Source organism: Mugil cephalus, chromosome 1, assembly GCF_022458985.1.
Source record: "Mugil cephalus isolate CIBA_MC_2020 chromosome 1, CIBA_Mcephalus_1.1, whole genome shotgun sequence".
NCBI classification, from domain to species: domain Eukaryota; kingdom Metazoa; phylum Chordata; class Actinopteri; order Mugiliformes; family Mugilidae; genus Mugil; species Mugil cephalus.
Genome location: NC_061770.1, coordinates 882,281 through 1,026,459, shown reverse-complemented (window position 1 = coordinate 1,026,459; position 144,179 = coordinate 882,281). Strand labels below are relative to the sequence as shown.

Below are 144,179 nucleotides of genomic sequence, written 5' to 3'. Positions count from 1 at the left end.
AGGCTGGTTTTCTGCCATGTTGTCAAACACTCGTTCCACAATTGATCCGCACACGTCACACGCTTGCTGCAGCTGCATGCAACAGAGGTGCATACAAGGTGCTTTTACAGCGCAGGAACTTGCAGACACGCCGCGCGGCACATTAACTGTTTTATAGATAACAGTGTTTTTATGATCATGAGAAGCCAAAATCGAAATTGCGTTTAAAATTCGATTAATCGTCCAACCTTAATTCTGGACCCTAATAACTACTAAACAAGGCTGATATTTAAGATTTAAAATCTGGATGATCATGTCAGTATTTTCACAATATTAAATGGGAAATTACTCTGGAAGTTCTTAGAGCAGCTAATGGTGTTAGACAAATATAGAAAATAGACAAATAATCAATCTGACAACCATTTTATCATCCATACAAGGTATGAAGATGGTTTGGTAAGTGGTTTGTAACATCACATCATATCATAGGTACAATACCCAGTTCTACTCTACTGGACAGTTTTGTTTGTTGTTGAGCTCTCCCTATTTTGCCCTCTCTAATAATTTCATTATTCACCTGCTGCTGCATTGATAAACAAAGCTGTTTTTGTGACGTGACTAATGGCTAATGCTGTTTTGCTTTTGTGTGCGCATTGGTGCTCCTCTGAGATCAGTCGCATACATATACACGCACAAGCCTGGCATAGGTAGTCAACATGTATTAAAGTAATATTCCACCAGTGTGTGTCCACTCTAGTGTGTGTCATGCTTTCCCATTGTGTGTTCCAGTAGCTGATGCTTTACATCCAGATGGCCCTAGCTCGTGTGTTTTAAATGTGCATCATCCTGGGAGCCTGAGTTGAAGCTTACATCTTGCAAGGATGCAATGAAGTTTAATGAGTCAGACTATGTTTGTGTTTACTCGTACTTGCATCTACACACTTTTTCTTTCATCATTCATTCACTCCTCTGCAAATTACACCTATCGTTTTATCCTTGTTTCTTATAGAGTAGTCTTCTTTGTGAATCTTCCCACAGGCTATATTCTGCAGCCACGTGACATGTGCTGTGCTTAAGTTCATAGCATCCATAGCCATCGTCACTTCGTCCTCATTTGGAGATGTCTACCCCTTGCTTGACCTCTATCTCTGCAGTGTTATTACCCTAAATTGGACTTTTCCATCCTTTGTAATGTCTTTAATAGTTTCCTTGCATCTGCAGTTATCTTGCCATTTCCCTCTTTTGTTCTTACTTGTTCCTTCGTCTTGGCTTGACATGAAAAAATTACTGTCTATGTTATTATTTGGTCTTCTCTGCTTCTCTTTGTGGCTTGGCCTGCACATTCTAAGTTAAAATGTGAACATAATTTAATCTGTTATTAGTTTCAAATATGTATATTTCCAAAGCTGTGTGTTTATGTATAAGTATGTACATTTTCCTCATGATTTGCCATTTACGTTTTTTAAATTTTTTCTCATACATTTATTCACATCATACAAGACATTCTAAAGACTTTTATCTACCACATTGTCAGATTTAATCTCTTAATCAGTACACCTTAAAATTAGGGTTGGGCACTGAGAACCAGTTCCCAGACGAGTCTGGGGGTGGATGATGCTGTCATCTATCTGCTCACTCATACCTGGATGGTGGTGGAGGCTCAGTGAGAATCACTTTCTTTGATTTCTCCAGCGCCTTCAACACCATCCAGCCTTTGGTGCTGGGTGGGAAGGTGTGATCGATGGGTGTTGGTGCATCCACTGTCTCCTGGATCACTGACTACCTGACAGACAGGCCACAGTTTGTGCATCTGGGAAGTGTCCTGTCTGATGTGGTTGTGAGTAGCGTGGGAGCCCCACAGGGTACTCACTCCTTTCCTGTTCACCTTATGCACCACTGACTTTCAGCACAACTCATGTAACATCCAGAAATTTTCTGATGACTCTGCAGTTGAGGGGTGTATAAGCGGTGGATGGGATGAGGAGGGGTATAGAGGACTGGTGGACAGATTTGTGGGGTTGACTGGAAGGAATCATCTGGTGCTTGATGTGGGCGAGACCAAAGAGATAGTGATTGACTTCAGGAGGAAGAGAAGAGCTCCTCAGCCCCTCAGCATCCTTGGCAGGGATGTGGATGTGGTGGAGGAGTACAAATACCTGGGAGTGACCATCGATAACAGATTGAACTGGAGGACCAACAGTACAGCTGTGTACCAGTAGGCCTGCAGCAGACTCTACTTCCTGAGGAAGCTGAGATCCTTCAACGTGTGCGATAAGATGCTGGAGATCTTCTACCAGTCTGTCGTTGCCAGCACCCTTTTCTCTGCTGTGGTCTGCTGGGGAACAGCATTGCAGCCAGTGATTCCAATAGACTGAATAAACTGATCAGGAAGGCTGGATCTGTCATTGGCTGCACACAGGAAACTTTTGAGGTGGTGGTGGAGAGGAGGACACTTAAACTGTTATCGGTCATGGATAATCCTGACCACCCTCTCCACCGGACGATAGACAGACAACGGAGCTCCTTCTCCAAGAGACTCAGACAAAGAACGCTCAAAGAGCGCTACAGGGAGTCTTTCCTGCCTCAAGCCATACGCCTGTTCAGCTCCTCATCTGCATGTGTACATTATTTCTTTTCCCTCCGTGCATACACTTTTTTGTTTCAATTCACTTTTTTTTATAATTCTGTAAATAACATGTATATAGTAGATTGTGTTTTTCCTGTTATATAGTATGTATAGTGTTGAGTGCCTGTACTTTGCTGGGGGAGTCAGACACAGCAGTTAGTAATAGAAAATAAATTATAAGAGACAGAAAATAAATGATAAGAGATTAGAGGACAGGAGCCAAAGAAGAAAGAAGAGAGGACATGTCCTCAGTGCATCGTCCCCCTGCAGCCTAGGCCTATAGCAGCATAACTAAGGGATGGTTAAGTCCAGCCCTAACTATAAGCTTTGTCAAAAAGGAAAGTCTTAAGCCTGACCTTAAACGTAGAGACTGTGTCTGCCTCCCAAACCCAAACTGGGAGCTGGTTCCACAGGAGAGGAGCCTGATAACTGAAGGCTCTACCTCCCATTCTACTTTTAGAAACTCTAGGAACCACAAGCAGACCTGCATTTTGAGATTGTAGTGATCTTTTGGGACAATATGGTCCATGAGGTCTTTCAGATATGATGGAGCTAGGCCTTTCAGGGCCTTGTATGTTAGGAGGAGGATTTTAAATTCAATTCTAGATTTTAAAGGGAGCCAATGAAGAGAAGCTAATACTGGAGTCATATGATCTCTCTTGCTAACATATTTTACATTACCTCAGCTAACAAACTCCACAGCTACATGCAATATCTTTTTATAAATGTTTTGTTCAGATGCTTTTGTAATGGATGTTTAATACCCATTTGCACTAAACTATATTAAGAGCTGATTGCTATTTATTTTGGAAGTCTACCAACCAAGCTAGTGAAGCTATTGTTTTTTTTCTCAATTTCAGCTCCTTTATTTATTATTTAATATTTATTTAAGTTTACATTGGATTTTGAATCCCTAATTGCACTGCCTGAACCAGTTACACTTGTTATATTTTTATGGTTAAGATTGTTTTAGGGGTACAGTTATTAAATAAATAATTCAGTACATTTATATCTGATTATTTGTTTTTTAAGAAATAGAAAAGAAATGTTTAAATCAAGTCTGATGTTGCCTTGCACAAAAGAATGATCCCAGTCTTTTCCACACAATGAAACTTAGCGTTTGTTACCATAATTCTGTGCTGTTTTTCTGTATCAGTATCGGATCGGTATCGGCCGATACTAAAACTCCGATAACGGTATCGGTGGTGAAAAAGGCAGATCGGTGCATCCCTAGTCGCAATGTAACAGGCAGATACATCAGCGTCAGAGCGAAAATACGATAAAAATCGGATAAAATCTCAGGTCAATTGCCAAGTGTGAATAAATAAAAATGGCCTGTGTAAAGGCTTTTTCAAATGAAAAAATTCTCTTGTGAAGTATTTGTGACCTGTTGACCTACACCTCAAAGAATCGAAAACGTTTAGAACAGGAATCGGAATTGAGAATCGGAATCGGAATGTTAAAATCCAAACGATGCCCAACCCTACTTAAAATTAATAGGGCCTTTCCATTGAAGCAATTTAGCTGTGTCTCTATAAGCAATGTGTATGCTGTCATTGTTTAAAAAACTATTGAAAATGTCATTTTCGAGCCAAGATTTGTAGCTTTTTAAATCATCTGTTATATATAATGAATTTTTGTACTTCAATTTTCTGTTTTACTTTTTTCTTTCTGATTTTACACACTGTACACACAAACAGTGATTTGTACCTTTTTATATTTTTTGTTTCTTTTTCTTATTTATAGTTTAATTTTACTTTACATTTGTAGATACATTTTGCTTTCTTGGATTCCATCTCTCCTGCACAACAATAAACCATTTTTATACCGTTTTTGTTTACTATCTTCAATGTGCAATTAAACAAATCAAAATAAATTAAACAAATCAAACAAAAGCCTAAATTTAAGTCTTGGGCATTGCAATTATATTATGAGGCTAATGAATGACATCCCTTAGTGGATCTTCTATTTTTTTCTGTTTCCACATGAATGTTTCTTCAGTTTCAGAACTTTCAATATATTTTATCACCCTTACAAAACTCTTACAGAATATTATTTTTTTCTTTCAGGCTTCAGACAGAGGCATTTGGGGGGAAAAAATTAATATGAATGATTGTGCTCACAGTTGCCTGTTGGTGCATGTTTCTCTGCTGCTGTTTATCTCATAGGGGGTGACCAGATGGGGGTGTGTGTGTGTGTGTGTGTGTGTGTGTGTGTGTGTGTGTGTGTGTGTGTGTGTGTGTGTGTGTGTGTGTGTGTGTGTGTGTGTGTGTGTGTGTGTGTGGGGTGGGGCAATTTCATCTTGATCTTATTAAATGCATCAGTCGTTTCCGTTCTTAGTTTCTGGCAAATGACTATTTTCTGTCATTAATTCTCTACTGTCAAATGTTTTAAACTTAAGGTTTTGTGGATGTGTGTGCATTTGTATGTATGTACCTGTGCCTGCTAACTATTCAATAACGAATAGTTGTTATAAGCAGTGTGGCTGTCAGTGCCGTTTACTAAATATGCTAATCGCCGGGTACCTGTTTGTATAAGAGTGAAATGCACACCTCCCCATCCAGCACACACTTGCTTACTCCCGCACAGCTCACAGATAGGGGAAACAAAACAAGGTTGGTGATAGCCATGGATGTGTGCAAAGTTCCTCAATTTTCCTTTTTTTTTTTTTTTTTTTTTTTAAGGTTTTAAATGTCTGCGTAGAAACAAGGGGACAGACTGACAGCGTTTAACAGGTTTAAATGTCTTTTTCCCTTTTCTCCTCAGTGATGGAGCCCATGACGGTGACGACGTCAGTGGTCGGACCGGACGAGTTCGATCGCAATGCCCCGCGGATCTGTGGGGTGTGCGGGGACAAGGCCACTGGCTTCCACTTCAATGCCATGACCTGTGAGGGCTGCAAGGGCTTCTTCAGGTGAGTGTTGTTGCTGCGTTTCATATTTTGTGGTTTAGTGACTGAGTGTTTCTGTTGAATGGGATGTGTCCATATTTCCCTTTGGATCAGGAACTTTCGATATGCATCGTGTTTGCTTTATTCATCGCTTTGTTTTTATTTTGCTTGTAGTTGAACCTGCTCATTTCTACACCTGCAGAACATCATTAGTTCTGTGTAATTACATTGTAATTACTTGTATCAACAAGTGTCAAAGTATCAAAGTGTCTTTATTTTGATTCACTCCTGTAGGCGCAGCATGAAACGTAAAGCCTCCTTCACCTGTCCATTCAATGGAAGCTGCACCATCACCAAGGACAACCGACGTCACTGCCAGGCCTGTCGTCTCAAGCGCTGCATTGACATTGGCATGATGAAAGAATGTGAGTTGACCTTTGCTGATTCATCTCATTCTATCTGTGCTGCTGCCATAGCTTGGTGTTTTCACAGTTATTATTTGATAATGGAAATGTGTTGAGTCTGATTATCTGATTAACTGAAATTAATAAGTAACAGTGCCTAACAAAAACCCAGTACTATCTATGTTCTGTCACATCATTTAAGAAATTTTTCAAGTCAAATCAACAACAAAAATTGTCAAGCATGGCTGCAATTGTACTGAATTAATTGTGCTTACCGTATTTCACTAAATAAGTATGTTTTATATTTATTGTTTTTGCCATTCATTGTTGTTGTTCTGAAGAGGCCCATTCCAGAAAAATAATTAAGGATGTTTGCTGGATGTGAAAGGACCTACTGCATACATATTGGGGTTTAAAATTCCAGGAGAACATATAAAAATAGTCATATTTTCATTTCCATTTAAAAACATTTAAAAGAGTTCTGACATGTAAAATAAAGAATATTTGAGAACTTGCATTACCAAATAAATCTAAGCACAGTTATATTGCTGGCCACGTCAACTTCTTTGCACTTCTTTGGTCAGATTTCCTTGAGTTGTCTCATTACTCTAACTTAATTTCTTGATGAATGAAGTTAGAGGTTTGTGGCAATAATGGAAGGATATATATAACGAGATGAACAGGAGACACAACAATGCAGCAGTATATCAAAGTCAGTGAGTGGCCTACCTCACTGATGTCACAATGTTAACTGGAGGCAAAACAGAGGGAAGTTTGAGGTGAACACTGTGACTTTCAACCAGGAAAATGTCGTCTTGCTGTATATTTTGGTGCCAGAAGCTTTATCACATACATGTAGACAACTTGGTTTGGCTTTGGTGATTAAAAGAAAGGATTGGAGTGAGTTAAACAGTTAAAAACACACATACTTCTTATCAGATAAGATTAATATGTAATGCATCATGAGTTTCAGCCTGGAAAATGTTCTGGGTTAGACTAAATCAAATGTGCAAAGTTGCCTTTACTGCATTACCCTCCACAGTGTTTCCACTTACTTCTTGTAATATCTTTGTTGGAGAGGCTTCACTTGATAAAGACAGACCAGACTTCGTCCCCTCTGTGTCCTCCTTTGGTCAAATTGTCCATCCAGTGAGTGGGAGTCTAGAGGTCGGTGAATATAGTAACATCAGTCAGAGTCAACTTTTTGGTCTCGGGGAGTGAGTGTATTAGTATATTCCCTAAAATATGTGTTTCCCTTGTCCATTCTTGCCAAAACAGTCCATTGAAATATGCTAACCGCCATTTACAAGCTATAGTGTTTGATTGGTCAAGTTTGTTTGGTCCAGTTAATCCCCACCCCTCAAAAAACATCTATACTATATCTATACTGTGGAGTAAAACATTACAATGAAGCTTCTCCCTTTGTGAAGAAGGATCTATACTGAAGTAGTATAAGAAACCCAAATTCACACAAATAAGAAATTCATTTTTCATTCAACTTTTCACTCAAACCCTTAAGCTGATATAAAACTCTAGATAAGACTGATACTGAGGGTAATAATAAGACAGAATGTGACATTCATATTCATTTATATGTGTGACTTACTGTAAAAAAGCTGCTCTGATGCTACTTCCATATCTGTGAAAACCACAGCCACCATCGCATAAAATGACTTTCTGTTTTGTGTTTTTTGACGGTGCCACAATTTCTAACACATAAAGCCAGTTAGTGGAATGCAGAGACGAAAAACCCTTTATTCAGCTCCACATTGAAACTGCAAAGGACCAAAAAAAATATCTTACACTTCTATCTTAAGTTGAATTGAGTTGAAATCAATGTATAATTCAATAGGGGACAGACAGGTGTGGATATGCATGAGGTTGGTGGTGCCATATGGAAAACTGTGTTAAAAAGGTAGCTTGATAGTCTTCTACTCTTTTCTTTGTTGGTTATTTATACAATATGAGGCCTGGGTGTAATACAAGATGAAGGTGCTGTGAACAGAGAATGAGACCTCACATCACTTTTTGTTAATGCACAATGACACCTTGTCACAATGGATTCATAATGACTACCATAGAGGGGCATTTCTATTCTGCCTTTTCTAAATGATTACATTATGTAGCGTTTATGACATTATTAGTCCTGCTGCAGCCCTTTTCTTTTTTCTTTAAATAAAAGAGTGACAAAGCACCACTTTGCTTGCCAAGTTTGTATTGGAATTCTGGCAGCTAACCCAGGCTCACTAGAAAGAAATACCATAAACAGCAGTGCATTAGCATAACCAGAACAAGTCCTAGATCACAAGAAGAGAATGAGAGAGGGGGAGGGAAGGAAGGAAGCAAGCAAGCAAGCAAGCAAGGAAGCAAGCCTGCAAGCCTACAAGCCTGCAGGAGTTACATTCCCATTTAACAATGGCTCTCTTTCTTCAAAGAAACACACAATGGTCCAGCACACATTTCATTCACAAACAGACTGTATGTGTGTTTGTGTGAAACAGGGATGATGCAGGGCAGGGTTCGGGCTAGTGATAACGGCCACGCTGACCAGAAATAGCCATATTACACTGGTGTGTCTGTGTTTCATTGAGAAAAGATGTGAGAAGAACGAACGAGCCAGAATAGAGAGGGAGCGAGGGAGAGGATAAAATGGTCTCTTTGTTTGTCACACCAAGTACACAGGTTCATGGGCAGAAAGAATCCCACTGTACTCACTACTGAGTATTACGCCTCCTCTACACCTTTCATTGTGGAAAAATAAATTTCTGTATGTGCACAAACGGCCTAGAGATCTATATTGTCTGTTCAAAACCTCACCACCTCCACAATAACATATCTCTGTTCAAAAATGTTGCATTGAACTCAGCTGCAACTGTGTTGTTCCATAGTGCTGCTGAAATTAAATGGTGTCCTCATAAAGTTGGAGTAACTTTGTTTCTGACACATTCCTTTTTTGATTATTATGGTAAATGGTCTTGCTCTTGTATAGCGCTTTTCTACCTACTCATAGGTACTCAAAGCACTTTTACAGTCAGAGACACATCCACCAGTGCCAGTTGCACTGGGAGCACTGGGATTCAGCGTCTTGCTCAAGGACCCTTCGGCATATGGCACACTCGGGGGATCGAACCGCTAACCCTTCAGTTCATGGACAACCCACTCTACCTACTGAGCATTAATTAATGGCATTTTGAGAAGATATATACTTTATTTATCAAGAATAAATCACATTATGACAATAGATGTACAAAATATTTTATTCCAACTTCATGGGACTGTGTAGGAGGATGAAATGCTAGCAACTCCTTGACATTAAAAATGAAATTCAGTTAGATTATTAACTTGCAACCTGGTTGTCTCCAGGCATCTGGTATAGTATTTGTTCATCTGCAGTTTGTGTTTGGAGAAGCATGCATCATAAAAATGTTATGTTATTAAGATATACAGGTTGCATTCATTAAATCTTGCACAACAACTACCATGCAGCTTCAAAATAACCACACATACTTCTGTGCTCTTTTGCACATGCAGCTAACAATTTTTATTTGGCCATTATGCTCAGCTTTAGTTTATAGAGTACAAATCGGTATAGATTTCTTTAAAAAAACAGACTCACCGTTGTTTAGACAAATGCGTCCCAGTCATTTTTTATGGCTTTGTTCTTTTCCATTTTCTCTATTAAATTCCCCTTTGTCCAGAAACATGTGAACTTGAAAAAAACTATTACGGCTGCTACATATGCAGTGCCAACTGTGTTGTGCAGCTACATTAAGAAAACAAATAATCCAAGAGCCCTACTCTTTGTTCATGTGGCCTTGTGCATCTGTTTAAAGCCATGCCAAGTTTATATCTCAATAGAAATAAATCAATAATCTGTTATGACGAAAGCTAGAGTGTGTCCGTGTGTTGATTCGTTAAAAATGAATATCCTCTTGTTGATTAGCAGTCATATTGAAGTCAAATTAAGTCTTATCTAAAGATTGATATGCACTCATTGTCTCTTTAGTGTGCAGTTTTCTCTGTCAAGTGTAAATGCCCAACCGTAAATGCCCGAGGTAATCTGGTTAGATTGCCCATCCATTGTATTATGATTGTGTTATAATCCCAATATTTTGTAGGTCTCCTTTGTGCCACCAAAACAGTTGTGACTCATTGGAGAATGGACATGGGTCTTCTGAGGGTGTCCTGTGGTGTCTGGCAACAGAAAGTTGTTTGTGGGGGTCTTTGGGTCCTGTGGGTTGAGGGCACGGACCTCTGTGGATCATTCCAAAGATACTTGATCAGTTTGCTAGTGAATTTGGAGGCCATGTCAACACCTTTTGATCTTCTGCATGTTTTTGTTCCTAAAGTGGTTTTGTGTGTGCGTCAGCCTCATCCTGCTGAGGATGGCTGCTGCTAGCAAGGAGTGTCATTAGTTGCAAGTCCATTACAGTTTTAAGCCAAGTAAAAGTGAGTAAATATTACTGAAATTTCGATAAAGTACAATTGCGCTTTGTACATGTATCCATTGAAAGTTGTTTTGCAAATGAGCTGTAACTCTCGTAAAGTCATCTCCAGTGATGCTGGTGATGGGGAATTGGGGCAAAAAATGTTTCCATTGCACTTTTGCAATAAACTTCCACATCAATATTGAGGTTTTCGAAATGTAGGTGTTTCCATCATCAGTTTTTCATTGTGAATGTGAAATGCAGCAATTGATATGTTGTGGTAGTGCCTGGTCTGGTCTAGGTGCCAGGTTCAAACATTTCCCAGCAGAACATTATATTGTCACAAGATGGTCAATGTCAGTGGTTTTAATGTTGTACCTGATATATATCACACCAAATCTGAGTGGGAGAGGTCTTCGTTGTGTTTAGCAGGTCAGTCAGCTAGTTGGTAAGTCCGCATTGGACCTCTGGCGCTATACCTTCCTCTCTTTGCCAGTGTTTCTGGCTAGACTGGTGTTGCCCAAAACCAGCTTTTTTTTAAATGAATCCCTGTCTCAGTGTTTGCCATTCTTTCTTTCTTTCTTTCTTTCTTTCTTTCTTTCTTTCTTTCTTTCTTTCTTTCTTTGCCCCCTTCTGCCATGTAGGGCACCACATCCAATCAGTCTCTTTCCAAACAGCAAACCTTCTTTTGACAAGCTGTTGCATGTCTGCCAAGTGCTGTGGGGTGGTCAAGATGTTCCTTTGACGGTCTGTTGTTGTTTTGTGGACCTCTGCCTTAATGATGCCATCCAGTGTTCAAACTTGGCTGGAAACCAACTGGTCCAGTCGTGTCATGGCCTTAGAATAGCTGCTTTGACGACTTGTGCCTAACTTTGACCAAACTGTGCCTATTCACCATTGAGCAATGTCCTGCATACTTGGATGTCCTCACCACAAGCAGTGGTTGTAGGCAGTCTGTTCCTGGCATAGAACTCGATGGATACTGAAGTGCAGCCAAACCCTAATTAATGACAGTGGGTAAAAAGAGATGAAAGCCAACTAAATCCTGGTTAGCTAAGCAGGCAGTCATTCAGTTGCCTTTTTAAGTCTGTAGTAGTTGCTGCTGTTGTTTTTTGGATCACCACATGCGATTATGTAATGCGACTTGTGTGGTTGCAATCCAGAGTGCTATCAGTGAAAATCCAGTTCACACTGAATACTGGTTGTTTTTCTGGAAGCTGTAAACAACTATATTTGTGTGAAGTGGTGATCTGAGCACCATTTATTTATGGTCATCTATGTAATTACGTGGGTCTCTTGAATACTATAACATGTATTTATGTGGTATACGTATAACTTTGATCCAAATATGTACTTACCATTGTCAAAGTTACGTTGCCATATGACATTGCCGCATCTGTTTTAATGTAATAATAGTTGGTGACACATTAAACACGCAATAAAATTTCTATTAAAGCATTAAGGTCTTTATTGCATCTACGAGTCTAAAACAAGGTTCACATTTTTTTTTTTAAATCATTGTACAGATTTATCTCACTAAAGAACTTAGCATGACATAATAATCTGTCATCATCACCTACAACGCTTCCCTACTCTTGGTATTTATTGGTTTTTAGGCACGTATTCCTCGGACATGACATCTACCCACTTCAGGCAGGCAGCTTTTAAATGCTGTTCAAATAGAGAACTAATGAAATAAAAAATGTAATTGCCATGATATTAGTTGCCACTGTTTCTTTATTTTGATTGCCATTGCTTCCTCCAAAATAAAAAATATAAGCATTACTTGAGAGTTAAGGTGTTTGATCATATTTCAATTAAAGACTTGATCTCACTTGATGTGCTACTCCTCTTCCTGATTGCAACAATAGCCTAGCTGTAATTGGTCTGACTGTACAAACCCTCACATAAGCAGCAAACTGAATTAAAGATTTGGTTGTTTGGTTCAGACTATGGTATTGGGAAAGTTTGATACCTGTAATTTTAACTTGGATCCAATTAAAAAGTCTGGAAGTCCAAAGTATTTTAGTCTGGAAGTATTTTACCTTGTACTGGGTATAAGATAAACAAAATGAGTGATAATCGTGCATCTGTCTGATTGGACAGAGTTGTTTTTTTTAAATGGCAAGTCATTCATGTAAAATGAAAAAATACTTTAACTTTCAATAACTAGATTGACTGTCCTTAAAATAGGGATGGCTCCGTATCACTTTTTCGCATCCGATACCAATACTGCAGCCTTGAGGATCAGCCAATATGATCCGATAACGATAATGGTTTTTAACCATTTGTTTTTGTCACTCTAAAAGTTGTTAATAATGTGTGGATGTAATTTGCTTGATACTGATACTGACATCTAAAATCATCACAGTACAGTATCACAGAACAGTTCTTCTGGTCCCCAAAAGCTGAAGTTATTCTGTGACTTCATTAAAACTTAAAGCTCACATAGCTTTTAACAGCGTTTGTAACCAGCATTTGTAAACACTGCACCATTCTCATGTTTGAAATAAAAGTGCAACTTGGTGCAAATATTTAAATTAAATTAAATAATTTCAATGTATAAACAGAAAAGTCATATCATACCTCAATGATATTGTAGCTGCAATAAATAATTTTATGTATTAACAAAAAATAAGAGCATCTCCACTAGAATAATGTAGGTAGAAGCTTCTTGAGACACACAATCCAAACAAAAAAAACTCTAGGCTATACACCTGATTTGCTGCACCAAAACAAGAACAGAACAGCCCCTCGAGACACTCATTGCACTCAGCTGTTTGACTTTTCTCCTCTGTTAGTGTAAAGTTAGGGTTGGACGATTAATCAAATTTTCATTGTGATTTCGATTTTAGATTCTCATGAACATAAAAACACTGTAATTGAAGGAAACGATTAATGTGCAGTGCGTGTTTGCAAGTTCCTGCGCTGTAAAAGCACCGTGAACACACTAAAGTGCATCAACTTCAGTTGACGATCACGATTTCAATATCTGTCAAAATAATCGGGAATATTATTTTTTCTATAATCGTCCAGCCCTATGTAAAGTAATTCCACACGGCAGACATGACTACAGCTCTTGCAGGCTTCTGTTCACATGACAAAAACACAGGCGCATGGCAACCATGGGACAGCTCGACAACAGTGTACCGGCATGTGGCGCAAAGTGAAGTTGAGGATATAGGAGATAGTTTGGGCTTATGGATTGGATCGGACGGGTTCTAATAAAAAAAATCCGATACCCGATCCAGTCCAGACTTGATACCGATTCAGTGGATCGGATCGGCCCATCCCTACCTTAAAATATGGATAGTAAGACATTTTATTTGTAGACTTCTGGTCGTAGGACTGGTATTTGTACCAGCTGACCTCATCCCTTTTATACCCGGGCCACAACACCATATCTCTCCTTTGCAGTCATGGGCTGTCTGTTTGTCTGTCCTTCTGTCCGTCCATGCATGCGTGCAGTTGAGCTCTTTATGGGTAATCATTTAGTGTGGCAAAGAGTCAGAGGGGTAAAATGGGCCAAGGCATTTGGGGGTCAGTGCATTCCAGCAGTGACTACAGTGACCCACAGACTCCAGATGTGCATAACAGAAACACTGAGTGTAAATTTTCACTTCAGTATTTTTGCTTTCAGTGTTATCATTACAATGCCACAATTCAACTACAAAAATGGTTGGCCTCTGAAAGTATGACTTTTGGTTTGGCAACTTTTATCATTTTTGTTTTATCCAGGGGTAAATATTTTGCGTTCCAGGGAAGTGACGCTTGCTGGGAAAAAAAGGTTCCAAGGCCCCCATTTGCCTTCTTGCTATGATATTTATAAGTCTTGCCATGATATTTATAATGTATAACTCTACTAAGTACATGTCAGTAGTCTAGAGTGGCAATAAAGTAGCAATTGTATTAGTCCTTCAGAGTTGTAACAGGGAAGGATACTCTTCTGACCACCTCATTACAGATGTCACTTCTGTCTACACACTGCTAGTTTTCTCAGCTCAGCTTGTAATTCAAGGTTTTATAATTTCACACCATCAGATGACAGTCAGCAGCACACATCCAGATGTGTGTTGTCTTTTGCAGAAATGAAATGAACTTGAGAATAGCCTCTCCATATCAATAACTTGAACTTCCAATAAGACAAACATGGGTGTAATAATATTGCAACATTACACTCACTATATATCGAATGTCAATCCCTCAGTGGCAGTCTTTCTGTCATTTAGATTGTATATTCTCAGACTGGTGTCACATTTGATGATGGGAAGGAAGGATAGACTAACATACAGGGTTGCATTATTATTATTATCATTATTATTATAATAATTATTATTATTTAGTAATGTAAGGAAGTAATTCCTACCAGCCCTTCTCATTGAGTCAAACCCAAAAGGGTCATGGTAAACTGTATTTGTAATCTGTTCTGCAGCACTGGGACACTGTCTACTCCTGCAGCATGAACAAGGCAAAAGGCACTTAAATATCCAACACTGGCTGCATTGGCTGAATGAAAAGACAGCAGACATGACAAGTCATTTTTGTGAGCCAGCTTGAGGAGATATATGGTCCATGTTACCTTGTTACCTGTCACAATATATCATTAAAATGGACTATATAAATTCAGCTAATATTTTGTTGTCATTTTACCTACTTTGATTAGTTGTAACTATTGGCTAGAAGCAGCTATGCTGTGGCCAAGCTATTTTTTTTAACATTGTCAAACACTATATTAGCTTGGTACTTATAGCATTCATGTGACTTTTCATTGTTTTCATTGTGCCATCAGAATTTTGTCTTTTTCCACTGTAGAATTTAATGTGTTCCCATCCCAAGGGAAAGTTAAATACTAAAAAGTCAAAATCAGTTTGTCTTAATTGTTAACGTACATTTAGCAAAACAACAACAAAAAAAATCAAAAAAATTACTGACCCATGTGTTCATTTTCTTTATTTTCCCTCATTTTGTTTTGAAACTTTGTATTGAAAACCATAAGGAGAAAACAACCCCTGAACAAAATACAGCGGTTAAAATAAGTATTGAACACATCACAATTTTTTAGGGATTCAGGATAACTCTTTTTTTTAAACTGATACCAATAACCGATAACTTTCTTCCTCCAAAGACCAATACCAATATATATGCACCTCAAGGGGATTATTCTGCCCCTGCATGAACATAGTCTTTTAGATACGTGGGTGCCTTCCTAACTCTAGTAGGATAACGACGGTCTCTTTCAGGATTCTGTTCTGACAGCACAGTGACAGGCCCAGTGTAAACTGGTTCCTGTGGCTCCAAAACCTCTTCCCCCGAACTGGATCCCCCTGGTGTCTGATCGTAACATGGACAAATTTGATCCTGATGCTTATTCACCAGCTTGTTGTCCTGTGTTTTCCCCTTCCATTGGACTGGACCGGTTCTCTCAACCAGAGTTGCAGGAATCCACTTCTGACCTGCATATCCTCTCACATAAACTGAATCAGTCTCTGTGAATCTCCGATCCCTTGCATGCCTGTCGTGCTGCTCTTTTTGTTTTGCCTGGTTCTGTCCCTGCTAGTGAAGGGTGCACTCAGTCGAGCTGAGTCCTGATCCTTCTGTTCATGAGCAGCTCAGCTCGTGTTGCTCCGGTGGTAGTGTGAGGAGTTGAGCGATATTTGAACAGAAACCTGGCAACTTTTGTCTCCACACTGCCCTCACCCATCTTCCTGATGCCCTCTTGCAACACTTGCACAGCATGCTCAGCACAGCCAGTGGAAGATGGATGGTATGGAGCAGTGGTCACATGCTTTATGCCATTCTTTTTTAGGAAGTGTTTGAACTCTGCACTCACAAGACTCGGCTCATTGTCACTGACGAGCACGTCTGGGATACCATGAGTGTGTGTCCAATCCACTTTGAGTAGGCATCGATTACAATGAGGAACATCTTTCCAAGTACGGGCCCACAAAAATCCACATGCAGTCGCATCCATGGTTGGTTGGGCCACTCCAATGAATATAATGGTGCAGCTGGTGGGGCAGCTTGGTTTGACTGACAGGCATGACAGTTGCACACCGCTGCTTCTAACTCTACATCCATGTTTGGCCACCAGACGTAGCTGCGGGCCAGCATTTTCATCCTGGATCCAGGATGTGCTTCATGTAGCTCTTTCATCATCAGCTGTCGGCCTTGTGGTGGTATTATCACCCTGTTTCCCCACAGGATGCATCCCTCTTCCACATTGAGCTCATGTTGTTGTCTGATATGCATGTCTGGGTCAGTGCACTCTGCAGGCCAGGAGCCCCACAGCAGCCACTGGTGCACTCTGGGCAATACCGGCAACAGTCCCGGATTTGGTTCACTTGCAATGGAGTGCCATTCATATGCTCCATGAGCATTACTACTTCTTCCTCTTGTGTCGTGGTGATGCATGTGTTTGGCAATGGGAGTCTGCTCAGTGCGTCTGCGTTTCCAAAGCCCACCGCTACATTCTGGCTGCTGCCAGCTGGGGGATGCCTTTTTTTTCTCCCAAGAGGCCCAACAGTGGTTTGTGGTCAGTCACAATGGTGCAGTGTTTGCCAAACAGATTTTGTCGAAAATTTTTAAGGCCAAAAAATAATGGACAGCTGGGAATAACCCCTTTCTGCTGACGACAGTGACTGTGATATGTATCCAGTGGGTCTGTCGGTGCCATCTGAGAAACGGTGAGACATTTCAGCTCCAACACCGTAAGGTGATGCGTCACAGGACAAGTAAAGGGGCTTTGAGTCATCAAAATGCACCAACAACTGATCAGACTGGAGACTTTCTTTGCCTGATCAAAAGCCTGGTTCTGCCATCTCCCCCATCTCCATTTTGCTCCCTTTCTCAAGAGATCATGCAGTGGCTCTAACGAGAGAGTTGGGCAAAATCCTGTGATAGTAATTGAGCATGCCCAGGAAAGATTTTAGCTGAATCTGGTTTGTTGCTTGTGGAGCATTAACAATAGCCTTGACCTTGTCTGCAATTGGATGAATCCCTTTGTGGTTAATTCCGTAACCCAGGTACACTACCTCTTGTGCCATGAATACACATTTGTCTCTCCTCAGACGCAGACCAGCAGCGGACAGTCTCTCCAGCACAGAGCCTATGTCCTGCAGGTGACTGGCATCATCATTTCCTGTCACTAGGATGTCATCCACTCTCACTATCACCTGAGGAAGTCCTTGTAGTAGGTTATCCATGGTGCGCTGAAATATCCCAGGTGCTGATGACACCCCATATGGGAGCCGGGTGTACTGATACAGACCGCGGTGTGTATTGATGGTAGTGGACTTCCTGGATTCTCTATCTAGTGGGAGCTGCTGATAGGCTTGAGACATGTCTAATTTAGTGAATTTCTGCCCCCCTCCTAATACCGCCAACAGGTCCTCAGTCTTTGGAATGAGGTAACTGTCCAGCTTCGATACAGGGTTCACTGTGACTGTATAGTCACCACAGTTTCTGGTGGTCTGGTCCTATTTCAGAATGCGAACGATAGGGGCCGCCCACTCTGAAAAACTTATGGCCTCAATAATGCCTTCCTTCTCCGATCTGACTAATTGTGCCTCCACTTTCTGTTTTAGGGCATATGGCAGGGGTCTGGCTTTGAAGTAGCGTGGCTTGTGGAGCCTCAGGCTCCACATAGATTTTTGCTGTAGTTCCCACAAGAGTACCCAGTTCGCCTTTGAAAACCTGTCCATGTTGTGAGAGCAGCCCATTTAACTCTTACTGTTGAGATATCTGCAGTCTGAATATGGCTCTCCAGTCGAGCTGAATAGCCTTGAGCCAATTTCTTCCCAAAAGGTTAGGGCCTTCACCTTTTACCACCAGCAATGCCAACTGCTTGGTCTCCCCTTTGTAGGTTACTTGAAGGCATCTTGCCCAACACCCTCACTCTGTCTCTGGTGTAAGTGTAAAGTCGAATCTTGGTTGGGAGCAATGTTCCTCCTCCCATCCGCCTGTATGTCTCCTTATTCAGAATTGTGATATCTGTTCCAGAGTCAATTTCAAACTCTATGTTGTGTCCATTTACGGACAGATGCTCCCTGTATAACTCCACCCTCATCATCAAAATGGTGCTGCATGTGAGCATATTTCTTGTCATAATCATCATCATCATCTTGCAGCATGTGTGTTGAGTCCCTTGCACGTCTTGGATTCTGTCTGGGATCCCTGGCCAAATGACCTCTCTTTTGACAGTTTTGATAAATTGCATCAATAAATCGACATTCGGCCGATCCATGACTTCCTCCGCACCTGCAACATCCTGTGAGTTTCGGTCTGTCTGTCGCCGCGGGCTGCACTTTATGCACTGCTCCTTCCCCCACAGTTTGTTGTAACTCCGCCACATCTTTTGCTGCCATTTCCATTGATGTTGCTAGCTCTATCGCCCTGGCCAACGTCAGTCTTTCGTCAGGTTCTGACAACAACCACCGCTGAATGCGATCATCGTTAATACCGCACACCAGCCTGTCTCTGATCATGTCATCCAGTGCCAGCCCAAACCCACAATGTTCTGTCAATTCCTCAGTTCAGCCACAAAAGCAGCAACAGTCTGTCCTTGATGTTAAATAAAACGTAAAACGTTCCACAATGAGACTTGGCTTAGGTGTGAAATGTCCGCTCAAAGATTTTAGTAGATCAGCCAGGGAGAAATCCCCCAGTTTACTGGGGTGACACATGTCCCGTAACACGGCGTAGACTCTGCCTCCACATGCACTCAGAAGGATGCCCGTCTCCGTCCCTCATCCGAAATAGTATTGGCCTCAAATTAAAACTCAAGGCGCTCCATGTACTGCTGCCAGTCATTCGAGTCTAGGTCAAATTAATTTATTTCACAGTATGTTGCCATTTTCCGTTATTTCCAACTGCCAGAAATCTTCACTCGGTACAGACTGATTAATCCAAACATTCCACCGGCGATCGTTTGTAGTCCAATTTCTCCTTGTCGCCAGTGTAATAACTTCAATTCATAAGGATGAGTTGGATCTCAAGTTTCAGTTCATCTGAGTGGTTTTATTTACATATCCAACTCCCGTCTCCACAGTCGCTACTACACCGTGCATAACTGTTAGAAAAGTTCCTCAGAACTGTTACTAAAGTTGCTTCTCCCTATACTTTCGTTACGTTGCTATAGCAACTACCTTTAGAATTCCACAGAGACTCCCTTTAGCTGTCAAACACATAAACATCAGTCACATTACAACAAGACCGGTGCGACTTACATGTGTTTTTTTCCTCTTCATGACAAATGTAACTAATACTCTGGTGCGACATATAACTTAGTCCAGAAAATACGGTAATGCACTGACACAAGTTAGAATCAAACATTTCTATGCTAGTTCTATGCTATTTCTCCCTCCCCGTGGATTTTCTTTAAACATTTATAGCACTCAGCCAGCGAACTGTCTTCCTCGGAAACTTTAAAGAACTCCCACACTACTGCCTCCATCTTGTATATTTACAAACATATGCACATTGTGATGCATTTAAGTGGTGACGGAAATTCCCCTTTCCCAGCTTGAGAGTCGTTTCCCCGACCTTTTTATATTTGTGTTTCTATGATTTATCCGTAACTTCCAGGGCAATGAGTAAAATACTGTGGATAAGACGTTGATATCAGTAAGCTTCTGCAAAAATTATGACAGAAGCCCCTTTCATGTCGACACTGATATATTCTGACTTGACAGCCTGACAGACTGTATCACTGTAGAGGTTTCAGCTCAAAAACAAGTGTTGGTCTACTCCCCTAAAGACTGTTCTCTGAAGTGCAGAGATTTTTGTTAATTTTTTTCAAACAAATCAAATGTGTTGTTACACAATCGTTAATGGAAGTGCATAGGTGAACGACGACTGTGTTCATGTACATCTTGTATAGCGATCTTCCACACTTTTTGAACGATCAGGAGAAACAGGAGATTTGGCAGCAGATATCCGACACTGTTCAGGACACAGTTATTTATTCTAATATCAGCAGCCTTTTGAAAGAGAGGGGGTTGACTGGTCCATCCTTTAGGTCATCAACAAACTGCAATGTTATCTGCAATGTACACGATGATGTATGAGGGAGGAAAAAACGGGCACGCAGCTCTCACAGCAGGAGGTCTGAACCGGGACTTTTGGTCTGAACCGGGAGTAATGCATTTTTTCACTGACGCCACTTGGACGCAGCGTTCGCTGCAGGCCGTGCAGGTCTCATGTAGGAGAGGGTGTGCATAATTAAAACGACGACTCACCGCAGTGCTGACAAAAATATATATTATGTTATCGGGCTGATAAGTCATGGTGTCGGACTTGGAATGATGGAATGGAATGATGTCATAATTTCCTGATATCAGACCGATAATTATCGTGTACCCCTACAATTTTTCATAGTAAACTGATTTCTAAATGTGCTATTGACATGAACCTTCAAGATTTAAAGACTGTTTGTGTGGAAGAATGGACCGAAATCACACCTGAGCAATGCATGTGACCAGTTTCTCCATACAGGAGGCATCTTGAAGCTGTCATTACCAACAAAGGCTTTTGTACCAAGTATTAAATAAATATCAGTAACAGTGTTCAGTACTTTTTCCCTCTGTTATTTTATATTATTAGACATAACTTAATTTCTGAGCTTATTTGCTTTTGTTTCTTTCACTGTATGGATTACTTGGGTTGTTACCAACACCTGGGGAAAATTTCATGTCAATAGCAAGTTTAGAAATATGTTAACTATGAAGAATTATGATGTGTTCAATACTTATTTTACCCGCTCAACACACCTGGGTTAATCATAACCAAAAAAATACACAATGAATGCATTTTTTTAATACAGGGGACAACAAGCGGAAACTGTAACGTGAGATAAGCCTAAGAGACTGTGGACAATGGACAATGAAATTTGATCCAAAAATAATAATTTATTCTACATTTGGTATGTCTTGTAGTTCTTGTATTGTTACTCTGTAACATGCTCTTATTAAATTGTGTGACACTGTTATGTGTGTTTACTTTCTCTAAAGTCTAGTGATGTGGGAAAAAAATACAAGATTTCTTTGTAGATTTTGATAAATTCAAACAAGTAAAAGTTATAACAAAATATTAATTATTCTACAGATTTTCAATGCAAACACTGACCTAATATGTATTGTAATTCATCTTTAGGAATGATTCAACGTTCATTAACATCCATTCAGTGCTTAAATCAATGCTCTTTACTGAGTTTTTAAAATGATCTTCCTTTTTTTTTTTTTTTAATCCAGCTTTAACATCTGTACACGTGAATGTGTGTGCTGGTAAGGTAACATAACTCTATCTGTCTATTACAGTCATACTGACGGACGAGGAGGTTCAAAGGAAAAAAGAAATGATAATGAAGAGGAAAGAGGAGGAGGCAGCCCGCGAGGCAATGAGGCCCCGGCTGAATGAGGAGCAGACTCGCATCATCTCCTGCCTGGTGGAAGCTCACCACAAGACCTATGATGCCTCCTATTCTGACTTCTCCCGCTTCAGGGTTGGTCCAGTAAAAATTTTTTTTGCTCAAAAAAAACACACACTCAAATTACCATTGCTAAAGCCCAAAACACTTTGTTCTCCTCCATGAATTTGGGTGAATCAGTCATGACATTATATGTAAGACACAGTACAGTGTAGGTATTTTTAAATTACAGGAATTACATTTCATGGACAAAAATGCTAAATGCTGAAGAAGTTATGTTCACGAAAACTTGAGAAATGTGATAGAATATGAATGGCATCTACTCTGGTTACCCCTACCTCTGCAGACCTTGGCATTTGCTTTGCACATCCGACTATAATTTCACTGAAGTGGGCTTAGATACAGCAGGAATAACATCATGTTGGATACTGAGCAATGAGGGTTATGACAGGATGCTGTATGGAGCAGAGATAAACATGGGCATGCCTGTATAAGGTAAATAAAACTTGTGTACTTTTGTGCTCAAAATTTGGCAAATATAGTCAGTTATTCAGAAAATACGTTGGCTAATGTAAAAACATTTGTGGTTTCTGGAAGTTATTGTAGTAAGTAATTATAATCAGACAATAATTGCTTGTGGTTATTATAGAGGCAATGCAATGCGTTTTAAAGCTTCTTCCGTAACTTTTTCGGCACGTAACTTGTCCCAGAGTTTTGGAGCGATATGGACAATGTTATATCAAAACGTGCATCTCGATCGGGAATGGTGTGTTATGTCTTTTATAATTGATTGATGAAACGGGGTGAGAATAAACGACAAAAAAGTGACCAATTTTTCCCATATGAATGAATGGAAAAGCCAGAAAAAAGCGCAAACATTCCGAAATCGCCTCACTCGCTTTGCTGAATGATTACACGACCATGCTTTGGAGTAGAGAAATTATGAAAAGTTTGTACAAGGCAAGATAAGTGTAGCTTTCTTTTCCCCAAAACGGCGTTTCTGTACCTGCTACGGTTTGGTCGAGGTCGCAGTTTAAGGTTTGATGAAAAAAGTTGAAAAATATCATTTAACATGGGACCCTATGGCCACACTCTAAACACACTCTAGCGAGAGGATTTTTCTGTTTTAACCGAAAAAAAGTTGTTCAAAGTTGTCTGGCGGCCACCAATTTGGAGTTGGCATTTTTGTTGGCTTTCCGATGCTGCGTCTCTGATTGGTGTACATCCTACAGTTTGGACTCCAGGCTCTTCTGAGCGAAGAGTGCAACCAACATTCCGCCCTTTCGCTCCCATGTTAGAAAGAGATCAGATTTTCGGTGAAAAACAGCAACGCAAAGTCTTCTGTCTCTTGTCACAGCAGCCACAGTTTTCGCTGTACGTGCGTGGAACCAACATTAAACCGAGGACCCTCGTTTGACGCTCACAATGCATACATTTTCCCTGTACGACCTATTGTTGGGGAGTTATGAACTTTTGTTCGGAGGCCAAATCCTAGGGTACAGATAGCTACCCCCCACTTACATAAGAACTAAAGTTCTTATGTAAGCTGTGAGAGAGCAGGTGAGGGGCCGTAACCATGGTTACAAATCTCACATGCACTGAGGAGCTCACAGCAATGGAGGAGGAGGGAGGATCTCATAGTGACAGCATCATAAAGGGAGAAGGGTCTAATTAACAGCAGGTGTGTACCTGCTCATGAGTCAACATGACTCACTCAGGTGGCCAAATTATTAGGAACGCCTTACAGTGAAGAATCTGACATTTGCAGCAGTACCTAAGGAGGGAGGCTTTCATTAACACAACAGCTGTGTACCTGGTGGCCATCATACTGGAACACTAAGTCACTCACACCGCCAAGTCATTATGACCACCTTAGACATGGACAGAGAAGGAGGCCAAATCTCACTCCACAGACACCCCGCTGTAGCATATGACCACCTGCTCCTTCCGCACACCCAACTGCGCAGCCAACCCTGACCCCACATTCAAATAAGTCTGCCAAAACATTATGACCACTCAGGTCATTACAGCAGTACAGTGGGGGGGGGGGGGCGTTATTAATGCGACACTAGTGGCCCAGCTGCGGTTCTGGTCTGTCTACCGACACAATGCTGGGTCTCAGACAAGCTGCCGAAACATTATGACCAAGGTGGCCATTACCAGTACGCGGCACAAGCAGCATTGCCTCATTCAAAATTTCCCCTTGGGAATTTTATAGTTGTTTTTTGAACTTTTTAAATTATAATGATAAGTTAAATCACCGTAACAGCCCTGATCAAAAGTATAAATACCCTGCATGTTTTGGCCTGATGATGTGAAAACAAATGGGCTTAAATGACTATTAAGGGTGACGATCATCTATTTGCTTGTAATTAGTGTCTGTGTATAAAATGTTAGTGAGTCTCTTGAAAGAACCCTGCTCATTTCATCTAGTGCTACACTGGATTCTGATCCATTGGGAAAGTAAAAGAACTAACTTGCAAGATTAGAAGGTAGTTGTCCTTTTATAAAGCAGGAAAATGATATAAAAAGAGATCCAAATGTTTGAGAATGCCAGTCAGTATTTTCAAAATCAGGGGTTTTGTTGATGCTAAGCCACAGTCAGGTAGTCCAAGAAAACGTAAGCCACAACTGCTAGGAAAATCATTTGAGATGACCCCACAAATAGTTTCAGCTGACATGCAGGCCTCTCTGCAGAAAAATTGTGCATCTTGGAACAGCCACACAATACGTTGACACTTGAAGAAAAATGGCCTGCACAGTTGAGTTGCCAAAAGAAAGCCATTACTACACTGGCGGCACAAAACAGACCGCTTACAAAATGCTAAACATTGGACAAGCCTCAAAGCTACTGGAAAAAAAAAATATTTGGAGTGATGACACTAAGATTGAACTTTATGGTCACAACCATAAATCTTAGATTGGAGAGGAGTCAATAATGCCTGTGATGGAAGGTACACCATCCCTGCTGTAAAATATGGAGGTGTCTCAGATGTTGTAAGGGTTGAACTACAGAAGCACAGTGAATTTGGTCAAACTCTATGGCCAGAGGAGTGCAACATTTTGTCAGATAATGCTGGATGAAGTTCGCACTCATCACCTCAGAAGCTGTGCATGGGACACACTTGGACCTTCAACATTACAATGATCCAAAACCCCAGAACAGCTACAGCAGCAAAAAAGTGAAGGTTCTGGAGGGCCATCAGTCTCTTGACCTCAATATCATTGAACCTCTAGAGGTATATAAACTCATGAGCATGTATGTGCTTCAGAAAGGTGCCGTCACACATTGGCGGAGGTGTTTTAAAGAAACAAACGGAACATACACCAACATAGTAAAAGTGTACACATTTTAAACAATATACCGAAATAAAACATTGTAAAACATATTAGCCATTTTAAAGAAAAACATCTTTTAAAATGCATTTTTGAACCTTTTGGATTGTACTCTCCTCCATCTTTATTTTACATCACTCCCCATGTCATAGGATTGGTTAGTTGCTTTGGCTGTAATTGAAGAAGAAGCAGTTTAGGCAGAAAATCTGTCAGAAGAAAAGGCAGAAAGGGAGATTTTTCTCTCAACTAAACCAGCTGCCTACACGCTTGAGCCATTGACGAGAAGTACGGTTGAAAGACCCATTTTTGCTGAGGATGAAGGCTCCGTGACTGCAAATTATGCAAATTATAAATAGGATATATGGGTGATAAAAATATATTTTTGATTCTGTTTATCCCAGGAAGAAATTGCCAACAACCTAGCAGTATTTAAGTCAGATCCATCGGCTGATTTAGTGATTCCATCTGTCTTAATGGAAGAGACATAGTTAACATCTGTACAAACTTTGAATTATAGCATATCCTTTACAATTCTTGAGTGACATGAGACAGAAATTTTTTTAACTTTACTTACTTTTACTTACTTTACAAATCAAGGACATGAGTGATTCGCACAGGATTAAGATCATAGACAATCTCCATAATTATTACAAATTACTGGAGATTCCCAGGTAAAGCTAATCCTGCGCGTTTTGGTCTCTTGCTCCCATTTCTTCTTTTTGTATTTTTAAGCTCTACTCAGAACCTATTTAAGATCCAGCAGTGCAAAATGCAAATTCCACTTCAAGATTTTGCCTTTCGAGTGCAGCTAGAACAAGTTGTTCTGTCAGTGGTAAATGATGAAAATGACCAGGTTTCTCTACATAAAACTCATGTTAACAGCCCAGTCCAACTGGAGAACCGACCAGCAGTTAGCTACTAACTAGCCTACCCAGTAGCAGTAGGTAATAGAGATGATGGGACATGTGACTACACTTCAACCAAACATCTCTCCCTTCTGTCAATATCAGAAATAAAACACTACCAGACACCAGCTAATTAGCCTAGTCCACAGCAGGAGGTAATGAGAGTTGGTGGAACATGCGACTACACTTCAACCAACACCTCTCCCTTCTGCTAGGATCAGAAATAAAACACTACCAGACACCAGCTAATTAGCCTAGCCATGGAAGTAAAAGACTAGAAGACACCAGCAAATTAGCCTAGCCACCAGCAGTAGGTAAGAAATGATGGGACATGCAACTATACTTCAACATGTCTCCCCTCTGCCAAGATCAGAAGTAACACACAAGAAAATGCCAGCCAACAAGCCTAGCCAACAACAGTAGGCAGTGTGTGGCACATCATTGGGGTTTTCAAGTGGGCACCTCCTTTCACCGATGTTTCGTTAAGTTAGGCCCACGTCACCTCAAGAAGGCTTAACTGTGAGCTCCAGCGTCCCAGAGTCACCCTCCTCAATACAGCCACCACGCCACTGTGTGACTGTCAACCGACAAATTAGATTAACCCTACTACAACTGCTACCTATTAACAGTACACAGCTAGCCTTATTATATCTCCCTTACTGGCATGCTCCGCAGCTAGCGTGTTTCCTCCTTAGCTACAGCCACTCGCTTGCTCCGCTGCCAGGGACATATTGTTTACAGTGACACTATGTTCTTTCCCGCGAATGCCCAACTCGTACAGGAGAGCAATGGTGGATTTTGCAACAAATCCACGGCAACCGACCTCCACTGGGTGTGCACAGGCGCTCTAGCCTCACTACTCGCCTCACTACTCAGTTAATTCCACAAAGTACACTTTCCTTTCTACCTCGGACCACAACAGCAAGTCCGGTCTTTTGAGGGTCACAGCTATCTGTTGTGGAACGGTTAACAGACCGTCTAAATTGGACCTCAGCTCCCAGGCTCAGCCCACACTTAGCTGCTCTGCGCTGTGCCTGATTCTCGCTGGTCTGGCCTTATCTCCCTCCCGAACAAACACCTGGTTGTGACGCCAGCTATATCTCCCTTGGGAGAGGCTAACCCTGCAACTTGTCAGAATGTGGCTAAGTGTACATACACAAGAACAAAGAGGGCAGGCAGCAGCTTCCCCTAACCACTGGTTTAGGTTCTGGGGAGATGGTAGCACATCATAAATAGCCCCTATCATGAATCTAATCCTACTAGCCTCAATGCTCCACAGCTCCCTCCAAGTCAACTTCCTTTTCTCTACACTCTCCCAGTTCACCCACTGTCCTTGCTTAGCCTGCAGCACTGCCTTGGTGGATCTCATTGCTTCCTCTTGCTTGTGAATTTCTTCCAGTACTTTCCTTACCATAATCATAGATTATATCTCCCATACTCTCCAACTTATTCTCTGCGGTCCCTTTTAGCTTACCTAGCGCACTGGCCAAATCATTGCTGTGGGTTACTTCCTGTCGCTGGACTTAAACCAACTGACTTGATACGCTTCTTAAAAAGTAGCTATCAATGCGGGTTCCCTGCGCTCCCTCTACCAAGCACTTTTTCCTCCCTTGATGGATTCTGAGGCCCTTTACTATTGTTACTTTCTGCCAGCCACACACACAAACCTGCTGCTTCTTCCCATTTCCATCTGAACCCCTAGCTTCCACTAAAAACTTTTGCCTATTCGAAGTCAAGACCGTTCCAGAGTCAAAAACCGTATTAGCCAATAGTGAGTCATCTTCTGCCCCTGCTCTCGCTGACTCTAGTGGTATTTTATCACTATTCAAATCTGTAGCTACATAGGGTGTAGTCAATGGGGTATCACGGTGGGGACTGTGTCCTCCTGTCAGCTGTCTTTCCATGCTGTCACTAAGTCTTTCCCTAGTCGCCAGCTGCACTGTTCACAGCAGTCACTAGCCAAGGTTAGCTTTCATATTCATTAATACACAGGATGTGATGTTATGATCCCTTGTGCCATGATCTGTGGCAAAATTCATTTAGAAGCCCAGTCCAATGGAGTGATTATTCACACAGGCAATGGGTTACAAATTAAACGTATGAAGTCCACTTTACCCAGTTCTTTGTGTAATGCTCAGCCTGTAATCTTAAGGTGAAAGTAAGTGTTTCCATGCACTATATTTTGTTGACAATGGTAATCCAGTCCTTCCTTGATGACAGATTTGTCTGGAGCCACTTCTTTGTAATGGCAAGATTTTGAAAATCCTTTTGCTTTCAGATTGCACATAGTTAAGATTGCACATCTCACACATGGATGGCAAGTGAAAGCAAAATGTATTAATGAGTGGTACACACGTAGAGAAGTGCAGAATAAATATAGAGAACTGTTAATAAATACTTCTAATTACAGTAACTTTTTTTTTTATTTACTGCAAAACATCAGCTACATCATACATGTGTGTTTCCAATTTACCCATACTGGTAATATAACTCATGGAGCTGGGAGCTGTTTATCCACCTGACGGTGCTGTTGTATTTCTTTCCTCCATGTCATTAACTTGATACTTTCAGACAACATTTTTCTTTGTGGGCTAGAACATCTGGGTTGTCCAGAATAAATGAGATGGAGAAAAATGATTTGCTGGAATGGCTTTTGTAATTTATTAGTGTAAGTGTGATTGTAGCGGATGCTGTGCATACAGCCACACACACACTCAAGTTTGGTAGTTAATACCTGACTATTCAAATATTTAGTTTTGGGTGTTACATTGAACTACATGTGAAGCTTACAAGTCTGGTAACACCCCCCAAAAAACAACCCAAAAACTATAGGTCCTCTTTACCCATTCTTTGCTCTGGAACAGATAATAAATGGTTGTCATGGTTTCAGACAATTATAATGAGGGCAAACTTCATAAGGGCCTAGCAGTGGCATTACATTTTTTTCACAAGAGACTTGAACATGATGTTAATCTTTGTGTAAACAAAAGAATAAGCAATATAAATAAAAAAAATATATAAATAAAAGTCATCTAACTGTAATGTTTTAGCCAAAGTGCGTTTGAGGGAAGCTGTGTCATAGTGGTTTGAGAGGCAGCTTTGGGACCTGGAGAGAAAAATTTCCAGTCAATACCCTAAAAAAATGTCATTTATTTTTCATGTATTTACTTAACGTGTACAGAGTAAAGTGACACTCATGAATAGGGATTGGTATCGTTGAATTCAACTTTATTTATATAGCATCAATAACAATACAGATTGTCTCAAGATGCTTTACACAAACTGGCCTGAAACCTCCAGAGCAAACATGAAGGCAACGATGGCAAGGAAATATTGAGCAGAACCCAGCTCATATGGAGGGACCTATCTGCCGAAGGCCAGCCCATAGATACATATATCGGACTGAAGGAAACACGTAGAATAACATAACATATAGCTGATGATCTTTTGTAAAAGTTTGAGAGTAAAAGAGGAATCATGGGCAGGTTGGAGAATTGTTCATCCAGGTAGGAGTGGACACCTCCAGGCCATGAAGACTGAACAAGTTGATGAGACCATGATAGCAGATGCAGTTTATGAAGCTCCACAGGTCAGACATGCAGCACTCTAGGCCAGAGACCCTCACAAGAAGATGGGGGTAGGGGAAGGGAAAATGTAGACACAGCACAATAATAGAAAATAAATTATAAGAAATTAGAGGACAGGAGCTTGGTGCCAGAGAAGAGAGAGCAGAGGACATGTCCTCAGTGCATCGTCCCCCTGCAGACTAGGCCTATAGCAGCATAACTAAGGGATGGTTAAGTCCAGCCCTAACTATAAACTTTGTCAAAAAAGAAAATCTTAAGCCTGACCTTAAAAGTAGAGAGGGTGTCTGCCTCCTGAACCCAAACTGGGAGCTGGTTCCACAGTAGAGGAGCCTGATAGCTGAAGGCTGTACCTCCCATTCTACTTTTTGAAACTCAAGGAACCACAAGTAGTCCTGCTTTTGATCTGTTGGGGCAATATGGTACTATGAGGTCTTTCAACTATGATGGAGCTAGGCCTTTCAGGGCCTTGTATGTAAGTAGGAGGATTTTAAATTCAGTTCTAGATTTTAAAGGGAGCCAATGAAGAGAAGCTAAAACTGGAGTAATGATCTCTCTTGCTAATTCTTGTCAGTGCTCTTGCTGCAGCGTTTTGAATCAATTGGAGGCTTTTTAAATAGCTATTTGGACAGCCGGACAGTAATGAGTTAAAATAATCCAGCCTGGAAGACACAAATGCATTAACTAGTTTTTCAGCATCACTCTGAGACAAGGTTAAGGTTTTGTCCGATACCTTTGCAGAAGTGCGAGTCCTTAAAGAATGGAAATCATAAAAACTTTGTCTAAAACTGTGCCTTTTTATTTTTTAAGGCATTTTATGATGTGCAAGTTGAACAGAATATTAATCAACTAAGAAATAAATGAACCAATATAATATAAAATCCACAACAAAACGTCATAATTATCATAATAAAAAACAGTGACGTGGGGTCTTGCAGTCTATCAAAGATGGTACATTTCTAAGCTTTTTTTTAAAAAAGAAAAAAAGAAAAAAATGGATCACGTGCATTTAGTCAAATTCAAAGTGTTACCTCCCTTGCAGAATATCTTCTTGGAGTACTTGTTGTAGTCTGCATTTTTTGAGGTGACATAAAGCCAAACTTTTGATCATTTTACCTTACCCCAGATTTACAGCAAATGTGCCTGCAGCGCGTAATTCATTCATTCATACCTGAAACAGAACGTGATGGACTCTTCTCTCATTTCAGGCTGTTAAGATTAAGTCACGCATGCATGGCAGGTGGTAGTTACAACATGATTTAGTCAATGGTTTTTCAATGTGCATAGGGTACACATGTGGAGAAATACTACTTTTTATATAAATGAAGGGAGGCCATTGCTGTGATCTTGGGAGATCCGTAAATAATGTATCTATTTTATCTGGAAAGAACAATTCCAGTAAACCTGCTTCTGTGAAACCGACCACAGATGTGTGGTGATTACTTTGACGTCATTTTATTCATGGAAGAAGAGCCCAGCAGTACACTGAGTTAAGAGGACATAAATGTTTGTGTTGCTCTGTGTTTGCAGCCTCCAGTGCGTGAAGGACCAGTTACACGCAGTGCCAGCAGAGCTGCCTCTCTTCACTCTCTGTCTGATGCCTCCTCTGACTCATTCAACCACTCACCTGGTGAGAAAAAGAAAGGCTCAGTCTCACCTGACCTTGTTCGTTTTTATCATTGAGGATTACCTTTACCAAGGACACAGCTCTGAAGAGATCTCTTGATTAAAAAATAAAACTCAGTAGTTACTCTGCAGTTGTCTGCTTTCATACACTATTTTAGCATTATGATGAAAGCCCATTCAACTCAGCATGACTCTATTATTTATAAGGTTCCTCATTTCAGCAACATTTGCAGATAGACTAGCAAATGTAGGTACTTTCTGTATTTATCTGCAGTAGCTGTTCTGTCCTTGCTCCTGCTCTTAGTTACTATTAAAAAGTTTGCAGTGAGTCAGTTTGGTGTGCATGTTTGAATGACAGGACAGGGATTGATACAATTGTGGTACAATTTCATTAGTGCAAATAGTCATGATTTTAAAAGGCTTAAAATGTCTATTTCTGTAGATTATATATAATTGTAATTGTATGTACAGTGCAGGTGTGAAAACTGCTGTAAAAAACAATGCTTTCAAAAATTAAAGTTTTAATAATTTATTTTCGTAAATATGAAATCTAAATCAATTCAGTATTTGGTGTGACCATCCTTTGCTTTTAAGTAAGCATCAATTCTTCTCACTTGCTCTCTCACTCTCACTCTCACACTTGCAGTTTTTGAAGGAACTTGGCTGGTAGGTTGTTCCAAATATCTTGAAGAACTCGACTTGGACTTAGACAGACTGTAATGATCCACAAGGCAAATTAATTTGTCAAAGTAGCTTAATTGGTACAAAAAGATGAGCTGTTATACAGCTGGATAGAATATGGAATAAAAAAAGTTCTGTAGCGTTCACTATGGCAGCGGAGCTTCTTATACTTCTTCTCTGATACACCCTACCATTGCAGAGTCGTCAGAGAGCTTGTGCCGGTGGCAGGACCCAGAGAATCAAAAATCTGTGGTGTAAAGAGTGAACAGAAAAAGTGCCTACACATTAAAAACAGCAGTATCTAACAGGGAGCCCACTCTCCCCCCCCCCCCCCCCCCCCCCCACCGACCGCACAAACTGGGGCCTGTCAGACAAGTAATGAGCAATGCAGTGGAGGAGCCAACACCCATTCTGAGCACCTTCTCACTCATCAGAAAGGGCTGAATGGAGTTAAAAACACCGGAGAAATCTAAGAACATGGTCCTCACAGTGCGCTTCCCACCATCCAGATGAGAGTGAGCTCGCTGCAGCGGGTAGCTTACAGCATCATCCACACCAACATGAGCCTGATATGCGAACTGAAGAGGGTCCAAGAGGAGTTCCCAGGGGTCTCAGCTCGTTGAGGCCAGATGGGACAGACTTCTTCGGCACCGGTACTATGCAGGATGTTTTCCATAGCACTGGTATCCTTTCCAACTTCAGAATCAGGTTAAACAGGTAGTGCAGGATGCCAGTCATCTGTGAAGTGCAGGTTTTCAGGACCTGGGGGTTAACACAGTCTGGGCCTACTTACTTGACTTGCTTGACTTTCTCCAACTGTGCTCTCACCTGGTCGTGTGTCACAGTCATAGGTCTGGTTTCCTCAGTCAGGGTGGGAGTTGGGAGTCAGTGCATTTGCATGCACAGCTTAATCGAGCTTTGCACGAAATTCAACTTTCTGAATGCGGACATTGTCCCAGTTTACATACAAAGGAGAAAATCGAATAACTGGCGAGAACATGTCCTCCTTGTCCACACTAAGTGGTGATATGTGTCTTGTCAGCGGGTTAATACCATGTTAAAAAAGACAGCAGAGGGTCCAGTGCTGAATCTATTAAAAAAAGACATTCAGTTCATTAACTCTATCTGGCAAGTTTCTGGGCAAAGCTGTTCTGCAGAACTTCACTTGCCTCCTGGCTTCACCTCATAATAGTCCTTTTGGAGACAGACTGTGTCTGTACTGCAGACACATACTCACGTGTTAACAGGACCAGGTTGTGATCTGACCGTACCAGCGGGGCCAGGGCTGTGGAGCTGTATGCATCCGTTGAATTACCATACAGTAGATCCAGAGTTCTGTTTACTGGGTCTTGCAGTGAACATATTCATTAATACACAGGACGAGATGTCACAATCCTTTGTGCCATGATCTAAGGCAAAACTCCTTTAGAAGCCTGGCCCAACTGGACAACCAACCAGCAGACAAGTGGTCAGTTACTAACTATCTTAGCCAGCAGCAGCAGGTAATAGAGATGATGGGAATGCAACTACACTCGGACCAGACATCTCCTCCTTCTGCCTATGTAAGAAACGAGATACAATTAGTCTAGCCACAGAAATAAAACACCAGCTAATTAGCCTAGCCACCACATTCCTACCCTCTGCCAAGATCAGAAGTTACACACAAGAAAACACCAGGAAACAAGCCTAACTAGCAACAGTTGGTAGTCTGCAGTGTGCAGCACATCATTGGGGTTTTCAAGTGGGCACCTCCCTTCACCGATGTTTCGTTAAGTTAGGCCCACGACACCTCAAGGAGGCTTAACAGTGAGCTCCAGTGTCCCAGAGTCACCCCCCTCAACAAACTAATGAAAAGTTGTCAAAACAGTGTTCAAGGTGTTATGATTTAAATTCCCAGAAATTGTAACAAGAGCCTTCAGGTGTGTGGACTGTTGCCTGGCAACAGTGGCGTGGACCACATCACATGCTGCTGCCTTGACTGCTGAGGGACTGATGTAAACTCCAACAAAGATGACATAGGAGTATTCATTCAGGTTACAAGTGTTCACAATCTCACAGGAGCTGAAGTGGACCTCCCATATAGACTCTGTGAGGAAGAAGGCCCAGCAGAGGTTGTACTTCCTGCGTCAGCTCAGGAAGTTCAACTTGCCCCAGGAGCTGCTGATCATCTTTTACACAGCAATAATCCACTCTGTCCTGACCCTGTCCATCACGGTTTGGTTTCTAGCAGCCACCAGACACGACAGGGACACACTGCAGAGGACAGTCATGTCTGCAAACAGGATTATTGATACTGACCTCCATCCATGACCTGTACCGGTCCAGGGTCAGGAAGAGGGCCAGTAAAATTTCCAAGGACCCCTCACACCCTGGACACAATCTGCCAGCGTTACAGAGCACTGTACACGAAAACCACCCAACACAAAAACAGTTTCTTCCCCTGGGCTCTCGCTCTGATGAACTCTAGAACAGTCACGGAGTACATGACCATTCACACAATAACTCTCATTACATGTATATACTACCGTTTAAGTTCATGGTTCTTTCTTTTTTATTATTATTCTTATGCTTATTTAAGTGTTTTGTCTTTTACCATTGAGCAAAGTGACCAAAGTAAATTTCATTGTATGTGTACTCATACTTGATTCTGATTCTGCTAAGCGTGGTAAATAATACGGTCACATTCCCACAGTTAAAAGTTCAATGTCCGCTGTACTGACACTCTCCTTCACAGTTATGTGAAGTTATATGAGCAGGACTGCACCATCTCTCTTTCCCTCAAATAGCACTCCTGCCACCCTTCTTCGCTTCTTTGCTAGAATCCTCACGTTCCCCATGAGGTCAGATCATACTGCCGGTTTAAATTTCTTTCTTGGATGTTTCACTTTCACTCCAGCACGGCACACCCGGCTTCTGAAGTTCAGCGGAAATCTTAGGCCTCACTCTGGACAGCACAGGGGACACGGACAGCGCTGGCAGTTGCTCTCTTGAATACATTAACAGACATCCGTCCTGTTGAGCAGCTAATCATAAAAAGTCCAGAAAAACGAAAAAGGTCTGCTTAAAGCGGCTTAAAAAAAGACCAAAAACAGCCTGCAAAGCCCAATCCTTGACCAATCACGCCTCCGTGATGTTATTGCATGATGCCTGCATTTCTCAGTATTGAGGACACCATCAATCCTGACCAAATCTTCAACTCCATTTGGAGAAATGAAGCCCCAAACATGGAACAAGGAACCTCCACCATGCTTCACTGTTGCCTGAAGACACTTCAGTCCATAACACCTGCTGCCATTTTTCTGCACCCCAGTTCCTATGTTTTTGTGCATAGTCGAGAAAGATAGTAACATCAAATATTGATGTGATTTAGATTTTTCTTTTCTTTGCTCACTTTGCATTTGATAAAAAATAAACAATCATTATTCATATTACAAGTATTATTAGTTTACAGCATTTTTTCCACACCTGCCAAACTCAGTAGTGTACATTTACTTCAATTGTTCTTGCTTCCTTCAACTTCCTTATAGATTTACATCATTCAGTGTTTACGTGGTTAACTTTTTAGTGCTACTGTTTGTTTGTCTTTCTGGCATGTTTAACCCACTTCTGGCTCTGTGCTAATTCTGTGTAAAAATTGCTTCCTTTTAATCACTTCCTTATTCTCCATGTATTCTTTCCACCACCCTAACCTGGTTTGAACAGAGTCTGTGGACAGCAAAATGAACTTCAGCAACCTGTTAATGATGTACCAGGACGGTGCTAGTAGTCCAGACTCCAGTGAGGAGGACACTAAGCTTTCCATGCTGCCCCACCTGGCTGACTTGGTCTCCTACAGCATCCAGAAGGTGATAGGGTTCGCCAAGATGATCCCAGGCTTCAGGTACAAATGAAAAATTAAATGCACTGTGGTGATTGAGTCATTAGATGCAATTTTATACTATTTTATACTATTTTATACTTTATATTCAGTATTTTAAGGCGGCTTTTGTTAAAAAATAAATAAATAAATCTAGTCAGCTTACATCTCTTGAGCTTTACTGGTGGTTTATAATGCATTCAGTCTGATCAAATTTAACTTGATCTAAGTGGAAATTAGTCAGTGCATAGAAAAATACGTTTGCAGATCTTGTAATGACAATTATCTGAGTGATTAATCAAGCATAAATGCTGGTTATTTGCCGCTTGTGTTTGTCTCTCTCTGTGTTCCTGCAGGTTTGCAGTTAATGAATAGTAATGGGTTTAGAAAGGCTGCATTTATATGCAAGTGTTTTATAGTCCTCCGGTGTAATGTTGAAAATTAAACCTAGATAGCAGCTGCAGTTATCTACTCTCTTGCCGGTATTGATGTGTTGACTCCAGCATGACTGACATGCTCCCCACCCACACGCAGAGCGCACTGATTTGCTGCCCTCATGTATGTGGGACATTACGGGGTAGGAGATGCTATTATCACTCCCTAACAAACAAGCACTTCCCAGAATACGCTGGAACAGACTGTAGCGTTATAAATTAATGTTGAGGTGCCAGATAAGTTTATAAATGTATGCACATACAGACAACTTGATGAATGGAAACAACACTAATTGCTGATGTGTATATAGCTTTATCTCGATAGATATTTGGATATATCAGGATCATAATTCTCCTTAATGCCATGTTTACACATATGAGGAATTTGTTTTGGTAGTTAGTACTTAAAACACATAATTCTGTAAAATCTAACAACAAAATATATTCAATCATTCTAAGCTGAGACCAGGCTGTATGTATGCAAATGAAGAAGGAATTGTTTGCACTGCCGTCATGTTTCTAAATCCCAATCTTAGGAGAAAAAATATAAAAAAGATTTTTGGTTTTAGAGGGTTTTTTTTCCACACCGTTGTCCACACATTGTCCAGAAACTGTGATACCAACAGATCAGACAGGCTTGTCAGTGAAAGGGTTTGTAGGAAGAACACAGACTGATAGAACAACCCTAGATGGTATACATTATTATATAACCAAGTAGCCCTGATGTGTCTTTAGAAAACAAGCTAAAGTAAATCAAAACCTATCTGTTGCTACTTCTTCTTCGGAGTTGTCTGGCTGCAACCTAATGTTCTCCACAGCTTCTCTTTTCACAACTGTCACATATGCTCAGGGTGATCTTGCTCTCATGTGTGAAAACCACAGAGCAACCAGTAGCAGACCCGACAATTCTGGTGTTGTATGGCATACAGTATACCAATCAAGCTTCATGGTTGTTTGGTCAGAGACATTTACACCATTGGCCTGCTGAAGGTTATTTTGTAGGGCTCTGACCAAGCGGCGTCCTCTGGGTCTGATCGATGAAGCCCATGTGGAAGTGCAAAAAACTGCAGTTCATCGAGTGGCCATTTGAGCCTGACTCCAAAAAGGAGCAAATCCCCATGTCCCCCATGTTAAAAAGCCCAGCTTTTCAGCAATGTTAAACCTGTTCACAGCCTGGTAAAAAAAAAGATTTTGGTCTCAGTAGGTTATTTCACTATTCATGACAACTGTATGGGGGTGATTTCTCATTGCTAATTCATTGCTTTATTTTTTTTTATTAATTATTTATTTATTCTGCATAATTAGGGGTGTTACCACTTTGACTGACAGACGGGAGCCTGAGCTAACAGGAGTGGAGAGTTGGGTGGGCGGGTCTCAACATTTTTTTTCGGGCTTCATTTTCAAAGTTCAAAATCCAATGCATGACATCATGGTGGGTTTGACCATAGTATATACAGTCAATAGCTCTGACAGTACTCATCTTGGGCCTCCTTGCACAAAGGAACAAATACCAGACCTGTTGATGGATTGAGGACCATCTACAGCCCTGTGAACTTGTCCTAGAGTAGCTATCTGTCTCCTAGAATCTCCTCCATGCATGGATACATGGATACATGCAATGGCTTGTATTGTTGTGCCATCCTGGACAAGTTGGGCTGCCTGCCAACCTCTGTACGGTCCAGGTTTCACCTCATTCACTCTTATGAAATGTAAAACTAGTGAAAAAGTGTAAGACCACATGAGTACGAAGGGGAAAAATGTCAGTGGCCTCCATCCAAAAAACATTCCTGTTTTTAATTTTTGGTCCTCTTGGGCACATTTTGTTAATTTCATTCATAAATGAAGATGAAATTCTTGTTTGTCTGAGTCACATTTTTTTCTTTCATTGTTTAGTTGACAAGAAGAAACTTTATTTTTGTTGTCTTTAAATGATTACATTTAGTCAAACTCCAACTAACATTAATTTTGGCTCCTTTTTTATATGTCATCTTTAGACAGAATAATAATTGTAATTTTTCTCTCTTTAGACCAATTTAATGACTCTAGCTGTAGCAGAGATGTGACTCGAGGTAAAAGGCTATATAGGTAACACTTGTGCAATTCTATATATCCCTCTCCAGAATTTGATATCATATATTAAATAGATATTAAAAACTGATGGCTAAAACAAGGAACCTAAGGAAGGAAACGTACCTGAAGATACAGATTCTCAGCCAGGAAGGGTACAGCTGCCACCAGATCGCCAGGAAGTGCAGATGCATTCCTTCAGCAGTTGGATACACTACATACAGACGAACCAACAGCTTGGAAGACAAACCAAGATCTGGGCGTCCAAGGGTTTCTTCAGCAAGAAATTGCTGTGTTCTGATCTGCATGTGCAGAGAAAACTGCCCAATGACGTCACAGGAGCTCCAACAGCAGTGATCAAACCAAACTAGTGTCGAGTTATCCATCCGCACTATATATGGTCAACTTTTAGATCATGGCTTAAGTTCCTACAAGGCTGTCAAGAAGCTCCTGATCAGTGAGAGACAGAGGTCAGCCTGGTGTCATTGGGCCCAAACACAGAAGAACTGTCAGGAATTGGAAGAAGATTCTGTTGGTCAGATAAGTCCAGTTTCCAGCTTTGTCCTCCTACTGCTAATGTGAGGGTACGCAGAAGGCCAGGGGAAGCATGATGCATGACTGTTGCTGGTGTTCGAACTCGAAACTAGATGTTTCAACAAGAAAATGCTACTTGACACACATTCAGGCCTGCAGAACGTAAATGGCCAGCTCAATCCCCAGACATGAAAATCTGTGGTGGATTATCGAAAGGTCTGTTTCAAAGCGCAAAGCAAAGAAAGTAGAAGAATTAAAAGTTGTAATTCAAGAAGAATGCGACAGGATTACTCCCAACAGTGTGAACGGCTTGTGGGAAACATGCCAGCTATGGGGGACCGATTCTGACAAATACCTAAATACCTAAATATATGCCAGACATAAATAAATAAATGCCTAAAATATAAATGCTATTTATTTATTTATTGATGCACAACAAAATGTTAATCAGATGAGGGAGCTGTCCACACTGGCTGAATGTTCTCTGATTGGTTTATCGATGAGTGAACCGATGGACTCCACATGCCTTTTCACAGCCAGCCAGGTAATTTGACTTTGAAATATGTCTCAGCAACGACAGGCTGGAGCCAAGGTGCTTAGCTGATGTGGCAGAAAGTGACAGAAACATTGTCAGTCAGGACTATTTACTCTTTGCAGTGGACCCTGTCTGATAGACTGTTGCATTCAGTGTCGTACACTGGCACAACTGTCGACCCTCAGATATTTGGAGGAAGTGGTACATCACTTGACCGTGTCTGTCTGCCACACAGTTGGATGCCCAGTATCTGCGGTTCAATGCTTATGTCAGTGTACTATGCTAAGCTCCTCAGCCTCCTGGTTTGAAGTCGCCTGTGCAGATGCCGCATTGACTGCTACCACCTGTAGGAGCTGACCAGACATATACACATATATACGTATATATGTCTATGGAGCTGACAAGCCGTGTGGCCGCCATCTTGGACTGGTTATCAGCTCCATTCACTCACCTGTTTAAAAGGAATTAATGTGACCAGAACTCACAGGATTGTAAAACGATTTTCCTGCAGTTTTCTTTGCTGGAAACGTCAGATATGTGACTATCACACATCAGACATCGTATGATTAGCTATGTTGAGAACTAGTACTTTTCATACTTTGCACGCAAACAGTAGGCTTAACAGTAATAGACTATTTTCAGTGTGTACAGATACATGATGTTTGTAGTCACATGACACGTACACATACGAAGAAACAGTACTATTCAGTTCTTTTACTTAATTAAAAATAGAAGAAATAATATTTGATTCTCTGAATATAATTGTATAAACTTTATTTCAAACCAACATGGTCGATATAAACACAGGTAGTGTTATCACCATAACATATATATATATAAAACACAAAGATATACGTACAAAGAATATGTAAAATACATCTGTAACATTTAGTTATTCACACCAATATAGGGCCTGCAATGTATATACAATTATAATGCATATATAGACTTGCAATGTTATCTGTAACAAAGTGAAAATATATATATATTAACATGTTATATGTATTTTATCTACATCTTTCTTATTTTATCTTATCTAATCTAATTTATTTAATCTAACCTATCTCATCTATTCATTGGTGAAAGGGTTTGAGCTAAAACCATTGAAAGAGGACGCTTTGGAATAGTATATTTCTTTTACTGCCACTCTGTAATATAAGAGAGGTGAGTTTGGTGATGTGGTGACACCTTATTTAAGGAACATGGACATAACCAATGACAACAAGTTTGAATGATGGTTATCAATGGAACGGTGTCTCCTCAATGTGGTCCCTGAGCAAGAAAACATCCTAAAGAGCTGAAATGTTGTCAGAGGACAGAGGACATGTCCACTTCAGACAGGGACACAGTGTCATCCTGTACCACCACGTGGTCTGGCTGACAGCGAACCATCAGACGGTGGAAGATGGACCTGGTGCAGATGGATTATTGTTCCATTCCCTTTATAGGGAAAACGCATAAAAAACATACAGCACATAAAAAAATTATGAAATATATTTGTATAATTTATTTTGATTAGAAAAGCAGAACCCTACCTGAGGCTCTGATTGAATTCAACAGAAGCTCCAAGATCCTGGCTGCACCTGTATCGTATAGCATAGCATATTTACTCTGAACCAACAAAAAACACGATGTTATTGTATATGACAGTAGGCAGAGTGGATATGTGACATGAGAAATATTTTACTAGTTAGAGATGGAGACAGTCGTTCTGTCTGTACCACCCTATATAAAAATAAAATAAAAATGTATTTACATAGCATCAATAACAATACAAATTGTCTCAAGACACTTTACAAAAACTGTCCTGAAACCTGTGGCAAGGAAAAACTCCCTTTCAGTGTCTGTGTTAAACCAGTCACACTAGGCTTATTTCTACAACAGCATTAATCATGTCAGCTGTAATCTACATCTGTGTTATAGACAGTGTTGGGCACGTTACTTTTAAAAAGCAATTAGTTATAGTTACTAGTTACTTCTCCCAAAAAGTAACTGATTTAGTAACTGAATTACCAGGGAAATAACTATTGCGGTACTTTAAGTTTAAATATGTTTAATAATTAGATATTTTTCTTAGCAGGTTTCACAACCCAGTTGCATAGAATAGAATTGTATAGACACGTACTTACACAGAACTTTTAATATGTATTGCTCCTCAGACCCCTACTGATAGACATACTGCTTTCACATTGGCAAAAGTCCCGGGTCGGACCTCCCACTGTGAGAGCTGCGTGCCTGTATTTTCCTCCCTCATACGTCATTGAGTACATTGCAGTTAAAGTTGCAGTTTGTTGATGACCTGAAGAATGGAGTGGTCAAACCCCCGCTCTTTCAAAAGGCTGCTGATATTAGAATAAATCACTGTGTCCTGCACAGAGTCCGATATCTGCTGCCTAATCCCTCCTTTCTCAGATGCAGAGCGCCGTCATGAAAAAAGTGTGGGAGACCGCTATACAAGCTGTATAAACACAGTCGCCGTTCATCTATTCACTTCCATTAACGATCGTGCCTTGACTGTTAGGACTGATGTGGAGAGAGGAAATCCTCCACATTTCTTAGTAAACATAGTGATGCCCCTTGTCTATGTGCCAACACACATTAAAACCACTGGAAAGCGTAATTTCTTAAGACAAGGATAATGCTCACCATTTCATGATACAATCATAACTGCAGGCTCAGGGAATCCTTATATCTGCCCAGTTGCAAACACTAAAAGGTATACTCATTTATTAAGCCTTGCAGTATTTTCCGAGAACAAATAAAACTCCAAAAATTATCCCACTATATTGCCAAGGGTCCATCCAGTAAAATAGTTAGTCCACACCAAGACTTTGTTCTACAGTGGTGGCCAAAATTATTGGAACACCTGACAGATCTGAAAATATTGTCTGTTTTTTTTTTTTTTACTTCCAAAACATTTTCAAGAAAACATGCAGATACATTAATACACAGGATGAGATGATCTGAGGCAAAACTCCTTTAGAAGCCCAGTCCAACTGGAGAACCAATCAGCAGACCAGTGGTCAGCTACTAACTAGCCTAGCCACCATTAGTAGGTAAGAAATGATGGGAATGTGACCACACTCCAACCAAACATTTCTTCCTTCTATCAGAAATAAGATGCAACCAGACACCAGCTACATAGCCTAGTCCACAGCATGAGGTAATGAGAGGTGGTTTCAGGAGTAACACAAGAAAACGCCAGCGAACAACAACAGTAGGGGGTGTGCAGTGTGCAGCACATCATTGGGGTTTTCAAGTGGGTACCTCCCTTCACTGATGTTTCGTTAAGTTAGGCCCACGACACCTCAAGAAGGCTTAACAGTGAGCTCCAGCATCCTGAAATCAGATAGATGAGATAGCTCTGATCAGAACAAATATCAGATAAAGTGAGCCCTGCTCAGTTGGTAGAGCGGTCACGGAATCCCCAGTTGCTACCAGTGCACTGGTGTGTGAATGTGTGTGTGCTTGTGTGAGCGAATTGGTGGATATGTCTGTGACTATTAAAGTACTTTGAGTACCAATAGGAAGAAACGCACTATATAAAAACAAGACCATTTACCATCTACCTTTTGTAACGATTGCAGCAGCACATCTCTCTGGCATAGTGCTAATACAATAGATCTGTCCAGTTTATTTTCCAACTCGCCCCAAATCTGTGTGATAGGGTCAAGTCTGGACTTTGAGGGGGCCAGTGCATCATTTTCAGTGTTCTAGTAGATTCCTTCTGTCACAGGCAGTTACAGCAATAGTTGGATGAATGTTTAGGGTCATTGTCCTCTTGGAAAATAAATGCAGGCTCAGTTCGACAACTCCCAGATGGCACTCTGTGCCTCTGCAGACTGACGTGGTATACTTTCTTATCCACGATGCTGTCAATTTTCACTAAGACACCTGTTCCTGAGGCTGAACACACACCCAACACCATAATACTACCCTCTCTGTGTTTAACTGTTTCTCTCTCCCTCCTTTGAACATACATGATTTGCTTAGGTAGGTATTTCATTGATTTTTGGGGTATTTTAATGCAGCAACCTTTCACAGTTTTTGTTAGAAGTGCATATTTTCTCCATAGTCTTGATTATAAATTTAGTTAGCTTGCATGTATTAGCCACACCATAATACCAAAACAGCTCTCAAATCTGAACTTTTGATTGACACCTTACTTGATCCAATAGACTGAACTTGGTTACAATATTTTAGGTACAATCTTGTCACGCCTGGTGCTGTCCTTAGGGGGAAAATGTATAAAATGCAAATTTTTCATAGTATTATTGTCAAATTTGAAATTGGACTAGATAAGACAGACACATTTATTGATAAACATTAGACAGAGAGACAGAAAATCCTTCTTTTTCAGTGTTTTAAAATACCTATTACACAGTGGCAGTACCACTTAGATTCTGACAGTTGCTGAGAAAAATTTGAGTGTTATCTTTCAGTTTTCTGTCAAAAGAGGCCAAAGCATTGCCTGGACTACAGACGGTTCAAGAACAGCTTTAAATTTACTTTAAGTATGTGTTTTTTAGACAGAAATCAGACAGAAGAAGTCAGAAAAAGCTGTTGACCCCAGCAAGTTAAATCTAATGTGTGTTTCTGACAATGCTCCCTCGTGATTGTAAACATTTTTGGCGTAACACAGTCTGTAACTGTGTGTTTTCCAGAGACCTAACAGCAGAGGATCAGATTGCTCTGTTGAAGTCAAGCGCCATAGAGATCATCATGCTTCGTTCAAACCAGTCATTCAGTCTGGAGGACATGTCCTGGAGCTGTGGGGGACCTGACTTTAAATACTGCATTAATGACGTTACAAAGGGTTGGTTGATGACACATTCTCATAATACATGCATGTCTCTTCTTCCTCATGTACACAACATTCTGGATGTTTCCATGAAGGCCGTAACATCAATCACTGTATGAATAAAACATAACAGTCCACAAGTACTCGCACCCAGTTACATAAAAAATTTTCACTGCTAGCACTGACAATTTCATGCATTTTCATACATTCAGTGAAGCAACCATAAACATACACTCATGCAGGACAAGAGTTAATCTATGAGTATACATAGAGAGCAGTAATTCTTCTTTGAAACCCACTGTGTCATAAAGTACTTTCATTCATAAGTCGGTAGAAAGGCTCAATATGTTCCCCTGGCTTGGTGCAAGCAGATGTAGGTGACTCTGTGGCATGTTTTTGTCTTTCACCATAGCCGGTCACACTCTGGAGCTGTTGGAGCCACTGGTGAAGTTCCAAGTCGGTCTGAAAAAACTGAACCTGCACGAGGAGGAGCATGTGCTGCTCATGGCCATCTGCCTGCTCTCCCCAGGTACTGCTGGTGTTTGTGTCTTCATTTACGTCTGCATGGCTGAGAACAGAGATTAGTACGCATTTAAACAATACGTTTGTTTGTGACCTATATTCCCCTTAATATTGGCGTGTGCTCGGTGCTGCCTGTAACACATGAAAGAATACTTCCTGTAAGACGAACCACTCTGGTAGTCACTACAAGTTAAAACAGAATGTGAGAATTATAAAGCTGTAGTGTGTAAACGACAAGTGGAAAACAATGAATCAGCATGATTTAAATCAGTGAAAGAGGCCATATATTATCTTCCTTCTATGTTCTGTTTCTTAACTGTTATTTTAAGTAAAGCAATGGAATAGTTGCAGTTAGAAACAAGATTATTTAAAATAAGTAAAAATCTGAAATAGTGTTCTCATATAACCTTTCTATTGTGAGGATGTTGACAACTTTGTTATCAAAAATAATCCCAAAACAAACAAAGCAATTTTCAGTATCTCCATAGTAACAATGCAAACTGATGCAAATGCAGCAACATTAAAAATAGTTAGTGGCACAACAACAATTGGATTGATGGAATAAGTTGTTTTGTTTTTTGTATTACACCATATAGTATATTCTATACATACAGGCAAAATATGATGTGTCCTAACACCTGAGTATGACAAGTGAAATTACCCATGACTGTTTGTTTATCCTGATAAAACAATTTAAGCATTTAATATACTTATTGTCTGTACAAATGCTGACTGAAGGCAGGATACAGTAGAGTGAAGATAATGCAAAGGTTGCCAAAGGGAGTGTATACCTAAAACTTTCAATACCTGCAAATAAAAGGAGCAAAAATCTATGGGATAGATGGATAGCACACTAACAACCTCATAAGTAGCAAGAAAGTAGTTGTGTTGTAATTAAACACAAATAAATCATAAGTAAATATAGTATGATTCAACACGAATGTAGACATTGTGTGGTCTGTTTGCATTTTAAAATGTAGCTGAGTTAACACCTTCTCTTATATTAAGTGTATCAGAGATTATGTTTGCAATCTAAAAATGTAGTAGTTCTGACTGTGGCAACACTTTGAAAGACAGAACAGCAAATAGTTCAGAGGTACATTCTCTTTCTGTTTCCATCCATCCACCTACATCAACCTCATCTTGTTCTGCCACTGCCTGATACTGCTCACCTATCTCACATATGCCTTCCTCTTTCACTCTATGACCTCCATATACTCCCCACTTCCTTCCCTCTTGCACCCTCTTGCTTCTCCCATGGCAGATCGTCCTGGTGTCCAAGACCACGCCCGCATCGAACAGCTCCAGGACCATCTGTCAGAAGTGCTGCAGGCCTACATCCGGGTTAACCACCCAGGCGGACGCCTCCTCTATGCCAAGATGATCCAGAAACTGGCTGACTTGCGCAGCCTGAATGAGGAGCACTCCAAGCAGTACCGCTCACTGTCCTTCCAGCCAGAGCATAGCATGCAACTCACCCCATTGGTGCTGGAAGTATTTGGCAGTGAGGTGTCATAGCGGAGGAGGAGGCACGTGTGCATACGTACACACACTCATCACACACATAATGATTAACCAACCCTTGCTGCCTTTTCCCCAACGAAACCGCAGCCCAGATAAAACCCTGGTCATGTGGGAGAAAGATGGATAATCAGACAGTAACCTTCATCTCTTCATTATCTTTCTATCCTCCTTCTCCTGTATTCAAGCAGCAAGGAATCAGCTGACTGGACTACTGAATTTACTATTTGTTTCTGCCACACTTACAGTAGTAGACAACCAGACTATAGTTTGGCCTCTGAATTTGTAGACTCAGCTCCACATTAAATTTCATTACATCAGGCAGACTCATTGACATCCTGATCCTCTCTGCATCCACAGACTCCCAAAGCCACATGTTCTCATCTCCACCCTTCCTTGGAAACAACTAAATACTAATACTTAGCATTTTTCTTAGTGGGGACAGCTTGATGGATGTTGCTGTCACCCTTTTACCATCATCCTAGTGCAGTAACATGCTCCACATTCATACAACAATTGTGAGGAATAGCTGCACAGATCTACCCTAGCTAGGTAATAAATTGGGTTCAGATAGCTGTAAACTATTTTTGGTTTATGATTTTTTAACAGCAAAGACATCCAAAAACATTTGACTTAACAAGCCATGGGCAAGATTGGAATAGAAAACTCTAGGTTTATTAGTTTGAAGATACTTGGCTGCAATGTAATTGAGAAGATGTGTTTTCCAGATATACCATTTGTATCTGTGTATGTGCAAGAGGAGGTCTCAGATAGTCTCATGAAGAAAGATGTCTAAGTAAGATTGTTTCGTTATGGTGATGGTGGAGAAATGTGAGATTTGGAAGAACGAGGAAAGGAGGTTGGATAGATAGAGGGAGGTGATCTATTTGGAATTCCCTGTTCACAAGACAAAAGGGAATTTCATAAAACAAGAATGTATGTATAATGCTATATAAATATATGATACATATAAGCTGATATATATTTAAGAGAGCAAAACATTGGTTGCTTCCATGGAAGCAAATAGTTCTGATAGTTGTATAATGTAAAGGATTTGAAGACCCTTCCTCTGTTCCGCGTGCGTGCGTGCGTGCGTGTGTGCGTGTGTGTGTGTGTGTGTGTGTGTGTGTGTGTGTGTGCGTGCATGTGACACGGACTGAGAAGTTTGTTGGGGAGGGGGTCTATATTTGCGATATATGTACAGTGTATGAGGATATTGATGGATCACAAGGGGGCTGGTGTCCAGGCTCTGACTGAGGGTCTAGTGCAGGGAAGCACTTCTCTGTTGGATTTACTCATATTTGGACCTGTGAAGTTTATATGACATACATAAACACAGCTTCATGTTTCGTGGATAATGATTATCCAAAAATATTTGTTCGGCTGGTTAGATTGCTGCTAAGACAGTTAGAGCTAGATAGTTGGACAGAAACCAACTACCAGCTGTAGCCTCAGGGAAAAGTTTGTCTGACAATATTGTGTGTTCATGGAGTGTGTGGCGTAAGCTTACAATCATGAGACAGAGATTGTTTTTGCAGCTCTAGGCATCACTGTGATTTCTAATCATACTAAACTACAGCATAAGGAAGCTAAAAGAGAAACTTTTTAAAATAATGATTACTGCAAGATTTTCATTCCTAAGCTCATCTGATCAGTTAAAATTTTATGAAATGATCTGCATGACTGTACAGTCCATTAGAAAACATGATAAAGCCAACATGAAATGGCTACATTTTTAAATACAAACTCATGTCAAACATTTATATCAGCCTTACATTTAGGGATTTTTCAGGGCAAACTGAATAATCTACGGATGGTAGCAATATACAGTAGTTAAAACAGTGTATGCCCTGTTGTGTTTTTGGAAGGCGCTTAATAGCAGGGCAGAGATACGAAGCATGACAGTGAACTTTTTATATTAAACATGAAAAGCCTCAGACCTTTTTTGTCACATTTATATCATTTCAACACCAGCCACATAAGCGAGGTTTGGGATGTTCATTTTCAACATCACTACATATCTTATCACATTTCTGTTGACATGGTGCATGCTCACACCTCATGCGGGCCTGGACAACCCCCTTGTGGATAAACTTTGTAAATACCACTTGCTAAATCTGTACATAGAGATTTATGTAGGTAAAATACTAAGAGAATTCAATTGTTGATGGCAAGATGCTCTGGAGATACAATGCTATATGCAATTAGGAGATGAACTCTGTTGTTGTATTCAACTAGAATGGACAGAGGTGGCAGTTCTGGTCAAGGTGCCGAGTTGTGAAAGGGAGCACTGAAGAAGATTGTCGGATTTGAGCGTAACTGTATGAGAACTTATATGTTTGACTGAAACTTTTGTCATCTATCTCGAGGCAAGTTATACCAGCTTCAAAACAAAACCACCAGTTAGGGGCAGATTTCCCACACCAACACAGCCAAATAAAAATTAGGAAAGAACTTTACTCAGCCCGTAATAAGGGGTCATCAGTGATGGGACTTGGAAATCTGATGTGTTATGATTGCAAAGACTTCAAATGACTGAACATTCCCAGTGGTATTTGTCGTGAGCATTCCAGCTGGCTAAGTCTTATGCATCATATCCACACAGTACACCAGTGAACATCATTCACTCTCCGGCTCCCTTTTAAAGGATCCCACCACCTCAGTACATTATCAAGTGCCCACTCTGTCCATTCATTCTTATGGATGTATGTCTTTTCTCTCTATTTCTAATGTCTATTGGTAAGCTTTTGACAATTATACAGTATATCCATAGTATTTTCCTTTTGGTGAACATCAGACTTTTTTTTCTTTTTGCTTGTTTCAAGATTGTCAATTTTAATATGTCAGTTTGCTGTCTAGCTAGCGGCATGGCTTACTGTGCTGGAACCTTGTCATAATGAGGCAACGATGAGCAAAGTGGACACCTGGAGCCTTTTATAAATACACCTGAACAAGCTCCTTGTCCTTTGGTCCTTGTCTCGAAGCGAATCATCGTGGAATAGTCCTTTTCAACTAATACTGTGACATCACTTTGTTGTTTGGACTGGGAAAGGACTACTGGCGCTCATTTTTCTTCTTTTTCCTAATGGGAGGAAAACAGACTTTTCAGTGCAGTGGTGTTAAAGCCAGAGCTGTAAGCTCAAGGGAAAGAACACAGGTCAGCAAAGCCCTGTATGCAAACATCAGCTTTTCAGAAATGGGACGTCAATCACACTCAAGTGATCATAAACTAACATTGCCTCAACTGACTGACACAGGATTTAGCCAGTGGCAAACTGGTGCAGCAACAGCACAGGTGTGCCTCCTCATTCATCACTCAACCATCTAACCATTGGCTCTTCTTCAGCAATAGCCAATTACAGCAGGATTACTCTTCATAGCTTTAACTCAGCAGCCAGGCACTCTCTGAGTCGGGAAACTGTGGTGCACCAAGGGCTGAGGTTTAGAGGAACAGCTGCTGTGGAATTGGATGTGTCGCTTAAGTGGGAAAGTGACGCCATAGTCATTGCTCCTCTGTCCTATTTGACCCAGGACACCTTTGGATTGCACCTCAAGAAGACTGTGTAAAAGCCGTATCAAAGATCATACAAGATGAAATATTTTTAAAAATGAGAGCTGCCACACGCAGACATATTGCCATGGTGTACAGGCAGAGTGTACCGTCACTGACCGAGATGTCGCCTCTTAAACCCAAAGTGTGACATTATCTTTCTAACTACTCTGTGTCTCGCATCGCAGCTCTTGAAATTCAGATTTTTAATCACTTGTCGTTTGTTGAAGAAACATTGTTGAAAGAGTTTTTACATTCAACATTAACATCATCATCAGTTTTAAAATGGAATGCAGGACCGGGTGATGGGGTGAGAGTCGGCTCAGTTTTAAGGGTTCCCAGTGAAACTTCGGTTATTTATCTTTGCTGTGCTGCTGTTAGACATTGGTTTTCCTCTGGGGATACTTCTTAATTGCCATTATTAATGTTTAAAGTAAGTGTTGAACATGGAGAATATTATGCCTCCAGGATGATTTTGGCTTACAATTGTTAAACTAATGGTTAACACTGTAGCTGATGCTAGAGGATATTATTGTTCAGATGAGCCCAGACAAGTTTGAAGTCTCTCACCCCTCACCCCTCCTTCTCTCAACCCAGGTCAGCAGCTCCACCTCAGTAGCCTTACTTACAGAAACCTCACTCAGCTGGAAACATTTAACAGATACCTCAGTAATATACAGAACAACTTTTCACAATAGCCTTCAAGGAAACCAAACATAAATTAATACAACACCTACACTCAAACAGACACACTACAACTCTTTCCCCAGCAGTGTTTTTATGTCAAATATAGACTAGTAATCTAGTTGCCAGTTGTTGTATAAAGAAGGATGTCCAGTAGATTCCTGTTACCTGTAGGCCAGTCAGTATACAAGCGGATCCCAATGTTTCTAAATGTAAACTGTCACTTTCTCATTTTTTCTGCTTTACTCACTTGATATTCATCTCTGCCTCATTCTGTATTTTCTGTCTTTTTCGCAGTCTCTACAAACAAATGACGTGCCGCTAAGCTTTGGCACTGCGTTTAACCGAACATACTACCTCTCCCTTCCACACACACACACACACACACATTTACACACACACACACACACACACACATATATATATATTTTTTTTTTTTTTTTTTTTTTTTTTGCAGCATGATTGTGTTTAATATAAAACATTAATTTTATTTTAACACTAATTTAGAAGTATTTTTGTGTATATGTACAGTATATTCCTTTGTATCTCTTTTCAAATGCTGGATGATTTTTACCTCAGATCTCTACATAAGCCTAGAAATCTTACAGTCACTAAATCTAAAGCCTCATTCACTCCACTTTCTAAATGAAGTGTGTAAATGCATTGTAATATCTTTGCATGAAAGTAAGCCCACATTCTATCAATTCTGTTATATGTAACACAGAACTGATCGTTTCAATTTTTTTTTTTTTTTTTGAATAATTTTATTAATTACTGTCTGGACAACTTGGATCTGTGGAACAGACACTTAGATTAGTGAAATACCATTTAGCTGCCACAGGAGCTTTGCTGGGTTGGTCTTAGAAAGCAGAGCAGCTGACTCAATAGATGTTTACAGTGATTTTGCATTGCAGATAAAACTGGAAGAAGCACAAAAGAAACACTGAGAGACGTTTTGATGATACACTACTTTTATCACTATAATGTCAGTTCATCAACTGAATTTTTGAGAGAAAACAGCATAGACATCTAATAAATGTGGATATAGCAAAACCTTAAAGGAATATTATGCATCTTTAGAAATAAACTAACTTGATTTCTTAGACAGAGATAGATAAGGAAATTGATACTACCCACGTGAGCTTCCTACAACACAATAATTTCTCCAAAATTTGCCAAACATTTGTCCCAAAAAATAGTTATATACCCATTCACCTTGTGAATCTGAAAACATCCTTAAGCTTTGTTTTGAATATACCATGACCTGGATGACTAAGAACCTTCACAGACATGATACCACGTTTGTTTAGCTTAGCTTAACATTAAGAGTGAAGGTAGAAAAGCAGCCTAGCCTGACTTTGTCCAAAGACTAACCAAAAACTCTTTTTTTACTAATTCAAATTAAAAATAAAAAAAAATGTATTTCGTTAATCGGTGAGCTCTTAAGGAGCTGGTAGGATTTTACCTCAAGATACAACCAGAATATTACTTGCATATTTTAGTCTAAAGAGTGGTACCAATCCTCTCATATACAGTGGGGGAAATAAGTATTTGATCCCCTGCTGAATTTGTAAGTTTGCCCACTTCCATAGAAATGATCAGACTCTGGTTTTTATGGTTGTTTACTGGTTATGGGTATAGACAGAATATCAGTCGAAAATGCATAAAAAACACACAATCTAAAAGTTATAAATTGTTATGTATTTTATTAAGGGAAATAAGTATTTGATCCCCAAGCACAACACAAGTCAGTACTTTGTAGAGAAACCTTTGTTGGCAAGCACAGCGATGAGACGTTTCTTGTAGTTGGTCACCAGGTTTGCACACAGCGCAGGAGGGATTTTGGCCCATTCATCTTTACAGACAGTCTCTAAATCCTTCAAGTTTCTTGGCTGCCTCTTGGAAACTCGGAGCTTCAGCTCCCTCCACAGGTTTTCGATCGGGTTAAGGTCTGGAGACTGACTAGGCCACTCCATGACCTTAATATGCTTCTTCTTGAGCCACTCCTTTGTTGTCCTGGCAGTATGTTTTGGGTCATTGTCATGTTGGAAAACCCACCCACGAGGCATCTTCAGTGTTCTTGCTGAGGAAAGAAGGTTTTTGTCCAAGATGTTACAGTACATGGCTGCATTCATTGGCCCCATAATGCGGTGAAGTTGCCCTGTACCCTTTGCTGAAAAACAGCCCCAAAACATGATGTTTCCACCTCCATGCTTAACCGTGGGTATGGTGTTCTTTGGGTCATACTCACGTTTTTTCATCCTCCAAACACGGCGGGTCGAGTTAATGCCAAATAGCTCAACTTTGGTTTCGTCAGACCACAGCACTTTCTCCCAAGCCTTCTCTGAGTCATTTAGATGTTCACTGGCAAACTTAAGGCGGGCCTGTACATGTGCCTTCTTGAGCAGGGGGACCTTGCGGGCACTGCAAGAGTTCAATCCATAACGGCGCAGTGTGTTGCCAACTGTTTTCTTGGTGACGGAGGTCCCAACTGCTTCCAGATCAGTAACAAGCTCCTGCCGTGTTGTTTTAGGCTGCTCCCTCACCTTTCTCATCATCATCCTCACTCCATGAGGCGAGATTTTGCGGGGAGCTCCAGACCGAGGACAGTTGATGGTCCTTTTATGGGTCTTCCACTTGCGAATAATGGCACCAATAGTTGTCACCTTCTCACCAAGCCTTTTGCTGATGGTTTTGTAACCTATACCAGCCTTGTGCAGGTCTACAATCTTGTCCCTGACATCTTTTGACAGCTCTTTGGTCTTGCCCATGGTGCTGTAGAAGTTGGAATGTAAGAAACTGATTCTTAGAGCAGGTGTGCTTTATATACATGACGAGTTAAGATCAGGAGTATTGGTAATTAGTTGACTGAGCACAGCTGTGTGCCACATGCGCACCAGCCAATCTGTAGGAGCCTGAATTCTAAGTGAATTGTTGGGGATCAAATACTTATTTCCCTTAATAAAATACATAACAATTTATAACTTTTAGATTGTGTGTTTTTTATGCATTTTCGACTGATATTCTGTCTATACCCATAACCAGTAAACAACCATAAAAACCAGAGTCTGATCATTTCTATGGAAGTGGGCAAACTTACAAATTCAGCAGGGGATCAAATACTTATTTCCCCCACTGTATTATGGCAAGGAAGCAAACAACCATATGACCCAGTTGCATGAAAGAGATGGATTATTAAGGAAACATATGGAGTCTAATTCATTACATGCAAGGGTAAAGCAAGGATCCAAAATGGAACTGAGCCTGAGAGCTTGCTATATAATAAAGTAGCATAACGCAGGCGATTAGTAGTTGTGCTTCTGCTCTTCAGCAGATGGACTTGAGTGATCCTCCATCTTTAGTCTATGAACACCTTTAAAATACTTCAGTGCCACAAAACGTTTGTCTCCACAGAGCTACCATTCGTTCTCTTGGCTTTTTTGTTGAGGTATAGTGCTGAATTGATGCAGCATAGACAGAAACCCTGTTTGGAGATGAGATGTATTTGACGTTTGACTTTGCTAACTTTTCTGTCCTAACATCCAAAATGTAAACATGACTAGCCACTGCCTGGAATTAACAACCAACACAGTGACCCTCAGTCAGTCTTTGTTTTCACATTGCCAGTTTTCTTAGTTTTTTTTTTCTCTAGTTGTAGCTTTCTCCATAGGTCTGATAAGGGTTTGCAACATTGGGATCCCTTTTTAGAAACTGTAGATACAAATAGTGTTTGTTTGTTCTTCTGCTCAGTGACCAGCCTAGTCTCACACACTGCTCCAGCTCTGCGCACTCAGCCTTCTTCTTCTTCTTCTTCTTCTTCTTCTTCTTCTTCTTCTTCTTCTTCTTCTTCTTCTTCTTCTTCTTCTTCTCTTCTTCTTCTTCTTCTTCTTCTTCTTCTTCTTCTTCTTCTTCTTCTTCTTCTTCTTCTTCTTCTTCTTCTTCTTCTTCTTCTTCTTCTTCTTCTTCTTCTTCTTCTTCTTCTTCTTCTTCTTCTTCTTCTTCTTCTTCTCTGGTTCTGAATTCTTTGTACTTGTTGCTGCTCTCACTCAGCTTTCAGAAAACCAGGCCTTCAGAAATATATGCTGTGAATGACACACCAAGCCTTTAGTAATCACTCTTGTGTTATGTCAGCTAATGACTCAAGTGGACGTTAAAGCTCTTCTAAGGTTCATTTACTACATAAGGATCCTATTGATGGAAAACTTTGGGCAGATATGAAAACAGATTGCGTTTATTTTACTCTTTAAAGTATTTGATATTCAATGAATGTGGTTGTTCTATTGCAACAAAATATAATTGGTTTAATGTTTTTTTGTGAAAAGGAGAAAATAATATAAGAATTATAATAGATTTTGAGTTTCACTTAGAAAGGGTGACATCCAATTATCAGTGGAAGTTTGTGGCACGAGTTGTACCGTTTTGAACCTGAAGAGAGCGGATAGAAAGTCAGCTTTTCTACTGTCGTAACAATTGGATGATTTTTTCATTCATGACAGATTGTCACCTGTTGCTCTGATTGCATTTCTCTGCTACCTCTTTAAATATGTGCTTGCTCATACACACATGCACTTAAACAACTGTACACACAACGGACATACACTCATTGACTGGAAAAGACAATGAATAACACACACACACACACACACACTCAAATGTGCACACTCGTGTGCACTTCTTTTTCTCTCACCAGCAGTTCTTTGCCAATGATGCACTTGTGTTTTTGTCTCTAAATGCTCTGCAAGACGAATGACATCAAAAAATGAGTTGTCATCTTTTTTTTGTGTGTTTTTTTTTTTTTAAACTTTTAAACCTCTAATTTGTACAGTAATACATGGGCTAGGCAGAGGGTTAGAAATAAATCAATTTTTAATTAATCCAGTACATTTACAAAATTTCATGTCTTTAAAAAAAAAATTAAACATAAATGCACATATTGCTCAGCTCAGTTGTACCTTGGTGTGCCTAGAACCCACAGCCTTATTTTGGGACAATATCAGGGGTTATAAACATAATACAGGACGTTCTGTATAAGACAGTTTCATTTAGTTTCAGTAGCTGTTTTTTCCCTCTCTTTATATCCACACATTTGTTCAGTTGTAGCTTTCTTATGGGAGGTTTATGTCCTCAAGGGATGCACTCTGTCAGTGTTTCTGCTGGTTTTGTTTTACTTTATTTATTCCCTTTTAAGTGACAGTCCTTGTTCAAAAACATTATATCTATATCTATCTATATGTATATATATATATATATATATATATATATATATATATATATATATATTTAAATGCTGTTCTTATGAAAAAGAAACTCTGAATTTTATTTAATTTGACTTAATTTAAGATGTTTTGTTTAACAATGCCCAGCAGACTGTGACCTCCCTTTCCCTTTCATCAGTAGGAGAAAAAAGAAAAAGAAAAAAGTCTAAATTGTAATGAATTTCAGAAAAGTCCCAAGATAAGTACCTTTACATTCGCATATGCACACCACCATGCAGTAAATCTCACTAGTCCTCACCTCTTCTAGCAGAAATTTGTCTTTTCAGAATACACCATTGCCAGGACGTTGCTTTTGATGGCACCATCAATGGCCCTATATAAGAAGATAATAGTGTTATACACACAGTACCTTAACCAGTGTCTCTTCGTGGTCATATTTTTTAATTGTTTTATTATTTTTTGTCTTGCTACATTCTTCTCTTTGAAGCTGATCCATTGTACTTTGATTACATGCATTGTATGTAGTAAAATACTGATAATGTTTTGGGTAAATCACAAATAAAACGGCTGTACATAATGATGCAAAATGCCGCCCGTGTTCCTGTTTCTGTGTTAAGGTTGGGTGTATTCTTCTAAATGAAACACCTGGACAGATTCATGCTCACCTAATTAGTGAACACACATTATTTCTCAGTCTTACAATTATGCTTGTAAGTTTACATACCCTGCCCTCAGTAAGATTTGAACCATTATTTAAAGCAAAACACTTTTAAGAAAAAACATGCATAGCACCATCATAGTATAATAATAACGGAAATGTGAGGCGTATGTGTTTGTTCAGTTTATTGTTCACAGAACCACAGACTTTCCAATGATGATGATTTTCATTAATCATTGTCTTCTACTGTATAAACAGTGAAGGGAGTTTTAATGGATAAACAACATGATATATGCATGTTTGTTCAGTAGAGGGTGCTGAGTTGCTGCTGTAAGAACCTAACTTTAATAATGGCTCACGCCCACGGTAGTAGTTAATGTATGTGTCCATTTAATGGTTTTATTTGTGACTTCTTTAAACTAATTTTGGAAGGATGTCCTGTAACTATGCTTTAACTGAGCAAGTGTACAGATTTTTTAACAGGTCATTTGCAGGAAAAAAAAAAAAATAGGAAAAGAGGGGAGGTGCTTTAGACACGCAGAAAAGGAAGATAATACATTTAAAATGTGCATAAATACCAGCTCCAACAGGCACAAAGAACAAAGAACAAGACTGGATCCTGCTGCTAAATATTCTCTGTATTTTTGTTCAGTAAATATTCCCCTGTCTCGTCCCTGTTGTTCTCTTAGTCATTACAAATAGTTTAAGTGTATATATTTTAGCAAAGCTTTCTTAAAATCCAGCAATTGGAACGATCTGTGAAGCGACCTTCCACGTGTGGAACTGATTCTGCATCCAATTTCTTATCAAATGATAAAAGACAGTGGTCTGACAAAAGGAAAGAGGAGTGGTGGGTTTTTCTGACAGTGTGTGCAGAGAAAAATCGGAGTGTACATTTCAATCCTTCACATGACCCATGTCATGGAGTCAGAGGAAGACAGTTCACCAGGCCCATCTGTGATTAGAGTCATCCAAACATCATTAGGACAATCTCCTCCATGTGACCCTACAGGAGAGGCCTCACATGGCGCACTGCAGATCACATGCAGCTCTGTACCAGGACAAACGACGAGTGAGAGTGGGGGAGAGCACCGGCTGCGAAATGGTCAACATCAACTAATGAAGTTTTTGCTAAAGCTGATATTTCTGAGTCTTGGTATCTTTAAATTTAATCACTTGCATGAAGAAAGTTAAAAACATTTTTTAAAGCAATTTAATTATGTTAATGACACAGCTGCTCACGACTGAATGACAGTGTTCTCAAGCTTGAAATAAACTACAGTGAAGTGGACTATACTGCGTTCACTGCGGTTTTCATAATAACTGCTTCTCCCATACTAAGTTCTCCTCCAACCGCCAACCAGATGCTAATGACTCACTCTGCAACATGTTGATTGACTATTATCTCACTGGCTTTCACGCCTCGTATAAAGAGAGTTACAGTTATGCATGAGACAGAAAAGCCAGGCATCTAAAATGTTTCTACAGTTGCATTCCTGCATAATTACTGCATGCAGCCTGTTGGGAAACAGCGCTGACACATAAAGAAACGCAGTGGCATGAACACACACACATGTAAGCACTTGCAAATGTTACTAGGATCCCTACTGGGCTTCCTTAGTCAGATCCTGCTCACAGTGACGTGTTGAGATGCTTTTTACTGGAATGCTATGTTGCAACACTGCAATGAATAAACATCATAACTGTAAATCCAGCTTCTACACATGAAATAATAAGACAGATGGAAGTGCTGTTGTTTTCAGGTAGCTCAGACATTCTTATTGTAAATACATCTGTTTGTTTCTTTTACCTTTCTGTTTTGGTCAGGTTTAAAAAGCTTCATGCTACGTTTTTCTTTTTTGTCAACAAATCCCACGATGAGACCATAACCAGCCATTTGAGCCAAGTCTTTCTTACTTCTGTGCCCTGTCTGCAGCAAGCTGCTATCCCACGTGTTCCTAATGAAGACACACATCATTTATATTAATTGAATATAAAGTATTAAATTATGAATTATTATATAAATTAAATGCTTCATTTACTTCTTGAAAGCACTGGCTGATGTAGTTTTCATTCAGTGCCACAAAACCTACCTGGAAGAAATGGTTGTATTTCTGATCTGTGGAGCTGCATGTTTGTCATCTGTGGTCCTTGACTCATCAACCTGTCCATTGCTTATAGTGATCCATTCCTTCCTGAGAGTTGTGGACAGTTCTCTGACCTTCTTATGGTGCATCACCTCACCTGTACGGATTATCCAGATGTTCCTGTGTGCTTCTGCCACTCCAAGAGACAGTTGTGATTGTTACTGAAGCTATACAACTGAACTGAAATCACTCAAAATCCTCATAATAAAAGTGTTATTGACATCAATAATATAGTTTTTATGATTTCCAGGCAACTCTGGGAGGTTAAATAAGGCTTGTTTTTGAGAATAATAGATCATACTTGCTACACCACTACAGGTAAACAATAAAAACACATATGTTGGAAATTTGTTTTGTACTTTGAAATTTGTTATGTTGACTGGTGAACATGCAGGTTGTGATAGGTCTCACACGTACATCTGCACACACACACATGCACACACACACAAATACACATTGTTCGTGCGTTCTTTGTTGTTCATGTTTGTATTGTATGTATTGTATTTAAAAAATAAATTTTAAAAAAAAGTGCTTAAAGGATCAAGAAATACAGGACAAACCACAATAAGTCAAATTGGGCATGCCTTTCATTAAACTATTGCTAAAGATGCTATTCAAAAAATAAATAAATTACTGAATGGTTGAAAAAAAAAACGGAAATTTGTTTTGAAGAAGGGAGTCACCGCCAATGTTTTCTCATCAGCTTTTTGCAGTGCTGTGCAGCTTATTCTCAGTGGAAGAGGAGTGTTTTACTGAATAGGGTTCTTTTTCCTTCCTATGTGTCTGATATCCCTAGCTGTTGCTTCAGACAAAATGTGCAGTACAACTTATATATATCTGAATATATAGAATATGTATGCCTGATGTTTCTTACAACTAATATACTGTAAACTTGCATTTTAATAATGAACCAGTTTCACCATATACTTTTTTGGCTGTTGCACGACAAAGTGTAAATATGACATTATCTGCATGATTGTACAACAAAGTCTGCAGTGAAAATATTAGCAAGCAGTTGCCTGTTTACTCATCCTTCAGTCCTGAAGCTGTGTTATTATATTTGATTTAGTCATGTCCATGTGTCTTTTAGCTCCAATTTGGTCTCCACATCTGAGAAAATGATCGGGCTCTAGCTGTCAAATTCTCCAGTGTGTTCACTGGGTAAATGCAGAATTTTGTTTTCTGTTGTTTAGGCAAGTACTAGTTCATGTGTTTTTGTTTGTTGTTTGTTTTTTAATAAAAGATGAGTCCAAAAATTGCACTTTGGCAAGCAGCTACTTAAGACTTGTGTAAGTTAATTCCATGTTCCATAATATAACTGACACAATGAAGGCCTAAGCATAAAGGCTCCTTTGACAGGTTATTAACTGTCTGCCTCGGTGTGATCTGTCCATCTCAGATCTTTTTTTAAATTAGCATTAGCATGCAGTTTTTGAATTAGATGAAATGTACGCAGAATCTGCAATTCAAAAAACTTGGTGAAACCACAATGAGTCCCCCTATCTTTTTATATATAGTCCATATGAAATGTGTAACATCTGGCATTGAAAGCTTTCACATAGTTGCATTTTCTGTCTCTGCATTTTAGGGAGTCTTCCTCTTCTATAGTTATTACTTTACTTACTTTTGTCAGTCCCTCAGAACTTCAGCTAATTATTATAAATAGGAAAGTGAAAGCTTTGCGAGAGGACTGTAGGTTATGTTTTGACTCAGTTGATATTTATGGACGCAGAGAGGAGAATAAGAGAATGTGACAGAAGGGTGATGAGGAAGAGTTGAGAAAAGTAAGTGGAGTAGTAGAAGAGAAAGAAAGCCAGAAGAAGAGGAGGGAGGTGCCAGGTTAAAACAAGAGGGTGGAGTGTTTGAAACAAGAAAGATCATGGGGTTATGCAGAGAGAGAGAAGGGGGGTTGCGGTAACACTGCTGACGCACATGTGAAACATGGATGGGAGGGATGGAAAGGAATCTCTGGCTGGGATCACCAAACCTCGAGACGAGGTCAGAAAGCCACTGGCGACATGACGAACACACACACACACATACAGACACAGGAGTCATGGAAGTACTAATAACGGTAATAATAGCAGTGTAATGGGTGGTAATCGTTGATGGGGTTGTGATCATTAAAACCATGAAGAGCAACGGAGCAGAGTGGTGAACCCAAAATCGGTCTAAATCACAAACACACACCTATCCGTTACGAAGACGTTCCAAAAGTGTTTTTCTTTTTCCTCTGGGACAGTTCTCTGTCCCTGTTCCTTCCACGTGAGTGTGTTGCTGTGTGCAGGCATTCACCAGTGTGTTGCATGTTTTATATTTTTGCTGTTTGTGTGTCTGTGTTTGACAGTTTCACTGTACATTCTTATTGTGCTGTTCTTCAACTATAAATGTCACATGCCAACTATATTTTCTGATACTGGATTGCACACACTCGTGCAAATGCATGTCAGTGTGTGTGGGTGTGCCTCTCTGTGTCTATGAATGCCTGCCTGACCCTACAAGTGTTTTCATTTTTGCACTGGTATGTGAATAAATGCATGCGTGTGCAGTATGCGTGCAAGGGAGCCAGATAGTAAGTCTTACTGGTATGTATGTGTGTGTGTGTGTGTGTGTGTGTGTGTGTGTGTGTGTGTGTGCAGCTGCATGCTTATGTGTGTGTGTATGTTCTGGCCAGTGGGAGCGTGGGAATGTGGTGACAGATTTCTGTGGTATTTTTAATGTTTGTTATTAAATATTACCACAAGGGACCGAGACCAAACCCCAGACACTCCTCCTGCTCCACTCTTCCTCATCCCTCGTTCTCTCCTCCTCCTCAAATAACAATGAAACCAAAACGGCTCAGCACTCGGTTTAAATTCATCTGTCACTTACAGAAATAAAATCACAGCCAAACAATCGAATGTGTAAGAAGTCCAAACAACTAGCAGCAGGTGGGGACTTTTGAAGTAGCCAGAAAGGAGAGGTAGGAAGAGCCCTGTCATGACCGGTGACGTGAAAATGATACATCAAATTACTTTCCACGTTCCATCAAAGACAGATCCCAGTTGATGATAGTCCCATGCAAATCTGCACCTCTGCATTTGGGGTTTCTGTGGTGTGTTGTCATTTATAAATGAAAATTTTGTAAGTGTGGAGTGTGGGTGCAAATTCAGAAGTAGTTCACAACACAGCATTCAGACCCATTCCCAGAAATAGCAAGCTTAAAACCAGGAACAAAGTCTGAATGATAATGACATGGATGACATGCAGGGTGACAGATGTTGATGTAGAGTTTATGATTTAATTCATTGGTGCTTTAAAGTCTTCATCTCATCAGTAAAGGTGGAGGAGGTCCCCAGGTACAGTCAACCCAGGTCATGCTAATCCATTGCAAATATACACCAACTGAGGCTGATGGAACAGAGCCACTGGAAGCAATTCAATTATGCAGCATATTGTTTCAAACGAGGAGCAGTTCTTTTAAGCAGCATCAAACTTTCAATGTTAGTCAAAGAATTACTCTTTCATTTCAGTCTTTCCAGTCTCTTATATTTGATAGTGAGTCTTTTTCGGCGCTGTGGAGGAATTTTGACCCACTCATCTTTTCAGAATTGTTGTTATTCAGCCACATTGGAGGGTTTTTGAGCATGAACCAGCTTTTTAAGGTCATGCCACAACATCTCAATAGGCTTCAGGTCAGGACTTTGACAAGGCCACTCCAAAGTCTTCATTTAGTTCTTCAGCCATTCAGAGGTGGACTTGCTGGTGTGTTTTGGATCATTGTCCTGCTGCAGAATCCAAGTTTGCTTCAGTTTGAGGTCACAAACAGATGACTGAACATTCTCCTTCAGGATTTTTGGTAGAGAAGAACCAACAGAATTCATGGTTCCATTTATCACAGCAAGTCTTCCAGGTCCCCAAGCAGCCCCAGACCATCACACTACTACCACCAGATTTTACTGTTGCCTTGATGTTTTTTTCTGAAATGCGGTCTTACTTTTACACCAGGTGTAATGGGACACAGACCTTCTAAAAAGTTCAACTTTTGTCTCATCAGTCCACAGAGTATTTTCCCAAAAGTCTTGGGGATCACCATGGGGTTTTGGTCTTGGAACTCTGCCAGGCAGGCCATTTGCCAGATCTCTTTCTGAACATGAACACCAACCCTAACAGAGGCAAGTGAAGCCTGCAGTTCTTTGCATGTTGTTGTGGGGTCTTTCGTGATCACTTTTCGTCTCTGAGCACTTGGGATAATTTTGGTCGGCCAGCCGCTCCTGGGAAGGTTCACCACTGTTCTATGTTTTCACCATTCTCACTGTGGTTTGCTGGAGTCCCAAAGATTTACAAATGGTTTTATAACCTTTTCCAGGCTGAACGATCTCAATTACTTTCTTTCTCATTTGTTCCTGAAATTCTTTAGATCTCAGCATGATGTCTAGCTTTTGAGGATCTTTGAGGATCTTTTGGTCTATTTCAGGATGTGTTGTATAGTCATATGGTCAAGTTCCACATCCTCCCACTGTGACAGGAATTCGAGAATATGCTACAGTAGACACAGGGTCAGGATTATGCTCTTGAGAAAACTGTGATTAAAATGTGTGGCCTTAAATAAAATTAGTTTTATATTCTAAGATTTAAGTTGGACCTAAGTTGCTTCTGACTGGTATCTGTCTGAAAAGTTATTTATGAATAATTAAATCCCAGGTGGTGTATTAATAGAAATTAATAAAATGTGAGCATCAAGGCCTCTGGACAGTTGTGGAGCTGCAACAATAACTTACCAAAAAGATTTTTCTGCTTGACAGGACACATGCAAAGAACGAACAAGAAGTTTTTAAAAATTTCAGAGTACCTAAAAAAAAGTAATTTATATCTGTCTTCAACACGTAAATTTGCATCCAGGTTGTGTAGTCAGTTGTGTCTCACTGTTAGTGTTACATGTCACAGTTTCATTTTTCAGTGTGTCTTTCACTATTTATTTATTTATTTATTTTGTATTTCTAATGTATAAACATTTGCATGTATCACCTAACCAGTGTGATTTTAACTTAAATACATACTTTAAATTTATTTACACTATTATTTAATGACAGTAACTCATCACAGCAACTATATTTATGTTTTTAATTCATGAAATGGCTTTTAAAGTCTTCCTTACTTTCTGCTTCGGTGATGAATATCAAATTTTTCCTAAATTTCATCACATAAAGTTGGACTTCAGTGAATCAAAGTGGGAGTCAAAGTCAATTGAGAAAGCAGACATCTGTGATGATGTGTTGGTCCAGTTGTATCCATAAAAACAGGCAGGGAGTCCAGAGTCCAGTGATAGAACAGTGATAGAACAGGGTAAGCACTTTGAGTGTTTATTCAACCCTCCCTCCTCTAAACATTTGATCTCTCTGCGTGATAACTAACCGTGTTGTAAAATTAGACTGAGCCACTCCAGCTGAGGAGATTGCCATCTTCTCTTATTGGTCTCCCAGATGTGAATCCTTTCCTGTCACTACCAACATTGCAGATAGATGACCAAGTTAAAAAACTTCCTCATGAGGGCAAACACACCATCAACTGTGGCTCATACATAACTTTAACTGCGCTCTTGATGTTCAAAAGCTTGTGTAAAAGATGCATTTCGACACAACCCTTCATTCCTCTGCAGTTTGAAATGTCTGGCATTAAGCTTCATTACACTCTCTTGCTCGGAAAGAGAAGTTCAAGTTTTGGGTGGAGCTGACAGATGGAAGGATTCATACAATACAGTAAACATCTTTTTTTACTTACCAAATGCAGGACTCATTATTTACTCTTTTTCGTCAGATTAGCTCTTCCGCTCTTTAGCTCTCACACCATCCTAAATCGCTTTCCAGTTTGTTGGAACTATTTCTCTGTTGGCTGTCTGAATCACAGATCAGCTGAACTCAGCTTCAATTTTCTGCTGTCTTAACTGGATCGTATTTGTGAGGATGAGGATTATTTCCTATCAAGCACATATACAACACACCAGAGGTCATATAAACAGGAAATTAGAAATACACTGCAGGGCCTGTTTTTAGATTCATATGACAACTTCCATTTCTCTGTTGTTTTCCACAAATGGCTGATGGAAATCCTCCAGTTACATGAGGTAACCTTTCTCCTTCTGACACGGCTCATTTTATTGAAAGATGTGTTCTTGGCCTTGTTAGACCAGTAGTTTGCTTTCCTTCCTATGCCGTTTTTTTAAAACTTATTGTAGAATTTAAATTATGTTGATGTTCAGGATGTGTCTCGGATTAAAGGCATACATCTTGTACTTTTCCAGTTCAATCAAAAGCGTGCGCTTGTGTTAAAAACTTTTGACGGGAGTTCCCACATCCCCTCATCATTTGCCAGTTTTTTAATGTCACTCACTTCCATCTGTTCCCAACTTTCTCCACGTCTGTTTGTTCTCCTCATCTCCGAATCTGCCTCTCGGCTATCTTTCGTCTTTTTCTTTTTTCCTTTTTTAAGAAGCATGTGAGAGCTCAATCACGGAGACTCCAAGCTTTTCCGTACAAGCAGCCAAATTTATCCTTGTGGTTTTCCGCATGTTTATTTTGTTTTTTCTTGAGGGACCACATATCTGCGGGAAAACCAAACGGCCCGGAGCGGGTGCTTTCCCTCTGGGGATCATCGAAGCGAAGGTAAAAATAGGAAAGTCTTTTTTTAGGGAAATGGAATTAAGGATTAGGGAGCACCTCCCCCTCCCTCCCTTTCTGAAAGATGGCAGCGATCACCACTTATTTATTTCTTTGTTTATTTATTCTTCTCTTTCCGCAAAGCATGTGAAAACAACAATTTGAGTCTAGTTTTAGACACATTAGATAAGCACCACTTCCATCTGTCATTCGCCATTTTTAATATCACTGTAATTTCCCTGAGCAATTAGCACCCAAACATCACATAATTACACAAAACTGTTTGCGGGTAGATTAAAAAGAAACACTTTTCTGTCTCTTCCTCCTTCTCTTGTTTCCCTGGTCCTAGTAGGCACATCTACTCTGAACAGCATTAATCTCTGTCATCACTGGCAAAAATTCTTTTGCACACTCTTTCTTTTTCTTGCAAACTCGACGGCTGTCACTGTAGGATCTGTGTGTGGGTTGTGAGGAATCCTCGGATAGGAAAAAACCTCCTCCGCTCTGACTTCTTGGTTTGACCTGTGTTTAACATGCTGTCTGCTATGGCAATCTACCACTACTACTACTACCATTGCTGCTGCATTCATGGAAATTCCTGCATCTGCAGGGTGGGCGATCAGCTCAGATTGCATCAAGGGGGAATAGTGTGCAAGGAAATTGTTTTGTTCACCCGGATTTTCGCTGCAGCTAACCCGTAGAAGGCTCTATAATATCTGCTAATACAGGCCTTCATCCTCAGTGACAGTCACTGAACATTTCCTCTCAGAAAAATTGATATTTCATTCTTAACTTAACAGGATTTTTTAAGAGCTTTCCTACTAATGTAATACAGAAGGCTTCTTTTCCATGAAGCTGTCAACGCCAAAACATTTTTTATTCCCTTTTAATGTTCTTACTTTATTACATTTATTCACTTAGAACAGATGTAACTCTTTCTACACGAAGCGTTAGTGCTGTGTATACCATAGTTAGACTAGATGGTAGTGTAGGCTGTTTAATGCAGCACAGCATGGTAGCATGTATTAAGCACCTTAAAGAGGAGATTGTGCCATGTCTTCATGAGGGTTTCCAGAAGAAATTAATATTCAAACTATGGTTGGATTCTGTTTGATATACAAAGTAGTTGTGTGAAGGCTGCAGCAGTGATTAGAACCAGAAACCAGGAGAACATAGAAGCACAGCACATAGAATGAGGCACTGATTGTGAAGCTTTCACAAGGTGTGTGGATGTCATTTGCATTTTGTTTCAAAATTCCAATTAAGGACACTACTCTGAAAAAAAGTCAGACAAGACAAAACAAAAACCAACTAGCAATCTGTGGAGATGAACAGCCTGTTGTAGTATGTTTAATATTTATTAATTATTTGTTTTTGCCTAAGTTTCCCATTAGAAAAATAGCTGAAATCTGATACCATGCTGTACAGGATGTAGACTAACAGGAGACAACAGCTTGCCTGGCTCTCTCTCAAGGTAAAACATAAAAAGAATTATCCTGGTGTTTGTTGTCAAGTTGCTGGGCAACCACAAGAGCTGCGGTGAAGCCAAGACATAGTCTGACACATAACAATAAGTGTTCAGTCCCGCAGCCATAATAAATGTCTTTAGTTTCTTTTTCCTAAAGATGGACCTTCATTTACCTGCAAGAATCTTTACATAGCGCATAGGCTTGTCTTTATTGATCATGCCAGAGAAGGAGTGGATAAAAGGCTTTCCTGAAGAAGTCACTAACAATCTGTTGTTGGAGCTCATCAGTCTTCCTTAAGTTTAGTTTTCCCCATGGTTTTTACAGTTATCAAAATAAGATGCTCCTTTGGTAAATTCTGGTCTCTATGCTGAGACCCACAAGCTGGGTTATACCAATGTCAAATTGTCCCTTCAATGCAGAAACAAACATAGACCAAAATCTGAAGTGCTGAAAATATGAAAATATGTGAAATATTGAAGAAGAAACAAAAGTAATGTGACATACATTGTGGTACAACATAGCTTATGTCATGGGCAAGAATGGATATTTTTTTTCATTTTATTTTAAAAGGTTCCTTTTACCCGAGTATATGAGGAAAAAATTTGCCTACAATGTTTCTGGAATCCCTCCTCTGGGATCTGATATGTGCTGGCAAACGTTTGCCTTGCCATACATATCTATTGAATAGGCATTATTGGGTTATGGAAAGAAGAGTTACAGCAGCCTCGGACAACAGAAAAGCGTGCTGTTCGAGTCCACTATTGCGTCTGATATAAAAGACATTGACAGAGAAATAAATTTAAAGGACAAGCAATTACAAAGGATTAAAGTATTCTAGACAACTGCCTTCATGTGTTTGTCACATACGTGCTCTGACTGTGCTCTGAGGAGTGTCACGAGAGGAGAGCTTTTTTGAGCGATGGCACTTTTGACATGTCATAAAAGGAAATACATAGTAAATAATGACATTACAACAGTTCAAATTCCATTTAGGTGCTTAGGTTTCAGGTGTAATGGAATCATCTCATTGGGACATTTAACTTGTTGAACCCTGTTTTTTTTTTTCACCTTTGCAAAAACTAAAGCTTGCCAATGAATCCTGAATCTCCCCGCAGCTAGCTGTTCCAAAGATCCTCAAAACAGAGCATGGTGCATTCTTGGAGTTTCTTTATGTGCAGGATTGAACAAGGTCTCTGGCCTCTGACCTGGTCACAAAATTGTGTTTGTGTTTTAGACGCAGCATCTCACTTCAGATGCTGAATGCCCTGGTAAGAACCACTAACACTAAATTCTATTTTTAAAATTGTGTTTTATAATTATCACATTTATCAGATTTCCACTTGAGAGAGTTGTAAAACACTGTCGCCCAGATTATTATTCAGTTGCAGATTATATATGGACCAGCCTATACATGGATTTCTGAAACTACCCAGATCTGACGCACGCCACTCACTCTGAGGACTGCAGTTCTGTCCGTGAAGTCAGAGTCAAGGTCTCCTGCCAAAGAAGAAATGACTTCACAAACAACCTCTTCAGGGCCAGTGAGGGGAAAAGACTGGAACACACACACATACAGTATGCACACAGACTTGCAAACCCACGCTAGCATGCATGAATGTGAAAGACAGGCTTCACACACAAATCCACAATTCTAAGCATTAAGACACTCACACACACTGCAGGAACACACATATAGGTACTATAAATACACTCACTCTGACCTGTCACCTCCTAGATCTGTTACTGAGTGTGCTATTTGTTTTAGCTAGCCAGTGTCAGAGTTAAAAATGGAATGTTTCAGCTACATAAAACACTTCCTGTTTTGACGACTCTCTTGCTGAGCTGTTCCCTCTGCTCAAATGCACCCAGGGCAACACGTAATGACAGTCTGGCATGCAGGAAGCGGTGTGTGTGTGTGTGTGTGTGTGTGTGTGTGTGTGTGTGTGTGTGTGTGTGTGTGTGTGTCTGTGTCTCTGTCTGTGTCTTTGTGTGTCTAAACAAGCTTCAGAGATTCACCCAGGGTTACTCTCATCGTTGTTGCACATTTTCCACACCAGTCTGCTTGCTTGGGTGTATGCTGGTATGCTGGTGGAGGTCTTGTTGTTCTTTGTGTCTCTTTATTGCTTGTCTGTTTGCCCTTTGTGTGTATGTGTGTTGACATAAGAGCCAAGAGAAAACACTGGGCTACATTTGCAATGTACTTCAGGACATGGCAGAACGACACATGCTCTAATTTGAACTACATTTACATCTAGCAGATACTCCCACAATAACACTCCCAGTTTCTCCTTCATTTGTGGCGCATATATTGAATACATATATCATATATATATATATATATATTTGTGTTTTGTTTTTTTGTTTTTTTTTTTTCAAATCACAAGTCAGGAGCCACATTTGGACTGCAGGTAAAACTCTTTCCAGGCACCTCGAATGGGTCTTTCGTGTCATTGTAACAATACTAATACAGCAATCACACAACTGTTGCTACAAAAGTTTCATCTTTCATCTGTAGAAAATAAACTTCACATACAGTTTCAGATAGTCAGATATGCTCAGATGAAGTATGTGACTCTGGGGTCTGGACAGATTTTTTCTTGACCTGTGTCAGATCAGTCCATTAATCACTAAAATATAAAATGAAGTGATAAACATTTGTTCATTACATATCCTCATTAGGGGTGTAACGATTCATCCACTACACCAATGAATCGATTTATTTTTCTGGATTGGATTAAACACGTCAGAGGATCCACTTAGAGTATTTACTTGAGAAACACTGTAAAACTGGACAAACAAAATTTACAAATTAGTTTTATATACCAAAAACACCGTTATACAAATATGCGTTAGCTTCCAGCTAATGTCAATGGCAAAAGTAATGTATATGCTAATGCTAACATTCACCTTCATGTCTCCCTGCCTCACCCCACCAGTGACACAGAGTGACCTGAGCGAAAAGAAAACAACGTCAGATAATTTAACGTGCAGCGTCGGTCACCACCATCATGTGATATTTCAACAGACCAGCATGTAGTGAGAACGTCAGCGCTCAAAAGAGGAGATAATAAACAGAAACGGACATGTGTTAAACTTATGGCCCATAATAACCTTGTTCTTTATTGATAAACCGAGCACCGTCCAGCGGATCGAGACACTTGAGGCAGTTTAAAAGGAGTAGATTAAGAACCCCAAAGAGTAGATACTGAAGAAGATAGTAAATGAATGTCTCCTACATGAATGTAGAGGAAAAAATGATAGGTATTTATTTCAGTCATGCTGATTTAATTTTTGGCTAAAAAGTTACTGAATCAATTTCATGTCACTGAAACGTTTTGGATCGTATCGTTCTAAATGAACCAGAATCGTCGTTGAATCATATCGGCAACCACGAATCGTGAATCGAATCGAATCGTTGTTAAAACGATTCGTTACACCCCTACTCCTTATATATGAGAAGTTTTAAATGATGATGATAAATTAAATAAGTCAGCGGTTAGTGAAATAAATAGTGTTTTGGATATTTCATCAATAGATAAGATATATCTATTAATTGGGATAAGTTTGTCCAGTTGACATGGGAGATGAAATTTAAAAAGTCCTTGTCCACACTGCAACCAAGAGCTTCTGAGAAAACTGTCTCCCTACATATGGCCCATTTAATAGCTGTTCTGGAGCTTTTAATTATAATGAATGATTTCATCAGCTGATAATGCTCAGCTTTCACATGGATGAAAAAGCTGTTTAAGTTTTACAGACAAAAGAAATGATTGGCTCTCACCCTCAGATTTATTGAGTAAAGTTGTATTCGGAACCTATTCATCATCTCACTTCATCCCACAGTTGTGACTAAAAACAGATAATGGTCTATTGGCAGAAATCCCTGTTCCAGATGTGTAATAGTGATCTGTCCAAATTCCTCCCAAATTATTCAGATGAGAAGGGAGCTGCTGCATATGAGAGCTGATTCCATGGCTGCACTGTGACATGAAGGACTTTTAGCCGAGTGAAAATGCAGGTGTTTCAACAACATAGCATGTGCCCCCTCTTGCATACGCACCTCCCTCACGCTGTCTTTAAACCACAAGCCCACCACTGAAACAAACCATGATGCTTTCTGTTGAGCTGTGTGAGGTGTTCATTCTTCTGCATGTTTGATTCTGCACACATGCAAGAAAACACATGGAGAACACGCAGGCAGGTTGATTTGTTCTTTTTAGTTACTTGGCACGTTTACCTATTTCACTCACAACTCATCTTTTTATCTTCTCACATGTATAAATTCACACCCACCTCACTTTACAACATTTTCACTAGTCCAGATCCCCCTACACACCCGCCCACGCACACAAATATACACACTCCCGCTTCCCTTTCCCTCCCTCGCCTCTAATCCCTGCAGCTGTTGCTCTTACTCACACTGGTGCCCCCTCCAGGCAAAACCTCATCTGTGTGTGCACACAGTATGTGTGCGTGTTAGAGAAAGGAATAGGAAAGGCTACATTCTGAACGAAAGAGGAAGGACCGAAAGGGCGAGGGTGAGATGTGAATGAGAGGATGGAGAGGTGGAAGAAAAATCCCCCTCCAGTTTTCCCCCTGAGAAAGCCTCCGTCTTCCCCTTCTCCCAGACCCATTGTGTTGCCTCTTCACCTCCTTCCTTCTTCCGTCCATCTCCACATCCTCGGGGCTCAGTGTTCAGATATCGCAAATCCATCAGCTGCATCTGGCTGCATCATGAATGTCAAGTGGAGAGTTGGCAATGTTCGAATAATAGCTAAATATATAACAGGGGTGTTACATCTCTGAAGGACGGCTGCAGTTTGGACAGAGTTCATTTCAGTTCTGTTCAGTGAACAGTCTGATAAAGATTCGTTTCACAATTTAAGTTACAGTGACACAAAACCAAAAGTCTGCTCCACTTGTGTTTTCTGGTTTCGAGATAAAAGACAAGAATAAATGATACTGAATCAATTCAGGGTGGCAAAGCGACTCGGTGGTTAGCACTGATGCCTCCCAGCAAAAAGTTCTGAGTTTGAGTCCAGCTCAGGCCTTTCTGGGTGGAGTTTGTTCTCCCTGTGTCCGCGTGGGTTTTCTCACGCCTTCCTCCCACCTCCAAAGACATGCTCATAAGGCTAATTGGTGACCCACATAGGTGTGAGTGTGAGTGTGAATGATTGTTTGTCTCTGTGTTAGCCCTGCCATATGCTGGCGCCCTGTCCATGGTGTACCCTGCCTCTTGCCCGATGACAGCTGGGATAGGCTCCAGCAACCCCCGCGACCCTAGTGAGGGTTAAGTGGTATGAGATGAGATGAATCAATTCAGGCCATGCTGTACTTTTATGAACAGAGCCTGCTGATCGCTGTGGTCCAAGAGATGAAGACCTCCAGATCCTCCAGAACAACATCCAGTCAGCATATAGTTTAAAAAGAGCTTAGTTGATTTTGTTTGTCAGTGTTAATATACCACTGGATGGGGTCTAAAGGGCTGCTTTCAGACTCAGCTTTAAAATGTGTCTGGTAGAGTGGGCATTTTAAGATATTGGTGTAAATATACAGATGCATTGAGGACTTACTAAAAAACAATCGGCCACACCACAACATAGAAATTTTTTGTGCATATTTAATTGACATGGTTTGCTTATTGGCCATATGTTGATGTAAGTAGGTTAGCCATGTGTAATTAACCTCTTCGTCTCTATGCCTATTTTTCTGCCTCCTGTGCGAATGACATATAATAATAAATGGGTTATATCTTCACAGCTCTAAGGGCTGTATGAATAATTTTGGTCACCTGTGACACAAACACAAGTGAGATTGCTACAAATGTGTCAAAATAAAGATGCATGTTACTGTGTCAGAGAAAATTCACCTGGACAAAGTAGAAAATATAAATTTCTGTTCTTGTCTAAAAAACAACACGTTATTTACAGTAAAAATCACCCCTGATATGTGGTTTAAAAGCCCGATTCAAAAATGAATTAGCAATGTAAAATCTGATGCTCAACTGTGGAAAAGTGATGGTGAAAAGGTGAACCTGAAGAATTTCAGAGATGTTTTAGCCCATTTATGTCCAGGCATGAATCACAAGTTGTGCCTTTTTGCCAGAGTCAAGAGAATCGATAGCCATACCCAAATTTACTGTAGCAAACACCAATGACGATCCAGAGTGAAATAACCCAAAGATCGCATATCGTCAGAAGACCCTATACTTCACCTTAAAAGTCTTTTCCTTTTCATGTAAACAAACGGGAGCACCATGATTCATTTCAAACTGACACAGAGTCATAGGAGAAGTCATTAGCAGCTGAAATATAAATTTTAATCATAAACCAGTAAAGGTAATACATAATTTATGATTTTGCAAATGTTATTTTTGCAACTCTTTGGCTTCTAGCTCTCTGAGTTTTTGTCACACAGTGAAGGGACAGGCACCGCTGGATTCCTGTTTTTGTCACTTTCCCATACAATTGCTTGTGATTTTATTTGTGTTTTGGTTTGGTGGTAATACCTGATAGAAGCTTTTAGATGAGTTTCTCCCCAGCATTTTGGTGTAAAACATGTTCAGAATGCTATCATGCATGCTATCATGCGTTTAGACTGTAGCGCACATATCTCATGTCAGACCCCCATACAAGTTAAATTACCTTGTCCACAAGAAACATACAGTTTCAATATTACTGTAAAATCACAGTAGACATAGGTTTTTAGTTAGGATTAATCCTGACTCCAGCAAGTGCAATGCCAAGGAGCAGATGAGTTGGAAGATGGGAGAATGGTGAAGCATAAGACTTCAGACATGAACCCCTGTGTAATCTCCTTCATCAGGGACTTCAGTGACTTTGATTGACAAACTGACTTTGTCCATGTTCCTGTTCCCCAAATGTATTAAATAAATAATTGGGTCAACAGTTTTCTTTTTTTCTGTAGTTATTTTAAATATTTATATTTAAATATTGACCCTGGGTGTGAATGTGAGTGTGAATGTTTGTTTGTTCCTGTGTTGGCCTTGTGATAGACTGTAGACCTGTCCAGGGTGTATCCCACCTCTCATTTGATGACAGCTGGGATAGGTTCCAGCAATCCCATGACCCTGAGATGAGATATACACAGATCAACCACAACATTAATACCACTGAGAGGAGAAGTAAATAACGTTGACCATCTTATGACAATACAGTGTTCTGCTGGAAAACGTTTGGACCTGGTATTCATTTGTGTTGGTTCGATGTTACTTAGACATGTACCACCCACCTAGACCAGAGAAGGCACCCTCACTCCATAACATTGATGGCACGGTTTTGGAACAACTCAAAAAACATGAAGAACAGTAGAATGTGTTGACCTGGCCTCCAAATTCACCAGATCCCAAACTGATCAAGTACTGAAATGATCCACAGAGGCCCTTCCCCTCAATCCATGGGACCCTTAACTACTTAGACTGTTTAAATTGCCCCTTAGCTACAAATAAAGTGATCTGAATTGAACTGAAATGGAAAACTCTAAACAACATTCTGTTGCCAGAACACAGGACCCTCAGAACGACCATGTCCATTCTCTGATGAGTCACAACCTAACCATAACCTAATTGTAACCTTTACCCTAAAATGTGAGTTTTAACCTTCAAAACAGTCAAAAAGTGAGGCCAGAAAAATAAGGACGGGCCGAAATGTCCTCAATTTACACAAATGTCCTCAATCTGATGGTATAACACTTAAACTGGTTCTTGGAAAAATAACTGTATACACACACACTCCTTAATACATCTGTAAAAAATAAATAAAAATCCCCCATCATAAAGATGATAAATTCTTCATATGAAGTAGAACCATTATAACTCCTTTGGGTTCAACAGTGTTTTTGTAAGAACCAAAATTCTTTTCTACAGGATAGCTGGCATGTTAAATTAAGGGTGATATTTGGGAGAAGTGCACTCCAAAAGTGCTGCTAGACCTTTGATAAGAGGTGAGAAACATGGGTGCAGTCTTTCTGCTAGCCCAATGCTTCAGCAGGAAAACAAGCCTGTGAAATTTTTTTTTATGAATGGCTGTACAATGTTCTGGACATTGCATTTCATTCTTTACTAATAACAACCAAAATCAGCCAAAGCCTAAGCTGGAAGTGCATTAAAGGAATGCATTCCAAGTACCAATGCAACAAGGATGAATGTAAGACTGCTGAAAAATGGTTCTGATTCAAAACAACTCCCCTTGCCAAAGTGTTTCATGCCAAGACAACATTTCTGTTTTTCAAAAAACATTTAAGGCCCTGCTTCCTAAATTATGTGGTCTTTCAGTAACTACTAATAAAACACAATGACAAAACAATGTGAGTTGCTTCGTGTTGGGTAGGAAATGAGTGAGTGAGTGCTGGGAAGACGGGGAGTATTGTATGTCATCTAACACTAACATTCTTGAAGTAGGTCAAGTAGAGAAGTGATTCTCAGCCTTTCCATAAACCTACTGATGTAATGCTGACCTACAAAACAGCAGCAGCTGCTGGGATCAGGGGTCTGGACCCCATCTTATCCCCTCCTCCCACCTCTTTTTTCCTTTCCTTTCCTTTCCTTTCCTTTCCTTTCCTTTCCTTTCCTTTCCTTTCCTTTCCTTTCCTTTCCTTTCCTATGCCCGTGTTACTTTCACCTATATGCAGCTTAAAGCCATCTACATTATTTGAAGTTACCTAACCTTACTTTGCTACAACAACAGCATCTTATTATTTCCTTTGACTGTGTTAATTAAAGTTATAACCTTTAGAAACCTTAAGGAATTCTTGATTTTTGTGGATACAGAACTGGATCACAGTGTTCGCATATGAGTTTCTTTCCAGCGATTTGTAGATTCCCTTATTTAATTGCCAAACAGAATTACAGATGTTCCAGGTAAGAGCACCAGGAGACAGACTAGACAAAAGGTAAAAACTTTATCACACTCACAGATATTTTTGTTCAGCTGTGGGCAGCAGAACAACTGACACAAATACATAATTGTGGCTTACAAACGAAAAAAAGAAGTGAACTGATTATCTCTTTGTCACATCGCATGTTAGTGGGTGGGATATAACAGGCAGTAAGTGAAGATTTTGTCCTCAAAGTTGATGTATTAGAAGCAGGAGAAACTGTTAAGGATAAGGATTTGAGCGTGTTTGACAAAGGCTAAATTGTGTTGACTAGACGACTGGGTCAGATCATCTGGGTCCGGAAACAGGGTCAGCCAAGGCTCACTTGGGGAGAGAAGCCTGGCCCATGTGGTCCAATCCAACGGACAAGCTACTGTAGCTCAGGTTGTTGAAAAAATTGATACTGGTTCATACCAACAATGGGCATGTGAGCATCAGAACTGGACCACAGAGCAATGGAAGAATATGGCCTGATCTGATGATTCACGTTTGCTTTTACATCACATGTAAGGTTGAGAGCATACCTGTTGAACACATGGCACCAGGATGCACTATGGAGGCAGTGTGATTTTCTGGGCAATGTTCTTAGACTTAGACTTAGACAGATTTTAATGAGCCACGAGGGAAATTACTTTGTCACCATAGCTTTGTTGCATATAAAAGTAAAAAAACAAAGACAAAATAAAATTAGATTAAAGTAAAGTAAAAATAAAAAGTGTAATCAAAATATTTACAGAATTAGCATTATGAAAAAATAGTTGGCAAAACAGTGTGTGAGTTTGTTTTGTCAGTTGCATAGCAACAGCAGCATGGATCATGTCATGGCATTGTGTCTCCTTGTCCGCTGAGGGAAGGATGTGAACGCTAATGGACTGAAGCCAGGCACAGACGCACCATGGTCCTATGCACCAGGTCTTCAAAGCTCTTCTCATGAAACACCCTCTAGGTCCCATCAAGTGCACACAGTCCATCCATTCCACAGCCAAAGGCCCCACGTTCCCCGCGAATGCATCGCTGACCTTAACCTCCTCCTCTGCTCCTCCGCCTCCTACTCCAGTCTGACATCCCCAGCACCTCTCCTGAAGTTCAGCGGGACTCTCAGGCTTCACTCCGGACAGCTCAGGGGACATGGACAGCGCTAGTAGCTGATCGCAGGAACACACCAACAGACACAACGGCCGCTCCACCAAAGTCCCCAACCAACGACGAACGACACAGCCAAAAACAAAAAGTCCAGAAAAACTAAAAAAAAAAAAAAGCACAAAAAAACGAAAAGACCAAAAACCATTCTACTGGTTCAAGGCACAGAAAAACAACAAGTCAGACAAAAAAGCAACCATTAACACTCTCAGAATAACCTAAAAAAGATTATTCATTGTGGAGCTACAGGCAACATGCAGCCCCAACGTAGCAGCAAACCAATTTTATGGGTGCGGAAAGTTGGGTTGAATTTAAGATTAGGCATAAACAGTAATGATATAAATTCAAAACAGACTTATCCTCTTTAATTAGTAGTGAATATAACAAACCTAAGTGTATTCATCAGGAGTTACACAACCATATTCATTGCTGTTGTTTGATAATTGATTTGTGCTTCTTCAATACTGCTATAAAGGCAATACTTACCTATTACCTTAATAATTATTATTGTTACTTGAATGAGTTCTTCAACAGTAGAACTATATAGCAGGTGCAAATCAAAGCAGACATAAAGAGTCACCGTTTTGAACTTGAAGCTTCCACACGCTTTCCTTTAAAACAGTCAGATATTTCTGTCAAAATTACAGCCCTACCTCGCCTCATTTTATCTTTCTTGTCCCAGTTTTTACCAGCATGCCAAATTAATTTCTTTTCAAAGACATTTTTAGCAGCTTGTATAAGAGGACAGTTTTCTCTGGTACAGTGCATAGCTGACTGCCTTACTGCTGGCAATCATACAGTACATGGGTTAAAAGTAGGGAAATACCTGAATAACCTCTGTGAAGACATAATGTATGATGCTGTGACTAACAAGCCAGTTCAACATGTGAATTGTTCTGGGAGTTTAGGCCATGGTCTTGTGTTCTTCCTCTCTTGACAGCAGGACTGATTAGTGAGGCTTAGCAGATGGGGCCGGTAACCAAAACAGAGGAGGGGAGTTGGAAATGCACAACAAAAGGGCTCACTCACTAATCATTGCGTACAAGCATCACACCCACATCTGGAGACATCTTTCCGTGTGTGTGTCACTGAGAGATACAGTGGAAGCAGGAGTTTAGTAGAGAGAGAGACAGAAAAGGTGTGTGACAGTTTATGAGTCCATGTGGCCACAACAGAGATTTATGTATCTGTGGTCTGTTGAGGCTACACAGAAGTCATGGAGGTTGCTGGTTTGATTCCCAGTAGAAATGTGAACAAAGGTAGATGACGAAATTTTAAGGAATGGAAAGTAACATTACCCTAAAGTGCAGGTCTGTACTGTGTGTGTGTGTGTGTGTGTGTGTGTGTGTGTGTGTGTGTGTGTGTGTGTGTGTGTGTGTGTGTGTGTGTGTGTGCTCGAGAAATTCAGTTACCCACCCTACCAAGCGACCTCACCCCTGTATTTAGTCATTTTAATGGCAAGCACATTCTGTGCTGTTGGACGCATGTATGTTTGTCATTCATTTGACAGTGATACACAGAATTGTTTTATTTGGCCAAAATTAAACTCAGATGTGTTAAACTAATCTGATAAACAACCTGCAGTCAGCCAGCTGCTTTATCAGGCCACATTATGCAGAATGAGTGGACTAGCCTGCAGATCTGCTCTCTCTGCTTTTTATCTAAAATATTACATCCTTTTCCTACTATGGGTCCTAAGCTTGTAAATTGATAGCGTGTGTTCTGGTGGGACCTGCCCATAACAGGCTTATTTTGAACCCCTTCCCCTAGTTTAAGAAACCTGGGAGGGAGATACAAAAGGCAGAAAAGTGTTTATTTGAATGTTTCATGACATATAAAACCTGTAGTGCTCTGCATTCTGCATCTCCACCCTCATTTCAATGATTCTGACTCATCACACAACATTTTCTCTGGATGCTGCAAAAAAAAAAAAAAAAAAAAAAAAAAAAAACACAACGCCACAAAGAGACCTCTGGATCTCCAAACTGAGGTCTGGACTGTTGATGTAATTTTTTTTTAAAAAAAATGCTTGTTTTCACTTCATTTCATTCATGTGACTATTCAATACTCTCCATACTTGTTCGAGGACAGCTTTTATAAATACCACAGTGTAAGATAATATGTTCACTCATTCATAATCCCTTTCCATAAAAATGAACATCAGTGTATTTAAATCTGCACTTTCTCTTACTGCTGTTATGTTACAGTACATTATGCTATATGCTGTTAGAAACAATGACTCCCTAGCTCAGAACAGCTTACATGACCAACAGCCAGCTGGATTTGTTTTACATAATCTGTGTTTTGTATTATCCGTATTGTATTGTCTCTCGTTGTTGCACTGTTGGCACTGTTTGTCTGTTCTGTCTGCACCAATTGCTCTGGTTGTACTGTTTACGCTGTTTTGTATTGTCTGCATAAGTTTGCACATATGCACTTTATGCTCAGTCCCTTGTATTGTGCTTAGCCCTACCTCTTCATGTAGCTGCATGACCTTGGAGGAAAGTCCTCTCATCCCACTCTTTACTGCATCTGCTATATATGGTTGGAAAAACCTCTTTGACCTTTGACCTATTAAGCATTAACAGCTAATGCTAACAGCTTGTCTAATATTTGCAGACGTCTGAATATTTATTAACTATTTACAGAAATTATTTTAATTTTTTTTTACTGGTTTTCAGTTTGTAAGGCACGGTCACTTCCTCCATTGTATATGACTCCAAGTCTTTCATGTTTTTGAAGAATCACGATTACAACTTTCATGGCTAAGTCCACAGGTTTTTGACATTTTTCTGTGGCTATGGACCCCTGCATGGCTATCTTTTGTAACATTGGAAGTCTGAAACTGACAGATACGAGGCGTATGGTCGGTTGATGGTCAGCAGACCAATCTGAATGTCTATTGGTCAATTAGCTGATCTGTCTATCAGTCCACTTCGACCAGTCAGTCCCGTTCAGCATATGACGCTGGAGAAGAGTGTCTTATGTAATATGTTCCAGTCATATGTTAATGAAAACATACATATATGTGAAATACTATTCTCCTAGTTCCACTTTGCTTCATATATGCTGACACACAATAACTACTATTATTGCAACTATTTCTACACTACTTTCACTACTCTCTTTACCCCACTACAACACATTACCAGACAGAATACAAAAGCATTATCTTAACAAAATACAACAGTGAAACTTTTAACCACAGAGAGAATGTACATTCACTGTTATCGATATATACAACTGTACGCTGTATATAAAAACTGTATACTGCAGTCTGAAATGCCTGTTAGTCCATGTAGTTAGCATTACGTAGATGATCCTTACCACCTTACCATCTTCATAAGGGAACACTGTACTAGGGGTGGAGCCAAACCCGAATTGGAAAGGCACAAATAATGTGCTTTTTACAAATACATATTTCAAACAAATATTTTTAGAACTATTTGTTTTCAAGAACAAGACAAACATCCTATCAAAAAGCTGCCTTTCCTCGTGTGACTGCAGTGACTATATGTGCACCTGCCCGGATTTAGTGACTTTCAGGAGTCAAGGTGAAATGTCTCGACTCGATAAGAGGAGGCTCTGACTGGATGAAACATGACTTAACTTTATCACTAGTTTTGTCAAATAGTTTTTATGTTTGTTTGTTTTCACCTTAACTTGGTTGTGTAGGCAGCAAATAACTTTAGCGAAGTATTGATATGTCTGCAGTCAGGTTCTCTCATGTTAGCATTTGTCAGTTAGCTTGGTAATTCAGACTATCATCTGTTGGTAATGGTAAATTGCGCTTTTCTACCTATTGGTACTCAAAGTGTTTCACAGTCACAGACAAATCTACTTATCCGCTCACACAAGCACACACATTCAGACACCAGTGCCATGCAGCAGGAGCAACTGGAGGTTCAGTGTCTTGCTCAAGGACTGCTCTACCTACTGAGACACAGCCACCCCATTGTCCCCTTCGAGTCCCAAATCATCATCATTCTGCCCCTTCAAGTCAGCCAAAATCACCTATATTAACTGCATGTAATGCCGAACATCAACCAATATTGCATATACATCCATAATTATTATAACAGCTAATTAAAAAATATTTATTTTTACACATGCATATCCTCAACAGGCCCGCACCGCCAGTTGTCATTTATCGTTGTCTGTTAGTTAAAAATGAAATCATGGCCTGTATTACTGGAGAACATCACAGCGGTACCAAATAATATTCTCCGGTAAGTGACTGCTTCTCAACACAGTCCGCACCTTGAGTTTCTTTCTTCGTTCTTTTTTGACAGAGTTTCACACACAACATTTGATGGCTGTATGAGTAACGTTATGTCCATGTTCCTCCTTCTGCGACAGTGAAGGGAACATTCACACTTCTCACAACATTCTCACAGACAAGACACAACATAAACTAGGCCTATTCTTTTTCGAGTGTTAATGAATTAATTTGAATATCGAACCTGTATGTTTTCTGTTCTAAATGTTTAAAAACAGCTCAATCCCAGCTGACAGAGGAATGTAGGCTACGGTGGGTCAGTGTGTTAACATCCTGTGGATAGCTGAGATGTTAAATTTCCCATTAACATCTGGCTCAGTGCACAAAAAGCTAAACCTCCCTCTCTCCCTCTCATTCACATTTCTCCTTCTTCCTGCTTCTCAATGCTTTCTTGATCCCCTCTGTTTTTAAAGAACTATCTGATGTCCATGATGCCAGACTGTCTGCCGGGGGTACCGTCTCTGTCGACATGGGAATTAGCACACTTTGCCTACATTTAGCACAATTAGCTTATAGTTAGCACAGTTAGCTGACAGTGAGCACAGTTAACCTGCAGTCAGCACACACATTTAGCACAGTTAGCTTACGGTTAGCATAGTTAGCATATATTTAGCACAGTTAGCCTACATTTAGTTCAGTCAACCAACATGTCACACACTTGGGTTCGTTTGTGTATGTGTGTTGTGCGGTTCCGTGTGCCTGTGTATATAAGTGTAATTACAAAGTTACCTGTGTGGGTGGGGAGGTGTGTGTGTTGGTGTGTGTTGTTGTAACATTAATGTATGGGACACAGGGATCAGCTGCATTAACAGCAGAGACAACTGATTAATTAATTGGTCTCAGCTGTGGCCCAGAGCTGCAGCTCAGGGGTTGCCGTGGCAACTCAGAGTGGTCGTCAATGATGACAGAAGGGCGCAAAGCCGGGACACAGAAAAGAGCTAGATTTTCCCGCTGTTCACTGGTCTCACATTTGGGCTTACTGTGACAAAACCGTAGCTTCTATCAGAAAAACAAGTGGGCTTCGTAAGACCTTCCTGAAGACTTAAATAAATAAGTCTTCAGGTGCAGTAAATTTGTAGACACATTCGCGAGTTAAAGACAAAGATCCCTTCTCCTTTTCTCAGAAAATCTTTGCATTGGAGTGAATGGAGAGCAGACAGGTATTACGAACAGAGGCTCGCAGTTTAAATTCTGTACGTCTCAATGCTTTGCCGAAAAAATCATGTGTCTAGTGTGTAAATTGTGGCCGGGACGAGCGTGGAAAGAGAAAAATTTCAGGCAATTTTACACACGTTCTCTCACTCTAAATACCAACATTCAGCACTCTAAAACGAGATTTTTCGAAAAAGATCATTGTCATTGAACAGTGATTGATCAACAACGATAAGACCCATCTTTGCCCCAAGCCTCCAGTCTACAGGTTGCCGCTGTGGAACAAAAAAAAAGCTTGGTTTTTATCAGTCTTTTTTTTTATCAGTCTGGCCAGCCTTTTCCCATTTTCATCCATCTAGATCTGTAGCTATGCTGGGAGCATAATCCTGGGGATGGCAAAGCTGGCTTGTTATTTTATGATTCTAATGACTGTTAGAATGACTGCGAAACAGTTAGTCATGTACTGTATAGTATGTGCACACATACAATGACTTTGTTCTGTGCATTTAAGCCATCCACTTGAGCAGACTTGGAGCAGTGGGAAGCCACTCAAGGCACCCAGGGAGTGTGGTTTCTTTTAGGTGCTCAGCCATGGTTTTAAAGGGGAATCAAAACAGTGAATTCACAGTCTCAGAGCTTGTTCTCTAAACAGTAGACCACAGCTCCTCCCAGCACATTGTAAATGTTATACATGATAGCATGTATTGTTTTTTTTTTATTTTTTTACTTCACATCTGTCCTCTTCTGCACCTTTTTGTCGTCTTCTGCTCTAGTACACGAGGGGCGGCTGTGGCTCAGTGGGTAGAGTGGGTTGTCCACGAACCGAAGGGTTAGCAGCTTGATCCCCCGAGTGTGCCATATGCTGAAGTGTCCATGAGCAAGACACTGAACCCCCAGTCTCTTCCAGTGCAAATGGCACTGGTGTGTGAATGTGTGTGTGCTTGGGTGGATGTGTCTCTGACTGTAAAAGTGCTTTGAGTACCTTTGAGTAGGTAGAAAAGCACTATATAAAAGCAAGAGCATTTACACTACTACAAGTCAAAAGAAGACTTTTCCAAGCAGAGTGGAGGAATGGACCTAACTGAATCTAGCAAGAATTCTCTTAAGAGATAGCAACATTAGGTGATTATGATTAGAAACGTCACATGACTGTACACCTGGTAGCAGATGATTGTAAATGATAAAATGTGATTTCCAGCACAGAAATTAGTTGAATTGCAGAATTCTACAGTCCAAATTATTTAGGTGTTCATCAGGAGCTCTGTCAAACTTCCCAACTCCAGTTTATTAATGTGCTTTTGTCTGCAAGCAGCTTGTTCTCTTTAACAACTGCTTAATCAGTTCCCCATTATGCCCTCAGACACATACACATACACAAAAGTTGACCCCAGAATGGAGGAAATTGAATTAGCAGGGTGTAATGCAGTGCCTTGTGTGTGTAATCAGTGCATGCTCAGAATACAGGCCATTGTAAGTCACTGGTCGGAGCCTGGGGAGCCAGCGACCGCTGGGGAAGCTGCCCTTATCCCTAGATATGATTACAACTGAGGGAATGCATGGGTGAGTGGTAGTTAGATTCATGTGGGAGTCACGGTTGACCGGTGTCGTGGGGAAGTTATATCTACATGCTTTTTAATGATGCGTTCCGACCTTGCTTTTTGCTAGCTTGTTCAGACCTTGCATTAAAATTTGATCTAGGCAATTCGATCTTGTAAAAGGTGTGAACACTCTCAGGACACATTTAGATCTTTGACCACATTTGGAGGTTGTCTCGGGGTCTACTCAGGTTTTGCCTTAAGATCCTATCTGGACAATCTGTTCACAAGTGACTAGCTTTAGATACTGTCCTTGTATTCAGACCTGACATTAACGTGGATATCCAAATGTGTCTAAAAATCTGCTCTCAGTTTTGCACTCTTTATGCAAATAAACACTGACCTCATCTGGGGCTCAGTACAATATTTTAACAGCTGCTGTCTCTAATGGATCTCTACCACTGCTCCAGATCCGAGAAAAGTATTGTTTTTTGTGTGTGACTCATGACTTGTTCACACACATTAAGTTTTTATTTATTGATCTCTGTCCTGACATTAATCACACCAACACAAAACTTAGATTATAACTCCAACCCTGTAAGTTTCCATATGTACTTGTCTATGAAGGTTCTCAGTCATCCTGGTCATGGTAATCCAAAAGGCATTTAAAGAAAGACAACTGGAATATCACCACTCATCTGAGTAGCTTCTTCAGTTCTGAGACACTGGGGTGTGCCTAAGCAATTTACCCTATGAATAGCTCTTTAAATCCGTTGTCAGTGGGAGGTTCTAGTCTCAAAGTGTGAATGGTGTTAAAACGTCTTGGGGACAGAAGTTAAGACAGATTAAATCTCAGTCTGATTAAACCTTGGATGGTGAAGCATCTTCAAGTCCAGTTGCCTTTCTTTAAACACCTTTTGGAATTCCATATGTACTGTAATCTCTGATAATGAAGGTACATAAAGACATCTGTGATTAGAAAAGCTCATTAACAAACACATGGATTCTCACCCCCATACAGTCAGCATCCTGCTTGACAGGCTTAAAGATATTAGACTCTCGGAAAACTGCTTGGCCACCTGACATAATATACAGGTCTACCACACTACCATCTGCTCTGTTATAGGTGCTACTTTTAACACCCATCAGTCAGTGCGTTAACATGCAGAGCTTAATCGAGCTATGTTCGAATTTCGGCTTTCTGAATACAGTCCTGGTCCCTGTTTACATGCAATGGAGAAAATTGAATAACTGACGAGAACATGTCCTCCTCCTCCACACTAGGTGGCGATATGTATCTTTTCAGCGGGATAATACTATGTATAGTATGTAATACTATACATAGTACTAAATGTAATACTATAATATGGCCATTTTCCAGTTGTACTATTACGTCTGAAATAAACAAGAGTGGTTCATGCGGCAGACCAGCATTTCAAACAACAACCAGATCGTTAATAGTACAGCTCTTTTAATCTCCTACGTAATGTGCACGTTACTTATGGTGCAGGTAAGATATGTGCTGTCTCTCAGATGGCTCTTCTACCAGCTCTGTTTACCCGCACCTCCTTTGGCCATCAATCATTTCAATTTGCTGCTGCTAGTGACTGGAATCATCTGCAGCAGAAGCCTAAACTTCACATTCATCCCATTCTCCTCTATGCAAAATCTATGCATTTCCAACAATAATCTGTGATCATTGCACCTGTTTTTAATTTCTTTGGACCAGTATTATCACTTTTAGCTCATACTTTTGTTTTGTGTTGTTTTTGTATGTTGTGTTTTATACATTGTGTCTGAGTAATTGTTTCACTGTGACTGAATGTGTACATAAACATGACTGCATCGATAATTTGATCATTTATAATAGCGGCCATATGTTTTTTTCTAAATGAATGAGGCAAAACTCAGCCGACACGGCAGCCACTGTGACTCAGGACGGATGGTATTCACTCTGCCAAAGGAGTAAGGACACATGCAACTCAGACCACCTACAAATCTGGTCAGAGATCAGATCTCTCAAGTGCGATCTGAATGTGTCCTGGGGGTGTTCACACCTGTCCTTCAAGTGATGAATGTTAATACAATGTCTAAACAGGCCTGCAATTTTTATTAAATGGTCGGAGACACAAAAGAAAGAAAGAAAAAATTACTTTTCACATCCAGTTTTACACAAAAATAATACCAACATTTTTGACATTCATTTCCCCTAATCCCCTCGGATCTTTCTGGATGTGTTGTTTTCCTGTGGCAACAACAACAAAAATAAGCCATTTCTGTTGGCTGTTTCCACTATCATTGTTAGGCATGGGCTGCAGGCTGTGTTTTCCATGGTGGATGTCATTGTTTTTCACTGTCTGTTAATTATTTTTGTGCTGGTATTTCGCCTCCTCCTGATATAGTGTTTCCTGCTATTGTCTTTTTCTACCAGCTTGACTGCCTCTGGACTAGAGCCAGCCAGTCCCTCCTACCTTAAAATACACACACACAGACACACACACATGCGCGCACGCGCACACACACACATGCATACAGCTATGACTATGAACACACATACTCTCTGCTAACCCTTCCTCCTCTGGCACTTGAGAGAAAACACAATTCAGTGATACGGCAAACCAACTGTGTGTGAGGGAGGGAGAGAGTCCACCAGCAGGGTTAATCTCTCTCTCTTACTCTCTCCCTCTATCTCTCTCGCTCTCTCTCTCTCTACCTCAGTCTCTGCCTCCCTCTGTTGCCTTTTGTTGCGGCCCCTCACTTTCTCAACACTTGGACAGGGGGAACTGATACTGTGCTTGTGTGTGTGTGTGTCCTCACCGCTCTCGATCTCTCTGTGCTGAACTGTACATGAACATGACTGATGGGACTTTGTAACACACTGCTCACGCTGAATGTTCACAACACAGACTGGTAAGGCAGAGAGTTGTTTAAGTTCATAATAATGTAAAACTGCCAGTGTGTGTGCATGTGGGAAATGCTGCCTGGAATGCAGCAGGTTATTTATTTGTAAATGGTTGTGTCTTTGCTTGTGTGAGCTCAGATTTGATGTTTTTAGCTGTGTGAATTAATATGCTCGCAGAGGGTTTCTGTCCCTTGCTGTCTTTCATTTCACTTCTTCTCCTTATCCCCCTCTGTGCCCGGCCCAAGGTACTCAAGTTACCGGCTTCCTCCTGTTGTTATGAGCCCCGTGGTTTCTCTGCAGTGCTCTGAGGGCGCTCCCACGCTCTCCCAAAGAGAAAGAAAGGAAGGAAAACAACGATAACTATTTCGGAGCCACAAAAGAAGTGGGAGAAACATGCTTGGTTTCGCCCCACGTCTTCTCTCGGCTTCTACATGCGTGCTTTTGTCCCTTTAACACTGAGCAACTTAGAAAAATTTGTGTCCTTGTTGCCTGTCTGAATGTTATTTTTTTTGTTTTGTTTTCTGTACAAAAGTTTTCTCTTTTCTTCTAAGGTAGTGGGGTAGTTGAGGTGGTGAGAAAATTGGAAACAGAGCCACCCACAGTGGAAGTGAGTCAGCCCGGCATTTAGTGGTGTGTTGACTTTGGAAATGGCAGGGATTGGGGGTGGTGGTGCTGCCGGGGGACAGATGAAATTATCAGAAGAAGAGAAGGAATAACAGAGAGTGTCAGTTTGTTCATATTCAGCTCAGGGTCCCAGAATCTCACCAAAGTGGGAAAGGTTGTGAATAGAGGAGAGGAGAAGAGAGGAGAGGAGAGGAGAGGAGAGGAGAGGAGAGGAGAGGAGAGGAGAGGAGAGGAGAGGAGAGGAGAGGAGAGGAGAGGAGAGGAGAGGAGAGGTAGAAGCCAGAGGCTGTTTATAAAGGGAGGGAGCAGCTTGTGTCCATCTGGGACAATCCCAAGTGCTGAAAGCTTCCCCACCCTGATCTCAAACATCTCTTTCCCCCTCTTTCCCTCTGCCTTTCTCGTTGTCTCACTCTTTTTATCCTCCACAGTAAAGTACATGTGGATACATTTTGATTTCATGCAACTTGTTGCATTTGTACTTTCTACAGACACGCTTTCTGTGTTTATTTTCTCTTCCTGACAGTCTCTGCCTCTATCCCCCTCTCTGCTTGCATGCATGCTGCTTGACTTTATCTGCCAGCATGCTGCATGCAGTCGCCCCTAACAACATGTACAACACCATGCAAGAATATGGAAATGCTCCTCTTTAACTGTGTCCTGCACAAGAAATACTGTTATAATAATCTAAGACAAACAAGCTGTAGCCAAATGCTTTTGTATTCTCCTGAAGGAGAGGGGTTGGAACATTTGACACATTGAATTAATAACTACATACATATATCACCACCAGAAATGTACTACAAGTCTACAGGAGCATGTATAAGACATTTTACACATGTTCTCTTCCTCCCCGTCACCTTGTTTTTAATTAGTTGCTGATTCTTAATATGCTTCACCCAGAAACTGGACACACAGCCCAACACTAAGTCCTCTCCCTTTGTCTAGCATGCTTGACCTCCCTGCTTCTCTTCCTCCTCCTCTTCCTCTTCCCTCCCTCCCTGCCTTCCTCCCTCTGCACTGCCTGTGTATCCAGCGATAAGGGGACAGCGACGGTAGCACTTCCTCTTGCCACAGGAAGCAGGAAGTGTTAATTTCCACAGCAGCCTCTCCATACTCTGCACACAGTCTGCTGGGATACTCATTATACATGAACACACATTTAAATGCAGGCAGCACATACTCTCAGGCAAACTTGCCTAGGACAAGTGAGGATGCAGGCCTAGAAATGCATGTCTCGTCGATGTAGCTTGTGGTTTCACAATGATTTCAGTATGTATTTGCTTTGCAGCTGTGTTCACTGACTGACTTTCATGGGAAAGCACCTGGGAAGCAGCCCACTGTGTGTCGTTTTGACCTGGGGCATGGCTCACAGGTCAGGCCAGAGGATGACTGGCTAATTATTTCTCTCATCACAGTGTGTGTTTTGTTGTCACCCTCTTTGGCCATGGAGGCGCTGTTGAGCTTAGAAAAACACAAACAACCCTTCATCAACTAATGGATTCCAGTTCCACCGCAGGGTGGGAGAGTTGGGTGTCAGCAAGAAGGAGAGAGACAGAGGCTGAGCTAAAAAGAAAGTGGGTGAAGGCAGAAATTTGGGTGTCTGAGAGCAAGTAAAGCTTCCCGAAGGTGTGTTTTCCAATGAGAGAGCTTTACTTGTTTTGTTCTCAAATGAAGACTTCAAAATGATGGCCTTCTTGTGTGTTTTCAAATTAGTTCTGTCAAAGGAATTTACATCATGAGATGTTTCCTGTTTTTTGGGACTTTTAGTTTTAGAAAGTTTTTTCAATAACCTTAAAGAAAGCACAGAAACACGGCACAAGGCAGCAGTAGTGCCAAGAGAATTACACGTACACAGAGGAAATATTGGTTACAAACAATCTCAGACTCACTGACAGATGTTTTCACATGCTCCAAATTGGTATTAAAAGGACATTCTTTTTCCGTGTTCTTTTTTTTTTTTTTTAAATGAGGGATCTGTAAAAGCAAAGCATTTACAGTGCTTTCCACTTCTTTTGTGGTCTATTACATGTTGATGGCTTTTCTCTATGTGCATACTTATAAAACTGTATTTTATCATATCACATGAAATTCCCAGGAATTTTGTACAGTGGTATATCAACAGTCAAAAAAGTAGCAAAGTTGTAGTTTGTACCCACGATCCATTACCCTTGAAGATAATGGATGAAGCATTCTAGCTCAGTGTGCACCTTCAGTAATCAGTCATACACATAACTTTTGCAGAAAGGACAACGTGACACCTAAGAGTTACAAAGAAGGGAAAACAAAGAGGCCAGAAAATAACTTGAAAGGATACTAAGCGATTTGGGCGATTAGGAAACACTGGAGATGTGATCCTAAACTATGGCTGGGTCAGGGGTCAAGAGGGGTGAGGAGGTCAGAATGGGCAAAGCAGCTCTACTTAGAACAGGATATCCTGCGAGGAAAAGCCATCTGTCTCTCTCGCTCTCTCCCTCTCTTATTCTGTCTCTTAAATTCTCTCAGAGGGCCCATCAGAGAGGAGAGGTATAACCTTTCACTGAAAACCCTAGAGAAAACGTAAGTTCATCAGTCATCAGTGACAGACAGACAGACAGCACATAGCAATGCTTCAAATTCTCATCTTCCCAACAAATTCACGTGTTAATAAAGTGATGTATTGTGTGTAATCCTGTGCTTTAGTTTGTTGCTGTTTTCACCCACTTGCTGCAGTTGTTTCAGTGGCCAAGATAAATTTCCCTGGCAGACAATAAAAAATTATCTTGGTGTATGCTATCTTAACCAGACAGCCAGTGTGTGAAAATGATGAACCGTCCCTCTTTTGTTGTGATTGAAGCCAAGCTTAACAATGGTATCACCCACTGAATTCCAGGAACACTGATATAACAGTGGGCTTCAAAATTATTGGGAACAATTAAATTTATATTTTTGCCCGCTTGCATGATGTCTTTGAGCAAGAAACAGGCAGATCAGCTGAGGTGTTTGTTGTCTCTGCAGTTTTTTTTTTTTTTTTTTGTTTTTGTTTTTGGCAGTTTATCCAAGGTCACAAACTAATATTGTGGTCTGTCAAAACTTGTCTAATAACAGGAAACAACCCAAAACACAAGACTTTGGTTTTGTTTCTCCAATGCTGCTGACATCTCTCAGCCACCTTCTTTGTCACATGTCAATATGAAACCAGCAAAGAAGGGCAGTTAAAGACCCAGGGCCAGCTAGCATATTAAAACTGCACTGAAGCAGCATGACAGTAATAATCCATTGATTCAGAAAAGAAACTCTGCATTTTTGCTCATGTGATAAAGGATCATTTTATTCTATTACCAAGTGGGTGATTCCTATTAAACTTGGTCACCTTATTAAATTCCTATGACAATGATCTTTTGAGGATTTTACTAACTGCTGCAGCTGAAAAACTAACCATTAATTCACCATCTGGTCCAGGCAGCTGTCATGATAGTTCCTGTTATTTGTTTGCTTTATCATGGATTCTCATTTCCACAGTTTCATTCAATAAAATGTGATTGTGGAGGGAAAATAAAGCTCAACAACCTTGCAGACTATCGATTAGTCAGAGAGCCAATCCACCATTCACAGCCACTCGACTGGAATGAATGAATTTTTCTGTTTAATTTAAGGGTTGTGACTGATGTGACCAAACGTTAATACGTCTGTACCTACAAAGTTAATTGCTACTACCTGTGAATCAACCCATGAAAAACCAAGAGAAGACACATCAGCACACACAGCATTCTCAACAAAAAAGACTTAGCCAACCTTTAAGACAAAGGTAACTTACACTTGAGTTTGTTTACAAGAAGAGAGGATGGGGAAGGTTGTCTGTTGTAAGACCTGAACTGTTTCTGCGGCAGAAGAGGCTTCACTAACATAACCTGGTTAATAATAATCTGGTTGTCTGAGTGCACTTCTATTTTCAGTCAGATTTGTTGTTGGGATAGTACTACATTCCCCGATCCCAGCAATTGCGCAAGTGACTACATTACTAAAGGAACTAAGAGAAAAAAAAAATTAACAAGGGCTGCAGGTAGATTTATTTAAAAAAAAAAAATGCTAACCTGACAGGGTGACAGGTAAACCAAAACTGTTCACTAAACAGGCTACTGGTCCGTTGACGTTTGTTTACAGCACCCTCTTCATTTTATAATTGGACCAAAGATAAAATATCTGTGGGTGTGACGGCATCGTTATTTTATCCTGAACTGAACCTGAACAACTATCTTCAGTTTGATCAGGAAAAATAAAAATGCTGTTGTTACTTTATCATTTTCTACAGAATTCTCAAAGATGTGTCAGCTTGAAGTGTCAGACGAACAGAAGAATGTCAACCTACTTATTTTCCCCCCAGTGCAATAGTCATTATTCTCTCCATACACTGAATCATACTCAGTCTGATGTTCTCACATTCAAGTGCACTCTTAAGTGGGTGCTATTTTCCACGTGGAAACATTAACTTATTTTTTTCCCTATCAATGGTTTTCATGACACAAGTAAGAGACATTGAGAAAAATAGAATGAGAGTGAGTGAGGGATTGAAAGTGAGAGATGGGGAACGAGTGCAAGGCTATTTTTGGCCTGTCTGGGTGTTTCCTACACACACTCACGCTTCTCAGGCTTGTTGTTGTTCAGAATGGTGGGTGTTATAAGGGTGAGTTTTGGTTTGATTCAACTTTACTTTCTGTGACTTTGTATGTGTGTGTGTGTGTGCTGTTGATATCCTTAGGATTTTCCTGTGATTGCTATGGTTTCTTGCTGTGTTTTCAGCGACTTGCCACAACTCCAGATATCTTGAGGGTGGAAAAGGTCCTTAGACCTTCGTTAAATACTTAGCTTGTGCTGTTGGGAGGAGGCTTGGGGTCAGCCTCCCTTCACTTTCAATTTCACCAGATCAAACATCTAGTAAGGACTGTAATTCATTGAAATTCAAGTTCATCTCCATCTTTGCTGCTGTGTTTCTGCATTAGGATTTCTAGAGATCTCTTACAAGCCAAAACAAGTTTTTGTGGCAGGAGAAGTGTCTGTGTCCACATTTCAATGTTTTTATTATTATTATTATTTTAAGCTATTTGATTGATTGGTGCCTGCAGTATTATTGCTGACATTTAAGTAGATAATTAGTTATTCTACATGCCGCTGAAAAGCAGTCATACTGTTTCTTAACTTCACCTCTCGACATTGGTTAGTGATGACTGAACACTGACACAGTTGCTCTGTTGTGGAAAACGTCTGTCAGCGATCCATTGTGTTTCTGCAGAGTGCACATGTCACCAAGGCTTTCGATGTGACCGGTCTTTTCAGACACTTGCTCTGTAACTATTCACACACACACACACACACACACACACACACACACACACACACACACACACACACACACACACACACACACACACACCGTGGAAAACATTTTACTTGAGCCTCTTTAAAGAATGTGCAGTCTGCACTGGAATCTATGATTGGGTTTGCTTTTGTGATTACTCTTCATGGTGACTAATGTCATATTTTGGGTTAGGGTTAAGTACGTGCATGCATGTATTTGACTTTTATTTATTTAGTGTCATTAACCAATGTAATCTAAAATTAGACATTCTCTAAACCAATATTTCTGAGTAAATCTCATGTAGTGCACTTTAAATGAATCCTAAAATACATGCTTTCAGGCTGGAAAATACACTGTGATATGAAACTCGTGAGAAGTAACATTCAACTTTAAGGATTACAAAAGTCAGTCTTTTTATACCTTAACATTGATTGTTACCAGTGGAGAGTGACAGGAAGTGATGGGCTAAGATCACCCCAGGGGGCAGTCTTCAAAGGGCACAGGCTGGAATCTAACCGACAAACAAGTTGTGATGGAAACATTGTAATATGCTGAATGCATCTTGATTATGTATAAATTTCAAGGCTGCAATTTATGGTTATTATCATTATTTATTCATTTGCATGTTCCCATTAAATTTAAAAATGACGATTTCCCAAGGCCCAGTTTTGAGACCCTTGTTTGGATCAATTGAAAGCCCAAAGATTCCTCATTTACTCTCATACATGACACACAAAAGCTGAGTGTTACATTTAAGAAACTTTTTATTGCCTGAAAAATTATCAATTTTTGAATGGATTCATTGTTCAACTGTAAAACTTCTAAAATTCCAAACTCAATGGTGGACCCTTTTCCTGGCTAACCTGGTGATGAGTCCTGCCCAGCCAGGAGGTTTCACATGCACTTATTTATATGGCCACAGGAAGGCGCATAACTACTGAACTTGGTTGGTTTAAATCGCCATAAAACTGCTGAAGTTTTTTTTTTTTTTTTCTGGTGAGAAAGGGGTCATTTATGACAGAACTACAGAGAGTTAAAGAAACTCATGAGTTTCTTTATACTAGCTGGTAAGAGTAGCTGCTGCAACAGCTGCTGTTAATTTAACATTTTGTAGCTGTCTTTCTTTAGTTCTTGTGTTGTATGTTTCTCTGTGAGAGGGAGTGCAGCCAGTGTGGTGGATTCAGTTCAAAAGACTAAAGATTTCAGTGCATTTTCTGTGACATAATCACAATTTACATACTAAAGATGACTACTGTCACATTCTGGTCTTAACTGCAGTGAGTTTTGTCTGTGTTTTGTTTGCTGTGGCTCTGTCTTCAGTGAGTTCCCTCTCATGGAGGCTAAATGTGTTATTTTCCTCAATAGTAGCATTCTGCATATTTGTTACTTAAAATAACCCTGTAGCCTCCAAATGTTTCCCTCTGTGTCTCATGATGATCAACTGACCACCACAAGACTGAGGCAGACTTTCACCAAAAGAGCCCTCTAAACATAGGAATGGAATGTTTTCTGCTAACCATCACAGGTGCGAAACTAACAGCGCTGAGATTACTGGCAAAGGAAATTTTGTGTGAGATTCAGTACTGCAACTAACCACACCCTGTTACTCTTTTTCACTCAGACTCACACACATGTTCAAGTACACACAAATGCATGGCAATGTGCGTACATGTATATTCACATTCGCAATGCCTTATTATTTTCATCTTCTTTGTTCTTGTGTTTACTCAGCCCACTAAACATAATAAGTCTTTTCCTCAGTGTCTACCCTGCTCTTATTACTCTCTGCATTTATCATCCCCCTCTCAGTCTTCATCTGGATTCCCTGCTCTCCTTTTTCATGGCTTTTCTTTCTTTCCCATCATCCTGCTCTGTTTCTCCCCCTCTCGTCCACTCCTTCCTTTTTCTTCTTATGCAGCATTCCTCACATTCCTGTTGGCTTCTTAAGGGGAAGGACCCCGCTGGCAGACCGAGACCAAACATTATTACAGTGCTCTCGGCCTCTCCCTCTATTTCTCTCATCCTATCTCTGGTCTTCTTTCCCTTCTCTGCTCGTTATATCTTTCCATTCATGTTCTCTATTTGGTTTCCTTCATTCCTCCCCATTTATCTTTCTAATATCACTGCTGAAACTTCTTCCTTCATTTTCTCTAAAATGAGCTCCATTTTACAGCAGCTGCAAGTTTGGAGTTTTACTCTGTTTAAATGTTTTACAGAGACCACTGTCTCCCATAATTAGTGGAGATAAGGGTCATAGCCTTCCCTGTTACATAAAACAGGCTCATTCATGTTTTATATGAGTTTTTTTTTCTTTTTTAACAATGACTCACTGTTCACAGACAAAAGTCCAGACGCACATATCCCCACAGAAAAGGCTCACACACAGTCAGTTAGGAGTCTTCGAATGTTACACAAATCAGCCATACAAAATGAATTTTTGGTATACATTATACATATTTTTGGCTACACTGAGGCATTTGCAAAACAAATGATGGACACAGCACCTTCCACACCTTCATCAACTTAACTTCTGCTTCGTGCCAACAGTGAGAATTTCAGTTTTGCACATTGCTTTTTTGTTGTTGTTTAGTGTGAAGAAGAATCTTGTGTTGCTGGAGCACATTTCTGCAGGTGGGAGGCAGCTTTGTAGCACACAGTTGACCACATCCTGCCCCATATACTACTGACAGAAAGGCTTCATACGTCAGACTGGCAGTTTTCGGTGTCATATCAGTAAATTTTACAACTGAAGGATGTTTGATCATGTTTACGAATATCTGATATTGATTCTAATATTTTTGCTGATTTAGATTTTTCACATGTATCACAGTCCTGGGTTCCTAAAGGTTTTTTTTTTACATTTCTGCATTAGGACTCAAAATATCAGCAGATTGTCACACAGTCCTGAAAGTAGAGAAAGAGAACCCAAACAAATGAAATAGAAATATTAGACTTCTACGTATATTATTATATATTTACCAAAGTATTCAAGTATGTGAACCCTTGTTTTTGGTATCTATGTCACCCTGTTTTGAAGCAACAACAACAACAACTAATGTTTCCGGTAACTTCTGATAGAAACTTGGAGGAAATGCTTCAGTTCAGATGTTGGTGGGTTTCCTCAAATATTTCTCAATACTTCTATTGAATTAAGATCAGGACTTTGATTTGGTTTTTTGACTCCAAACTTGGCTTCTCATTTAAACCAAGCTATTCCACCTTGGTCTCACCTGTCCACGAAATATTTTCCCAATAGTCTTGAACACATGATTGCAGACAGACACAAGTGTTCTTTTTGGAGAACAGTGTCCTCGTCACCCAGCCATGCACACTATGGTAGTTCAACGTTCTCCTATTAGTGGATTTAGTCATCTTAAATCTCCTCCATTTGCTCACGATCTGTATGACGGTGGATTTATGGATTCCAAACTCATTACAGATCGTCATCAACCGCTCCTTTTCTGAGCTCATCAGAAAGCTTCTTTGTCCATGCCATCATAAAACAGATAAGACTGTGACAAATTTCTGATCTTTTAATCAAAGCAGGGCACTAAACAACACCCGAGTCTCTAATTTGACTTTGAGACTAACTTGTAATCCTTTGTTAATTACACATATTTACAAATTATTAATTTTCTTGAATCTTTCTTTAATCTTCAATAAATGCACACATATAATATTTTGTGTTTCATTTGTTTGGCTAGATTCTCTTTGTGTACTTTTAGCACTATAAAAATCTGCTGATGTTTTGAGTGATTTCTGTGTAAAAACATAGAAATTCTGAATTCAAAATTGTGAACAGCGCACTAATTTTATATATATTATTAAATTCCTTCAGAATGTTTGACCTATCTACACAGAAATGACAAAAATCATCAGTGAATTTTTACAGTCCTAAAAGTGAAATGGTCCAAACTCTCAGTAATCAGTGGATAAAACACATGGACACCAGTTGTTTAAAACCAAACTGTTTTAATATGAACTGGATTATTGTTTGTGGAAAATACCAACTGACCAGTTCTGCACTGACTGAGAGTGTGTCTGTGTATATGTATGTATTCCTCTCTCCCTGTGGGCGGTTGCCTGCTGCGCTGCTTTTCTGTCACCCTGTGGTTTTGTTATTTTGAGCTTGAAACCGGATGTGATTCAGACTGCATGGTAGATTGTGTAATTGAATGGACTAACCACATACATACACATGCACAAAAAGCACATTCTCACACACATATACACTCATGCACACACACACTTTGTGTCGATGCAAACAGAAAACACGCAGAATAGTCTCTCACACGCGGCTTTAGAGTCCTGCACACCCACGCAGTGAGGGTTTCTGGGAACGGTGCTGGGTTCCCCCTGTTCAAAGAGGCACATGAGGGTGAGCGAGCGGACGATGGAGCCCCAACAGCAGTAGACAGACACGCTTCTTGGTTTCAATATTGGTCTGAAACATCAGTTGTTGACCTTGCTGACGGAAAAAAGGATAAAACGCACGAACTAAACGCTAGTGCTCTGTGGAAACAAAGGGACGGTTGAAAGTGGGGAAAAACACAGAGAAGTGCTAGTGAAACCCATAAGAAATGTCAGTTTCTGATATAAAAAACAAAAACGCTACAGTAAAGTGTTAATTTAGGAGGGAGTACATGGAGGTGGCAAAAAATAGAAAGACAGAACATTTCAAACATACTCCGTGCATGGAGTCATATTATTACTCATCTTTGTTCTCTTCTAAATGGGAAATTTTCTCTTTGAAGTGAAGCTTTTCATTCCTAAAGACTCTGTGATTTTTCTTTTTTATTATTAATCCCAGGATCCTTCTTTTATACTAGTTTTCACAGTTTTTCGAAATGTAACTGTGCAGAAATTATAGATTTTACGATTGCACAACATAGGTCTTCTTATTTATTTTTAAGATTTCTTTATCTTATTTTATTTGACTCTTATTCTTGTGTCTAATTCTGGTTCATATATGTTCTTTGGTATCTTGGGACACTTTGACAACCTTGTGGGGATCAATAAAGTGATCTTGAATCTTGAGGACTTATATGCTCGTGACCAACGCATGTGCTGTGACACTTGGAGGATGTAGGTAAGACAGCGTCTTCTCTATCGGTAAATTGCCTCTTGATTCTGAGAAGACTTTGGACCAGAAATCCTGACAATACAATGGTCCTACGTCACGTAAGTTACCACAGAGATGTACAATGTTATGTAGAGGTGCGGCCATGCAAGTTGCATGTGGCTTACGCAGACAGGATGCTCTACTTCCTCAAGCACAGGCCCTCTGTTAGGTGATCTGGCAACAAGCACGTATAGATTTATACCTGCAACACAAGAAAACTGCAAATAATATACTGCCTTCACTGCTTGTGGAAATTAGATGTCACAGAGTTTTATGATGCATGATTGTCATTAATCCACAATTTCAATGACAAACGAAACATGAATAAATCAGTAACTGAGTTTTGACTCTGATCTATGTGATAGAGCAGGGAGAGGTTTCCAAAACATTTTTTGCCATATCTGCAGGTGTTTCAGTGTATGTTTTATGGGTTTGGTTTGTGTTGTTCTGCTCACGTATGGCACATAGAGGTGCATTCAAGGCCACTTGACTCAATAGTTTGAGACTTTTCCAGGAATATCTTGTAAGTTGATGTAGCAATAAAGATGAGGAGGTTGTGTAACTGGACCTCATTCAAGATAGATGGTCTGTGTCTACGCCTATAATGACTTACCTTTTCTTGGAGATTATGTCAGCATACAAAGATGGTGATGATGATATATTCAGCGTGTGTGGAGAGTTTCAGTCATTCTGTAGAGTAAAAAATCTACTGTTATTATAACTGGTGAGACATCTACAGTAACAGCAACGTTCAACAATAATTTAATTATAGGGAGATAAGATGCACCATTCTTTTATTATACAATTGTACACAACAGCCGACTGTATATCAGACAACACATACTCTAAGAAAGCTTTTAAATGTTTTTTTTTTGTTTGTTTGTTTGTTTTTATAAAGTGTTTCAGATTGGTTTCTTCTTTTTTTTATGCATTGAACAGCATGCTTCATTTCTATACCTTCATTAGAATATTTAAAACACAGTGCATGAAAGCAGCCACTCACACTGCCATAGACCATGAAAGTATTTGGTTTCAAAACATATGTGTTTTACTTTTTAATCCTACGTCACATGAGCAAATTAGGTTTAATCCCACAGAACTCGACTTGTTTCATTCTATGAACTGAAAGTACTGTACCCAGAAAAGCTTTTTGTACAGTCGGGTCCACTATATATGACATTGTAATTAAGCCCACAGAAACCATTCTTAACATTTCCTCAGGAGGGCTTTTTAGCCGATACTGTTCAGGAGTTCTTAGCTTTGAACCCCAGTGCAGATTTATCACCAAGTGTTCAGAACATGTTTTTCACTGTGCTCTTCCAAACAGAACACTCAGAAGTTTTATACTGAATTGTGAAAAGCAATGTTTGTTTTCAGTCTGTAAAATCAGATAAAAAAAGCTCTCATTGAACAACTGTTGGTCAGAAACTTTGAAGTTCAGAAGTTTGTGAGATGGTTGAGAAAAACATATATTTTCAGAGTGCCGTAATTTAAATTTACTGTAATTTCAACCAGACACAACTGACAGGAAGTCGGTATTCAAAAGGAAACCAAATCAGGTTTGAGAGGGTTTGTTTCTGAGAAAATATTTGCTGCTTTCATAGGTTATCATCTGTGCATAAGCTCTTTTCATACTTCTGTTCTCAGTTGTTTCATTGCACATTAATTTAACTGGTGCTTGATTGTCCAACATTATACAACAAACATCTGGAGAAATAAATAATTGTTCATACTTGCTATGTAAGTTATGCAACTTGTTATCTATGTTTCATACTCAGAAATGAATGGAAAATGCAAATAACCACAGTAGTACCATGCTAATAATATAAATAATACCAAAAAGATGCCAAATTAGACTTACACAAGTCAGTCAGGTGGTCTTAGAAGCTCCACAGTAATATGCTTTGACTTAAAGGGTGATCATCCCGCCCAAAAAGTAAATAAAAGCAGTGCAGGTTGTTTGTCATTTTGAAAAAAACTTGAAAAAAGTGAGAACTGTCTACATGTAAATGATCAGCACCGTGAATTACTTTAAAACGTGAGGAGTTTAAATCCTAGCACTGAAGGGCTAACCAATCCATATTTTTTGGGTTCCTCTTAATGACCCCTGGAGATTCATATCCCTCTAACCTTGGAGGTTTTTGACAGCAGATGGAGCCACAGTCTTGGGGCCATTTTTTTATTTTGACACAAAGTACCAAGTCTGCGAAGACATGGTTAAGAGTGCTTGTCCAACTTATGTGAAGCCGTGCGCCGAGCGTGCACCCGAATGGAGTGAGGAAAACAATAGTCTTGAAGGTCCGTGTGAAGTCAAGGCTATTTTTGGTGGGGCCCGCCTTGCCTGCTATTTCTGTCAGCAGGAGAGCGAAGGGGAGGGAGCAGCACTTGAGGGGCCGGACTTTCTTTCTGCAACTTGCCTCCGATAAGTGTCTTTTCTGTTCCTCCTCTTCTGTTCTGGCTTTACTGACAACTCCAGCGGATCTCTCCATCATCAGACATTTTCGCTCTCTTTGATGCACAGCGACGTGTGTAGCGCACCAGAAGACCGACTCGATATAAGTTGGATTATCTTTGAGGTTGTTTGGACTGTTTGAAGAGGCTGTTAGGTGGGAACGGTTGCTGTCTTATGAGGTAGGAAACGCTGACGGTGACAAGATGCGAGCAGCGGTAAATTCGACATTTGTTCTTAAATGTTTCTTTTTATGTAGGGTCTTCACACTGCTGCCTAGTGACAGTGAATGGAGATGAAGTACCTGCCCAGGTGCTTTAATTACACACAAGCGCATAAAATAGAAACACGTCAGTGTTTTACTGATGTCATTTGATAACCCGAAAATAATACATTTCTGGTGTGGCTGTTTTAAACTTTCTTAGAATGGTACGTGCGTGTCTGCGTCTCTGTTTTACCGTATTCCTGAAGTAACAGGCTTTTCGTGAAACAGAACCACTCATAAAGTATAGTCCATCTAACGCAGAGTGCAGTTGAAGCGTCGTACATCAGCAGAAAAGGCAGAACACTCTTTGGCTGACTTCCTGAACAAAATAATAATATTTTGTTGAGAGCTTTTGAGGTCTGGGAGTCACACATTCCCTATTAGTCACTTCCCCAACTATAATTCTAATAGCATAGTCTATTCATTTGGCGCTTGTGTTTGACCCTTGTAAATTGTTATTTTTTTATTTATTTATTTTTTTTCACCTGCTGAGCAGATGTTTGCTAACATCAGAGTTCAACAGCGACACGTCCACCACACTCACTCACGCAAATGGTACTGGGACAGGAAACATTAAGAATTTTTAACCTACTTTTTACCTACTTTTCTGTCGTTTGTGGGGGTTTCGTCTTCTCGTTTCAGTGTGTGTAGTATATTTTTTTGTGTGTTTTCCATCCAAATCTGGGTCAAATATTAGATTACCCCAGGAACCGCTCAGATTGTACCCAGCTCTACATATCAGACGGTCAAATCTGCTAATACACCATCATATTAGATCACCTACAACTGCTGTCTGCCTGTGCCCCCCCCCCCCCCCCCCCCCCCCCCAAAAAAACAAACAAAAAAACAAACAAAAACAAAACAAACAAACAAACAAAAAAAGAGAGACATAGTCTGCAACATTTTGTAGTGACATCCAACTGGAGCTGGGTTGTCTGATTTGTTTTTATGTTGAGTGCATAAGCTGCATGCCACTAATTTTTTTCTGTTTATCTTTGCAGATGGAATCATCACCTCTGGCAACATCGTAAGGACAGACAGACGGGACAACTTGCTCCATTCAGTGGCAGGTTGGACTCCTAACCTCTAAAGAAAATGTACTAAATACCAACTCTGATTTAATAAGTGGTTGTGTTAGGGGCTGGTAATATTTTACCTAAACCTCTTGAAGTTAGGCCACAGCCGCCAGCACTTTAACATATGTGTGGAAAAATGCTGCAAGCCGACAGTCAGCCCGCTCAGGACTTCATCTTGTCTACTTAACAACATTTTTTTTTTCACACAAGCATGACACAGTTTGGGTGACATAGGTTTTTCCAGTGTGGCAGGCAGAATGACCTAAGCTGTTTGATTCTTAGAAAAGTGCAGTAAAGCGCAGAACAGGTGTTAGCCTAGTTGTAAAGGCTACAAGGCATGCTGTGTTTTTCGTGTGTGCTTGAAAATCTGTTTTTCTGCAGGTCACATAGAAGTATAGTTGATTATGTGTCACACAGTCCTATAAAAATGTGTGAAAGTTAAATTTAACGCATGAGCTGTTTAAGGTTTTGTAACGTCACAGAAATAACAAGTTGCGGTTAGTTCCTTAGTTCATTAAAGAAAAGGTTACTACCAGTTCTAATGGGTGTAGCATGAAATAGTGCCAGAATATAGCATAGTATAGTGGAGGGATTCACTTCACTTTTCATTTCGATTTCACTTCCTTGATTGGGTAATTTTAAAACAGTGCAGAGATTTGCTTAAAACTGCTCTTTTTTGATCAACATGAGAAACATGTGGATCCATCTATATCATTCTTCATGGGACTGTCTCCATTTACAATTAGTATGATGTGAACTCAAACTAACCCTGAGAACCCTGTTTCAGAATCTACTTCTCTTGACAACAAAATAAGAAATGAAGACAGACATGTTTGATCCCAGGCTCTTCATGGCCTTTCACTTCGTAAAGAATTCTGAAATGTCCCTGCAGGTCAGCTTGCTTAATGCTGACTCACATGGGAAAACTGATGTTTTTTTCTTTAACCTGAGATCAAAACAGACTGATCTACTGCTCCATCCGTCAGAAATAAGTCACCCGGCTGTTTCTTTGTGTCCTGCCTTTGAGTTTAGATTAGCATTCTCCACTGTGAAGCATGCCTGTGTGATCACCCTGTGTAGGATTACAATGCATGACTCTCTGAATGGAGATCGGCTCTCGCTGTGCCAGGCTCCGCTGACTGTATGCTAACCAAGAACCCACTATGTGCCCTGTGTGTGTGTGTGTGTGTGTCTGTGGAAAAACCCAGTGAGGTCATGGCCGCGGCTGCAGAGTCTGGTTACAGTTGTGTTGTCCACGCAGGGCAACTGACACTGGCTCAGTCTCCTTTGTCTTCTCCTATAATCTCTCTCCATTCTGTCTCTTATACACACACACACATACACACTTAAAAATACACACACATAGCCTCACTTTATATCATTTCTACTCTTGAGCTGAGTGACTTTATGCCCGGCGTCTCTGGAGTCGGATATTGGTTAGCAGTGTAAGGTGGCAACAGTCTGAACCAGATGTGTAAAACATGTGAAACCACTGTTTTAAAAGGATCTACAGCACAAACAGCCTTTTAAACTACACAGACTCCTAGAATAGATATGCAGGTCACAAAACATACTTCCTACTGGCTGAGTAATCTTAGTCTTGGTTCTTCTGTGTTCTTCCCAACACTAATTAAGATATGTCTACCTGGCATATATATAATAAGAGCGTTCACACCCTCCCATGCCGCACTGAAGTCCTCCCTTCCCGCACACCACCCTGCGGATGAGTGGCACGCAACAAAAGAAGGGGAATGAGAGCTTTCATATTTGTTTCATTTCTTAGCTGGTAGGTTGACATCTAAATACTTAACTAAAGCACAAGCTATAGTTTTTCTCCTATAAAAAACAAGACTTCAACCCTGATGTCATCCTCTCTGTCTTTTTGCTCCCGGACATCGTGAAGTTGTTGAATCCCAGCCGCTTCCCCCTGAATATATTGACATGTATGTAGTCATCAATCAGACTGTTTTAACCAGATATATTATGTTGATTTTAAAACTATGGGGCCCATTGAGGCCAAGCTGCAACTCAGACATAAGCTGTGCAGTCTTAGTGGTAATAAAAGGTAGTAATAGTAGACGGCGTTGAAGGAGGTGGCTATTTTTGCCCTGCTGAACAAATGGCTCAATTGTCCTGCCTGTAGGTGCATGAAATCACTTGATATGTCATGGGTAATGTTATATAATACTCTCCAAGGGGCCCCTTAGGACTGTGGGTGCGTGTATATGTGCACAGTTGTCCACTACATTTCTGTTAATTGTGTATGTATTTTGCAGTTTCTCAGGGACAAGTCACACTTATTTGCAGCATTATGGTCCAAACGTTCACAGAGACAGCATATGAGAGTGTATGTGGTGTAGCCTGAGGTTATGTCATCCTTAATGTTTTATTAGTGTGTCAAATCAATTCATTTTCTATTAACCTTTGGGCTAAAGGCGCCTTGCTGTGGTCAGCTGGGTAACTGGTCTGTTACTATCATCCCCCTCGAGACATCATCCTTTCTCTACCTGTCACACATGTAAGCACATGTTTGTAAATGCTCTTAATCCAGTTTAAATTTACGATAGTGAATGGGATTCTTTTTTTTTTAAGAATTTATTCTTGTGGCATTTTGGAAGGGAGAGCCTTTCATTTCCCCCTCAGTCCCACCCACAGCACCAGACCAGAAGCCTCGGATTTAAAAAGGCATGTTTGAGCCTCCGGTGACTTACCTGTTGCTGCTATTGAACCTTTCATGAAGGATAACACTGTAGATTTAAGGCTTAGAGGCTTGACAATATTAATACAGAATACTTCAGATCAGATGCTGGGTCTTTTTCAGTTTTTTTAAGTGGTGGAGGCTTGTTAAGGACTTTGACCAAAAGGAATTTAAAAGAAACATTTATTCAGAATTTAAATGGAACTTTTTAATTTCTGTTTTACAGCTATTTTTGTTTCAGATATACCATAATCTTTCAGATCGTTGATATGACAGTGTGATATCTAATACTGTGGAAGACCAGTTTTGGCCACATTCATCAGTCTGGCCTCAGTCACAAGATTTCCGAACCAGACTCCTCGCTGTATTTTGATATTGTCTGACCTAAAGCCGCAGCACAGAGTAATGATTCATCTCACATTTACTCCAGATCACAGAGGTGACTGACACTGACCTCAGATCAGATAGCTTGTCCTGGGTGTAATAGGAGCTCTTCTCATCAGGATGGACTCCTGACTTTACATCTGACTCTCTCTGTTTCTGTCTGTGTAATGAATTGCCTTCAGTGACGTCCTCAGCTTCAGGCTGACTTTACCTCTATGCAGTGGAGGGGGATAATAACACAATACTCTACATAATACATGTTTACATAGTATTCAGTCAATCACACAAGCACACACACATTGACACAACTGGGTGTTCAGTGTATTGCTCAAGGACACTTCGGCATATGGCACACTCCGGGGACCAATGTCTGATTTCACTGAATTATATACACAGTGTCTCGGTGCTTAGCGCTGATGCCTCCCAGCAAGAAGGTCCGGGTTCGAGTCCAGCTCGGGCCTTTGTGGAGTTTGAATGTTCGCGTGGGTGCTCTCCGGGTACTCTGGCTTCCTCCCACCTCCAAAGACATGCTCGTTAGGCTGATTGGTGACTCTAAATTGACCCTAGGTGTGAGTGTGAGTGCCAATGGTTGTTTGTCTCAGTGTTAGTCCTGTGATAGGCTGGAGACCTGTCCAGGTTGTACCTCGCCTATCGCCTAATGCCAGCTGGGATAGGCTCCAGCAACCCCCATGACCCTAGTGCAGGATTAAGCGGTACTGGAGATGAGATGAGAAATCCAGCAAATTAAAAATCTGAGCATTAGATGTTATTTTCTAAATTATTGACTATTTAACTTCATTTTTATGCAAAGGAGATTTACATATTTTTTCAGAATGGATTTTGGTTTGTCCATGACACATTTCTGTGTGGATTCCTTTTTTTGTCCACCTCAGTGTGCGTGTGTTCATCCCTGACCGGAGTGCAGAGCATGTGCAGGAATGTTAATGTCTTCTTCCTTTGTTGTCTGTGCAGACAGCTGAGTGTGACGGTGCATATTCATGAAGCTGCTTTCCTGGAACATGTTAACTTTTACCAAGGAAAGAACATAGATTAAATGAAAATAGATGAAATGGCAACTCAGCCAAAGGAATCAAGAGATATTGTGAATCTCTTTCTCAACTGGTTTTGTTTTCCTACAGTTTCATTTTATTTATCCTACATTTCTTGGATAGATGAACCAAATAAGAAACTGAAATCAGATATGGAGATGGATGTCGATGTCAGCAAATCCCATTTTACACATACAATTTATTAATGTTATGCAACAGCAACAGGAAACAAAGCTGTCGACTTCTCTGGTTGTCTGCCACATGAACTCGTTACACTCTTCCAAAAAAACTTCCATATGAACTCCTCATGTAGTTAAGCATTGCATCTAAAAAAACTTAGAAAACCACAGAAAAATGTACTTTACTAAATTAAAGATGTTAAGAAACTTATAGAGTTTAATGCTGATGTGTCTGATAGGGAAAAAAATATCCTTAGCTTCATAGATATATTGAAATTTTACTGTATGTTTTTATATATGATTGGGAATCTTTAGTTTAGTTAAATAAAATCTCCCTGCATGCAAGGCTTCAAGTGTGATGGGCAGATATGTTCTGTCTTATCAGAAGAGAAGCCTTTGCTGCTGATTGTATGATTGTTTTTTTTTTGTAGCTACCAATCTTTCAACCACAGGCTCTCCCTCCACCACAGGTTATCAGTGTGTCCGTCACTGCTGTTTTCATGACTCACCGTTTTCACCGCTGATAACCTGAAAGATCGTTAAGTTTATTTGAATGAATTTCCCTTTGAGTATTGCAACGTATTTGGGAACAGACTTAAATAAGAGACACAAGTGCAGTAGCATTTGCTTATCTGCTCTGGCATTGTGTTTACAAGTGGTGTTTATTCTGTTCTTTTAATGATAAGGTGATTTGGGATCCGTGTGGCTGTGTGACTGTCAGAAGAGATAGAAGGGAGACCCCTTTGAGTGAGCTGCTATTGAGAGGCTTTATCTGTGTTGGAAAATGTGGAGAATGTGTTTGATGTTAAGGAGAGCAGGAGTGTGTGAGAGAGAAAGAAAACTTGGATAGATGTGCTGCAGGATGAAAGTTAATTTGATGTCTTGAAAAGAAAATTTGTTTGCAAATCATATTGTAGTTCTTTGCTGTTTCCTCTGGTGCAGCAGGTTTTGTAGTGACTATAATATGCTTTTAGATTTCTGTAGCCACAGCCACAGTGAAATAAAACTCTCTAGACAAATATATCGTAAAAAAAAAAAAAAAAAAAAAGACTTAGAACACTGATTTAAAGTTGCACTTTCCTGTGTTACTCTGGGAGCTGCCCAGTACAACCAGTGATATTGTTGGCTTCTCCGCAGCTGTTTTGCATCAGCTGGAGGAAGCATTGATTTGCTGAAGGGCATTTCCACAGTGCTTGTGTCTGTCAGTTGTTTAAGTCTCTACATTCCCAACCAGCGAGACATTGAATAAAATAATTAGACACTAAATGAGACCTCACTGTCTCAAGATGTTTGCTGGCAATCAAGATCTTCGAACTCTTGTACAGAATGGCATCGGGAAAGAGTTCTTCTTCTGTTTATTCTATATAAAACAGAAACCGTGCAACTCTTTTGTCCATCTGTAGCCTAGAACAATATATTATCGGATTACAGCAATCTGCAATCATTGATGTAGAAGATTTTAATGCAGGTAGGTTTGTTGTGCTAAGCCGAGAGAACTGAAGGCAGGAAGCAGAGATGAGAGGTGAGGCCCTGAGTGGGTCGGAGACATGCCTGTAATGTGTAAGCAGCAGAAAGAGGTTTGACTGTCATTTGTCAAACAGGACAGCACACCTGGTGTCTCCTCTCTAAGAAGTCAGAGGAATTCACATAATGAATCGCTCTAAAGTTTCCAGCTTCAGGCGCATTGCAACACCAAGTCAAGCAAAAGATGAGAGAATTACATCGAATGTTTATGTATTGTGTGTGTGCGTGTATTGTTGGCATGTAGACCTGGTGGAATCTTAAAACACCGGTTTAAGTGAAGCAAGACAGGATGTAATGAGTCATACTATCTTACATAGCAATCATAAATATCTCTAAGAAAAAGGAGCCTTTTAGAAACCTGTAATTTTATAAAAGCGAAACTGTGGCTTGTGATCATCTGTGTGAAATGTAGACAGTGTTGTCCAGGTGTTTACCTTGACCCTAACTCAAGCTAGTAATCAAAGAGAATTCACTTTATTTACCATCTTAACTGTGACAATATGCACAACAAGGTCAGATGCTTTTGCTAGGCCGACTTCCCCCGCCCACACATTTTTTGTGGTGGAAAGTTGGTCTGGAGTCGCTCTGTTGAGACCTGTTTATGCTCTGACAAAGATCTGCAAGACAAATCAATACATCTTTAATGCGATGATGGAGAGAATAGCAACAGCAACATAGTCATACATGTCATCTGGGTGCCATGGAGTTGAATTTGTTTACAACAAAATTTCTTTGATTGATTGTTCGACTATACATTACGGGCAGTATTTATTTTACTCTGTTTTTTGGTTGGAAAAACTCCTCATAATGTAATCCAGATGATGTGTTATCAAACTCTTATTTTGATTAATTTGTGCCGGTCTCAATTATAGCTCAAAGATAGCCTTTGCCTACCGTTGATGCATGCCTATAGGAAGCCTTCACATTTCACCCACATCATCTGTTCCACTCTCCAGTCTGCTGTTTAATCCAACATACACCAGCTCTTAAGTAGACCCTTCAGCAGTTTGTTTTTGCAGGTATAGTACAGGCCAACTCATGGCACTGATGTCGCAATTCATCATTCTGATTTGACTTGTGTCTGGTTTTGATTTCTGGGAACCTTGTTTTTTTAATTCTAAATCCAAGTTTAAATACAAAATTGAAGACTCTTGTTTTGATGGAACTTGTCACTTCCTTGCATGTCAAACTCTGATAAATATATAAATGGAAAAGTGCATCTAACTGTTCATTATACATATTGTGTCCTGGTGAGTACTATTGAACATGGCAGGGGATTTTTGTGTACGTGAGTGACAGGCATTACATTCTGAAAGCATAAAATCAATCTGTCTTCTATGATTTTACTCTGATTTTTTTTTGATCTTCCAGAGACCCATGGAGAATTTAGATTCCTCTGCTGTCCTCAATTAGCACTGTTCTCAGTCCTCATTTTGCTGCCCTCGTCACACATGCATATGCACACACAGAGCAGAGGGTAGTTCTTGAACTTGCTGACAGCCACACACACTACCATTTACACTTGAACACCCAAGTATGCACCAACAGAGCAAGACCATAAATATAGAAATAGTTTGGCGATGGTTGTAGGCCAGCGTGTCCACGCACACAAATACACACGCACATGCACACACACACACACACACACACACACACACGCTTACACAAACCACAGTCTGGCCAGCTGCTCTGGGAAGACGAGAGGTCTTGAATGGGAGTGACAGCTGTGGATTCCTCAGGATGAAGGAGGGAGAAAGATAGGAGACAGAAAGAGTAAGCCAAGGAGGGAGATAAGTCTCAGAAGGAATGACTGCGTTAGTGAGGGTGAGTGGGGAAGAGACAAGACAACGACAAAGAAAGAAACCGATTACATGCAATGAAAGAATACAGTTAATTAATGAGAACATTACTGATTTATTTTCCTTTTTTTCGTTGATCAGATTTCCATTCTTCAGACTGAGTTTTTGATAAAGGAAGTTTGAACCTGAAAGTTGAAGTACAGCACTGACACCATAGTGGTATCCTTTCAGTTATCTGTGGACTATATCTGTCTACAATTATATTTGCTCCTTAAATTGTAAAATGTCATATATTATTTGACTGAAGAATGTGGGTAATCATTTCCTAGCAGAATGAACAGCACTTTGTTTGAAATTTGATATAATGCATAGTCGGTTCTAAACTACAGAGAGAACAAAGAGACACAGAGAGCTCCCAGAGTAAAAGAACATGTGATTCTAACTGTCAGTACCAGGCTATTCATGGAGATCCTGTGTTGCACAAGACTCATTTAGCAACTCTGTGATTTTTTTTTTTTTTTTTTTTTTTTTTTGAGTACACTTCAATATCCTACACCTTGTGTCATGTTTGATTAATATTTACAGTTTTGTTCTACATTGAACACTGATTGCTATGAACTACAGTAAATCATGGTTTATTGATAAGAGCTATCAAAATGTAATCTATAAATTCAATTCAATTCAATTCAGTTTTATTTATATAGCACCAATAACAATACAAATCGTCTCAAGACGCTTCACAAAAACCAGCCTGCAACCTCCAGAGCAAGCCTGAGGGCGACGGTGGCAAGGAAAAACTCCCTTTTAACAGGAAGAAACCTTGAGCAGAACCCAGCTCAAATGTCTGGTCAATAGTTTCCAGGCAAAACGCTTCTCGGTAATCAATGAGCTTTAGAATTCCACATGAACAGATCATTGCTACGAACAAATAACAAAGAATTCAGGAAGTATAACAGTTGCTGTGGTTGATCAGATGGAAAAAACAAACTGCACCACATACAGAGACAAGAATGTCCACGAACAGAACCTCCATTGAGAAAACAGTAGCAGTGACAGGCGATCTCTGCAGAAACACCTGACACTACACTCCAAACTAAAGCAGAAACGATGCACCTGAATTAGAAACAGTGCACTTAAATTTTTGCGTTGTATGCTCAATACAATGTCGCTAATAAATGTAGTTGCTCAGTTATGTCACATAATCATGACAGCTTTCAATGAATAGTTCTGTATTGTGTCCCTTTTCTTGCTGATAGTGTTGATTGTAAATCCCCATAAATGTTGTAATAATATATTAATAGTGTGTAAACTTGATGCACACACATGCGTATATTATCAATTCATTGTCCCACAGAGAAATTATTCTCAATAGTACATTACCTTTGCCTCCACGTCACATAATATACATGTGAGAATGAGACTAAGATTATTTAAATAAATGGTGTTTTTTTTTGTTTGTTTTTTTTTATAAAATGAAAATGGAAACATTTCCAAAACAAAAGTTGACCCTCTTTAAGATGTACAACTGCAACCTGTGTCCTCTCTTAATAGAATATGATTGGTAATTTAATTCTTTTATTTTTTATTTTTTGACCCGGCCTGCCCTATCTGCAGATTAAACTCGGCTTGTATATGGCTGATGTGTAAAGAAAGGCAGCGAAATTCCATTTTCAAGTAGCGTGGCAATGCTCTGATCTTTGTCCAAACCATTCACTCCCACAAACAGTTGAAATAGGTAACACTTAAATTGTTTGTCAATAGTTGACTTAGTGGTTAGAGTAGTTTTCCATTTTCCTGTAATGGATGTGTTTGTAAGCAAGTGTGTGTTCATTCTACATGAGTGTGTTGCTTTCAGGGCCACTGTTAGCCATTAATCAGAGATGTTAATGGATGTCAGAGCTCTCCGCTTTTACATAAAGGAACAGTGATTTGGAAGTGTTTGTGCTTTGAGAAAGGGAGAGTCAAAGGGTGAGTGACACACCACAGTTGTTCAATGTTATTCACTCTTACTTGCATTCGAATGTGCAACTTTGCTGCTGTTGAGCTCAAGGGCACTGTGGCAGCAGCGTCGTAACAAAAGCAGGGGGAGGGGAGGGGAGGAAATGGGAGTCTAAACTGAGCACTTAAAACAGGAAGTCACCCTGGTTCTCTCATTGTTATGTTTTTATAGACTCAACTTCCTGCCGACCCGACCACCCTTGTTGCCATGGTTACAGTCCATGTTGTTTATGGGATGGATTGTAAAGATCCATCAGTGGCAAAAGCTAATGGTCTTATGTGACCAAAGTTTGACACTTAAGCACAAAATTGTACATTGTAACAGAAGATGAAATGTTCTTGCAAAAAGTCTAAGTTTGTTAGGGTAGCCTTAAAGTGCCTACTGTTGCATCATTAGAAGTCTGATGATGATTATTCATCGTATTCATCTTTGTCAGCACATAGTCTGAAGCTGATTTTGACCTAATTGTCTCTTAATGTTACTCCCAGTCTGTCTTAAATGTCACTCTGTGCAGCATTTAAAATAAGCTGCAAAACATATTTAAAAGACAGTTCTGTCTTTAGATTGCAGGCCCCGTCCCTCTAGTGTGGGAATGAAATGATGAAATCAACAGTTTGACAGAGTCAACAAACTTAAACAGAGAAAGAGAGAAGGAGGGTGGAGAAGACAGAGAAGGAGTTAAAGAAAAAGAGGATGTGGCCGACAGTAAAAGATGACTGGAGGGGAGTGGAGCACTCTGTCTAATTATAGATCCTGCTGTGAGTTGGCTGAGGCAGAAGTGCTACTGGGGTTTTCACGTAGCCGGATATTTACAAGATCAACACGGGTATGTGCCTTTGACTTTGACTGTTTACTCCATGCATGTATGTGTGCATATGTGTGTATTTCTGGGACATGTCTGTGGACATTTATATCATGTGAATGGGAGGTGGAACTTATTGTAAAAATTCCTTGGAAAGTCAGTACTCAAAGTCTGTGGTGAAAATGTGTGCGAGATAAACCATGAAGATGAAGCTTTATGAGCCCGGCTTTGAGAGGGAGAGTGAAGGTTAGAAACAGAGACAAGGAGAGATTTTCTTACTTGTGTTAAATAATTCTCAGCTGTTTATCTCACTTATTCTGTGATACTCTGATGTGCTGCTACTGTTACTACTACACTTGTTGGAACAGCAGCAGCAGCACAATGCAGGAGATGTTCTGTGTGAGACCATGTGTGAGCCTGCTGAACAGACAGCAGTACTGAATGTTTATGGAAACTCAGTGAGAACTTAGGAAACTGGACCCGTGCTGCATTATACATCAACCTTTCTCTGTTACTGTCACAAACACACAAGAAGAGCTACACACTCACTGTCATGCATACAATCACACATGCACATGCGTAAATACAGCGTCTGCACTTAAAGGTTTAACAATTAAAAAATTTGGAGATACTGTAAGGAATTAAATCAGCTGGGGAAATTCTGTTTTTAACATGTACTTAGACTGCACATAGGCACAGCCTGCAGATTAACATTAAAATTATAGTGCAAATTTCTCACTAATCCTTTTCCAGGTCAAGTCTGAGAAACACAACTTATTCTTGTATGTATTACATATGTATATCTGTTTGGTTTTGACCTAGTAAATAGACACACCACTTAAGTCAGTTGCATAGAGGAAGGTTTAAAATGCACTTTCAGCATAAAGTTCAGATTTTGGTTTGCTAAATAGGGAAGTGAGATATGGTAAGATTGCAACAATAAACAGTGTCCTAATGTGCAATCTAGTTAATGAAACTTCTGCTCTTCAATATCAGAATGCTGGTTTACCAAAAAAATATTTTATCAGAAAACCAAGGCAGTTGTTACTTTATTTTTTTGCATATTATGAGATATTGCCACTTTTTTAGGACAGAGACAGACTTTTGTTTAGGTGAAACTAGAACTGTTTTCTTTGGCGCGGAGCTGGAGAGACATGCTGTAAATTTGGATTGGTAATTACACTGGTAATAACAAATATGCATACGCAAACGCTGTCATACGAATCACACAACTGTTTGTCAAGTGTCCCAAGTATGTGCCTGTCATATGAATTGACACTACAAGGAATTCGATCACACGTGGACTCTTATTACGCAAGGGCAGAAAACAACATAAGAAGTCTCAGGAGAATGTTTATTAGATGTTGCAATGAATCTTTTTAACACACACGTATGGATAATAACACAGATCCAGGCCTTTTTCAGACATGAAGGGGAGTAATTGAGATAGCATCAAGAGGGGAAATGTTGACTTTCTCATCAGTGTCAGGTTGTTAGCCTTAGTCCTTCTGCTAAGGCATGTTTTCTCCGTCATACCCCTAATTTATATCCTTCTTCATTTTGCTTAACAGTATGCTTTTCCTTTTGTTCCTCCTCTGTGATTTGTGTTAAACATCTAATAGTAGTGCTTATGTCTTTCCCCCACTTAGAAGGGTATTAATTTATATTACCGTTTTTGCATACCCACAAGTGATGACATCTTTATCTGCTGAAAGTAGCTGTTGCCTCTAAAAGGTGTAGTGTGATTAAGACACACTCATGCAGTCAAGTACAGTCAAAAGAGTAGAAGGCGTTGTAGCTATATTTGGATGAGTGACAAGAAGCAAAACGGCGGTGTCTGCCAATTGTTGACTTTGTACAGACTGTTTATGATAGCAGCACTATGCTGGCTGTCAGCCCTCTGTCAGTGTGCAAAGAATAACTATGAATTATTTGCAGGTTGTTAAGGATTGCTGACCAGCTTGCCTTCCTTGGCCTTTGACTTCCTTGTCTCTGTTTTCTTTTTATATTTTCTTGTTTTCAGTTTCATTGCTCCGATGTCACAGGCTACTACTAATTTCATCTTAATTTTACACTCTGTCAACATCTGTCCACTCTATGCACACTATACTTAGTGTCAGTGTTGAAGAACAATCCAGAGAGAGAAAACAAGAGAAAGAAAGACAGGCAGAGAGAAAGACCTTGTCTCACCTGTAAAACCAGTCCTGACTACATAAGTTCATAATGAAAGAATAAGAAAGGGAGGAATCAGTATGAGGATTACCCACAGTTTGAAATCCAGGTACATTCACGGTTGCATACCCGCATTTCAATATGTTCCTAATCTTCCCGATCTGTTGAGATAAATTGACACGTTTTCAACGGTCTCTAGAACCAGGAAAGCAGTATCATAATGCGCCCTTAATGATTTCCATAATGACACACTCACACTCTCACATGTACTCACATTCACATTCACACAAAGTAAACCAGTTTAGTTTAACCAAGCATTGTTTCAAGAGGAGCTCACTGTATGCTCTCACTAAACTCAACTGAATGTTTTGCTGTCAGATATATGAAATTAAGTTTTCATCTTTGTTGGCATCAAAAGTACAGTAACAAAAGTCTTGGAGTTCTGCCCACATTAAACATTCAAACTGTGCCTATATCGCCATGCGTCCTTACATGTTAATGTGCCAGTAACAATGACACTTTATAGAGGCAGTAACACAAATAAGTGTGATTTACACAAAGTTTACGCAAAGGACGTCAGGATAATATTTTTAACAATCTGCATACATTTATTAGCTTGTTATGTAAAACAAATATGCTGATATCAACAGGACTGAGACACAGTGTTATAACATAGATTGTATATAATTATGGACAATGAGTCCCCACTTCCTTACATTCCAGGAGTATTCCAGTACATTCCGAGTTTGGGGCCATGCGGAGCAATGTTATTGATGACCCGGCCACACTCCCACCACACTTAAGGCTCATTTATGGTATGCCATCTACGGTAGAGTAGACGCCATAACATACGCATGCAGCCAACGTCGTTGCGAGCCATTTAAAATTGTGTGCTTGTCAGTCTGACTCGCTCTGTAAAACCCCTCTCAAACACCAGTTAGTGCTGTGTCTTCTTCGCCAGTTCCACTTCCTGTTTCACCTTCCACTTAGTCCACTAGGGTCTGCATAAGGTCTGTGTATGCTCTGTGCTCTTGCTGTGGAAGGCTAAGCCTGCGCTCTGCTCTACCGCCACTAGTTACAAAGGAATGTTGAATTATACACTTACACACACGCCTTTATTTATTCCTACTCTCACAAAGCAGTTGCCATGGCAGCTAGTAGTAATCATGAGGTCAATCCCAATAAATAAATAATACTAATAAATAAAAATAAATAATAAAACTTAACAGAAAAATTGACATGCATCAGAATCATGTTAACTACCCAAAACTGTAATTGAAAAAAAAAAAATTACCTATATTTTAGTGTTGTAGTTTTCGCCTAAGTCCCATTCACTAACATGGAGGAGGTGGAGCTTATGACCTATACTGCAGTCAGACACTAGGGGGAGCTCTACTTGCTTTGGCTTCATCTTTATTTACACTGTATAAGTCTATAGTTTATAAAGATTGGCGAACCCTCTGTGACATTAATTATAAGATTCCTGAAAATGGTGCCTGAGTCCACCTAACTCCTTTCTAATGTGTTGCTAAGGCAGTTAGCTACCTGAGAGACCCAAATATCACTCAAAGGAACTATGCCCTAAACTACGTATAAATTTAAACTGTAATGCATAATTTCCTTGCCACTGTTGCCCTCGGGCGTGTACTGGATATTTCAGGCCGGTTTTTGTAAAACGTCTTGAGACAATTTGTATTGTTATTGGCGCTATAGAAATAAAATTTAATTAAACTGAATTGAACAGGATTAGCAATATAAAAATGTCATGTCATAAATGAAAAGTTTAACTATTTATTTAGCTTTTTTGTACCAGGCTATAACTTGCTGCTATGAAGACATTTTAACAGGGAGGTATATGGGGATATCAGTCTCATTGGCCACTAGAGGAACTGCAGTTTTTAGCTTTCATGTGTGGATTTCATTTTTCAGTCCTAGAGGTTGCACCTTGGACTTGGACAGCAAATGGACTAACTACACAACCACAGCTACAATTCCTATGATTCATGTACCTCCCCGACTAGTCTCAACCAAAAATTTGCAGCTTTAAAATGTTACTGATGGAAATCCATTCACAGTAGCTGAGATAAACTTTGAAACTATAATGATAAATGTGTTTTGAAATACAGAGAAGATCTGCTCCTTCGAAACGAAGGAACAGAGCTGAAGCCACACTGCTGTAAATCCTCTTCATCTTCTAAAATTTTACATTGCAATTGTGGTGTTAGTAGTTATTTAACTCGCCTGACAGTTCAAGGCTCTCTGAAAGCAAATGTATCAGATTACTTCATGCTCTTAAAAGGACCTGCCTCTTAAATTAATGTGTCTACATGGTTTTGCATGCTTTGTATGTTATCCCTGCACACGCTTTCCCACCTCTATTTGCAAAAGAAAAACTGTGCTATTTAAATGAAATCAACAAAGAATCACAACCACAGGGTCAAGATTTGTTATTCTTCTCTGAGTACAACACACAGATGTAATGATCTGTAACATAATATCATTCTTTGACAGAACCGAGTCTCATGTTGCTTTGAAAAGCCATGGAAAGAAACACTATGGATGGATTAAATGTGGCTGTAGTTCAGAGACATAACTACTACATGATTTCTAGACTTTAAGTCAAGTTGGCAGTGTTATTTTCTTTTGTTCTAAATTCCAAAACACATATCTGCTAAATGGGCAGAGTGTTAGCCAAAGTGGTTAAAGGTTGGTCAATTGAAAGGCTTAATTTCATGTATTGCACCATTATCACTTACCACTGAATAAAATAACAAATTCTAATAGGTGCTGGTCTAATCTAAATCTGTGTTTCAGTTGGTCAAATTTAAAAATGGAATAGCTTTACACATTACCAATGATTAAAAACAATGAAAAAAACATGATAAATTTTGCCTTCAGATGTTTTTGTAGTTTGTGTATAGAAAATAAAGGAATATATTAATAGTAACTAGACCCCCAATCTGTTTACATGCCTTCCCTACAAATTGATATATAATGCGTACATGTATAACTAGCTGTCAGCATGGAAATGTGCATGGACAGAGAGAAGTCAATAAAAAGCCACTTTGTATATTTTTGATTTTTGTATTTTTTCTTTTTTAATTTTTTTTACCAAATGATTTTAGGTACAATACTGATACCAGTTTGCCAACACTGAGAACTCAACTGAAATTTGCAAAGTGATGATAACAGCAACTAACACTGGGATACTCTACAAGTGTGTATGTCTGGTTTTTCCTGTAACAACAAAGGAGTCTGTGTAGGTACATGCAGGACCAGTGTGTGTTTAGCTATTTATAACCCATGACAGGCAGGGAAAGACACTGGTGTTCCCGACAGTGTGTGTGTACTGCAGCAGCCTTTGTTTCCTTGTATAAGCATGTTCTCCTCTTCCTTTCTTTAGAATAATAACCTTGTTATTCCTTGCTGTCAATACAGAGTGTGTACACGCAGCGGAGTGTGTCTGTGTTGATGTGTTTGTTTGCCAAGGATTTCTGTTATTCCAGCCATGGTCGGTATTCAGACTGTCTCTCTGAATTTGTACCTCCTAATATGGAGGAGGAGTACTGACACTGCACACACACACGCCTCTGCTATGACACATTAATCCAAATGGAGATTCTAATGAGACTGCAGCTAGTGGTGAAGCTGGCTATGTGTGTGTGCTTATGTTTAAAGTTTAAAGTGTCAGGCAGGTTTGTGCAAAAGGTGTTTGTTCAAGCCTGTTTGGTGTGTGCAGCTGTGTATGATTGCCCACATGCGAATACGTGTAAATGTATGCACAGCGTGTTGTGAATTTCTGGTTATGGGGGTTTGTGTGGGTTTGCGCTTCGATCTGCAGGTGAGCATGTGTGTTCATGATAGTGACTAGTAGGGTACATGTGAATGTCTTGATGTGCTCACAGCTGTGTTTTTCTGTTAGTCACTGGGCATGTTTTTGTTCACAAGCAAGTGCATCTGCATCTGTGTGCATGTGTGTGTCTGTGTGCATGTGTGTGTGTGTGTCTGTGTGTGTCTGTGTGTGCATGTTTGTATGTGTCTCTGGCAAAAACCACCCCCAGTCTTTTCCCAAGCTGTTCCCTTCCTGGATCCTGTTTTTAGCGCCGGATGAAGCAATGTTTCCCATTGACTCAGCCATGTAATGCAAATAGCCCCAACAGCATGCAAAGGGACTGGAAATGTGAAATGTGTGTGTGTGTGTGTGTGTGTGTGTGTGTGTGTGTGTGTGTGTGTGTGTGTGTGTGTGTGTGTGTGTGTGTGTGCGTGCGCGCACGCATGTTTGTATGTGCAGCAATTATGAGATAGACAAACACTGTGCACAATTTGCAAACCAACTTAGTTTGTAATTTATTTTAGATGCCGTCATAGACACATTAGACGTGCAGTAATGATGTCAGTCCTACTTTTCAGTTGTATGGTCTGGTGTGGCTGGAGTTATGAATATCACAACCTACATTATGTACCTACAGAAAGTAAAATTAGCCCTGGTTATTTTAACATGATTAATTTTAGTGTGTTCTCTGAGTAATACAGATAACGTTTTTTGTGACTAGGTGTAATATATTTAGTGTAGCATGGTTAACTGTTCACAAGTAGAACAGTCCAAGTCCAAAATGATACTATGATTTTCTGTTTGTGTTCTAAGTTTTAGTACATCAAGTCTATCTTGTCCAATAACTGACATTAAATATTTCCAAATGGATCGGCAGCCTATTTGATGCATGTTTTCTTTTTTAGGACATGAATGTTGTCCTTTTTTCCCCCCACATTTCAAACTTAAATGTTGTGGGTGATGTAAATGTTATATAATATGTGTTTATGCTTTGCTATTTTGTAAATTTGAAGCAAACTGACCCTACTGTCTCTTCTCCCTCTTTCCATCCCTCTTATTTTCTCAGATTTCTCAGTGACAGCGCCGGCATCGTGCGTGGCCTTATTTCCCATGGACCTCAGGGTGGGAGAGAGGGGGATGCGTCCCGGTTCAGACACAGCGCTCCTCACACCGCTTCACCCACCTCTGCTCCTCGCACCTTTCTCCCCACAACCCCGCACCTCTCTCTCCCATCAGCAACTGCACCAGCAAATCCGGGTAAGACAATAAAGAAATACGGTAATTTCTGTATTTGTAAAACTAATTTAAAATCTTGTACAACTGCCATATCACTGGCTTGATATTGGTTGCTATAACATATATGTTTTGTCTGGGGGATGTAGTTTAATATGGAACAGAGGAGGCGTGAACAGGAGCACCATGAGAAACAACAGGAGTTGCAGCAGCTAAAACACAAAGACAAGAGTCAACAGAGTGAGTCCATTCACACACATACAACACAACGGCAATCACACACAGAAACATCAGCTTTGCTAACATACTGCAAGTTTCAGTTCATAATTGAATTTGTCATTTTTTTCTCTGAGCTTTTTATAAAGCCATTTCCGCATCTCTAAAAATAATTATGGCCTAGAGTGCTAATCATGGCCTAAGAGGAAAGTCCCTGCAAGAGATCTTTTTCATCTTTGCTGAACATTGTTACTACACTTTCAAGCTGTTTGCTTTGAAATTAGAGCTAAATATAACCTGACAAGTGGTGCTTCAACTGTGGGGTTAAATATAGGTTTGGGTCTGGTCGCATAAAGCTGCTTGGTCAATATTGACTTGATCACTCCTAACACCTGCTGTCACCTCTGTGTGCACACATGTACACACAGGAATAGCAGCAAACACACAACAAAGTGGCCTTACAATGCAGCCACATTCTTGTGTTCAGCATACAATTAGGCTCAGAAATATTTGGAGAGTGGCATAATCTTAATGATTTAGGGTCTGCATGCCACCACACTGAATTTGAAATGAAACAACTGAAATGTAGTAGAAGAGTAGACCTTCAGGTTTAATTCAAGTGGTTAAACAAAAATATCCTATGGAACGTTAAAGAATAGCAACCATTTTTAAACAAAGTCTTTGCATTTCAGGGGCTCAAAAGTAATTTGACAAATTAACATTACCATGAATAACATGTTCATTTTTTAAGTATTGTTGAGAATCCTTTGCAGGCAATGACTGCCTGTTTGGGACCCGTGGTCATCACCAAACTCTGGGTTTCCTCCTTTGTGATGCTTTGCCAGACCTTTACTGCAGCTGTCTGTAGTTGTTGTTGGTTTGTGCGTGTTTCTGTCTTAGGTTTTGTCTCAAGCAAGTGAAAAGCATGATTGAATTGCTTGAGGTTTGGTGATTAACTTAGACATTGCAAAATATTCCGATTCTTGTTTTGGGTCATTGTCCATTGGTACTGAGGAGCACTGTCCAATTCACTTTGCTGCATTTGACTGAATTTGAGCAGAAAGTATATTCCTGTACACTTCAGAATTCATCCGGTTGCAGCTGTCCTCTATCACATCATCAATAAACACCAGTGACCCAGTGCTATTGGAAACCCCTTTGTTTTTTTCCCTCATGTCTCTGTGATATGTTTTTGATTGACAGGTGCAGTGGCGAGTTCCCTAGTGAAACAGAAACTCCAGGAGGTGATTCTTAAGAAACAGAAACAGGCAGCATTGGAAAGAACAAACTCTAACACTCTGACTGCATCTTCTGTTGCATACAGGTGACACACACACACACGCACACACACACACACACACACACACACACACACACACACGTTTGTATGGCCGTCTTTGTGAGGATACTTAGTGGCACATTGCATTCCCTAGCCCCTTACCCTAACCCTAACCATCTCAACTAAATGCCCAACCCTAACACTAACCATAACCATAACCTAATTGTAACCTTTACCCTTAAACTGAGTTTTAACCTCCAAAACAGCCAAAAAGTGAGGCCAAAAAAGTGAGGACCGGCCAAAATGTCCTCTCTTTACACAAATGTCCTCAATCACACACACACACACACACACACACACACACACTTATCTTTGTTTCTTGTGTTGTATTATCTTAGAAAGCTGGGCCCAGACCCCAACGCATCTTCCCAGCCCCTGGTCTCATCTCCATCACAGCCACCCTCTGAGGGTTCAGAGGGGACGCCGCTGCGCAGAGCAGGTAAAACATCTTCAGCATGCCACAAGTAGTTTAAATAGTGGTGAAAAATATAAGGGAATTTGGAATTCAAGCTGACAAATTTTAATATGTAAGATCCTCACGCCAAACTGAATCACTGACCTACACATTTGTCCTCCATGTTGAAGTAACTGTTTGTGGGTTGTAGTATTTCAGTATTTTAAGCCACAGTGATCATATTAAATGAAACTTCATTGTTATTTACCCTTTTTAGGAATCTAAATGTAATCTAATCTAAGTAAACCTAATCACATTTACTTCATAGGCTGTTTTTCCTTTGAGAGATTGTTAATGCTATTAGTAACACCTGAACTGCTATGACATGTCTGCATGTCATTTTGTTGACTGGAAATGGGCTGAATCGCTGTTGGGGTGTTACTGTCAGCAGCTGCAAGACGTAAACCATTTGTTCAAAATCACAGTAACATTGGCCTACTTTTAATTTGTCAGCATCTGAACCAAATCTGAAGGTGAAACACAAACTGAAGAAACACCTAAACACCCGCAAGAGTCCGCTCACCCGCAAAGAGAGTGCCCCGCCCACCATCAAGCATAGAGTACCGGACACACTGGGTAACTCAGGCACACATACATCACAGTTAACATCAGTGTTTGCTTAATCGTTGTTTGGGGATGTTTTATCAGGTGTTAGAAATAGTCTCAAGCTTATTCTTTGATCACTCCAGAGAGTCAGCCGTGGATTTTTATTTTTACATTTTTACTTGATTACTTTTAAAAGACAATTTGCAATTCAGTTGAAATGTGATCACGATGTATTATCATGTCCCATGTCTTTCACCAGACTCGTCCCCCAGCAGCAGCAGCACTCCAGTCTCTGGCTGCAGTTCTCCCAATGACAGTCTGCCCAATGAAAATGGGCTACTGCCATCTGCAGGCAGCCTCTCACATGAGGTGAGAAACACACATAAAAACATAGTGTTGTTGAATCCTTCCAAAACATTAATTAATCAAAACTGCATTTACAAAATCCACTAGTGAAGTTAAAAAATCCTGATAAAGTTGGATGGATAAAAAGAAATAAGATAATAAAGACCAATGATTAAATATACTTTTCTTCATGGCCCTTCTAGACACACTCTTTTGTATTAGAAATGGGTAAAACATGCTTTAATTAAATTAAGAGTTGCTTCATGTTAATTTGCTGCGCCAAGACACTGAGTAATGACATGTTTAAAGCAACGACACAAGAATCTGGGAACAGAGATTGTGTGTTTATACATAATTCATTTAATCACAGAAAGTCGAAACACAGCAGCCTCTGTCACACCTGCTGTAGATGTGACTCATGATTCTCCAGTGTCAAGACAGCTTAGGGCAAAACACTAGATTAGGTTTCGCTGGCTTAGACTTCTGTAGATTTGATGAACACTGACTTTTGGCAAGAGAATATGCACAGCTCAAGCATAACATTATGACCACCTTCCTAGTATTACGTAGGTCTCTCTTGTGCCTCCAAAACAGTTGTGACTCATGTGTCCTGTGGTGTCTGGAAACAGAATGTTGTTAGTGGAGGCCTTTATGGTCCTATGTGTTGAGGGGAGGGGCCTCTGTGGATCATTCCATGGATAACTGATCAGTTTGGGATCTAGTGAATTTGGAAGCCAGGTCAACACCTTGTGTTGTTGAGTTGTTTCTAAAGTGATGTTGTATGTGTGCCTGTAGCAAGGCATAGTACCCCATATTAAGGAGTGTCATTGGGGTGTGGCTGCCTCAAATGATCTCATGGGTGGTGCAGTGAGGCAAATTGTGCACAATAGCTTTATGGTAAGGTTGTGTAATACTCTAAGTATATTTCAGGTTTACTACTCTAAAAGGAAATACGCTTGGCATTTTCAGGCCCAGAAGCTGCTGCTCAGAGATGGCACTCTAGCTAACTTCACCATCCACAGTCACTCCACTCTACCCACCATCACACTGGGACTACCAGCCAACTCAAGGGTAAATTAAGCTTGCATAATGACTGATAAATTTATAAATAATCTATGTTTTTCTGAAATTATTACATTTATAAAGGAATAAGGGATCTTATAGGAGATTCTATTTAATTTACAACAAACAGGTTTTATAGACTCAAGCAGCACAGCATCACAGTTGGTTGAGCTGCAGTTCTACTAATGTGAATGAATTGTTTTTGAATTGTAAAATTTCGCGTTTGCAGTATCCTATTTTAAACAGGAAATATATCAAATAAAAAACATGGTGCTCTTAAAATACAGTTTCACTATAACAGTAACTCCTACGGGTTTTCCATTTACTGAATAATGAAATTTAAATGGTTTGTGAGATTTTTATTTTTTTTTTCTCATTTGCATTGACTTGATCAACTTTTGTCAATACACAAATGGGTAATTATTTTGTTAACCCATTTGTGTTAAATGTTAGAGTGTGTTTTTTGCGCTCTGAGTTGTTCATTTGTGTGTGCAGGCTGAAGGAGAGCTATCTTCTCTTAAGGTTGGCCGGGTTCCCGTTGTCACTGCTGGGGGCTCGCCAGTCTTCTTCCCCCTTAGCAGAGACGATCAGGCTGGGCAAATCAACCCTAATTTGCCTGTCATCATCCTGGAGCCCTCTGGACTGGTACACACTCCACTACTCACTGGTGAGAGTCACACACACTCATATGTAGACTATATACACACTCAGTATAGGTGCAGTCAGACGAGGTGAAATGCTGCACAAACATAGGAAGTTGAAACACCAGTAAGAATTATAAATTCAATTTAATCTTAGATTCAGTAACATTTATTCGACACAGATTTTTATATTCTTATCAAATAAACATCCAAGGTGTGCTCACAAATTGGCCAAGCTGTAGTTTTATGGAAGTTTTTAAGTATTAGAGCACCACCTAGTGGTTATAATTAGAATAAACTTTTGAAATTGTTTTAGTGAGTATCATCATTACTTTACATTAAGGCTATTTTTTCTCTATTTTAGTCACCATTACTTTGGCAAACAGTCTTGTTTTTATATAGAGCTTTTCTACCTATTTGTGCTCAAAGCACTTTAGAGTCACAGACACATTTACCTTTACATTCGCTCACACAAGTACACACACTCAGACAGCACAGCCACACACTGGGAGGAACTGGGGATTCATTGCTCAAGGACACTTAAGCATGTGGGATGTTCCAGGGATTGAACCGGTAACACTCCAGTTTGTGGACAACATGCGCTAATTACCGAGCCACAGTCACCCTCTTCAACTTCTTAAACTTTTTATATAAGAAGAGTGACTTATGGCTTTGTATCAGCTACACATTTCAAACACATTGCTCTGCTTCTTTCTCCATTTTAGGCTTAGATTCTGTACCCCTACAGTTTGCACCCCAGTTAGATCACCTGTCTCCTGGAGGGGCCCAGGCCCACAAGCCCTTGAGCAGAACACGCTCAGAACCCCTACCGCAGAGCACCCGCGCCCTTCACACACACCTGCTCCAGCAACAGCACAACACGCAGCTATTGGAGAGGCTAAAACAGCAGACTCACCTGGGCAAGGTATGAATAAAATCCATCTGTGTTTATAAAGTTGATTAATGATTAATAATTAGATGTATTTTTTGTGCTTTTGGAGTTCAAACACATCACTCTTTTCCCACATCTGCGGCACGTCAGGGAAAAATTCGAGCCTTTAAATCTTTGAAGTTTGTTTATTTATATTAAAAAAAAGCCTCAATACATAATTTATCATGCCACTAAATTCACCAAAATATTATAAAAATAAAGGTGTGCATTAATATATAAAATGTCACCAAATACATTGGTATTATTATTGATTATCAAGAATGTTTATTTATGTCCTTTATGTTTACATGTATTCATAATTCAAATGCCATATTGAACTAGATATACTAAGGATTGGTGAAATAAACATATTTTTCACAGTTTTGGTAAATGTAATGGCATTTATTTATACACCAAATAGGCATAATATTGAAATCACTAACAGGAGAAGTAAATAACATTGACCATCTTGTGACACAAAAATGTTCTGCTGTTAAACCTTTGGACCTGGCATTCATGTGGATGTTACTTAGACATGTAGCACCCACATAGGCCACACCAGGGACCCCCTACCCTATAGCAATGACACTCCTTGATTTACGTTCATCTACATATTTATATCTATCTTTGTACTATCTAGTGCCCCATAGATTTCAAGCACTTAAGAGTGCTGAGGATTCTTTCAACAACTGTCTATTTCACTTCAAAACAACACACAAAATGTTAAATTGTATGCCAAGCTCCTCCAACTGACTTTTTAATGTGCTGTCCTACCTTCATCTGAATGTGCAAATAATTATTGTTGTTTTTACTCTCCACTAAAACTTGCACTGTATTTACAGCTGATGTCTAAGTCCAGCGAGAAGCCCAGACTACATCAAATCCCTTCTGAGGACATGGACTCAGAAGATGGCGGTGGGACGTCACCCACGGAGTCAACTTATCACAGCAGACTTAGGGCGGAGTCACTGAGAGAGGTGGAGCCATCAGTATCCAAGACCCACGAAGAGCAAATCAACCTGCAGCATGCACTCATTCTCAATCAGGTTCAGAAACATATTGTACTAAAACTTCTGTTCTTCAATCAATAGTCCTGTAGATGGCAGTCTAAACATCATGCTGGCACGATTCTAGTAGGTTTTTGGCAAGGTGCTATAAAACAAAGTGGTCATTTCAACATAATATGGTGATAAGGTGCACATGCTGTAAACTGAAGTGTTTCTTTGGAGTTACTTGTTTTCCACTTAGTCAGGAGTTACTCCGTGTTAGAAGGTGCAACAAGATAACTTCTGGATTCCTAATATTGACAGATCCTAATTGTTCTTCATGGTCAAGTCAGATGGACCAAGTAAAACAATCTCAGATTTTTTGGCATTAGTAACTTATGTGAGTTCCAGCATATGTAATCAGAATGATATACAGCTGCATACCATATGTGTAGCAACAGGACTGAAGGTTTCTGTTCTACTCTTACTCCTCTGTATTACTCATCTTTCCATTTTATATTATTAATATCTGCCAGCAATTAAATGTTTACATTGAATTATATTTTAATTGACTATGTTCAATATGTGTCATCCCCCCCAGTCATTGCTATGGGAACAGCAGAAACAGCTGCAGCAGCTGCATCGACAAATGGAGACCCTAGCAGTACCCATGATTCGGGGCAGCAGCAGCAGTGGGGTTGGTGGCACTGGTTTGGGTGTCCATCACCGTCCCTTGTCACGAACACAGTCATCCCCAGCTTCCACCTCTCTCACTCTGCCTGAGAAATCGCTGAGCCTGGCTACACAGGACACAAGCAGCAAACCCCGCTTCACCACTGGTGAGTCAGACATATTAAAGTGTAGAATAAGGGTTTTAATTTTTTCAAATGCAGGGCATCTCAGTGACTTAGGGGTTAAGACAATGACCACATAACTACAACTTCCCACAGTCTGAATCAAGCCAGTCTCACATGCAAGTTAGCATTATCCCCCAGTATATCTCAGAGCTTTAAGGTCACCTTGTAATGATCTTTTATAGACAGATATAGATAATCTTAAAAATTGTCGTCAATTACCCATTAGTTAGTTAGAAACAAAAGATGAACACAAAAATGATGAAACGGAATTAGCTGTGGACACTGATATGACATATTACAGTTGTCCATTGGTTGCACTCCCTAACCAACTCCCTAACTATTCAGCACACACTGCCCCATAAAACCATAAGTTGTGGCTTATTTCTCTGATCTAGATTAAATATAGGAAATAATACTGGGTAATAAAACTTTTGGATGCAGTTTGTTGAGATGTTTTTCTCTGCTTTATTTATAATGCTTTTATCTCTCATTGACACAGAGTACGGTTAAATGTAAGAAAGTCACTGTTGCTCCTTTTGAAGATGTCCAAGTGTCAGGGTCTTGGTTATGAGTTTAAAATAGATTCTGTCTTCATGTCCTCCTGATGAGTTTTTGTGGCAATGTGTGAAATAGCTTAGTCCAGCATACTGTGTATGTAATAAAAAAAAAGAAGGTACAAATCAAACTAATTTCTCAAATGTTTTTAAATATACATAAAAAGGTTTTCTTTGGTATCAAATTATGCAAATTGTTCATTTACATTCTGTTTTATTTGTGTGTTTGCAGGCCTTGTGTATGACTCTCAAATGCTAAAACATCAGTGTACATGTGGGGATAACAGCAGTCACCCAGAGCATGCTGGGAGGATACAGAGCATCTGGTCACGACTACAGGAGAGAGGCCTCAGGGGACAGTGTGAGGTACGACACACACACACACACACACACACACACACACACACACTGGTCCTTCTAAACATATATATTTTATCAGATGATTTTATTTAGTGTACAGTAAAGCCTATGTCCACATTAACATAGTAGGTACAGTACATATGCATCGTCTACAATATCTCTCTATCCACACAGAGTATTCGGGGTCGTAAAGCTACTCTGGAGGAGCTGCAGTCCGTTCATACAGAGCGCCATGTGCTGCTATATGGCACCAACCCACTCAACAGGCTCAAACTAGATAATCGCAAGCTGGCCGGTATGTTACTCTCAACCTGATAGATTTCTTTACCATTTCTTAAATGTTTTCTTAACTCTGAGTCAAATTGTGTGATTCGATAGTAATCTTTCTTCAGACTCAATATGATCAGAAAGGTCAAAAACAAACTCTAGGTTTCAGACGTTTTCAGCTAGATTAGTAGATTAGTTAGTGTATGAACATGTTTTGATAGTATTTTAGTAGTTAAATTATAGTAATTATGCACAGCATATAAAAAAACCTACATTTGTGTTTTAATAGATGAACATATCATGTTTTATCTTTTTCAGGAATCCTCTCTCAAAGGATGTTTGTGATGTTACCATGTGGAGGTGTGGGGGTAAGAGAAAACACACACATCTCCATTTTTGATCACAATTCTCCCTATGAAAGCTTTACAATGTGCCACAACCACCAAGCTGAGGAAAGATGGTGTTGTTTTATAGAAAAGCAACCAAGACAAGTGAAAGTACAGTACCAGAATGATGGTATATATAAACAGGATGTTAGAGAAGAAAAGAACACTGGCTTTTCAATGCTACGATTTGCCTGACAGTCCGTGTCAGACCATGACAAGTCAAGCTAATGAGAACAACATGCCCATGACCAGGGATGAAAGAAATGCCGTGGATTTCATTGTTCGAGCCAGATGGGCAGCCATCTCAGTTTGTGGACAAACATAAGGGACAAAAAAACTAGACCAAACGGAAAATTATTAGCAAGTATTGATCTGGATAGAAATAGTAAATTAATGGGGACATTTTGAATCCATCCAAGAAAAATTTCTTCAGATTCTAATTTGGAAATACTCACATATGCTTTAGTGTGTTGAGATACTTCTTTTAATCCTATCCTATAATTTTGTTCGACAGGTTGATAATGACACCATCTGGAATGAGTCGCACACCTCCACAGCGTCACGCATGGCAGCAGGTAGCGTTGTGGAGTTGGCATTCAGAGTGGCCAAAGGAGAACTTAAGGTGAGAAACTAATCCCTGCTCTACTGTAGGTATGGCTAGGTGTTTCAAGAGGAATGCATTTAAGATCCAGAGGTAATTCTGTCAACTTCCTTATTCAAACATGGTATTTAAGGTTTGTAGGAACAGAAAAAAATGTCAGTAATAACGATGGAAGAAGTGTACATCAAAACAAAGACAACCAGGAATACATACAGCACTATACGCATACATTATGTCCGAAGGTGGCAGACTGGCAGAGAAGTGTTCGTCATCCTGCTTTAACGAGCTATCAAGGCACTTTCAAGATAAATGTGTGTCTTGTGTTGTCTCATGTAGGTTTTCCTGTAACATCATTTTGATTTTTCTCTCCTGAACAGAATGGCTTTGCTGTGGTCAGACCGCCGGGGCATCACGCAGACCCCTCCAATCCAATGTAAGTGTGTATGTTTGACACACATGCTCAGCCTGCTGCTCGTGCATAAAATCACAATAAACTGTTTTCATGGTAACTGCAGAACAGGACAGACAAGTGTCAAAATTTGGTGTGACCACTATCTGACTTATAAATCGCACCATTCTCTCTGGTACACGTAAGTTTCTCCAAGTATTTTGGAGAACATGCCACAGAAGTGTTTGGTTAAGATCACACTTCTGTGGCGCCATAACCATCTGTTACGAGACTCTTTTTCCTTTTCACGCCTCCTTGCTTGTTACAGTGGTGGTAGAGGTGTTTTTGGGTTGTCTGTAAATGCAATATCTCAGAAACTGAGGGAAATGTATTTAAATTTCTAGGGTAATTTACTGGTGGAAGGTCACTGTGTGCCCACATGCCGTAATGTAAGAATTCATATGTCACTAATTCTGACATAATTTCTCACTATTCTATAATTTTGAACCATTTAAACCATTTAAATACTCAAAGGTAGGCATAACATTGACATGACATTGTTCTGCAAAAAATCATTTATTAATTAGGTTTCACTATATACTAGAGGTGATATGTGTTCTGGTGTCACTGCATGAATCAGAATCTAAAGAAAAAGTTCCCAGAGTTTTTAAGAACAGGTGGATTTAGCATTGAATCAGATGTTTTCAAAATCCAGCCGACACACAACAGGTTAATGTATTTATGTGTTAACCTTATAGGACTTTTTGTTTCCTCTGCACTTCTCTTCAATTCTTTTGATCTGTGTCTATCAGGGGTTTCTGTTACTTCAACTCTGTGGCTATTGCTGCCAAGCAACTCCAGCACAAGCTCAGTGTCAGCAAAATCCTCATTGTTGACTGGGTAAGACGTGTCATTTACTCAGGCTTGATCTTACTACTGTGTTCGTACTGATAAAGAACCACTGGGTTCCTGTATTACTCGTACATCCGTTGAGCATGTCTGCAAGTGTTTTTCCTGTGCAATTCCTAATCACGTTCTTAACATATCTTCCTTCATCCTTGTGGCTAGGATGTTCACCATGGTAATGGCACCCAGGAAGTGTTTTACAGTGACCCCAGCATTCTCTACATCTCGCTTCATCGCTATGATGATGGAAACTTCTTCCCTGGCAGCGGGTCGCCAGCTGAGGTGAGTGACAGCCTAAACACTTTGTTGCCCTGTCTGTAGTGATAGTATCACAAAGAGGAGGATAGGATCCTAAATAATCTTTTGCATTCAGGTTGGTTCTGGAGCTGGTGAGGGCTTCAACGTGAATGTGGCGTGGACAGGAGGACTAGACCCACCGATGGGAGATGCCGAGTACCTCGCTGCATTCAGGTAGAATGAATTAAACATGCAACATAAGCTTATATAAAGAAAAGAAGATTAGAATGAGATATGGTTACCATATGTCCAATGTAGTGGCCGTGCATTTTCCACCTAGGCCTCCAGCTTCAGAAAATACATGTTTGGAAGCAGCGCAACCGGGGGTAAAAGCTGTGAAAGGAGGTGAACAAACCTTTTGGAGTTTTTTAATAGGAATTTACAGAAAATACAATTAAGTCTGTAATTCATATAAGTTTTAGGTCAGCAGAGAAGGCCTTGCAGGTCCTTACGGCCCACCACTGGTCAAATGATTCACATCATTTTCAGTGATGAGAAGAGCCCCGCTTTGCCATTTCATTTTCAGTTTTCCAAAGTCAGTTTTTAATTAACCTTTCACATTTCCTGAGTAATGCTTAGTCAATTGTGCATCCATGGTATTTAAATTCATCACGTTTATCTCTTTATTCAATTGACACCCAAGCATCAAAATATCAAAATAGGTACTTTTATTTTTATATGCCAAGAAATACTAAAATTGGAGATCAGCATAATTTTATGTAATAAGTTTATGTTGAGGAAGAGAACTACAGGACACAAAGCGGCAGATAAAAAGTACAAGTAACTTAGTTCATTGTCCAAATAGTTTCTCCACTGTGATTGATCAGTATAAGGAAATTCATCTGAGCAGTAATCAGGCAATTTCTTTCATTTCCTTTGCACTGAGCCACAACAAACATGCTCAAGTTGATCAGAGGATCTGCTTCACATTGCCTCTGACGTACTTCTTGTGCAATTAATAATCCTTGTCATTTGGCAAGCATGTGTCTGGCAGTCGCTGTTTCCAATAACTTCAGATGTTTTACAGTAAACGATCTCCAGGTCTTGTGTTTGACAGTTTGCAGACCGATACTTCCTGCTAGTGGTTTGGATAATTGTCATTGGTGGGTGTTTAGCACCAATAAAGTTTCAGTTGTGTGGGCATTTTGGTCGTCTAGTCTATCCAGCCCCAAAGGAAACTGTGGCAACCACATGGTTATTGGAAAAGGGACACACTGGCTAAGTGGCAGACATATGGGGGGTGGGGCGTGGGCACACATTCAAACAGTTATGAATATATTTATACATAGTAGACACATACAAATTTGATATACTCATGAGTTGTGGTTCCTGTTTTAACCATCAATAATTCATACAATGGTCGATTGTCATTCAATGAGACAGGTTTTCTTGTGCTTATAGTTGGGGTGCACCCAGTACCCAATACGCAGTGTTTTTGAGATGAACCAGATCACTTTCATGCCAGTGACATGTTCAGTTTTGTGGTTACTGCATTTGAATCAAAGCAGAGAAAATTGGGTGGCAAAAGTCCAAAACGTACAATATTTATACATTATCTTATTAACCATGAAATGCAGCTAATGGACAAGTAATAAAAAAATATAAAAAGCACGTTGAAGTAGGTAATGCTAGCTTCAGTGTTTTGTTTTCATGGCGGGAAACGTCTTTCAGTTCTATGTTTTGTGTAGATATTTTTACCAACTGTAAAGTTTTTAGAGGGTATTCACTGACACAATAATTGCGGTCTCCAAAGTCATCAGATCTGGGAAAATTTGCGCCACTTCAAGTTCAGCAGTTACAGAGATTATATAATGCCAATCATATGGATTTGTATCCAGTACTTGGCTGAACTGTACGAAATATAGGTGATATTAACATGTAACAAGAGTCACAGATTCAAAGTGAATACTGTAGACACTAACATTTTGCAGTGAAATTTGTGCCTCATGCTTGGAGAGAAATATCTCGAATAGCCTTGAACGACATACCTTGTTTTTAAATTACATCTCCTGTGGAAGTTGCTAATTATTAGTGATATGGGCTATATAAACACAAACGTGAAAAGGGAGTATTTTGCACTGGGCTTTGCTCTGAGTTACCCACAGACCATTGCACGTTTGAATGAAACAATGAGAACTTTAATGTAATCTACTTCATTGGTTAGAGGTTGCTTTGTTGCATTTTCACCTTATCTATCACCCCCTCTAGGCCTTATTTTCCATCACCCCAGCTCTTACCACCAACGCACATACACATTTTCACCCACTTCCTGTTCTCTCTTGATTGATCTTTAATAAGCATCCCATCCTCTCCTCCGCCCTCCTTCCTTCCCTCCATCTTTCCATTAGTTTGCCTGTAGTTAATCTCTCTGGGGGACCACATGAGCTTTAATGGGTCTACAGGCGAGTTGGGGTTGAGTTTTGTGGTTTTGTGTGCGATTGACAAGTGTGTGCACGTTCTCTCTTGCCTCATGTCCACGTCATCAAGACTTTTTCATGGATGGAGATTATTTGGTGGATAGAGACTTTTTCTCCTCAGTGTGTTACATCTGTATGTGGGAAAATTGTGTACTATTTGTTTTTGTGTTGCATATCTTAGTGTACATGCTCATTTCTGCAATCTGCGTTTTATCTCTACATGTCCTCATTTTTGTCTGTGAGGTCATGTTGTCCATCTGCATGCAGTCATGACAGCAGTATGCATTTGGATATGTGTATATGTGTGTGTATAAAAGGGAGGGAGGTCTCTAAAGTCCCAAGGCAGAATAATGAAAGTAAATGGATCCCAGATGGGCTGCTTTTCCTCCTTTCTCTGTGTTGTCAATGACATGAGGAGAGTGACAAGCCTCTAATGGGAAACAGACTCACATACTGAGGCTTTGAACTTCGCTGACAGTGACAAGCCACAGAATTGAGCCTCTCTCCACCTTTTGTACTATTAACAACAATTGCATTAAGGAAATCGTCATGTGCCTGATGTACACAAACAACACTGAGCATGTTAGCTGACAAACAATATGACTTTGTAGATGAGTCTTACTCGAGACTCAGCATCTTCTCCAAGAGGGAAACAATAGTCTTTTGTCAGCTCCGTCTGAGCTGCTGCGATCAGCCAAACCTTGGTCCCACTTGTCATGTTAATGACTGCTTTAGATGGGATCATAATCATTTGTCAGCTGAGAGAGGCTGTCCAGTTTGGAAATGCCTAATTTGATTTGAAAACAGACATATTTTAGTGACAAATGAATTGTGAAGTCAGCTCAGGGGGGTGGGGTCTTTTGGGGGGAGGTGGGGGGGTTTATGTTTGTATATGTGAACACCTCAGTGATGTCTGGCTGGTTACAACATGTATTTCACCTGTACTTTAGTTGCTTTTTTACAGTCTTTTGGGCAATTTAAACACTGTGTGAAAGTCACTGCTCTGTGTCAGATAGAATCAACACTATTGTGTTGTCTGTGTGGCAAAACACAGCAGTTATTGTATTGGCATTACAGGGAAAAATGGAAAATAAAATTACACCCTAACATCGATCAATGTATATCTACCTAACTACTTCTTTACTGTCCCTAGAAGTTACAGTGGGCTGTGTATATGTGCTTACAGGTCTGTGGTGATGCCCATTGCCCAGGAGTTCTCCCCGGATGTCGTTCTGGTGTCAGCTGGGTTTGATGCTGCTGAGGGAAACCCAGCTCCTCTGGGAGGATACAAGGTCTCCGCAAAGTGTAAGAACTTTTTTTTTAAAAGTTCTTGTGTATAGCAAGATATATTCAGAATAACGATTTGTCCTGTTTTCCTGAGAGAGAGAGAGAGAGAGAGTGAGAGAGAGAGAGAGAGAGAGAGAGATAGATAGATAGATAGATAGATAGATAGATAGATAGATAGATAGATAGATAGATAGATAGATAGATAGATAGATAGATAGATAACTTTATTCATCCCCAAAGGGAAATTAGGTATCTGGAAATATTAGTATATTATTACAGCCCCTGTCCAACATGGAGCAAAGAGCAGAAGTGTGCCTCGCTTCATCACTGCATCACTGCAAAAACATGTTTCTATGGGACGATCTAAGCTATTAAAATATATTTGTTGTCATAAGATATTAGAAACACCCTTTTTGGTAGTCTCACTGTAAGTGGTCTGGTTTTTGCAGGGATCCTACTTCATGTTAACATTTCTGTGTGTCACAGGTTTTGGCTTCCTGACCCGCCAGCTGATGTCTCTAGCAGGAGGTCGTCTGGTTTTGTCCCTTGAGGGAGGTCACGACCTTACTGCTATCTGTGACGCATCTGAAGCCTGTGTCAGTGCACTCTTGGGAATACAGGTGAGGCATGCTGGGTAATGGATTTCTTTTTTTAGATCTTTGTTTTTGGGACTGTGAGGCGGCCTTGCACACCAAGCAGGGAAATAGCGCATGGACTAATTATGCCACAGTTTTTTATCTCAACGGAAAATCTAAATAATTAAAAAGAATCATGGAAGATATTGTTTGGACTGAAGGCTTTTTTTTCTTAAATATTTTATATGATTGGTTTTGATAAAAATACAGTGTTTAGTGTTTAATGTGTCTCTTCTGTTCCTTTGTAATCAAACTTGTGACTATTGAAAAGATATAAGTAAACTGACTTTCTGTGTGTGTGTCTCTGTCCCTGTAGGACCCACTGTCAGAAGATGTTCTCCTTCAGAAGCCCAATGCTAATGCAGTCCGCTCCTTGCAGGCTGTCATACAGATACAAAGTGAGTAGCACTACAACTTCATTGAATTTGTATTTATTTATTTTGTTCATTTGTTTTTTCAGTTTTAATATACTATGCACATAATAAAGTCGTGAACGTGTGTGTGTGTGTTGCAGGTCAGTACTGGCAGAACCTGAAGGCCTGCAGTGGATCGGTGGGTCTGTCGTACCTGGCTGCTCAGAGTAGAGACTGCGAGGAAACAGATGCTGTTAATGCCTTGGCCTCGCTCTCTGTGGGAGTCCTTCCTAACAAGAGGTACAACACACGCTCATATCCACTGACACACTTCAAATTCATTTTATTTATGTAGCGTCAATAACCAGCATGAGCATGAAGGCGGCAGTGGCAAGGATACTTCCTTTCAACTAGAGGAAATCTTGAAGAACCCTGCTCATATGGGACCCATCTGCTTGAGAAACTAAAATCACGCTTTCACCCTTCATATCTAATTCTAAGCTCTCCATTTTTCACCTTTTCCTCCAGCCTTCCCGATGAGCCAATGGAGCATGACAGCGACTCCATGTAGGAGAATCCAACCAATCCCTTCACAGCTCACTTTCAGGAACTGAGCACCAGCTATAGCGCCGGCTCTTCTGTGCTGTCACATGAACATGAAGGGGACATGGTTATAATTCCACTAAGCCCAACCCATTTGCCTTCTCCACACACCACCCCACAACACACACAATGCTGAACCTCTTCAAACATGCCGTTACGAGCACCTCAATGCTGGTATCCACTGGGCTGACACCAGCAGCACTACCTGCAGCTGAGAAACCTTCTGAAACCTCACCATAGAGCAATACAAGTTGACTTTAATATATGTCTGCTGACTGACATCGGACTGTGTGTGGGTGCGTGTGTGTTGAGAGGTCCAGTGCCACAGCGCTGTGACCACAAACCTTTTAAAAACAGACTATGGAGCTCTGCTCTGATTCTTCTTGAAGCACTATGTACCAGCATCTGTTTTGTTGCCTTAATGTTGCCTTAACATGAAGACTGACATCAGGTTTCAAAGGAGGAGACTGTGGATTATAAATACTGTTCTCTTCTACCACATTGCTTCCCATTTCAAAGTTGAAGCAAATGCAGACCAAACTGGATGCACAATGATGCAGAATGAACCTACTGTATGACATCAGGTAAAAAGCATACAAGCTTATTCAACGCCAAGAAGTGGCCACATCATAAAGAATACAGAAGAACGAATATCAAAAAAGACAAGGGTTGTCTGTTTCAATGATGTCATTACATGCAGTTTAACCACTAATAGAAGACAACAACAAACTCAAGGAAAATAGAGAACATGACAAAATGCACAACTGTGGTTTTGTTGAAACAAACAAAAAAGGACTATTGTCCTTAGCTGTTTTATTGCACTGTTCATTCCATAATGTGAACCATAACAAATTCCAGAGCTCTGGGAAAGAAAAAACAAACAATTCCTCTGTAAATTATTTAATAGGTTTTTTTCTTTTTGAAGATTTGGATGAAAATGGTGTTTGTGATATTTTTCCCACTCTTCATCTGAGATGTCTTATGAAGTCTCTGACTCACTCTATTGACACCTAATAGTCACAATACCGTAGAGGAAGTTGGCAAGATTTTAAGAGCAATATTGTTTTCCACTGCTGTGTCTTAGATTCACACACATATACAAACCTACACACACTTACAAAGCAATGATGAACTGTTGACATACCACTAGTATTGAATACTGTATATTGTTTGAATTTGAGATGAAAGAAGTGTTCATTCCACCATAGCACCACTGAGGACCATTGTATTGTTCTCTAGTAGCAATACTGTTAATGCACTTAATGGACATCACCCAAAGAAAATTGCCTTAATATAGCCTGCACTTGGCTTGGAAGCAACATGAGGGACCAGTATGAATACTACTCTTACAGTGAGTCTGTATGTAAAAGACAATATTTGAACCTGTGGATTTAGGTGGACATCACATGTGCAGTCTTTTGTATACTGTTTGATTTGTTGATGAGCACAGTGACCTGACCTGGTCTGAATGTTTTGCTCATCAGTCTAAATAAGGAAACAGTTTGTCGTATTTTGTGTGTTGTTGGGAAGTATTTTATATATATATATATATATATATATAAGTCTTGAACTATATATATATATATATATATATATATATATAGTTCAAGACTCTTCTCTGTAATACTTCTTAGTAGCAACTCTTCTTGTTGTACAATCACGTCTAGACGACGCCAAGCTACGAGATCACATCAGTCTGTCATCTAGCTGATATTAGTAGTAGAGATAATGTTGATTCCTCATTTGAAGAATTGTTTTTTTATGACCGTCCTGCTACATGGGCACATAAGGGCTCTGCATTCCAAATGAAAAAGTGTTTCTTAGTTTGGATATTTTTGTGTCATTTTCGTTTTGTTCTTAGTAGGTTAGACTAGTACTGATGGCTGTAGAAAACAGCTTCAGATGGATGAGTCTACTTTGTGGCCGACTATTTACATTTCTTCACTAAATTAAATTCTAATTTGACTATTTGACTAGTTTAGCTTTCCTGTGAGTTTTCACATTCACTGTTGGACTTGTCAAACCAACAAAATTTAAACTTGTGGTTTCGACACGTGGTGTTTTGTACATGAATTTAACTGGTTTGCTTTAATCAGACCATAAACACTGTCTGCCCAGCCTCAGAGCTTATCTTAAACAAAAAGTAGATACCAAAACGGAAGAATTTACCATTGCAGAGGTCCCATTGTTGTTTCAGCCCTGCTTTATCCTATAGCAGAAATTATTGAGGACATGTTGCGTGGAGGGTCACTCTGTTATGAGTGCAGCTGTATGTCATTCTTGTGTTGTTTATAGTATTCTTAGTATCAAGTGACAGCACAAACGATATGCTGTGTCAGTCTCATGCAGCATGTCTGACAGATGCATGTGGTGTCTATGAAGTAAATGCTGTCCGTGTGAGTGGCTGTGTGCATGAGGGTCTTGCTGATTGTGTGTACACTAGTACATACATATGTACTAGTGTACATGTTCATGTGTTTTGTGCATTTATTTGTAAGTGTTTAAGTGATTGTGTGTCTGTTGAATCCTGTAAATGACTCCTGTATTATATTCCCAGTGACTGTTCTATTATGTAGAGGCCAGTATTGCCTCAGATCTTAATTCCCTTTATTACTGATGTAATTTGTACCTTCTTCTTAAAGAAAGACACTGTAAATAGAAACTCCTAGACCAAAATACACATCACACATGTGCCTTGATGCATTAAGTAGTATGTGTATTGGTAACTCTTAACTAACTGGACTTACAGTAGCTCTGTATCTCTAAACATGACTTTGAAATCTTTGTTTCATGTTGTTTTTTATTATTAACTTGTATGTGTTATTTTTCTTTCACATTTCCTACTATGTGTATGTATAGAAAGATTTGTCTATTTTGTACTTTTTGTCTTTTCCTCTTGATTAAAAAAAAATAATTTCTAGTATAAGCCCATTCCTGTCTGGCCTTTTAATGAAACATAGTGTCAGGTAAAGTAACAATGACAATATCCACAATATCACAATATCACAACATCTCATCTCATCTCATCTTCCGTACCGCTTTTTGTGCTGTTGCGCTCCGTACCACAATTCACTAGGGTCATGGGGGTTGCTGTAGTCTATCCCAGCTGGCATCGGGTGAGAGGCGGGTTACACCCTGGACAGGTCATTAGCCTATCGCAGGGCTAACACAGAGACATACAACCATTCACACTATACCACAACATTTCCTTTCCAGTATATTACAAAAGGTAAAGGAAATTAATATATTTTCTGAACAATATTTTTTTTCTTATTTGTAGCCTCCAGTGATCTTGACCTTAGCTAGTTTCTGTACCACTTTTTAAGACTTTGATAGCCTGTTATCTTGTTAGTTCTGTAGAGGACACAGTGGAATTGTTAGATCAAATCATTTTAGCTTACACAGACTAAAGATTTTTTATGTCTCTTTAAAGGTGTAGATAGATAGAAGTGCACTGTGTCTAGCGTGTTTACCTTTTTACAAAACAATTTATTAAATAATCACTATAATTTCAAATAAATTTTAAATTGACCATTAATAGGGTACCATCAAGTCAGTTTGTCTGTAGTTGGAAACTATTTTGCTGATTTGCAATAACAGAAAATTAATTATTTTAACGGAAAATTATTGTGGCACTAATCTCTGAAGTGGTCAGTGTACTGGTCATCGTGGTCATTTGCTAAAAGCGTAGGTGCAAGCAACAAGCTAATTGCTAAAATGTAATGAGTGGACGTCATATCACTATATCAAACTCACCCAAGTTGGAACTTTAGCTGGGCTGGTGTTTGGCAAAGAGAAAGCATTACAGAAATATTGTCAGAATTTTGGCTCTGAAATTGAGCAGATGGTTAGATTTTGCCATTAGCCATGCTTCCTTGTTAGTTGTGTCGCATCAGTCATGTCAAGATAACTTTACACCATTATCTCACAGTATTTCTCCTCAGTGCTCATCTGCATGTAGTGCCATTATTCAGAGCATGTGATAGTGATACACATCAATATCAAATTATGCCTGTTCTTTTGTTCTGAACTCAGTCTCTGCCCTACACTGCTGTTAATATCTCTAACAGTCTTATGTTGTTAATTAAAATAAATTAACACAGAAGTCAATGCAAATGGACATTAACACACTAATTTCTCATCGCTATACGTCATCGCTATATGTTCAGTTATGTAATGCAACTGAGCACATTTATTGTACTGTGAGTACAGTCAACAAATACGAATATCACATGTTTTTTGCTGGAATGTATTATTATACCTTCACTAAATGTCAGAGGGAAAGAAATTCAGCTTTTTTTTCCCTCTACATAAAATATACAGTATATGATTAACATAATAAAAAAATAGGGTGGGAGATGATATAAGTGAAGCTGAAATAAATAATGACTGAGTTAGTAACCAAAACCAGTAACCATTCTTTGCATTTTAGCTTTCATTTCAGTTTTTAAGCATTCATTTCCCAGATTTCCCAGGTTTTTCTTGTATTGTTTGTAATGTTACTAATACTAATGAGCAGGTTATAGTCCCTGAACTGCTCCACAAAATAGTCCACTTCTGTCTGCATTGCCCAATTTATATAGTACAATTTATTGAGTACTTTTAAAAGTTTACATTACAAGTAATATTTTATTTAGAAGCTACTAGTAATATTTTCAACACAAGACTTTTACTTGTAAGAGTCCGTTCATTTTACAGTGTGCTTAATTAAACAATATACATATACCAATGAACATGAACATTTAAGTTGTTTTAAACTCTGTGTTTAAGCTTTAATGATTTACCTCTTGCTCAAGTATCAGTAAACCTGCAGGCCACTGCAGCATGACTAAAAAGATTAAGTTGTAACATATAATTTGGGTCCACAGACAGGCTATAAATATCCCCAAAGTCTTTTATTGCAAATGGACATGTTCTCTTTTTGGAGGAATTAAGTGTTCCTCAATGACCAGGGTAAGGCACAGAGACCTCGTTAAATAAATAAAAGAGATTGGGTGAAGGAGGGAGAGAAAACAGTTTAGAGACAGTTTAACAAGAAAGGCAGGAGACAATAAGGGTGTGGCAGCATTATAAATCTCTGCACTAATCATCCTCCAGATTTAGCAAAAACAACAACCACAGGAAAGGTTTCAGGATAATATTATTTTAATTTGATTCTCCAGGGATTTTTTGTTTTTTTCGTATTTATCAGTGACAGTCGCAGTCTTTTGTATAACACCCTGTATGTGCTATAGTAAATGCACATAAAAACAAGCGTGAGTTTGGAAACTCTGCATAGGACATCCACAGTAATCTGTGCTTGAGAACGAAGTCTTGTTTGAACTGCTGAAAAATAAAATTTTGACCTGTATTATTACAGGTATTACAGGTTCCTTTTTAAATGACGGCTCTATCTGCATCTTGATGCTTTTAAACTTTTGTATGTTGTGCTTTTATCCACAAGTAAGGTACCTAGATAGTCCTAAAAAGTCCATATGATTAGAAACAAGAACAAAGAACAAGTATACAAAAGATCGGAGTCAAATGTAGCTGTAAAAGGCACAAAAGCAGACATGTTACAAGTTGCACTGATATATAAAAGAGTTTGTGGAGGTTCACAGTGGGCACATTTTAATATGTTTAATATGTTTTTGGAGAAATAAATAAATGTAACAAATGTTTAAATTGCCAGTAGCACAAAGATGCATATAACACTTTTTGTTCTTAACCTCCCAACAATAATACTGCAAGATGCCTAGACATGCACTTAAAATTCATCCCTGATTCTTCGAGCCTGGCCTCTCTCATTTTATGTACAAAATGCCCATTGGTTGCTTTTTCTTTCTTTTGGCCCAGAACTAAATTCTTTGTAAATGTCAAGTGTCTTCTAACATGTCAGCAAAGTTGAGCCTTCTGAGACCACACTGTGCTTACTGTGAAGCTTTGTAAAAGACTTCATATGTCTTTATAGGAGCTGGAAACATTAGCTACCTCCCTGGGATATTCTAATGATAGGTTGCTGGTCTTCAATGAAGGGAGAAATGGTTTGTCATGGATATGTATCGAAAGCAAACAGAATGTCTACTTCTCTCAAATTCTCTCTGTAGCTATTTCTGTGAAACAATATGTAAACCTTGCAGATTAGCGCAACAGCACAAAAAGTGGTATATAATTTGGTAACAATGTTGTCTTTTAAAAACAGCACTCAGCTTTTTTTATTATTATTATTATCATTATTATTATTTTAGATTCAAATTTAGAGGAAAGTGCATTTTGTTACACCTATGTATATGTGTGCATTTGTGTGTATAAATCAGTTCTCACCTCCTCCATCACTTCCATGGTTTATGGAAGCCCAGTGGGGAGCAACATCAGCCTCTCCCTTTGATGGTGACACTCATGATTCATGGCTTTTAGGGGCCGTTTGTTTTCATTACGCCTCCACATCAGGCTGCTGTAGCTGTATCACGGTTTCGTGCAAAGCAAGCAAATTTGGGCCAGAATGAGAGGAAAGAATTTCAAGAGAGTTTTTTTGGCACTAGAAGAAACAAAAGGGGCTTGGTTTTGGTCTAAAGAGGAGAAACTCAACACAGGAAGACGGCTGTGTGCTGCTACTTTTTCCACTGTTGCTTGGGTTTGGAGGTGGTCAGGATTTGTAAAATGAGTCTTGGAAAAATAGGAGTTGAAAGGGTACAGAAAAGTCAAAGGTCCAATATCTCTTGAAGCTTTCAATTTTTGTCTTTCCAGTTCTGACTTCCTTCTTTGCATTCTATAGCTGGTGTACTTTATGTATTATAAAACAAGTAAAGGAAACCTTTATACATCTCCAGACAGAAAAATATAAAATGTGGCTCATAGTATGCATATCTCATGGTTTTTGTGATGATAATGCTGTTCTTGGTGATGACATCAAAGATGAAACCAGGTGTAAAGCTTCAGAAGTTGAGGGGTGAGAGGACCAGCAGAATGAGCCATGCTGTTGTGTGGAGGCAAATCTTAGGACATTACCTGTCTTGTCCTCCAACTTAATCGTTGTAAACGTAATACACACCTTGTAAGGAATATTCCATGAAAAGTTATCTGTAATCATTTCAGTCCAGGGCACCCACCGGCAGTAATCGCTGCTTTTAGCAAAGCAAAACAATGGATAGTGACAGTAATCCACAGTTACATTTTATATGTGGCTTGACCACAATGAAAACTACATGTCCATGAACAGTGGTGACTTAAAAGTCACCTCTGACCTTTGAGCCACCACTGTTCAAAGATGTTGTGTCTCTCATAAAGGGTAAGGAATTCTTTCCATTGAGTCAAACAGATGATCTCAGAGGAAGTGGTCATAGAGTTCCATAAAGTTGACATAGTTTAGATGTCTCCTCAGCCCTCCATGTAATTAAGAATATTTTCCCGTCACAAGGAATTCATCACAAAAATTAAGGACTTTTGGAAGGGGCTAGTGACCAGCAGACATGGTGGACCAGGCCCCCTCCATCCTCCAAACAGAAAAGGCATAGCTCAGTCTCTCATGGGCCAGATAGTTACATCCAGCAAGCTTCATGTCCATCTCGTCACTCTGTAGGACCTGGTACAGAAAGTCAATGTAGCGTGACGCCAATTTAAGGGTCTGGATTTTGCTCAGTTTGTCAGAGGGGAGAGTTGGGATTATCTTTCGCAATGAAGCGAAAGCTTCATTCAGAGATTGTGTCCGCTGGCGCTCACGGATGTTGGCAATGACCCGCTGGGCATGTGAGTCCTCAAGGACAGAGAGACCCCCAGGACTAGGACCCCGGACCGGAGAAAGGGACGAGTCTGAGGAGGGCCGATGCTGAGGACTCCTCTTGAGTCTTTTGGTTATGGCCGGGGTGTAGATCTGGATTTCCTCCCCTGGTTTGACCTTGCCATCATCTGCTGATGTGATGGGACCATCTCTGGTGAGGTGATTCTCAGTATGGCATCCCATCTGCCGTTTACGCCCGATGACCCCTGGTGTTGCTACAACAACAGGACAGGCATTAGAAAGCAGTCTTCCTGTTTTCTCCTCTCTGGAAACCACTCCTTCCTCAGCATGGTCCACATTAGACTGCTCCTTCTCTCTCATGCTTGGCCACGTTCTTCTTTATGTGACCGGATTCTTCACGCCTGAGTTTCCTTCAGTATGTCTTATTCACTCTCTCTTTTTTTTAAACAGTTTTCCTCTGTTCTATTCGCCTTCAGGAAGTCCCTCTGTTGTGCTTCTCAGACCTTCTGCTGTGTTGTTGTTCTTCAGTCAACTTTTCACTTTGTTGCATTCAAACATATCAAGTCAAAATTAGTTAGAAATGAGCGCTGTTTTAGATTGCCACTGCCCTTCATCATCCACACACGGAAACCTATCGAGAGTGTGCACAGCATTGGCAAACCGGACTGCTCTCACGTCCCTCTCCTGTAGCAGCATGTGAGACAAAAGCAACTAGAATCTGACTTCTTAAAGGGAGGGGATAGTGAAGCTTTCAGCTGCCCACCCATCTGACTCACTGATTGGTTCAGAAGCCTTTTTTGTTACACAGCTGGGCTTAAGAAAACAGGAAAAAATGATCGTAAGTGATTGGTCCAATGAAAGGGACAAGGCGGAGACAAATGCATGTCATACAGCCAACCGAGTCAAAACCTTGTGACGTTCGCTTCATGTCTTAGAAGTTGCCCAAGTTTATAGGTTCCAGATTTCCTCCAGAGTCACTACCCTCCCCCATCTTGCTGCCTGGTTCTCTGTGCTCTCTTCTCCACAGTTCAGCACCATCATCAGTTGCTTTCAATAAAATTCAGAGAAAAGAAAAAAAGA

The 144,179-nt window shown here is 39.9% G+C and overlaps 3 protein-coding genes across 8 annotated transcripts in view; 2 read left to right on the top strand and 1 right to left on the bottom strand.

Annotated features, from left to right (window-relative positions):
- LOC125007701 (vitamin D3 receptor A) overlaps positions 1–50,640 on the top strand; it is a 92,215-nt gene extending 41,575 nt beyond the window's left edge. For both annotated transcript variants that reach the window (XM_047584444.1, XM_047584452.1), the window contains 8 exons: positions 5,372–5,519; positions 5,790–5,920; positions 21,639–21,823; positions 31,104–31,203; positions 35,583–35,760; positions 43,971–44,122; positions 44,520–44,636; positions 45,894–50,640. In XM_047584444.1, the coding sequence (XP_047440400.1) occupies positions 5,374–5,519; positions 5,790–5,920; positions 21,639–21,823; positions 31,104–31,203; positions 35,583–35,760; positions 43,971–44,122; positions 44,520–44,636; positions 45,894–46,147 (1,263 nt within the window). In that variant the 5' untranslated portion in view covers positions 5,372–5,373 and the 3' untranslated portion in view covers positions 46,148–50,640. The remainder of the gene's footprint in view (positions 1–5,371; positions 5,520–5,789; positions 5,921–21,638; positions 21,824–31,103; positions 31,204–35,582; positions 35,761–43,970; positions 44,123–44,519; positions 44,637–45,893) is intronic.
- A 35,623-nt stretch (positions 50,641–86,263) lies between these two features.
- Positions 86,264–138,308, top strand: hdac7a (histone deacetylase 7a). 5 transcript variants are annotated; one of them, XM_047593549.1, is made up of 26 exons: positions 86,264–86,420; positions 101,206–101,274; positions 118,785–118,975; positions 119,101–119,191; positions 120,371–120,491; positions 120,845–120,945; positions 121,414–121,536; positions 121,766–121,875; positions 122,821–122,922; positions 123,409–123,580; positions 124,280–124,479; positions 125,328–125,531; positions 126,073–126,310; positions 127,115–127,248; positions 127,417–127,537; positions 127,828–127,877; positions 128,410–128,517; positions 128,874–128,929; positions 129,697–129,784; positions 129,953–130,072; positions 130,164–130,261; positions 133,691–133,809; positions 134,278–134,411; positions 134,743–134,824; positions 134,941–135,079; positions 135,308–138,308. In XM_047593549.1, the coding sequence occupies exons 1-26, from the start codon at positions 86,402–86,404 to the stop codon at positions 135,348–135,350; spliced, it is 3,033 nt and encodes a 1,010-aa protein (XP_047449505.1). In that variant the 5' UTR covers positions 86,264–86,401; the 3' UTR covers positions 135,351–138,308. The 5 variants fall into 5 exon arrangements, with proteins under 5 accessions (XP_047449505.1, XP_047449513.1, XP_047449521.1 ...); XM_047593565.1 differs by lacking the exon at positions 86,264–86,420 and adding an exon at positions 99,928–100,121; XM_047593574.1 differs by lacking the exon at positions 86,264–86,420 and adding an exon at positions 99,928–100,121 and having other exon boundaries at positions 101,206–101,301.
- Positions 138,309–140,256: 1,948 nt separating this feature from the next.
- LOC125013155 (twist-related protein 2-like) lies at positions 140,257–143,783 on the bottom strand. Its single transcript, XM_047593537.1, has one exon. The coding sequence runs from the start codon at positions 143,457–143,459 to the stop codon at positions 142,815–142,817; it is 645 nt and encodes a 214-aa protein (XP_047449493.1). The 5' UTR covers positions 143,460–143,783; the 3' UTR covers positions 140,257–142,814.
- Between the last annotated feature and the right edge of the window lie 396 nt (positions 143,784–144,179).

Excerpts from the sequence above, each read along its gene's own strand:
- hdac7a (XM_047593549.1), top strand. Across the intron at positions 119,192-120,370 it reads CAAAGACAAGAGTCAACAGA|GTGCAGTGGCGAGTTCCCTA; the intron begins GTGAGTCCATTC and ends TTTGATTGACAG. Across the intron at positions 128,930-129,696 it reads GCAGACCCCTCCAATCCAAT|GGGTTTCTGTTACTTCAACT; the intron begins GTAAGTGTGTAT and ends TGTGTCTATCAG.
- LOC125013155 (XM_047593537.1), bottom strand. The coding sequence starts at position 143,459 with ATGAGAGAGAAGGAGCAGTCTAATGTGGACCATGCTGAGGAAGGAGTG.